Source organism: Emydura macquarii, unplaced genomic scaffold, assembly GCF_026122565.2.
Source record: "Emydura macquarii macquarii isolate MOO-44397 ecotype Brisbane River unplaced genomic scaffold, CSIRO-AGI_Emac_v2 contig_3328, whole genome shotgun sequence".
Taxonomy (NCBI): Eukaryota; Metazoa; Chordata; order Testudines; family Chelidae; genus Emydura; species Emydura macquarii.
In genome coordinates, this window is record NW_027133465.1 from 3,794,976 (window position 1) to 3,939,154 (window position 144,179).

A 144,179-nucleotide genomic window follows, 5' to 3' on the forward strand; every position below is an offset into this window, starting at 1 on the left:
TATCTGCAGCGACTCCCTGCAGCCCTTACAGACCAGACAGAGCAGGGTTTATTAGTCAGCTTGAACCCAGCAGCAGGGAGCTGGGACTCCTTTGGTTTGCCCAGAGAAGGTTAGGGCCGTTCAGACTGGCCAATGCCATGGTGCTGTAGGAACCTTTTGCTTTCTTTCTCTGTCTCTGTTCCTTCTTTCTTCTCTCGGGTAAGAGACCAGAGTCCGAGACCAGTTTTTATCTATGCCTCCTCTCACCTCCACTCATTGTCCTCCTGCTGCTGCATGCTGAGTTCACAGCTCCTGCCTGCTGGGAGCTCCCCTGCCCCCGTTTATAGCATCAATTGTTCAATGGTTGGGATTTCCATTGTCTCTATGGGGTCTTCCACTGAGACGGGCTGGTTCCAGCCAGTCCTTAACGGCCCCTTCACATCACCCCAGACAGCTATGTGACAAAACACCACCTGTCTCCTGCTTTGCCCGCAGGAGCTGCATTTTAACCCTTCTGCACCCACAGGGTAGCAATACCAAAGCGATTAGGTAGAGTCATACAGATAGTTCATAAATATAGTATAGCCATTTCCCACTAACCAAATGTGTGACCCTCTAGTTACCCCCTCTGTGAATTGTTGGAGGGAACCAGCTTCTGAATCCCAAGGGTAGCGTCTGGCCAAAAGGCCCGCCTGACTCTCATGTGTGCTTGGAGAAGGCCTATATCGTTATGCAGAAATCAACGATTCTTCTCTCCTCAGGTGTCCCATAAGCCAGGTGGGAACAAAGCAACGCTGGCAGCTGCATTAAAAGAAAATCAGCAGCCTCACACATACAAGAGACTCTGCGTTCCTGTTATATCCAGCAGCTCCCAGCTAGAAACCTGCCTGTTAATCTACAATCTTACCTTCCTGCCACGCTGTATGCAAATCTCATGGTGAATGGAAGGCTCCAGGAAGGTTTTGGATTCACAGCCCTGTGCACGAACTCTTGGTTTAATCTGCAGCACAGACACAGCCTGGCTATCAGATGCGTCAGTGTCCCTGATCTGTTGTACCTCATCTCCGACCTGGAAGGAGCATGTGAAGAGAGACAGCATGATCCAGTTGTTGGGTTCCCAGCGGTCTGTGTTCTACGCCCGCCTCTGTCTTTGAATCACAGACGCTATGGGCAAGACACGTCACCTCTCCGTGACTCAGTTTCCCTTTCTGTAAAATAGGAGTAACGAGGCTCACCCATCTTTGGGAAATGCAGATAAAACCACCAGCCTTCATTCAGAGGGAGCGTATTTCAGGTCTTGAGGCCCAACCCAGCCATGGCCTCCTGCCGAGCACTGACAACAAAGCCCTCACCCAGGGCAGCGATGGCTCTTGTGATGTAGACATTTGTCCATCAGGAACTAGCTCTCCAAAGTAACAGCTCCCTGTTTCCACCCTCTCTGAGCACCTCACAACCTTTAATATCCTCACAACACCCCTGTGAGTAGAGCAGTGCTAGGAGCCCAGCTAATACCCAGAGAGGCCAAGGGTCTTACCCAAGGTCACACAGGAAGTCTGTGGTGGAACAGGGAACTGGACCCATGGGTCTCAAGTTCTAGGCCAGAGCCCCAATCACTGACTTATTTTTGCTCCCTTTGTGGGCCAAGACCACCAACTCCTATCTCCCAGGGCAATGTACAGCCAGCAGCTGGTAAATACCACCCGGCACGGCCACAGCCAAACCAGTGACCTCCGCCTGATGTCGTGGGCCATTGCCAATTCCCTGAGCCCAGCTGGGCCACTCCTTTATTTATGGTCTTGTCCAAAGCTGATTGAAATCAATACGAGCCTTTCCATTGATTTCAGTGGCCGTTGGAGCAGACCCTTGGCATGAAATGCTTCTTCACAAGCCGGGTAGCAAGAAGAGGGCACCATTCACTAAGCAGGCAGCATTTCCGGGTAATCTCTGTTGCCGCGCACAGAGCCATAATCATAAAGGGCTGTGGGAGGAAAACGCAGCCACTTTGAATGTTTACTTTCACCTCCAGTAAAGTGACAGCTCAAAGCCAGGTGGAAAATGAGGTTAATGATCTCTTAGAAATGTAGGTTAGAATTCGCAGCACAGCCTGACACATCTACTGCTAACAATGGCGCCCCGGGGGCCCAGAGGCTGTGCTTTAGCAGGCCGAGGTAGGGGTCTGGGATGTTTAAGATCACTGCGTCAAGCTGGTTTCTATAAGGAAATTCATAACTCGATCCCTTTCTTTGCTAAAGGTCAAATTAGGGCTCCTGGCGGAAGCTCTAAAGCAGGGAACGTTCGTGGGGAGTCCCTAGTGCGCAAGTGCATGGGGCAGACGTTGTATGAACAGAGTACAAGGGATAGGCGGAGGCTGGCCAGTACCATTGACAGCACTCCAGGTCCTAGGGGAGGCCTGTTGGAGTAAAGCATCATCATGATCTAGTAGATTATTATTCCAGGGCACTGGACTGGGATTCAGGGGATCTGGGTCCTGTTCACTCTGCCACTGATCTAGTGCATGACCTTGGGCAAATCAGTTTGCCTCAGCTTCCCTTTCCACCTTTTGTAATTAAGATGGAAAGGCAGGGACTATATGTACGTACAGCACCTAGCACAGCAGGTTCCTGACTGCAGTGGAGACCTCTATAACGCAAAGAAGTAATAATCTTGCGTGGAGTAGCTGAGATCTCAGCCTATGGGAGGCTACTAAGTCTTCTGATTAGTGCAAGACGTGTGTGCAAGATGTACTGGTGCTTGAGAGGCAGAAGCTGTGCTTAGGGGACGACTTCCATACATTCTGTGGTCAGAAGGGACCATTGTGATCATCTGGTATAGCACAGGCCATCGGACTTCCCCAACATAATTCCTAGAGAGATCTTTAAGGGAAAAAAAAATCCAATCTTGATTTAAACATTGCCAGAGTTTAGAATGTACCATGACCCTTGATACATTTTTCCATGAGTTAATCACTCTCACCATTAAAAATGTGAATTTGTCTAGCTTCAATTTCCAGCCATATATAATATACCCTTTATCTGCTAGATTGAAGAGCCCATTACTAAATATTTGTAGACTGTAATCAAGTCACGCCTTAATCTTCTCTTTGTTAAGCTAAATGGATAGACCCAAGGAGCTCAACTGCGATAAGGCATGTTTTCTAATCCTTTAATCATTCTCCTGGCTCTTTTCTGAACCTTCTCCAATTCATCAATGTCTTTCCTGAACCGTGGAGACCAGAACTGGACATGGTATTCCAGCAACAGTCGCACAGTGCCAGATACAGAGGTAAAACAATCTCTCTGCTCCTACTCAAGAGTCCCTTGTTTATGCATCCCAGCTCTTCTGGCCACAGCATCACAGTGGAAGCTCATGTTCAACTGATTGTCCACCATGTTCCACCCCAACTTTTTAGAGTCACTGCTTTCAAACAGAGGCCCCCAGGCCCACAGGCCTGTGTGCTGCAGTTTATAATGTATATGATGGTCCAGCATTTAATACCTTGCCTGCATTTAATGGCATTCCTAATTATTTATCCACTTTCTAACTGTACAGTACAGTCTGGGATGATTTCTCCTGCTAAAGGATGGTAGATGATTGGTTCATAAGCAGATAATATAATATTAAGAAAGCTGCTTTTCTGAATAGACAAAATTAAAGAGATGGGTATTTTGAGAAATCCAGGAACTTCAGCATTATCTTTCTGCCATATCCCACGGCCACTTGCACCTAGCAATACAACTCTGATCTTTCTGCTCCCAAAAGCACAGACCCCCGATTGAGAATGTGTGAACTGTTTCTTTAAATCTGTGGAAGAAAGAGGTCTGGGGAAGGTTTGAGGAAGAAGCTGTACTGTGAAGCAATAGGGTTCCTTGTTCAGTGGCAGAAGAAAGCATCTCTCTCCACCTTTTTTCCACCATTGGCACAGGCCTCCTAGCTACTTGAATTGTTACAACAGAGCAGAGGCTGCTACAAACTTGAACTGTTCTGATTCAATCCTGTAGAGGGCAGTGGTACACACGCCCTCTGCCCAATTCATTACACACTTCGTTCAACACACAGGGAAGGGGAATGCCACTTCTTCATTGAAGTTCCACTATATAGAGAATCCCATTCACAAAACGTGGCTTCAAGAAAGTTGCTCCTTCTCCCACAGTCAGCACAGGTGCTAAGGCGGAAAAGGCTTGAAAAAGAACCTTTAAATAAAGCCCCCAGGGAGTGCGGGAAGGGACAGATTTGCCTTTTCATTTGCAAAGTCAGGACGAATGGCCCGTTCCAAGGGGTTGCAATGCTCCCTCAACTCCCACTGGTTTCAAGGAGATTCAGTCCTTGGGTCCAACGCACGTCAGTGATTAACAATTCAGCACAATTTTCTGCCCTGGACAGAGTGCATCAGAGCTTTCCACTGTGACCAAACGAGTGACTGCGAACAGCGAAGCTGGAAAGAAAACGTACAACGGAGTGGAAATGCCAGAGCCAGGCTTGTTTTTAAAAAGTTCGAGTCAGAATCTGATTTTTGCAGCAGAGCATTAGTGCCTGTGCATGCTTAGAGACAAATGGTGAAAACGGCCTCTGTTAATTAGGTATGAGATGTAGGACTTTGGGTACCAAAAGGACATCCCTTAGAATAAGAGAGGAGTGGTTATGCTGGCAAGGAAGGTGGCTGGGCCTCTTCTCATGGAGAATGTAATGACTAGCCGAGCCCTGGGACACAAAATTGACACACTCAGTGCATGTAGAGGGACAGGATGGTATGATGAGATTGCCTATAATGACACGTGGCCCATCTGCAACTATTAGAAGCAAATATCTCCAACTGCCAGAGAAAGGAGGTCTCTGAATTACTGCAGTGATGTCTTTCCCAGGGGTTTGCCTGGTGGGTCTTGTCCACATGCTCAGGGTCCAACTGATCACCATATTTGGGGCCAGGAAGAAAAGTTTCCCCCCAGGTCAGATTGGCAGAGACCCTGGTTTGTTTGGTTTTTTGTCTTCCTCTGCAGCATGGGACCTGGGTCACTTCCTGGTATGAGCTAATAACTTGCTGGTGAATGGGGGATTTTCTGTAAATGGAAGTCTTTAAAATAAATCATGCCAAAGGTCAGGGATCTATTACAGGAGTGGGTGGGTGAGATTCTGGGGCCTGCAATGTTCAGGAGGTCAAAGGTGATCACGATGGTCCTTTCTGGCCTTAAAGTCTATGAGGATCCTACAAGCTAGAAAAATGGCACCAAACTGAAAGCAGAGATTCCAAATGCAGCACTGCCACGTCTGCTAATCCTCCGCTAAACGACATAGCCTTGTGTTGGAGTCGAGTTCGAGGTGTTTCTGTTTCTAAAAATGTTCCTGTTCTCTACTTAAAGCAGCCATTGTATCGCCGCATGCAAGTCTAATAGTGAAGACATCGTTCAAATAGCAGGGCTCCCAATGCACAGGGTTTATTGGCATCCTCTCCTATAGTTTGTATCTCGTGTCAATGAGCTCTTCATGGCAGGATCTTTTCTCACTACCTGCCTGTAAAACACAATATTAAAGTCCCAGCAGTTTCATGCACTGAATGTTACTGCCTCTTTTAAAAGATATTAAGGCTGGTTCCTTAAGCATTGATAGCACGTTGCAGGTGTCAGGTTACATTAGTGACAGTCTATGTGATGTTCTCCAGGACAGAGCACCCACCACTTAGCCAGTCTCAGCTGTGTGGGACACAGATATTTAAACTTGACACAGTGGCTCTCATTCAAATTGCCAGGGCCATACTGTTTAAATAAAACAGATCCACTGGCCAAATTCACAGGTGAAACTAAATTGGGTGCCGCTGCAAACACCTGAGAGGGCAGAAAAATGCAAAGGGACATAGTCCAATCTTAAGGGTAGGAAATAAAAGCAATTTCAATATGAAAAAAGTGCAAGCTAATGCATCTAGGGAGGAAGTGGGGCGGGGGGAGGCCAAACTCACCCCAACCACAGATAGGCAGCAAGAAAGAGAAACCTATAACAATGAGAAAAGCACTAGGGGGCAATACTGCATTGCGAGCAGGACTGAGTTTGCACTGTGATGTGGCCATTAAAAATATAAAACCAGAGTACTTTTGGGCTGCAGAGACGGCCCGTCCCAGACAGGGGCATAACAGTTCCTCTCGAAGTCTGCCGCATGACTGCCTTTGGAATACTGGATTCTTTTTCATGCAACTCATTAGCTGCCGACAAAGGTGGAGGTTTTTCGGAGAAGACCTGCAAAAGTGATTAAGTGGGGGGAAAGGGCAAAAGAAACATCCAACAATATTCGGAGGGTGCAAACACTGCACGTGGCGATAGGGCGATACCTGTCAATATAATGGGACAAGCAGGGCCCGCACATGGGGGGGAAGGGTACACTTTATCGAGGCCCTGGGGGGCCCGGCCCGGGCTGCAACCCCCATTACCATGATGGAAACTTTTTTCATGGCTCCCGAGATTGTATGTATGGGCTGAGGGCTTGTGGTATGTGTTAAGGAGTGGGCCCGTGTTACGAGTTTGTACTGGGCCTAAAAAAACTATGCTTGGGAGCTGGGGACAAGGTTAAGAAAAGGAAACTTTAGGATCAATGTTAGGAAAGATTTCTCAGCTTGCAGGTCTATTAAACGCTGAAGTAATTTTCCCAAGAAACATGGTAGAACCCCTGGCACGTGACCATTATAAAAAAAAAAAACTGGACAGGACAATGTGCACTTCACTGTTGGAATTTCAGTTGTTTCTTTGGGATTAGCATGAAAGGGATCTTTGTAGATTCTGAGACGCCCATGTGCTCATTGCTGAGTTGTCTGCACTGCTTTAGACAGAATCTTTGTTTTAGCCCCGTATCATTGCATAGGGCTCGAAGTAAAAAACTGGAGGCTTCCTTCCTTTGCAGGACTCAGCAAAGCATTGCGGGGGGGAACAACCCAGTGATGTTCCTCTGTTTTACCCTAGTGCAGAAAAGCCTGTAAGGATCAGAGGAGCACACATTAGTTGAATTTACTTCCTGGTGATGGTGCTGATAAGGTAACGATCACCTGCATTTTACAGCTGGGGAAGTGGGGCGCAGAGAATAAGACCTTGCTTCTGCTAGAACCCACTTGATCCCCACTCTTGTGAAGCGACTCACGCGCACACACAACTCTGCTCCGTGTGGTTTGCACGCATGCCAGATAGCGTTTGGATTTGCAGGTCCAATCCAAAGTCAAGTTTAGTCTCTACCATTTTAGTGCTACAGTGGACTGAGGTCTTTGGCACAATAATACTAACAGAACGGTTCAGGGATTGGGCCGGTCATTTCCTTCTTACTCCCTTTCACCCTTCCAATTTGTTCATCGTCCTAGAGTCCTGATGCAAAGCCCATGGAAGTCAATGAGAGTCTCTCCCATGAGTTTTTTTTTGGGGGGGTCTGGCCCCGGAGCAGGAAATTCACTCTGCAAGAATCCTCTGGATCCCGCATTGCTGCGTGTCCAAAGCCTCTTTCCATTTCAATTTAAGCTTTATTCCTTATAGGGAGTTGCTCTGCTCCAGCCCTGCCATACCAGAGGGAAGCTGTTTTCCAGCAACAGGGCCAAGTCAAATGCAATGGGCTGAGTTCTGCGCCTACAAGCCACTACACAATACCACTGACTTGGGCATGGTTAAATGGAGCATGAGAAAAATGCAGCATCTGAACTACAGCTGGGGTGGAGGTACTTGAAAGCTTGTGTTTTGTAACCAGAGACCAGGTTTCCCTCTCCAAGCAGTTTGCCGCATTTGAGGAACAAACCCAGGAACTGTTTTTGTCTCCCTCAAATTACTTTATTATATTGTGAATAATCACAAAAGCATTACAATGCTGCAGAGTCTCAAAAAAAAAAAAATTATACAGAGAAGGTATTTGCCAGCCTTTCATAAGACTCGTTTAGCTAGCGGCTACCATGAGATTACAAGAGTAAATCTTGCAGTCTTCAATTCGATTGTCACATTGGGTATTGAATTTACCACAGTGGTGCAAAGGCAGTAACGTCTACAGTCTATATATTATCCCCCTAACATTTCATCTAAGTACAGAATTATAAAATTAAACAAATATATAATTTTAAAAATTGTTTTCTGCCAGCAGAAAAATTCTCTTAAAAAGGCAGGCTCCATTAGGAAAGAAAAAAAAAAAAAACCCACCCCAAACAAACCGAAGACCATGTTGTATTCCTATTTGTTCAGCATTTCCCCCGATTTTATAGAATCGCATCCCGTCTAAGACAATATTGCTGCCTTTTGAGAAAAATCTACAAGTTTCTCATGAAACAGACGGTGAGCAGAACATTTAAAAGGCTCAGTGAAAGGAAAAAAAACCCCACATTTTAAAAAGGGTTAAATTTCAATTATAAGATACAGGACCAAGACACTGGAGAAGCTATTTGGAAATTCAAGACCATATCCTCGCTGGTGTAGATCACTATATTGCACCAGCTGTTAATCTGGCCCTTCCAAGACAGTGACAGGCTCTGATTGGCTCAAATGTTTTCTATCATTCCCACAAATAACTGGTTTGGGGCAGTGTAATTTCAACTAGTAAAATACTCTCGAGGATGTAGCTGGGAAGATATAGCTCTTTTCTGGATTCCATGGATACTGCAGTGTCTTTGATTCATAATGCAAGCTGTTTCACCATGAAACATACTAGATTTTTCACCCCTCTTCCTCGAACATAGAGTGGAATCTACACAACAGTTACGTATGTGAGCAGATGCATCTTCTTATAGCCTTCTCCCCACCCCACACTTCTTGTTTATCTCAGATCCCCTGCAGAGTCTGCCAGTGCCCGCCCTTCACATTTTCCTTCTGGTCTATAGCCATCCTCAGTGCCTGACTACAGAATAGGCCAGATTCTAATCTCCGTTACACCGATTCAAGTCAGACTCCAATGAACTCATGGGTCAGCTGCACTGGTTTAGGGAATCTGGTGCAAACTCCCATGTGGACACACTGATTCTGGTTTAAGAGTAGCTTATTGCTGTTTAGTTTAAACCTGTTCCCGATAGACTTTAACTAAACTGAAAAAAAAAAAGCCTGGTTTAAACCAAAGTAAGAGCATCCATGCAGCCTTTTGCTGGGCTTAACTGAATTGGTTTAAAAAATAAAATCCTTTAGTGAACCTGGTGCAACTCTGTGTGTAGACAAGCTCTTTGACTAGTGCGGCTGAGAGCAGATGGTGCCAGTATGTCTCCCTCTGCCCCCCCTCCGCGAGGAAGAGAGACAGATTCAGGCCTAGGCTAAGCAGAAGTTACACCTAGGCTGAGTCTCTCTGGGGACCTGGGTTAAAATTCTCCTTCACGGAACGGGAGCTTGGTTCTCGTGTAGCATCTTCCCCTCCCTTCCCCCCCATTGGTTCGAGCTGGGCTTACCGCTGAGTTCTTGTGCGTCTGCCTCTCCCATTCCCTTTGCTCCTGCTTTGTTCTCCCTTGGCCAAATTCGGCATGCAGGCAATTGGGCAAAGCCGACTCATACTCCGTGCTCCAGAGCACGTGATTTTAGCAGACTTTGGTTTAGCTGCCAAGAAGCCAAGCCCGGGAGAGAGAAGAGAACTACATAGAGCAAGCAGGCCCCCAAAAGGATTCTCTCCCAGACAGGCAAGCAAGCTACTACCTTGTTCTATTAAACAGTGGGTGTCAGCAGCCTCAGGCTTTTGGGCTGGAGCTTCTCCTCCCTCCCCCACACGTTCTGAACACATTTTCTGGCATGAAATTGCATTAACAGCCCAGCTGCGTCACACATGTTCTTATTAGGCCAGGGAAGTCAAGAGTGGAAACAGCTTATTCTCAGTCCCCTGGGCTTACGCCTTGGTTTGATAAGGTTATCAAGATAAGGAGCCTCATCAAGCATTCTTTAAATGCCCAAGAAAGGGAGGGAGTCTTTTATTTAGTTTACACGCGCTCTCCCTTTCAGAGCTCAATCTAATTTACCCTACTGGAGTCTGACACCCAGACACCCTGCCGGTAACACAAGCTGCTCTGTTCAGCCTCACACACAGCAAGCAGGGAGGGAGGGAGGCTGGATCCATGGAAACCGCATTCGATCCTTAAAATGGTACAGTGCTGAGTTTCGAAATTCTGTCTTTGATGGACAACTAAGGTTCAACACCCTCTGCATCAAGACGCCCCGGAATTTCCAGTGGAGAATCTAATGCAATCCTGTGCGGACAGAATTGGGGTGAGGTGGGGGAAAATGGTTCTCAGGTACCAAGTGTTCACTTTTATGCAAACAGCATCCAAGCATTAGAAGCACCCCACACTCAGATTTGCTTCGTACTGTTTTTTTCAGACTGAAAGTGCATGATAATGAGCAGGGCACTGCTAATGAAGGCAACATCTGGAAGGCACTTCTTGGGAAAGAAAAGAATAGATAAAGCATGGATTTGTAAGCAAATGACTGCAGCGTTAACACATTTGGGTGCACGCCGTAGACAGATCTAGTTTTCCTCCTGCAAATAAGACTGGGCCGAATGCATTTTCTCCCCAGACATTCTGTCCTTCATCAGAAATTCAAAACAGTGACACCACTTGGTCCCCATTCACAGTAAACACTGTCGGGAGCTCCCATGCTGCATGTATCACTTGCAAATGCTTGTAGGAGCCAAGAGGCTGCAGCCAACACGTGGCAGAAAATGGCCAGCAATACAGAATTTAAAGACACACACCATCAAGTATTGGCATATACAAACATATAAATTAACAGAATTATTTACGAAAGGCACACAGCAGTCATTTCAGTCCAGATAGCCGTACAATCTACCTCTGTTCCCCTCGCCCTTTCCCATCAACTTTTATCACGAGACATAGGGTGCTGCTGCTACAGACCCGTGGCTGTCATGACAACTGAGGACTTCTTTTTTGGTCAACCCGATTTGTCGGTGATACTGTCCCTCCTTGATCACCTTCAGACACTGTACGTTCTTCCCCAAGGTAATGCTTTTGATGGAAGATAAGTATTTCAGCACAGTCTTTGGCAAGGAGGACACACCTGTATTGGACAGATTGAGCTCTTGCAAGGAGCTTAGACCAAAAACTACTTCAGCACTCAACGACTTAAGATTGGGGTTGCTGGATAAATCGAGTACCTGGAGGTTGGGAAGTTCTTTGAAGCTGTAAAGAGATATCTCTTTAAAGTCACATAGGCTGCTGAGAGACAAGTGAATTAAATCCTTCAGTCCCACGAAGGCTCCTTTCTCAATCTTGGACAGAGGGTTCCCATCGAGATTTAAGTATCGGAGAGGAATCGCTCGGAGATTTGGCACAGTCTTTAGTCGGTTTCCAGAGAGATTTAAACTCTGGATGTTGGGAATGTTTTTGTCATAATGTCTTGTGACTGTGCTTATCATGTTGTTGGACAAATCCACATTAATGGGTTTCCCTTGACCTCTGGAGGCAAAGACATCTATCGTTATATCCAGGAGGTTGTTGTTGCTCAAATCTACATCCCCCAGCGGTGAACTGGAGAAGCATTCATCTGGAAGGACTGCCAAAGAGTTATGACTCAGATCCAAGGATTCCAGATACCTGAGTCTGGAGAAGGTCGTGGAAGAGAACTTAGCAATTTTATTATAGCTAAGGTCAAGGCTCACCAAGGTGGTGTAACCAGGCCCGGTCAGCACTGACTCGTTGATGGTTTCCAGTTTGTTGGAGGACAGGTCCAAGTAGGAGGTATCCAGTGGGATAGGGACTGGGACGATGTGTGAGCCGATTCCACTGCAATCCACTTTGGTCAGGCTAAAGCTGTCAAAGAGCCCAAAACTCTCCACTTCACAGTGACATCCTGGGGAGCAGGTCTTGGTAGCACCAATACAAGGAAAGAGAAGCAGCAGGTTGAACCAGGCTGAGAGAAGCATTGCTGAACCTGAAAGCCAAGATGAGGAGAGAATTAAAGAGCGTCTGAAGCACTGCAGACAAACTCAAAACCTTGCGGTAGTCGGATCAATCACATGAACTGTATCCTTCCAAAGACTGGGACAGATGTGCTTTTCAATGCATGGAACAATCCCATGGTATCTGACACTACTCAACAGTGGAAATATCTGACTGCATTAGTGATTGGATATTTGCCATTGCAGGTGTCTGGACTGAAGCAGTGATGGGAAATATGTGCTCCTAAGGTACTGGACTATCAGACATTTGAATAAATGTAGGCAGGTAGCCATAGGTATTTCCTACACTAGACTCTTCCCTGTAAAGTTTCCCACTGTAACAACTCTAGTGCATAGACAGTGACTGCTGGTGTTTGGACCACTAGGCCGGCTCTGAACCAAGTTAGACCACCTGGCATATAAGATGCCACCAATACCTTGTCTACTGTATTCCGACCACTGCTACCACCAGTGGGAAATTAAGGGGGAAAAAAATCTCACTTAGACACGGCCCATGAAAATACAACCAAGTCAGCACCCAACTTGGTAACTTGGGATTGCCTGTGAAGAGCGATCACTGCTCTGAAGCAAGATCCGGCCGTGCTGCATCTCCACCAGTTTAAGCTGAACCACGCATGAGGCTCCCACCGTATTATGGTTCAAACACTGGGGGGGAGGTGAAGGGAGAGAGCTGGTCTGCACTGAACATGTGCATCAGCACAGCTGTCTCTCAGAGGTGTGAAAAATCCATCCCCGACAGACACTGCTATATCAACCTATGTCCCAATGTAGACAGCCCTAGGATGGTGGAAGAATTCTTCCATCAACCTAGCTCCTGCCTCTCGGAGAGGTGGATTAACTACAGTGACAGCAGAACCCCTCCCGTCACTGTAACGGGCATCTGCACGCTGTGCCGCCGTAGCAGATGAAGCGTAGCCATGGCCTGGTTATTTAGGGTGGTTTAATAAGCTGTAGCTCAGATGCAAACATCAGTGTGTGGTCGGGAACTTGACAGACGGGGATTGAATTCCCTGCTCTGCCACAGACTTCCTATGTGACATTGATAAGTCACAATTTCTCCATGCCTTAGTTCCCCATCTGTAACATGGGGATACTAGCGCTTCCCTGCTTCACAGGGGTATTGAGGGGATAAACGCATGAACGACTAGGAGGTGCTCAGACACTACAGTGACAGGGGCCAACAGTAGTACCTCAGCTAGACAACTGCTTTCTTCGAGGCTACGGTAAACATGCATAGCGAAAACTGGATCTTCATTGGCATCAGACACAATGGGTCCAACCCGCTACCTTACACCTCCCAGAACCAGCAAGGCGTCACGCATCCAAGGGGCTCAGGGAAGGAATTCAGCCAGAGGGAGCGCGTGCCATGTTTCTGCGGCCAGCCTTCCTTTGGGCATTCTGACGGGTGGGAGAGAAGCGTTAACTCCCGACAGGACTTCTGTGGGGAGGGGCCTTTGAGAGGAAGTGCTGAATCCTTACTCTTTTCCGGCCAACACTATGCCCCATGGCCCTCTGCATGAGAGGTGGTGGTCACTGCACGGCCTGGTTTCCTGGTCAGCTGTCGACCACTCAGACCCTCGGCCTGGGTTCATGCTGGGGTAGAGCTCAGGTGAATCCGGACCCTGAGAGGACTTGACCATTCAAAAAGCTACTCATGCAGATGCCCATGAATGCGTTCTCCTAGCTACGTGGAGCCCTCAGTTGCCTAAGCACAGAGAGATGCATCTGCCAGCTTCTCCACCAACCACTGAATTTTCCAGCTTAGGAAATAAAGCGGTATCAATCCAACAGCCTGGGAAAACCAAAGTCCTCTTGGCAAAACACTCCTCAGACAGGCACACGTCTGAGTTCTCCCCATCGGTCCCCCCCCCAAACAGACTTGACACTGGGCCTCAAATCTGGCTTGGAAGGACCCCTCCTAGGAACCAGAGGATGGGTCCATCTTCTTGACCTGACTGCCAACAAGGACACGCAGTGTGATGGGTAGCTACCCACTTCCAAATCTCCACAGGGACTGAGCGGAGACAACTCACTTATTTCACGCCAGCCACTGGCCAGCCATCAGATAACTACCTGCAATAGCTAGCAGTCTGGATGAGGATTCTCACCCGGGACCCAGCAGTGAAGCCCTTCTCCTTCACACGCCCTATAACATTGCCATCTTCACAGGTGAAGGGCGAATGGATCGAGGATGCTCATCCTTGTTTCACAGGACTTGCCAGACCTTTTCACTATTGTAGCTGTTAATGGCTCCTTCACAGAAATGTAGGTAACTACAGACACATGGTTTCCAGAACGAGTTGATAAAAAGCTTTTGTGACAAAGCCTCTGGGGATTGTAACACTGAGCAAGCTGGCATCCCACAGGTCTGCGGCAGTCACGTTCCAGCCGTTAGAAGGCTGATTATTCCTATTGTTTCCCCACTTCATTGCCTGGAATCACAAGTTCCCTGTCCGCTCTCTTTATGCCCTTCAAAGAAGGATTTGAGGAGATAGGGTGATCAAAAAGCAAGTGTGGAAAATCAGGACTGGGGGGGGGGGGGGCAGTAACAGGCACCTATATAAGACAAAGCACCAAATATCAGGACTGTCTCTATCCAATCGGGACATCTGGTCACCCTATCAGAGATCTGCAACAGAAAAGTGTCCCCAGAACAATGATCTATTCTGCTTCTCACTTTCCCCATCCCCCAAATTTAAATGTCAGATACTATTTTTCAAGGCTATTTATCTCATCTACCCAGGGTTTCAGCCTTTACTGTGTCAAGTGCATGCTATTATCACCTCTTCCTCCGCTCTCTAATAAAAAGCAACACCCTTGTGGTGTCATCTTTGCTACTTATCCTTTGATCCTTCCTCTGTGCCTCCCCTGCAGCCTAGGAACCGCTTGCCAGCCATTTCCTAGAATTCACAGCGACTTTTGTCTTCTCCCAGGTCAGTTCCTCTTCCTTGTCAATGGCTCCTTGCTAATTCACATCAGTGACTGGGAGACCCATTGCAAATTTGCAAAATGCATTAGGAGAAGAAAGGAAGAGGCATCACAAAATATGATCTGGCCATGCATTTATTGTTACCTGTAGGGAAGTAGCACATAGGAACCCCCAACCTTGGCTGTGACCCCACTGGGCTGTTCAGACAGGACAAGAAGATAGTCCCTGCCCCATAGAGCTTGCAATCTAAGCAATTAAGCATCTCTGAAGGAGGATATTTTATTGCATGCTAGAGAAAGAGGGTGATTTCTGTAGAAATCATAGTAAAGATGAGCCCTCGTTCCAGCGTTGTGCTATTTAACGTTTGCGGGGAGGTGAGAGGAGACCACCATTTCGGGATGAACTGCAAGTTCTACCTTCCCCAAGATCTCCGGCAGAATCGGAGCTGTTTTCCAGCCAGTTTTACGCAGCTCCTGCCAAGCAAGTTCCACGTGCAGCCACCTGTACGGTGGCATTTTGCCTTCCATGCAAATGGGTGTGAGAGGGCAGCGCTGACATCCTGTGCTACGGAAGGGAATCTACTGCACTAAGGCAGCTCTTTAGAAACGTGAAACCTCTTAGGTCAACAGAGGCACACCCACAAGTTATACCCAGGAGCTACCTTGAGACCTCTCTGCCAAACCCCAACCCATCAGCTATTCCTGCTTGATTCCTGGGAAACAGCCTACCAAGCCCAACCCAACTCCTGTGGGGGATAGAGGGGGAGAGTCTCATTAGCTTCAGTGGGAGCTGAATCACCTCCCAGCAGCATGCCCAATACTGGTTTTAAGACACATGATGAAATCCTAGCCCCGTTGAAGGCAGTGACAAAACTTCCACTGACTTCGGTGGGGCCAGGATTTCACCCGGCGAATCCAAGTCTCCTCTCACACCAGCAAGAATCAGGAGCAGCCCTTCTGAAGCCGCTGGATTTACAGTGCGTTGGATGGAGAACCAGACCCTGTGCCAGACTTCAGTAACCAGGAAATCAGCGTCTTCTAGAGTTTGTGTCTGGGAATTCCCTTCCAGCCCAACTTCAGGACCAACCGACAGAAGGGACAAACAAGACGACCTCATAGGTGTTTCAGCACCAATATCCACGGCTCATGATTCTTCCCATCCCTCAGCAGGGAGCTGGCGCTAGCGTGGTCCTGATGCATCAGTGTGCAAGGTGCAGCTGAGAGTAGCTATTTACATTGCAGTTACAGTTTCTTACTAGCCAAGGGAGCCATAACCTATATCAGTGCTGCTCTGGATCGTCTCTCTCTCTCACTGGGTCTGTTAATTGCCTTGCAAACAGGGATGTACTTTACGCCCTCTCTAACTAGACTGTTACAACAAGGCAAGGAATCCATTACCGAACAGCATGAAAGAATTAGAGTGGTAACAAGTTGGGTGGCTGAAGTCTTATTTGTTCTGTCTCCTATTGAAGCTAACAGGTTGTCATCCAACCCGGAAAAAAAGCCTCTTCATTGTTAGGCAGTGACCAATTAAAATATCCAGGTATCTTTGGTTTTTGTCCTAGGCTGGAGCAGTCCATAGTGCAGGGGTATCAAACTAACTTGCAATGGTGGGCCATGATGCAATAAGATTAACTTAAAGGGGGCCAGACCCAGGTGGCGTCTTACCGTTGGCAGAAAAATCTCACTGCGTCCTCCCTTTTGGCGGCAGCTTGCGGCCTCCCCCACTGCCGAAAAACCTTTCGGTGGCGGCCCCCCGGTATTCCGGGCAGCAGCCGCTAGGGGCCGAAACTAAGAGGTTGTCGGGCCCTATCTGGGCGACAAGGGCCGGAACAAAAAGCTTTGCGGGCCAGATCTGGCCCACAGGCCGCATGTTTGACACCCCTGCCATAGTGCATCTCTAAGAGGGGAGAGGGGAAAGTGAATAGCATTTATTAAACCCTCATCAAAATGCCTTTGGCCTCCTGCCTACAAGCTGTTCTGTTAAATTATGGATGTATTCGCACAGGGCCAAATCCTGCTTGCCCTTATGCCTGCAGTAGTTTTCTAATGCAGCGGGAAAGTCACTGGGCAAAGCTCTGCAGCCTTCGGTTTGCCTCAGGAATATTGCCCTGATTGCTCTACTCTTGCCCTGGGCATGGAACTTCCCTCAATGTAAATAGACCCCCTGGGGCAAATCCTGGCCCCCTCGACATCTGCATAATCTGGAGTGTATCCAGTTACTTCAGTGGGAGCTGCTGGTTGCTCAGAAATCAGAGCTTGGGGTGCCTAGAGCTGAACTCCAGTTTTCTTAAAGTCTTGGCCTCTGTTCCTAGAAAGAAAAATAATGAAATACGGAAGAGAAGGCACCGGTGATTTTCCATGTTAGTCATGCAACTCTTGTTGAACCTCTTCGAAAGGCAGCGTGGCCTACTATTTAGGGCACTGGGCTAACCTCAGGAGATCTGGCTTCTGTTTCTGACTCTGCCATTGACCTGCTGGATGACCTTGGGCAAGTCACTTCCCCCTCCGTGCTTCAGTTTCCCCACCCACCCTTTGTCTCTCTCATCTATTTATACTGCACGCTCTTTGGGGCAGGGATTCTCCCTTGGTATATAGCTACACGGTGCAGAACACAACTGGACTCTGATCTACTGAAATACAAACTGGACTCTGGCCTACTGTAATACAAACAACAGTTGTCTGGAAGGCGTCTGGAGGCGCTTTATTTAAAAAAAACCCGATAAGGCAGAGCAACAGACATAGGTGTGAATGGGCCAGCCCAGACAGACCACAGGCTCTGTTCCTACTCGGTCAGTCTCCTCTGGCCCATTGACTTCAATAGGATCCTATATGAACACTCCTGGATCACATGGCAGGATTTGGGCCTGTGCTGGGGTTTCCTGTGAAAAATGTAAAAACCAATCAGCCAACTCACTGTGTGATAGATAAAGTGAGCTGAAGGCAGAAAGGGGTGGGGGAGGAAACGCTGAATGGAGCGTTGTTGCAAACCCACACTTTGGGGGAGGAAAAAGGCAAACAAAATGACTATTTTCTACTAACGCACAGTCTTAGTCTGTCATCAAGGCTTCTCTCATTCCCTTCCAAGCTGGCAGGCAGACACGTTGGCACCGCTATCCACTGAATTCAGGGCTGGTCCTTCTGGGACAGCACTCCCACTTGGCATCCCTCGAGCACAGCCACATGAGAAACCCGGATCTCTCAGACCTGTGTGGTCCCTGCTGTGTGAAGGCAGACTGGCCGGCCACATCTAGACTACCTCTCGTAGCCGTGACTACCACCGTTTCATCGGGGTGGATTTTTCAGCTCTCTCCATGAGGGCAGTGTTAAAGGACACTGACGACCAGAAAAAAATATATACACAGATAGCTATAGGGTGGGACTTATGAAAGCTCTACCCACAGTGCTCTGCCGTAAGGAAGGCTCAGTCCATTCTGCAGATTGGAAAACTGAGGCACAGAGCGTCTCAAATCCCCATTAGCAAAGCATGTGTTTAAACACTTTGCTGAATCGGGGCCTTAAGTGACTGGCGGATTTAGGATTTCCCAATTTTCTGGTTAAACCGCAGGATTATGGACTTTTTAAGACACAGAAAAAAGGGCTTACTCAGGATGTCTGCCCCTGTAATTCAGACATAGCCACTTACTTTCCTGGCAGGAACACGGGTTTGGGAGGAGGGTTTTTTTTTAGCATGATACTTCCATAAAAAGAGGGCTCAGGATTTTATTCTGCCCTATGCATCACCCAAAAATCAACTAACTGCAAAACCTTTCTAAACAGCAGGATGATTGTTCTGCCGGGCACCGACACCAGGATGGATTTGCAGAGGTGACAAGTTGAAAAAAATAAAAGCTGTATTTGATAACTAAGCAAGGAGCACACAGAGATCAGTGGCAATAAATCCCACAAGCTGGGAAGAAAAGAGATTGCTAGTTCCTTCTCAGGCACTGAGTTAAAGCAGTGACGGGAGGGAGCCCCATCAGATAAATCAAGAACCCCATGAGGTAGCTTTAACTGAGTCACTTTTCTGGCAATAACAGCTTTTTAAAGCTTTTTATTTTCTAAAACTGCTCCCGTTGCTTGTCAAGTTTGAATGGGCTTCCCATCCTGATGAATACGTCTCCCTGCATTTAGTCAGAGCATACAGCTCCTGTTAACGTGCAATATCACCATGGCTATTGATTTCCAATAGCGGCCATTAGGAGACACTTTCTCCTGAAGTATCATTTGGGCTCAAAGAGATTGCCAAAGCCAGCTCTCCACACAGGTGTGAACAGATAGCAAAAAAACTGGTTTAAACGAGCTTAAAAGCAGAAACTGTTACGCCCTTAAACAAAAAAAAAAACAAAAAAACCCCCACCAAAAACAAACGAATCTTTGAAGATTAAAAAAAAAAAAAGCTGCACCTGTCTCCTGAAAAGGGCTCCCGCTCCAGAAATGTGAGACGACATCTCAGGAGAGGTGGGGTTTTTATTCTCAGATCAGTCCAAATTAAAGGTCAGTCAAGCTTTTTCCTTACTATTTCCAGGCAACTGCGCCAGGTGGCCACATATAGAATTGTCAGAGGAGGCACAGTTACCTTGGGGAGATGGTTAAAAGGCTACCGATGTTTTCAAGTCACAGATACTTAGAGGTAAGAAGCAGGAAGAGGATACGATGATTTAAAATGTGATCCCTCCCGACCCTCCATGCAGGCAAACCCCTGGGCCCACGTCCAGTCTTGCTGAAGTCAGTGGACTAATCCTCATTTACACTAAGGCCCCTTTCCAGCATCCTGGCATTGCACAGGAGTCTGAAAGCATGGGCCATTTATCCCCACTGTAAGGCCCTTTTACACCCCGCCAATGTGCTGTAGAGAGGCCTTCGCAGATATGAGAACCAGGCTCATGGGGTTTGCCCGAATAGTTCAGAATAGACAATCTATTCGTAAACGTCTCTCTATTACGCAGCTCCGGGTATGGAGGAAGCTACAGATAGTTCAAAACATAAAATAAGTGCTACACCCTTTATGCCTGATTCTCCATTTGCCCAGCATGATTGGAAAAAACAATATATCTAGTGAACTCAATGGAGTGACTCCAGATTTACACAGCTGACAGTAAGAGGAGAATCAGTCCCTTACCTCTAGCTATCTGTGCTGGTTTTCTTAGACCCGTCTATCAGGATTTTTTGCATCAGTCACCTCATCTGCGATAAGCTATCAGGGATGGGTTTATCTGCCTAACGTGCCAGGCAGCTTAGATAGCGGATACATCCCAAATTACCCGTCAGGAAACAAAGTAGGGGGATGTGCGAAATTCTCTTCTGTCTAGCACTGCGTCGCTTCCTCTCTCCCCGTCTCGAAGCAACAGGCTGGGAGAGAGGAATAGCGCTTGCAACCCATGTGGTACACGTCTACTGCTAAAGAGTTGTAGTGGACATGAATAGGAACTGAAATCGTTTCTAAAGCCCTCTTTGCTTAGTCTCCCGGCTTACGCAGTGAACTCAGCATCGAATGCGGAGGCTGAAACACTCTTCTATGAATTATGTTCCGCTTTAATGAGATCTAATAATGGATGTAAAAAAAAACACCCACCCACTGTTGCTTTCAGCCAGGAACATCACCACCATAGAAGGAGTCGTTAACACGTAATTAACCCAACCACGTGGAAACCACACTGCCGGGGCATCCAAGGATAATCAACCTAAAACAGGAACCCCTTCCTCCCCCCCACATCACTTCCTTATCCTCTTTACATGCAGTTATTTTGTTATCCTAGAGGGAGAAGGGAGTATTTAAGAAAATGTTGTCACAGACCCACTCTTCAGCTGGTATAAATTGGCAAAGCCCTACTGAAGTCAATGAGAAAGGATGCATGGCCTAATGCAGAGGTGAACAGCTGCAGCCCATGTGACAGTCTCAGGGCCATACGGATAGTATCGGATGCGGCCCACAGAACACAGTGAGGACTGCCATGGTAAATAGGTGGAGAACCACTGGTCCAGTGGTAGCTCAGGACTTGGCAAATTCTGCTTGGCTTGTGTTATTTAGTCCGGCTAGTTACTTAGTTGTTCTGGGCCTCAGTTCCCCATCTGTATAATGGGGAGAGTAGCCCTTCCACTGTTGAGAAGATAAGTACATTAGAGATTGGGAGGTGCTCAGATACTATGGTAGTGAAGGCCACTGAAAAGTAGTATCTACAATGGACAGATGCTGAATTACACCAGCTGAGAATCTATGCATAATGCAACCACTTGGCCAATTACCGGCCTCCTTGCAGGACCCGGGTAAATCATTGGCACTGGCTGCTACGCTTGAAGTTCTAACAAACACGAGCTTCAAAAGGAGGCTGCCAGGGGGATTATATTACTCAAAGAAGATGGAGCCTCCGGGGTTGTCAGGCGGAATTTAGCCCCAATTTAGTCTTACGTAGCCACAACCAGCATCGCTGCAACAGTGCAACCCACGTGCATAGACAAGGAGGGCCACCGTACGTGCTGGTCAAGTTTACTGTTGTTTGAAACTGGTGCAAATCCCAGCTTGTCTTGTCTACGCACGAGGTCTGTACAGACGCACTGACTCGGGCTGCAGGCTGCCAATGGCCAAGGCCCAAGTATGTTTGACACCCAACAGAAGAGGAGTTTGGTGGTCTCCATCCAATCCCCACTGGCCATCCCTTAGCAGTCTCAGCAAAGGTGCCAACGACTGAATGGGCCATGCCCACGAGGCAATTCCTCCAAACAGGCACTCCAGCAGGGCAGTGGTGGAGGGGAGCTTTTTATTGCCACTGCACCTATTTCAAGACTTCCGGGTCCACAGCTGTCCCCACCACAAGCACCCCACCACTTCCCTACTAGAAATACCTACACTCCAGACATACTTAATCCTGCCTCAGTGCAGGGGGCAGATCAGATGGCCTCTTGAGGCCCCTTTCTGTTCTACATCTCTGGGATTCCATGCACGCAGACAGACGTGTATACTGGACAATAACGCTGTTTATCTAGAGTTAAAACAAAGCGTGATCTAAGGATGCAGGGTGTTTAAACTGGTAGGGAAAGGCAAGGCTGAGACACTCGGTCCTGGCTTTTCTGAGAGATCAGAGTTAGTCCCTTTTGTCAGTTGCGGATGCAGGATTATTTCTGTGCCAAAACAAGTAACTATTAATCAACACACTGTAAACATTATCCTTGCTCCAAGGATAGTCTAATAGATCTATTATAAGTGGAGGGACAGATGACAACTGCAAGAGCAAAGCCAGGCAAGGAGGACTGGGATGGGGGTAAAATATCACCATTTCAAGCTAAGAAGCCTGAATGCAGAGTAGACACCTGGGGTTAATTAAGTCAGAGGCCCAGCGCCTCCATCCCATTCACTGCAGCATCCTGACGGGTATTTGCTTTTGCAAGGTATTTGGCTTCCTGTGCTCTGAAGAAACACCCTCCTTTTAAAAAAGAGGAAATTCAAACCACCCTCTCCAGCCCCACAAAAAGTTTCTTTTAACAGGGATCTTATTTTGATTGTTAACGTCTCAACCCTTGTCCACCTTGAGACGCCTTTCGTAATTTACAAGGCAAACATTTAAACAAGTAGTAGTTTATTCAAGTTATGTAATTTTCCTCCCCTCGGCCCTGTTATAAAGAAGTCAAGGTGCCGTTCAGTGTAGTTTGGATTTAACGAGAAGGGAAACCTGTGTGGACACGAACTGGCACATAAGCAGGTTCCAACCAGTTCATACTTGGAACTAAAACAGCCTGGATTTGGTGTCTACTACACGGAATTTTACATTTCTCACAGGGCCAAATCCTGCACCCAGACCATAGTCAGTGGCCAGAAGTCCACGGACAACAATGCCTGCAAGATTTGACCACACAGGCAGCAGATGACAAGTTCCTGGAAGAACTCAGTACTAACTTCAAGGCAGAGACATTAGGAATGAAATCATGACCTCAGTCTGGCTTGCCACAAAGTCAGCCCCCTGCCCAGCCTGTAAAGCCGCCCATGTTATTATAGTTTTACTGAGGACCAAAGTCATCTGCAGCCACTCAAAAAGCTTTTAAAAGTATAATCTTGGTCCCTGGCCTTTCGTGGAGTGCTTGGAACAGGCATTTACCAACAGGAAAAGAGGCTTTCGAAGTCATTCCCCCAGAGCTGTTACAGGGAGGGAAAGCCAAGTGGCCCCGGAGGTCTCTGGGAGCTCTGGGAAGCCCTGCAGTTTGCACAGCTCTATTAAGGTGTATCACAGGGCTTGCCAAGAACAGGTAGGTGCAATTATAGTTCAAGCAGGACAGGTTAGAATTTGGCTGCTGTTCTCAATGGATTTAGAGTTCATGAAAGCCCTGGAGACAGACCGTCATCTTCACCCACTGATCTGGATCAGCAAGGACAGCAGTCATTTCCCTCCACACCTCAAGGGAGCGGAGGAGATGGAGAAGCCATCCTTGTAGAGTTCACTCGAGTTAGTCCTCTCAGGGGAGAGCGGCCCCGCTGGGAAGCAAGGCTCGAGATGCTGTGTTCACGCTGGCACGGCACTCGCTCCTGTGTGGCGCTAAGACTTCTGGGGCTACGTCCCACCGCAGTTCTTTGTGCTGCCGTTATCCGAGCCGCTCTCTGTGAATTCTTTCCCGGCGGACCTGCGGGCGAACTCGTCTGTTCTTTCGTGACTCATGGCAGTGGGGTGGGAATTGTGGGAAAGCACTGGAGGACTAGTGGCCCTTGACTGGAACTAGCCTGTGTCTCACCCCTATTAGCAGCTGGCAAAGATGTGATAATTCAGGCTGTAGCCTATACTCTCCACCCCGCTGGGCCTGCCAACTGGAATTTAAAGCACCATCACACTCGAGTTAAGGCTTTGTGCATGGACAGGCCTGGAGTTATGGGCAATGCTAGAGTGATACCATGAGTTAATTCAGCCATGAAGACAAGTCCTAAGGCAGCATGGTTGAGTGGACAAGGCACTGGACTAGGACTCAGAAGACCTGGGTTCTGTTCTATTCTATTCTTAGCTCTGCCACTGGCCTCCTGGGTGACCTTAGGCAATTCACTTTACCTGCTTGTTCCTCTCTTTCCCCTCTCACCTTTTGTCCATCTTGTCTATTTACAGTGTAAGCGCTTCAGGGCAGGTTCTGATTCTTATTATATGTAGGTAATGCTGCTTAGCACAATGCAGACCTGATCTCAGTACAACCAGTAAAAAAAACAACCCCCCCCCAAAACCCCCAGACAGACTAAAAATCAGTATAGGACACTTATTCCGAAGTGAGAGGGCCTGCACACAGGCCTGCCTGAGAACAAAAGAGTGCAGTTATTCAGATGCAAGGTGGTGTGTGTAAAGCAACCTTGCAGGGAACCATAAAATGTCAGCGGATCCAGCTAGGGAGAAGTTGTCCATGCCCCTTTTACCATCATGTCCTCCTTAGGGTGACAAAAGCCATTCAGCTTTATGGCTCCCTCATGGTAAGCAAGCCCGTCAAGGAAACGGCTCTTGATCACAGCTGCATGAGCACTTAAGGCGGGTGATAAACTGCGCTACTGCATTATGTGGTGGGGAGGAGATGGGGGGCCAGTTAAAGGCCAACAGTCTTTCACGGCCACATGGTCTCCCTGAGGTCAAGAGCCAGCAGGATTTCAAAAAGGACTGCCCTCCTAAGAGGGATATCCCCACCACTAAGTATTAAAGTACATAAGAGTTTTAAACCATTCTGCTTCAGGACTTAAGGCAGTCTCTAATTATTCAGGGTTAAGAGGTAACTCTAAGGACAGGTTAGCCAAGAACCTCTGAACCAGCGGTGACTGGCTATGGACAGGACTACATGGCCCGCTGCTCCGATCTAGCCTGGCTGCTCCCGGGTGACAAAACATTCTCAATATAGGAAGCAAACGCAGTGCCAGCAGGCTGCTAGTGCTGTGTTGGGAAGTGATCCCCGGCTCCAGCTATCGAAAGCTAGAATAGTCGGGGCCAGGTAAGTGACTTGCCCCGAGTCAGAAGGCGAGTCTGCAACAGAGGCTAGAATTAAACCCAAGACTCCTGAGTCCCTTAGCTGCAGGGAATGGGAAGGCGAGAGAAGTAGGTCAGTAGGTCTGTACAGTTTTTAAACAGCCTGTTTAACTTTGCTTCTTCTCCCACTGCTTTATATGGCTCTATTTAAACCCTACACGAGGCTTCCTGCACCTGGTTACTCAAGTGCATTCGATCCCATTCCAGTCACTTGTTATAACTGTAGCTCTCTGTAATGCTCCAGTTTCTAGAGACATGATATAATCCGGCTGGAATGCACTTGGTTTTATAATATGCTGTTTGTCTCTGAAAGCAGCACGGCAAGTGCTGAGCATTAAGAGGTGGGGGGGGGGAAAACCCAACAGACGCTGCTATTGCATCATCCAACTTTGCCGAAATCTACTATTCAAGCACATACAGCAATACTGGATCACTCTCTAGGGTGCCTCTACCCCGAGCCGCTCGACCCTGTCGCCTCATGCAATAAAGTAGTAAAAGGAAACCCAAGCATGGGACGTCCACAACATCTGGATTCCACAACCACTTAGGTCACACACCCCACATCGCATGGGGGGGGAGCTCCTGGCAGGGCCCAGGTTCGAAACCTGAAAGCAAAGCTGATGGAGGAATAAATATGACAGAGAGCACCCCAGTATCTAAGAATTCACGGATACTATCCTGGCTTTGGTGATGCCATCCACAAATCCCTTTGAAACCGTCTGCACTGAGGAAAACTCCTGCTGCCTAAGAGACCCAGCAATTAACAGCGCTGACGGCCCTGGATTGCCTAAAAAGGCTTTCGGAGTGACCGCACCGCAATCACAGCCCCGTCAGGTGCACATCTGGATTCTCCCCCTCCCCACCCGAACTTCTGACTACGGAGAGAGGCTTATGCCGTAGCAATGGTTCACATGTTAACGGCCCCTGTGAGCCACCGAGTGGCTCCCTAGCATTTCCCGTGGGGCCCCCCCACAACATGTTTTGCAAGCCAAGCAGCGGGGGTGGGATAGGAGACCCTGTAAATATTCTCTCCCTTAAGAAGTGGCCCACTGGACTATAACACTGAAAGCTGCTGCCTCCTGGTGGTGCAAAGCATAACAACACAACGTGAGTGTAAATGAGATGCAGTCAGTAGCATCCAGCCTGTTGGCTGCTACTCATGAACAATGGCTTATGTCTATATAGGGCCTTTTCCACCAGGGGTGAACTGACTATTGCAGTGCAACGCCAGGAGACCCCTTCTTGCATAACCTCCCCCGCGGCATGCCCTAATGCAGACACATCTAGACTGCAGCATGGCCAGAGTTTTAACAGCGCACAGTAACGCTATGCACTTTTTAGGAGAGGGAGAGAAGAATTTATCCAGCTAAGCTGCATGAAGATTGGGAGGCGGCAGAAAGAAATTAACCCTGGAATCCTGGCCAAAGTGCCATGAGACCGTAGAGGGCCGCAGCATCACGTTGCATTCAAACGTGGCATCCTGCCCTGCCCTCCCCCCCACAGCACCATGCTGGGGTGCTGATCCAAGGAGGACTTGCGGGAGGGAAATAAGCAGGATACAGTGCTGCCTACTGAGTCACCAGCACCTCCTCCTCCAGCACACAGGTGTCAGTTCTCTCTGCCCGGAGTCCCAGTCACTGCTGCAGGTCATCTTGTTGACCTGGCGCCATGGTTCCTCTGCATTCCCTTTTCCCCTCCCAAACCTCACAAACCAGAAGCTGCCTGCTCCTCACATCTTTGGTGCTACACAACAAAGAGATTGCAACCCCACTCTCCTGAGCTGAAGTTCCTGCTGCCCTTCAGTACGACCACAACCAAACTAGGTTTTTGCTATTGGAGAATAATCTCTGGACCTCCCAGCCGCAGGGGGCACTCAAAATGCAGCTGCAGACCCTCCGTGGAGGAGAGCATCAATACAACCCTGGCTATTACTGTTGCTAACAGCACAGCTGTAAACGAAAGGCTCCCGAAAAGTCTCACAACACGAGTCTCCTGAGTAACGCACGCTAGCAAAATGATACATTAACAGCCTGGCTGGTGGCTGGTGGAACACCAAGGATGCCATCCAGCTTGCTTGCTGGCCTGCACTCTGGAGCAAGCTGCATACGCCCCATTAGCTGCACTAGGCAAGTTTTATAAAATGTTTATTCTGGAAAGTTTGGCAGACTTCCCCCGCCAGTGCTGACAAAAGCTTAATCTGCAGGTTCCTAGCTTTTTGCTCACAATGTGTCTTTTGTCTATTCCAGCCTACTTCAAATGGTGGATGGCCCAAGAGTCAGTGCAGTCAGGAGACCTGGGTTCAAGTCCCCATTCCACCACAGCCGTCCTGTGTGACCTTGGGCAAGTCACTTCGTCTCTTTGTGCCTCAGTTCCCCACCTGTGCAACAGGAATAAAAGCATTGCCTCACCTCACAGGAGTGTTGTGAGGAGAAATAAAGTTTAAAAAACAAAAGAATTTGAGATGCTATGGTAATCTGGGCCATGTAAATACCAAAGGTTACGTCTACACGGCCTGGGTCAACGGACTCAGCCCGTGTGGACAACAGCTGCATAGACATTGAAGTGCCAACTCTGAAGCCCCACCCACCCAAGGTTTCAGAGGCGGAGTCGCAACTTCAAAGCGCTGTCTGCACTGCTATTTTTAAAACGCAAAGTCCAAGTCTGACAACCCAGGCTGGGAGGCTTGCTGCCAGGTGCTGTGTAGACATGCCCCAAGATACTCTCAAAGATAAACACCGGGTGTAAGCCATGCAAGAAAATTACTTTAAAGGAAAAATAAATAAGAGAACCATGTCAGTTTTAAGGAGCATTAAAGCTCACACTGTGGTCACTGCAGATGGTAATTTACATAGCCCTTTTCATCCACAGATCTCAAAGCACTTTGCAAAGGAAAGCATTAATCGCATTTTACAAGCGTCACATGGCAAACACAGGGAGCGAACCTCTGTTCTCAAACACCCACGGGAGCAAAGGTAGAGTTCTAATTTTTGGAAGTACAAATACCGTGTACCCCTGCCAGCATGGCCACGCACACACAGTGCCACAACAGTGTTTCCCTGCGTTCTAGCCCTACTCCGCCACTGAGTGCAATAGGGCAGCGTTTGCCCCATTCCTTGTATGGGGGCCTAATTCAACCCAGCACATAAAGCACACGTTATTCAGTGGGATCCAAGCACACTCTTAAGCACCCTTTTTAAGCAGGGACACTTTCCTGAATCGGGGCCCAGGAGCCTGCGTTAAAGGTATGCTTTTGTGACCAACGCAGAGCGGTTTCCTTGTGGCGACACCTACCAGAATCAGGGTCTTCGGAGTCTCTCTCCCCTCCCCACTGCTCCAACACTGGGGCCTGTCGGTGATGGAGGGATAGATTGTGATCCGAGAGGAATTTTCTCCATCTCAACTTCTATGGCTTTGTGCATGCTGGGAAGAGCAAGAGAGCTCCCTTTGTTACCACTGCCCCGTCCTGCCCCCAAACATACAGTATGTCACGCTCACTTGTTGCCTCTTGTCCTGACCGTGAGCTTTTCGGACCAGGCCCTTCAAATGGCCCCATGCAGCGCCTCACCCGCCACGGTCCCAATCAGAGCCTTCAGGCCCGGCTGCAACACAGATGATCAGAAACAGTCTTTAAATGTAAAGTCTGCACGGAGCGAGAGCCAGCAAGATTGGTTTGTGACCCAGCCGGACTCAGCCTACACCGGTGGGCCACGCGGGAGCAGAGCCACACTGAACAAGGCGTGCTGGAACGCCTGTGGGCCAGAGCACGTCGGCAACCATTTTATCTGGAGCCCTGTTTAACAAGGGCCTGAGATAGGGCTCCTCAAACTGAGTGAAGGCCTGTGGAAGGCAAAGGCCTGACCCCAAATCCACTTCAGGTGGTGACCCAACCGTTGAGAAGCACTCACCCAGAGGATCCAGGCCAGCCCAAAGGAGCTAACACTGTAATGAACTCGCCAGCACGACGAATCGCATTCATTCACCTGTGTGTCATAGACCCTATTCCGCTAATGAGATTCTCCTTTAGCTCAAGTGGCAGGTGGCTGTGCGTCTTCCAGCGGGAGTCCTATATTCTCCGTTGCTAAGTCCGGGAGGGCTACGCTGTGCTGAATAATGACAGCCGTGAAGTGCCTAGACGGGCCCCATCTAATAATAACAGCACTGTAACAAACCCATGGCCACTGGCTGTGACTGTAGCATGCTTTAAAGAGCACAGTTTCCCTGTTAGCTGTGCACCTCCCGCCCAGCCTACAAACCACGTACATGGCAGGCCGCTGTGCTCGAAGGCTAGCAACTGAGAGAGAGGTAGGAGAAAGTTCAGTTAGAGAGAGAGCCCCGGGGCAGAAAGAAGGGGAAGGAACAAGAACCCGCAAGTACCACCACCAAGTATTACACACAGCCACAGTCCCGGCCCGTTGGGCGGCTATGTTTCATCAGTTAACCACTGCACCAACAGTCCGATTTCAGCCGGGTTTGAGTGGCACTGAGCACAAGCTCCAGAATAACAAAGGCCATTCAGTTTCTACTTCCCAAAGGGTTCCTGGTTTTAGTTTTCCCTGCCTCTTTCGCTGTCGCACGGCACACCGAAAAACCCCTTCGCGCACAAGGAGTAGCAGCTCCCATTCAAGAAGGAGAATCAGCACCATGCTAACGCCCGCGTGGCTTTGTCTTTTACTCTGGTTTATATGTTAATCTTGACAGGACTTGACGCCAAGGCTGAAAATAAAAATTGTTGGTTTGGCCAACGTTCATCTTCTCCCTCCCCCACAATCTCGATGTTTGGAAGTTTCTTTTGATTGCCTGCCAAAATGCTAGCTCTGGGAAGTGCCACACAGCACCCCTGTTCCTCTCTGATCTCGGACTCTGCCCCCAGCCTTCAGAAACTCAGGCAGGCAGTAGGGCTGGTGTAAAAGGAATGATTGTCTTATAAAGCCAGAGACCCATCCCCACCCTAATGCTCCTTCCCCCCACCCCCAACCAGCTGACTAGCAAGGAGGAGGGAGAAGAGCCTGAAAGAGGAAAAGGAACAGTTAGGGACAGAGTGAAAACTCTAAACCTCCAGAAGGTAGTTATTCCGATTTCACTCCTAGCTTTTCACACTGCCTGGCGATGCACTTCACGGTCACACTGCAGGCACTGGTTCAAAATTACTTTTCTCATTTTAAAGCTTCTTCCTGGACTGCCTACTTTATGGGCCTCATTTCTCTCACCTCTCTTCCCACTTATTCAGCACTGGCCTTTTCTCTGCTTCCCTTCCTACAGGGTTGGGGCAAGATCTTTCTCCTCTGCAGCTCCCGCAGTCTGGAGCACCCTTCCTGTATTTCCCCATCACACCAATGCCCGACCGGGATTTCTACAGTGACCACCACCACAGGATCTAGACACACTCCATATCATCTTCTCCTCCGTCACCAGCGTCTATTCATTTCTCTCCAGTTTCGTCTAATTCATTCACTGTCCAAGGCATAAATTCAGAAATCCATTGCTTGAATTCATTCACAGTCCAAGACGCTCGCACCAGTTTTGCATAGGTGACACCATTACTGCTGCTGCTTTGTAATTCTGCAAGGCGTTTGAAGATACAGTTTATGTGAAGGATGCCAGGCATACAGAGTTCTATTGTACAGTCTTGACAACATAATTGGTATTTAATATATTTAATATAACCACTGATGCCTCTCTCTCTCTCTCTCTCTCTCTCACACACACACACACACACACACACACACACACACACACACACACACACACACACACACACACACACACACACACACACACACACACACACACACTCTCTCTCTCTCTCTAGTCCCCCTCCTCACCACTTATCAACCCACTCTTCCCTGCCCCCTCCCTCCCAGCTACACACACGTGCGTGCACACACACAAGAAAATGATCGTGCTACCCTCCTCCAAGACAACATAAAACAAAATTCAGGAATTCGTTGATGTTAAGGCTGGGACTCAATTCCTGGTTCCGCCACCGACTCCCTGTACAATGCTTAACATGTACCTTGGTCCCACCACCCCAATATCTGTAAAAATGGGGATAATAAAGCTTCCTTTGTCTGCTGTGTCTGTTAAGACTGTGAACTCTTCAAGGCAGGGACTGTTTCTCCCTGTGTAGCTATAGAGTACTTAGTATCACAGAATCCTCAGCACAGATCAGGCTCAGGTGCTCAGTGTAATACAAATAAATGATAATGATTATAGAGATTAAGGCTAAAGCCATCCTTACAGAGCACAGGTCCTCTCCACACCCTCTGGTGGTGGGGTGCAGGAAGACAGGGTTACATTGCAAACTCTTGGAAAGATGCTTTAACTGCCAGGCCCCCTCCAATCATGTTAGCATCTAGTAGGACAAGGAGGGTCAGAGTGACGTCTTTAGAAGCTTGCACGGCTCTGGTGCAGTGTTTGTTTATATCTTCTACCCAGCGATTTTCAATGCTCACCATCACTGTGAGAGCTGAAGGGACCTGAAATACTAGCTCCGGTTCTATGGCAATAACTCCGATACTGGGATTTGAATGCAGTCACAGTGCTCAGCACCGACTGCTTTGTCCAGTGCAGAGAGCCGCAGCCAGGAATACAAGCATCCTAACATAACTAGAGCGAATGCTGGGGTAGCAGCAACACACCTGATTTATTATTACAGCTGATGTCTGGGCAAATCTTTCGTCTCCAGAGATGAAGCTGTTTTTGCCCTCCCCAACCCATGCTGACAATCCAGAAGTTGTCTTGACTGTACTTGTCTTAACCACTAGAGAAAAGTTACCTGGCTCATTTCTTCTCTGCAACAGTGGTTCTCAGCTCCATTTCCTGCCACTCCATTACATTAGGATTTTGCCCCACCAGCAAACAGCAACATGAATCATCAGTTATTGGGGATGGGGGGGCAAAACCCTGAACGCCTCCCATAAGAGGAACAATCTTATTCTTCCCCTACAGAGGCCATCAGGTTTAGTTTTACACAGCGAGCGCAATCCAGTTTTCAGTTCATAATTTCCAATCCAAGTCAGTAGGAGAGAGTCCATAGGCATTTTGTTCCCAGTCAACTGCCACATGCTGTGGTCTAACACATGAATACATTTACCACGAGCTACCTCTTCTACTGACTAAGGCATTACCAATAAAAGCGGCCTGATTCTTATGACTGGTTATAAGTTTGCAGGCCGTGTGCATTATCTAGCCCCTCTCCTTCTCGGATGGCCTATTCTTTTTTGGAGAAGACAAAAATCCTCTACTACTTTCCCCACCTTCCCCTCTCCAGTTAGAGAGGCTGGAAATGCCAGGTCCAGGGAGGCTGTTCTACCCTTATCTCTGCATGCACCAGATTCGAGATTAGACCAACTTTACCTTTCGCTGTGGCTTCAATCCTTCCAGCAGCGGTGCATGTCTGGGCTGATCCAGCCAGATGTGAACGAGCCAGTAACCTCTTAACCTACTGCGAGCACTGCCTGCGGAGTGGCTTTCCCCTCCTCCCTCTCTGCTAGCCACCTTGATCAGATCCTTGCTCTGCAAAAGTTCCTTTCAGCCCGTGTCTTTTGAGCGCCGCTGAGTGCAGCCCGCCTGGCTTCTTCCTCCCCGCACACCCTTCCCCCTGAATGAATCTGTGCCTGGCTGTGAGAGGAGGGAGCTGGAAGACGAGCAGGGGGAGGGGATGGAAGGGGGAAACCAGGGAGCGAAGTCAAAGCCCTGAATCCGGAGGGGGGCACGGACTGACTCCAGCTGCCGATCAGATTACTTGCAACCGTGGCAATTTCAACCGACTCCAGCCACCGACCCCTTGCAAGAGGGGAGAGCCAGGGAAGGCTGGAGAGGGCGAATAATAATAAAAAGAAGCGAGAGGAAGGCAGGGAAATCTTTGCAAGAGGCTGGACGCGCAGTGCCCCCCGCAATCTGCTAGGGGAAACGAGCCAGGCGTCAGGCTTTGCAAATCCCGTCCACGAGCCAGGCGCGTGAAATCGCCTCCCGTCCTCTGCGGGGCCGGTTTGAGTCTTTGGAAACCGAACCCCAAATCCCCCCCAGCCCCCAGCTGCTTGTGGATGATTTGCCATGGGATTGAGCCATCTCTCCCCGTGCCCAGCCCAGGTGAACCCGGGCGGGCGGGCGATCTGTGAGTTCAAACCCAGCCGCTTCCATTTCTGCCAGGGACTTCGCCAATGGGCCGAGAAATGTCCGCACCCCCCAGCCCCTGGATGAAAAGCAGAGGTGGGCGCACGGGGAAAGCAAACTCCGCCTCGGCCCCGAGTTGAAGGAAGGCGATCGCTCGCTGCACGGCCGAGGGGGGGGATCCCGCTTTCCTCCCGCTCCGGGGACTGGGGGGGAACGGAGCCGGGGGGAGCCGGGCAAAGCCAGCCGGGGCCATCCAGCCTGCACGGGCAGCTCACCTTTGTTGTGCAAGCTCCGGAGGGAGGCACCCCCCTCCCCCAGCAGCTGCAGCCAGGCGCGCTGCGGCCGGTCGGAGCTGGGAAGTTGGGGAGCCGGGCGATGGCCCCGGGGAACCACTCACCTTTGGCGGAGGACGCGCCCCCCGAGAACGCCACCTGGGGCGGGCGAGGAGGAGGAGGCGGCAGGCTGCTGAGCGAGCCCGGCTTGCATTGAGTCCCCGGCTGCCTCCCCTGCACAGCGCACGCACCCCTGCCTGCTTTTCAGCCCCCAGCCAATCTGGCGGCACCCCCGCTCGCTGCACCGCCTTCCCCCCGCCCCCCGCGAATTGCACCCCTCCGGCCGCCCTCTCCCCGGCATTGCTGGAGCGGGCGCGAACCGCTGCCTCCCTCCGGCAGCGCTGCGAGCCGCGCACAACTGCAGCTCCCCCCCCCAACCAGTCCCGGCTCCGGGGACCGTCTCAAAAGCGCCCAGCTCCGCTGGCCGCGTCCAGCAGCTGCGCCGAAGCCGGGCTGTGGACGCTAAGGGAGCGTCTGCAGCGTGCGGCTTTTCGCTGCATCCAGGCCGGAGGCGCTGCCCTGTCTCCTCCAGGCGGTTTATTACTGGGGGGGACTTGGGGAAGGGGGTGGGGATCTCAACAGATGGCGGCACAGAAGAGAACATCTGGGAGGGAAGGAGACGGAGACAGCAGCGGCAGCTTGGCCTGAGTTGTGCAACTTTAGCTCTTGCAGTAACAAAGGGGAGGTGCAGAACAATCCCTTTGGCCCTGTGGCAGTTTCTCCCCGTCCTGTTAGAAGAGCTGAAGGGGTTAGCTAGGCCAGGCCTGGGTTATCTCTGCCTCCTGGCCTAGCTAACAGCGGTCTCAAGTTGCAGGGGGGGAGGTCTAGGTTGGACATTAGGAAAAAGGTTTTTCCCTAGGAGGGTGGTGAAGCACTGGAATGGGTTACCTAGGGAGGCGGCGGAATCTCCACCCTTAGAGGTTTTTAAGGTGCAGCTGGATAAAGCCCTGGCTGGGATGATTTAGCTGAGGTTAGTCCTGCTTTGGCCAGGGGGTTAGACTAGATACCTCCTGAGGTCCCTTCCAACCCTAATCTTCTGTGATTCTATCTTCTTTCCCATCACACTCATTCCCACGTTCTGACCTGACCCCCATGGGACACTCCACTGATTTTCAGTCACCTCGCTCCCCGTTTACCGGGAGAGCGGAATCGGATCCTACACCAGTCAGTGTCCAGTCTTGCACAGTGCGGTGGTTGTAGGGTGACCAGATAGCAAGTGTGGAAAATCAGAACGGGTGGAGGGTAATAGGCAGCTACATAAGACAAAGCACCAAATATTGGGACTGTCCCTCTCCACTCTGGACATCTGGTCACCCTCAGTGTTTGCTAACATTGACTTCAATATAGGCTTGCTCAGAGCAGTAAGCGCTACGCTTGCTTCCATCACATTTGCAGGCGTGCTCCCTAAAGTCTGTACACAGTTCTAGTCCCTGGAGTGACTAGGGATCTGATCCTGCTCAGGCACTGGGGCAGGCCCAGACTGAGTTCATTGCAAGGCAGGGGCAGCATGTAGCTAGCCATTCCTATCCCCCACTGATGTACCATAACATGTAGGGTTTGATCGGGCCTGCCTGGGGCATGCGGTGCTGTCGGTGAGTGCAGTGGGAGTTTTGGGTGTCCAAAAGAAGTTGAAGTTGACCCCTTAGAATATTATAAACCAGCATAAAATAGGAAATGACAAATAAAATACTAAGAAACAAACATAGGGCCTCATTCTGTACAGCCTAAGGTTTGCAGGATCAGACCTGCCCCTGTTCATTTTCTCATGGCCAGGAGAGTGAAGGCTGTACTAGATATTATAAGCAGCAACCAAAGATCCCCACCGAGATCAAGGCCCTCATGTGCAAGACTAGGGGCCTGCTCCGAAATTGAACTTTGACCCCCTTTGGAGGTGCATATTCTGTGCCTCCCCCTCCCGCTTCCCCTGCCAGCCAGCAGAAGCTTGCACTCTCCCACCCTAGCCCTGCCCTGGGGCAGGACTCACTCTTCCTACCCCAGCTTCCTGCTCCCAGCAGCAGCTCATCCCCACCCTCCCCTGGAAAAGTTCTGTGCCCCTGATGATTACTGGGGAGCCCTTACCCCCGCCAGATACACCCCTGTGCAAGGCGGAGAGATGAAGTGATCTACCTACTTTAACACAGCAAGGTAAGCAGCAGAGCTGGGGCTAGAACCCAACGCTCTTGGGTCCCAGTCTAGGGCATAGTTCTCTAGGTCACAGTGCCAGGTAGCATGTGGGGATTTCCAGGTGGCAATGGCAACCTGCTTCTCCACTGGTCTGAGGCACCACATGTTGGCATGCTGACGCTGCAGCTCTGGGGTTAGTTCAGCGGCTATCTCAAAAAAAGGTTTTGAAATTCTCTTGTCACTGCTGGTCATCCCAGGTCCTGTTCTGCTCATTCCCTCTGAAGAACCTGGGATTAGCCACTGTCGGAAGACAGGATCGTGGGTTAGATGGACCATTGGTCTGACAGCGTATGGCCGTTCTTATGTCCACAGGACAATTCTATCCACCTAGCCATGCTAGTTTTCCTGAGCCCTGAAATGGTGCATCAGGCTGCGAAGCGGCTCCAGGAACTGCTCCTTTACTGTCAGGCGCTAGGTGTCTTCCTCTTCCTCAACCTCGTCCACCTCTGACGCTCCTCCAGTGGCTGGAAAAGCCGCTGGGCGGTGCAGCAGGAGAAGTCCCAAGCCTGATTCATCCAGCTTTAAATGCAGCCTCAGCAGGTTCGAGGTTGCCTGCCTAGTGGCATGGAGCACTCGCTGTTGGGTCCATGCTGGCTGACAGCAATTCAAAAATGGCGCTAGCCCGCCCAGAAAGGAAGTGAGGGGTGGAGACAGAGGAATGATGGGATTTTTAAAAAAAATCTGAACCCGCCTCGCTTCCACTATGCATCTCACAACGCACAGCGCAAGAAAAATCCCAGGATGCACACTGCTCAGCAGCACAGCCAAGGATCACGAATGCCACGTGGCATGTAGGCAGCAAGCCCCTGGCAAACTGAAAGGCGGCACAGATGTCCTGTGTGCCGGCTATCAGTACGGCTCTACAGTGCGTGTAACCTGAGTCACATCAGAAAGCTGATGATTAAGCCCCTCATGTAGACAAACCCTTGGATACTGTATCCCGGAGTGGGAAAAGGCCTGGTTTTGCATTTCTTGCACACCCGACACTCCTGCTGCTTTTTTGTAGGAGTGTTTGTGCACAAAGAATAAGAATCAGGCGCCCCTGCAACAGGGAAACCAACAGCAGTAACCATTGCTATTCTGTTATCTCAAGTCATTTAAAAAAACCCAAAAAAACAATCAGCCTCGTGAATATTTTATTCCTTTTGATTAATTCCCTGATAGGGCCCCACTCCCACAGGCCTTACTCCAGAGAATAGTCCCCACTCACCTAAGTAGTCACGCTGATTTTAATGTTAGTGAATGAAGGTGGCAGATTGGGCCCAGAATGGGAACTTGTCCCCATATGGGGCCATATTCTTCTCATCCTTTTGTGTTTGAGGAATGGGGCATGACAGAGCTGAGGCGTTAGGAATAGCTGGGATGAAAATGTACGTGCTTAGGGTTTATTTTTAATGTATGAAGAGAAGCAGATGGGGGGAGGGGTGGCAAACTGTGTTATAATGGTTTAATTAGCACGTCTGGGACGGCTGCATCACTCACAGGTAGAGGGAGTCCTGAGATCGTTAGGCAGCGTGCCACGCAGAACGGGGGCCATCAGGATGCCAGTTACGGCTCCTTGATTCTCTAGGCCAATCTTCACCACCCCGCCGGGCCTAAGGATGGTGCTAACCTACGCCAGCGGGGTGCATGCCCCCAGGGACTAGACAGCAGCCAAGGACTGGTGGAACACATTGCCACTTCTCACCCCCTGTGCTAGAAGTGGATGGTTGAGGGTGGTACGACGAGCGCTGGTTTTGTATCAACTGAGATGTCTCCCCCCCAGGAGGGATTATCAACGGACCAGATCCAGCTCTTTTCTGGTTCTGTTGTGCCAGAGAGCAGCACATATGGCCAGCCACCTTTATATCACCCCATCATGCATTCTATGTATAGTGCAGAAAAACAAATTGAAAAGGTATCAGGACAGTTTTTTGTCTCCCATCTGTTAAACCAGGTGCCTCACTTACCACCTATTTATAACCAATACATTATAAATGACCTTGAAATGTCCTATAATAAAAATGCCATGGACCAGGTTTTCTGTTGCATGACTCCTTTTTGTGCTGCAGTGACTCTACTGATTTCAAAGGAGTCACACCAGGGTGAAACGGGAATAACCGTGAAGCCTCTGACCTCATTCTATATCTTGGGACCTTCAGGACTAGAGCCAATAGTGTGGTCCCCCACTGGAGATCAACCATTGAGATTTAGGAGCAGATTTGTGAGACAGCAAATTATAATCTGTAGTTGGTCGAAGCACAGGATATTGTCTGTCCAGGGCCTTGTGTAGGTTGAGGGGGAATTCCACATTTTGTAGAAAGGAAACATTTGTCTAGCAGGTTAATTAAAAATAAACCAGTGGCTCTCTAAGCTAAGCCCATATTTGCAATGTTAGAAGTACTGGCAGGGGAAAGTGCAGATGGGGTCATCAAAGGTGGAATTGATTCCAAGGGCTTTGCAATTTATCACACGCATACCCCCACAGGAGTGAACTATGTTAGTGTTGTGTCAAGGTTACCAATTTAAACATTCCAGAGTCTGGAAGTACAAGAGTTAAAGTTCTCAAAAGCAACCTTAACTTTCTCACACTTGGAATAGGACAATTTTATCCACAGACACACATATATACAACTCCAGTTGTGCATGCAGATTTGAGGATATAATTAGGCCTGTCGTGTATTAAGACGGGAGGGTGGCAGGGGACGCAGGAGGCGCTGAGGGGTGCCCTTTAGTGCCTCCCTCTCCGAGCATCATGAAGGGCCAGCCCAGCCCCCTTCCCCAGGTGGTTGGGGGGGGTGGAAGGCTGCCCCATGGCACCCTGCAGGGCTGGAGCGGCAGGTAAATGCAAGGGAGAGCACTGCCCAGCCCGGCCCAGCCCTTCTCGGTGAGGGAGCGGGGGGGTTCAAGAGGCACTGAGGGGCGCCCCCCAGCACCCACCCCAGCGCATCGTGAAAGGCCGCCTTCTCCCCCAGACTGGGAGGAGAGGCTGCCCGGTCCGAGCCAGTGCCGGGCTGCAGCAAGAGGGTCGGGCACCACATACCCGGTAAGTGCGGGAGGCAGGAAGGGAAGGCAGCAGAACCAAGCCTGCATTTGTGCCCCCAAGCTTCTGCCTCCCCCACGCCCTTCCCTGGCTCCCTGCAGGTACGGACCCACCTCCCCGGGGCTGCTGGGGGGCAGCGCCAGGACCACTCCTACCCTGTGCAGGGGGCGTGAGGCCTGTGGGGTGGGGCACAAATGTAGGCTTGGCCCCCCGGCCACCGGAGACTCTCGGCATGCCCACTGGTAGCACTAGTCATTCGAAATACTCCACATATGCAGAGTTAATGAGTGAAGTTTAATCTGAGACCAGTGGTTAATTTGTGCCAGGGCTGAGCCCCATACCTCTAGGCGTGGCAGTTCATAGCCCTGGCACCTCTGGGTCTGCCAGATCAGTTATGAAAGTAAATCATTGCTTGAGCCCCGGCACCTCTTCTGTTCTGAATTAAGCAGTGTCTGAGACAGCTTTTTAATTTCTTGACTTACAATATCCATGTCGTTAAAGCAGATTAGTGTTTAACGTCCCTTTTTATGAAAAAAGAATAAAAAGGGCAATTTAAATTCTCCTCTCTCTATTGATTTCTACACTTCTGCAGTCAGAGAGCCAAAAACCTATGCCACAACGGAATTCCCCAGTGAAACTGCAGCACAATCCACATCTACATAACTGTAACCACAAGTTACTGGGCTTGATGAGGGTGAAATTCTCTGGCTTGATTTCTGCAGCTGGTCAGAATAGGTCATAATGGTCCATTCTAGCCTTAATGTGTTTGACTATGGACTAACATCAGTGTTATGTGTTTATGCCATAGTCCTGCAAACGGTATCTCGTGCTAGATTTTGATCCCCTTGAACCCACTGTAAAACTAGAGTAACTCCACTGAGGTCACAGAGGAAGGATGGTGGTGTGATTAAGACAGTAAAATGGGACTGAAGAAGTCTGTCCCAGATGTTCAGTGGTATTTAGATGCCTAAGTCCCATTCATTTCAATGGAGTCAGGCCCCTAAATACGTCTGAGGATCTGAGCCTCCGTGCTCAATCCTGTGCTGTGTCACAGGCTTCCTGTGCAGCCATGGGCAAGTCCCTTAATCTGGCTGAGCGTCAATTGTCCATTTAAAGTGGGTGAGGATAACATTTCCTTACCTTGGAAGGGTGTCGCACACGTACATTGACCAAGATCCTTGCACCTCTAGTTGCTGGGATTCTGTGTGAGAAGGTTGCTGAGTTAGGAGCACTTCTTGTGTCCTCCCATTTGGCCATTTTCCCCCCCCCACACACACATTTGACCTTAGGGCTAGCCCAAAAAAGCAGAGGCACGACCTCCTAGTTAGGAGCTGGTGTGATGATGAATGTCTGCGTGATGTCAACCATCGTGGTCAGGGCCTGACATGGAAAGGAAGAGATCACTAATGTTACAGCTAACCTCAGCTAGTCTAGGGGGGAGGTTTCAGCAAAAGCCTCTGATCCAGTGGCAAGAGCAGTGTTGCAACAGCCGTAGATGGGTGTTGTACTGTCTATGGAAATATTGTCAACCCCAAGCACTCAGAAAATCATGAGTTGCTTAAAAACCGGCAACAGAATCAGCCACCGTCTTTTCCCCTTCTTTCTCATCAGCTTTCTTAACGCACGGAGAGAGCTTTCCACGGCTTACTGCCCCTGCTGCGTCAGTGATCAAAGCATGCGTCATGGCTTGTCTGTCTTTGTCACAGATCGCCCTCCCGGCTGCCTGCACAGAGTATGCATTCAGTGCAAAGAGAGGTGTGTTCTCAACTCAGGTTAGCTAACTGGGGTTACGGTAACAGTGAAGACGCAGCAACTCAGGTCAGGAGCTTGAGTTAAGCTCTGCAGGGGAGCCGAGGATTGAACTCACGCTGCTAAACTTAGCAGTGGCATACCGAGGGGCGAGGTGGAGGGGGTGCAGGCTCCTGGGTGCCAGCCTGCGGGGGGGTGCCGGGCCGGCCCTTCACCATGTGTAGGAGGCGAGGGACGCAGGAGGCTCTGAGGGGTGCCCCTCAGCGTCTCCCCCCGTGTGTCGTGAAGAGCCTGCCCAGCACCCCCCCCAGGGGTTGGGGCCACCCCGTCCAAGCCAGCGCTGGGCTGCGGGGCTGGAGCGGCGGGTAAGTGTAGTGGAGCATGCCGGTCCGGCCCTTCACGATGGGCAGGAGGCTCTGAGGTGTGCCCCTTAGCGCCTCCCCCACCCCATACATCATGAAGGGATGGCCCAGCCTCCAGCCCCAGTCCTGCGGGTGAGGCTGCCCTGGGTGCTGTGCAGTGGGTAAGTGCGGGGAGGAGGGTTGGCGGAGCCAAGCCTGTATTTGCGCCTGCCCAAAGCCTCATGCTTTCCCTCTCTCCCCCCGCAGGTACAGACCTCCCCTCCCTGGGGCAGATGGGGGACAGTGCCGGGACCTCTTCTTTCCTGCGTGGCGGGGTGGCACATGAGGCCAGGGGGGGACACAAATGTAGGCTTGGTCCCAGAGCACTGAAGATCCTCAGTACGCCACTGAAACCTAGTTAAAAAGTCAAGTTGCCATGTCTTCATTCCTATTTTAAACTGAGTTAAGACCACATTTTTTTTTTCCAGCAAAGACATACCCAATCTAATCTAATCTAAGAGCCCACCTACATATTATCTTGTCACTTGCATAATTCATCTTGAAGCCTTACAGGATGTCTAAATGTTACACCATATTTATATTTTTTGCCCTGGCAGTTCAAATGTACGCTTGTCTGCCCAGTTAATGAGGTCAGAGCCCATTCTTGTCAACTCTGACCTATTTGCCTCACTCATTATTATTTGCATTACCGTATCAGTGTGGCCAATCCCAAACATTCAAAAAATCAGGAGCCAGGCCTCAAAAATAAATAGATAAATAAAGGAGACTGGCTTAAAAATCATGGTATTTTTAAAAAATAATTTTTTAGTTCCATTTTTATATCCCTGCAGGTTTTTGAATCTTCAGGGTGAATCTGGGTCAGACTTTCAAGCTTTTCTTTGAAACTCTGAGAGCTAGAAGTGTACTTTTTGTTTAATGAAAGCTGGGAGTCTCATGTAAGGAAGTACATGATTCTCAGAGCAGGACCTTCAAGAAAAACACCAAAAGTCACGAGAGTTTGGCAATGCTGCATTAGCCCCTGGAAGCCCTAAAAAGGATCAGAGCCCTGTTATACATGCACATCGTATGAGACAATCCCTGCCCCAAAGAGTGACAGTCTAAATAGACAAGGCACACAAAGTGGGTGGGGAAACAGAGGTACAGAGCGATGACATGACTTGACCAAGGTCACACAGCAAAGTCAGTGGCAGAGCAAGGAGTTGCACCCAGGTCTCTAGCTGAATGCCTTGCTCATTGGCCCCCCCTGCCTCTAACTTTGCTGTTTTGGGAAAAGCTGATTGAGAAAGTGAGAGTAAGGCAATCCTGCTATCAACTGGCGGCTTATGATTTTCCTGTGAAAATCAGGCCTGGGTATGCTATGGTGCTGCCAGACCATGTTGGGTGTCGCTAAGATCCAGGCTTCCAGCCCCCATCCCCTCATTTCTACTTTTGCTATCTACAGATCATGAGCTTCTTTGGGTTTGCCAACCCTCCAGGATTATCCAGAAAATCTTCAGGAATCGAAGATTAATCTTGAATTAAAGATTATGTCATGTGATGAAACCTCCAGGCATACGTCCAACCAAAACTGGCAACCCTAGGCACATCTGCCCAGATCCATGCAGAAGGAGCAAAGATTTTCAAGGGACAATCGGGCTACATTGGCACCCCGTTCTGTTGCTATCACTAATGGAGCTGCTGCAACACCGGGAGAGTTAAGAACAAGCTCAGGGCAGACCAGGCCTACGCGTGAAGCTTGATCACTGGATCCGCAGACCCCCAAATAGCCCCACCCCAGCGATCCCTCCATGGGCCAGCTATGGAAACCTGCAGAACTGTACATCACAGGGGCAGCGCAGTCCCCCAGTGCAACCCCTCCCCCCGTGCTGCATTTAAGACCTCACTATGACCTTCCCCTCCCCCTCAGGGGGAGCTGGCTCCATGTGTACAAAGAACGCAGGTAGAAACCTGTATTTAGGAGCGTGGTTTGATCTGATAAAGTCAAGGCAATTCAAAAGCCAACAGCAAATGGGAAAGAAATCTGGTGTGAAATTCCCAGCATGAGTCATTTTGATTTTTCTCTCACCTAATTCGCACTAGACACATTCTGGCAAAAGGAGTCAGGGAGAGAGCTAAGATGACATAAGCACTGCCAGTAAGAGGAACCTGGTTAGCCAGGATTACAAGTCTATTTATTACACCCTTTCGTTGTCAAGCACAGTCCAACTGACTGAGTGTGGATAAAATCAGGGCTGTGCAGAGGTGGGAAAATTTAGTGTGAATTTTTTCACTTACGGATTTCATGCAGTTCAGCAGCCTCAGAAATATTGATTTTCCTCCTCTCGTGAAATTTCAGGAACAGAACTTTCCCATGCAGCAAACAACCTGAAAACTTGCCAAGTCCCTGCAAGGTTAATAGACTACAAAGCCTCAAGGGACAATTGTGATCATTCAGTCTGATCACCTCTGTAACACAGGCCACAGAATTCCTGCAGCGGAAGGAATTATCTTTTCCTGTTGTGTAAGTGAACTCTATCAAGCCCATTAACTTCTCAAGTAGAATGTTTTAGGAAAATGTCCAACTCGATGAAAGATGAAAGGTCTTTTCCTGGAGGATTCATGTTTATAACAAGAAATCCAAACAAGTTCCCATCAGTAGAAAAGGAAACAGAAATCTGGTGGAGCCCAGTCTCACAACTCTGGAAATTCAGAAAGTTATTCTTCCCCCACCCCCAATCTTCTTCCCTTTGCATCTGTGGACAGGCTGGAAGAAACCCAGCTGATTTAACCTCTTAGTTCCCTAGGGACCAGGTAGTGCCCTTGCCCATGTCACAGCTGCTTGTACATGAAAATAAACCCTCGCGAATCCTATAAGTTCAAAATTCACAAGGGGCCATTTAGCTAAAGTGGCTTTTTGTGCAAAATTTCATTGGGCGGTTTCAAATTTTCCACAGATGCTCCAGTGGCATCGGAAATGTTTTGCAAACTCACACACAGGCGAGTCTCAATGAAACCCCCCCCCCACACACACACACACTTGAGGAGAATCCTTCACCCCACTCTCTTGCCTCAGCAGCCAGTCCAATGTTTATTGAACTCTGCACCAATTAGTGATAGCTTGAACCCGGGTCACTTAACCCAGACTTGACCAATGATGGGCTTTTATACAGTCCTTTTCCACCTCCCAGTCTCCTCCCCACCTGTTTTCTCCTCTGGCTGCTAGCGTAGTTGAGTAGTCTGAGCATAGGACTCGGAGCCAAAAGCTCTCCACTTCAGACACTGACTTCCCCTCTGGGGCCTTGGGCAAATTACTTAAGGCCCGAACTTGCACCATGGAAACCAGTGGGAATTTTGCTATTTACTTCAATGAGCACAGGAGGAAGCCCTTGCTGCCAGCTCTTCAAAGGCGCTGAGTACCCGTAGCTCCCACTGACTTCGGCTGGAGCTGTGAACGCCCAGCCCTTCTGCAGATCACGCTGTTAATCTCTGTACCTCGGTTTCTCCTGATACAAGATGGGGGAGAATAATACTTTTAGGCCCTGCTTCAACAGAGCACGCTTACCAGGAAGTGTTTCGGTGCTTCATTGAATCCCAGCCCAAGTACCATTATTTTGCATTCACCCAGTTTCCTACCTGACTCAACTTGTTAGCTCTTTCTGGGAAGCAGATTAGGTGTTTCCTAGCCAGCCTCACGCAGCCTCTCTGCCCCCTGAGCGCAGATATGCTCTGGGTATCTCTCCCAGCTGCCGCATTGCTTTGTTGTCCCTCCTGGCAAATATTGACCTTCCTTTCACCTCAGTCAATATTTACCTCTCGGGTTAATAAAAACGGAGATTTACTTCAGTAGAAGTCAATGTGTTCTAAGCTCTTGCTGAACTCTGCAATTGTTCATTACTTAACCCTGGGGACTGACGTGCAGGAAAGCCGCAGCACAACATATGGGCCCAGTCCTGCAAACCCTGGCGCATTGGAGTGCATTTACTCCCGCGAGTGGTCTCATTGGACTCAAGAGCACAGCTCAGGAGAGTAATTACTCAGGTTGTAGTGTTTGCAGGATCAAGGCCTAAAGTTGCATTGCGCCTCATCCGGGGTTATCATGGCGCATAAAAATACACTTGTGCAATTGTAAAAACATGTTATTTGCTTGCCAGGTCACATTCCTGTCTCTTGTACCACCACACACAACCCACAGCTTTATAATGGGCCCGGATGAGATCGATGTGGGGACTTATTTTGCCACATTGCCCCACTGTGGGGTTTTTATGCCAGCCTCTGAAGCGTCTGATTCAAGCCACTGTGTGAGACAGGCAACTGGACTACATGGACCATGGTCTGAACTTGTGTGGCAGTGGCTGTGTTCCTTTGTTCAGCTCTGATCCAAAGTCCACTACAGTCAATGGAAAAACTCTTATTGATTTCAAAGGGCGCTGGACCAGATCATGGTTAAAGCAGATCCTATTAACTTCACTTGTGCATGTGCTTAAGTGCTTTGCTGAATAGATATAGACTGGCTCACATGCACATGTGCTTACTGAATCATGGCTCATAAATAACATCACAACAGTGGCCTCAGAAAAAAAAGTCCGGAAAAATAAAGGGAACAGCTATTTTCTGAGCTGCAGGAGTGCAACAATAAAAAACCCAGACCACATCCAAACCCAAGTAAAGCTAGGTCTATAGATATATATTTTTTACTCTTTTTGCTGTCCTAACTCTCAGCCAAAATGGCCTAAAGACATTTTTCCCCCTTTTAATTTGGAAAAATAAAATGCACTCATGGGCTGAGACCTGGGAAGCAAGTTCCCTGCCTGCAGCATCATCATTTTTGTTGAGTAAGATATTAATCCCGGCAAGACTGGACTTCTAAGAAAAAAAGCTGTCAAAGGTACCATGCTAGTGGCACTTATGCATGTCACATATGAAGATTTAACACCAAATAATGGGAAAAAAACACAAGTGGATCTAGATATCAGGGAAAATTTTCTACAGGTAAACTCGGTTAGATGATGGATTAGCCTCCTAGGGAAGTACTGAATGCTTCATTCCTCACACATTTAAAGTTAGAATAGACAAAGAACTGGAAATCTATACTATCTATTTCCTTCATCCTGCTCCTTTTGACAAAAATATTAATTGACTTCTCTGAGTGTGAGAATGGGCCTTTTCCTTCTCTAAATCTATCTATCCATCTAATCATCGGTGTATCTAGAGTGTCCATCACGGTGAAATCCAAACACTACTGGCACCATGGACAAGATGCCATATAAGTCTTTTTCATCTCACTCTTTGATAGACTGATTCTGATTAGATAATGTTATTATTCGTTCATTTTTGAACCCCCTAAAGTATGCTATGTGCATTGACTTCAATGGATTTGTTTGTGGAGGGCGGGGATGAGTCTATTGCTCAGTGTATAACCAAATCCCCTGGCCTGTCATCAGAACAACATATGGGCCATCAATTTTGCTGTGTTCCTCTGAGGTTTAAACAAATAGATTTTTCACCCAGAGAAACAATTTTTTTGAAAGTAAACTGGAAGCCTAATTACCCAATAAATGAAAGTGCCAAGGGGAATAGGGTGACTGAATTCTTGGCTTTGTTTGGCAAGCTAGTTATTAAAGTTTAACAAATGATACCAATATTCTATTTCAGCATGTTTGCATCTGCTGTCCTGGTTCCATAGCTGTCCATTCCCGCAGCTCTTCCAGAGTGTGCATCCCACTGAGAACAATGGGTTTAATGAGGTGGTGGTGGACTGCTCAGATCGTGAGGAAGCAATGCATGCGGGGAGCCCTAAAGCCTTTACTGGCCAGACCCCCATGTTAAAAGTGAGGGTGGCAGCAATGTGATCATTCCATACCAATTACAGCTAGGTCTTTGGTTGCTACTGCGAGTCCTGGTTGGGCAAAGTGTGAGCATTTGGGTATTATAGTCAATAATATGGATGAAGTATGGACTAGAGTCACCCTAGGTTACTCCGACATCACCTGGGAACAGGGCCTTGATTTAGACTCTCTTCTGCATTACAGTGGCACCTGTTTGTGTTACAGCAGCCTCCAGAAGCTGCAACTGAGATCTTGGCCTCACTGTGCTAGGTGCTGTACAAACATGCAGGAACAGACAGTCACTGTCCCATAGAGCTAAATAGACCTAGACAGAGGGCAAGAGAAGCCTTGGAGGCACAGAGGTGTGAGGTGACTTGCCCAAGGTCACCCAACAGGTCAGTGGCAGAGCCAGGAATTGAACTCAGGTCTGCTGACTCCTTGTCATGGTGTGTTTATACAGTACTTAATAGGACGGGCCCCCCCCCAATCTTGGTTAGGGCCCTAAAGGCGCTACAAACAACAACAACAACGACAATCCTGAACAGATGAGTCACACAAAGCCAGTGCATAACTTACATCCAATTTAAACCCTATCTGGGTTGACCAAATCCCTGTTGCCCCAACTCCCACTGACTTCAGTCTCACCTGATCAGCCCTGTAAGGCTTTGCAGTTGCCGAAGGGTTTCCCCACTTTTAGCCCCCTGACCTCTTTGTCTGGGTGTTACCTCACTTTGTCATCCTTTTGCCTGCCCTCTGTCTCCACATGTTTGCAAGACAAATCTTGACCTTTCGACAGGTTTCCATGCCTGGACACATCCTCTGACTCATTCACTCCTTCTCTTCAGCCTGCAGCAATAGCCAGCAAGAACACTCTTCCCGCTATACCGCTCAAACCCCATTGTTCCCTCTGAAAGCATTAAAAGTCACAGCACACTGGAAAGCGCAATTTAGTTAGAGTGTGGTATTATCCCTTTGTCAAAATGAAGGCAAAAACATCCCCTGACAGTTCTTGATTTGTTTGTTCTGTTCTTTGAGCAAGGGGATAAGAAAAAAAGCCTTTGGATGGATTGCAGTTTTTGGGGGGGGGGGAAAGGGCTCTTTTGTGATCACTCACTGATTGTAAATACAGATTATCTGGGCTATCATTGGGATTGTTGTCTGAGCCTGGAGGAGAAAGAGATTTATCCCACTTTTTATTCTTTTTTGTGGCTACGCTACTGTTCGAAATTTTTGTTACACTTTTAAGGGTTTTTTTTGCAATATCGGTATTGAGAAAAAGGTGTTGCCAACTCTCTACAATTTTCTCTCAAACCTCATCATCATTGGTGGGTTTCTTAACTCCCCCGCCCCAACTTCTGTTGTCATGTTATTATGTAGTCTTCAAAGGCTCAAAAACACCAGAAGGGAAATAAAAAGCACCCCAACATTATTATTTTTAAGCCAATCTCATCATTTCTTTGGGGACTTGTTTTCTGAACACTTAGGGTGGGCAACACGTCAAGAACCAAGTCGGAGGTGTAATACGGTGGCTGCCCCCTTGTGGCCAAAAGTCACTCTCCAGCACCCTGCCTCTATTTCCCCCCCTCTTGGGGCACTGCTTCACTCTACCCTCATGTCAGGGACCAATTGAAGTGTCTGCGTTCTCCCCCATATATGACACAGGAGGGCTTCTCCCCAGCTTAACAAGCACTCACTGCTATGCCTAGTTTCCTTTAAGTAGGTTTATCTGTCCAAACGTTAGTACATAACAGATAAAAAACACTCCTTAGCTGACACTTCGTCCTAGGGTTTCATGACCAGCCCTCCCAGAGGTCTCTGGTAATCCTGTTTTTTGCAGCTTTTCTCTCCCAGCCAGCTCCCTTCTCCCAGCCAGCTCTCATCCCCTTCTGGAAAATCAGCCCTAGGATTCCCGCCCTGAGCACCTGGCCCCTTGTTCCGGGGACCTACCACCAGACATAGCTCCACTCCTTTGTGGTTCGCTCTCTCCCCAGGCACAGCCTGCCCCAATCACATCTCTTCTTCCTGCTCTCTGACAGGCCTTCATAGCCCATGGGTAGCCAGGCCCTCTGTGATGGGGCATTGGCCCCACACTGGCAGAGAAGGGGTTAATAGAACCCTAGGGAGGCGGTGCAGAAAGCAGCCAATAGGAAACAAGCTGTGAGGAGTGGCCAGTCAGGGTCCAGCAGGCCCATATAAGAACTGCAGGATAGAGCAGGGGCAGTAGCTGCCTGGAGCTTGAGGAGGGAGGCCTGTGTCTGGAGTAGGCTACAACCCTGTAGCATCTTGGACAGAGCAGAGCAGGCAGGAAGGAGCCCAGGGAGAAGCGAAGGTGCTCTGGAAGGGCACTGGGGAAGTGGCTGCACTAGGAGTTAAACTCCCCCAGCAGGGGGGAACACCGACAGTGACATGGTTGGAGGGCTGAGCCACGAAGAGGATGCTGTGGTTTCTGAGTCTGTGACAGGGGCTGCAGGAGGGCTGCAGAGAGGCAGGGACATGGTGCAAGCTGTGGACAGGGGTGCTGGCTACAAGCTGATCTCTAAGATGGCCAGCAGGAGGTGCCAGCCCAGTGGTGAATGATGTGCACTGGGACACGCCCTTTAGTTGGCTCAGGTGGGCCCACCTATTCTGACAGAGGAGTGCTGGGCCTGGTCTACTCACAGGGACCAGCTACCCTTTGAGAGGGGGCAGGCCTCCTTCATTGGGCTCTAATTTGTTTTATATACGTATATTACGATAGCTATCTAAACATATTGAAAAGCTGAAAGCACCAAGGATGGAGGGGAATTGCGCAGGGTGGCACTAAAGGAGTCAGATGCCCTGAAGATGAATATATTAGGATTAGACTAGATTAATAGATTCCCAGGCCAGGAGGATTCTCTGTGATCATCTAGTCTGACCTCCTGTATAACACACATAATGGTGTGCTCAGCCCTCCTCCATCACTGCGATAAAAACACTGATGCTTTGGAAGGATAATGGCACCAGCCATCATAAGACTTTCCCAATAATTCATCTTGGACTGTGGCCTGAAAGCCATGGCCGTGATTCACCATTCACTGTAACCTTGTGTTCTCATACGGGCAGGTATTCCAAGCAGGCATACTCTGTGGATGAAATCCTAGATGAGATTGGCAGGCCATGTCACCAGAAAGTCAAATGAGCAACTGCCAAATAAAATCTTTTATGGTGAGCTAAAAGAAGGACAGCGCTCTCTGGGAGGCCGGAAGAAACATTTCAAAGACTCCCTCGAGTTCTCCTTGAGGTGTTTCCACATTGACCCAGAGTTTTGGGAAGATCTCTCTCAGGATCATTCTACCTGGCAACATCCCATCCATACTGGAGCCACAGTCTATAAGCAGAGAACTACTGACACAGAGCAGAAACACCAGCAGTGTAAATCTCAAAACAGCAGCATGTCTGCTGTTAATCAAGTAACTCCTTTCTTGTTTAGTGTGCCATGGACAGTTCAAAGCCCAAATTGGTCTGATCAGCTGCTCACGTGTTCACAGACACCAGACCAATCAGTGATGTCATGGGCAACGTCAAACTCGAAGGATGAACAACATAACCTCGTGCAATCATTTATATCAGTGCAACGCAGTGTAAAATGGTACCAAGTCAGAATGGAAGCATTTTAACTGCACTTTGAACTGATGTAAATGACAGCACAAAGTCCAAGGCAAGAGTGAAGGAGGTTGCCACAGCTGGTAGTCCTCATATGCCATGTGATCCTGGTCAGTAACAATAACACCATGCAGTAAACTATTAAAATCCATGATCTCTCTAATAACGGTATTTCTTAATTGCCTGAAACATAGCTGGAAATGGGCTCAGAGACAAACAGCTGAATCATAGAAGATGAGGATTGGAAGGGACCTCAGGAGGTCATGTAGTCCAACTCCCTGCTCAAAGCAGGACTAACTTCACCTAAATCATCCCAGCCAGGGCTTTATCAAGCTTCTAAGGACGGATATTCCACCACCTCCCTAGGTAACCCATTCCAGTGCTCCACCACCCTCCTAGTGAAGAACTTTTTCCTAATATCCTACCTAGACCTCTCCCCTGCAATTTAAGACCATTGCTTCTTGTTCTTTCATCTGCCACCACTGAGAACAGCCCAGCTCCATCCTCCCTGGGAGTCCCTTCAGACAATTGAAAGCTGCTATCCAAATCCCCCCTCACTCTTCTCTTCTGCAGACTAAATAAGGCCTGTTCCCTCAGCCTCTCCTCATAAGTCATGTGCTCCAGCCCCCTCATCATTTTTGTTGCCCTCCTATGGACTCTCTCCAATTTGTCCACATCCTTCCTGTAGTGGAGGGCCCAAAACTGGACACAATACTCCAAATGAGGTCTCACCAGTGCCAAATAGAGGGGAAAAAATCACTTCCCTCAATCAGCTGGCAATGCTCCTACTAATGCAGCCCAATATGCCATTAGCCTTCTTGGCAACCAGGGCACACTGCTGACTCATCTCCAGCTTCTTGTCCACTGTAACCCCCAGGTCCTTTTCTGCAGAACTGCTGTCTAGCTCAGTTGGTCCCGTCTATAGCAGTGCATGGGATTCTTCCGTCCTAAGTGCAGGACTCTGCACTTGTCCTTGTTCGACCTCATCAGATTTCTTTTGGCCCAATCCTCCAATTTGTCTAGGTCAATCTGAAATCTCACTCTAACACATTGCTTCACATGTAAAGAAACCAGCAAGTAACCAACGTTCCCTCTAGAAAGTGCATCCTAACTTGATGCCATAGAACACAGATGGGAGCCAATCCTGTTTCCTTTGAAGTTCATGGCTACACTCTCACTGGCTTCAAACAGGAGCAGGACTGGGCCAATGGAATGCATCCCTCAGGGATTAGGTTGATACACAATGAAGGCCGGGCCCAAGCTGCAATATCTGTAGCCAGACCTGGAAGAGCTCAAAGGTTAGGTGTGCGTAGGTGTAGGGGTTTATCAGGCCTATTTGAGATATGTCTGCCATCTGGTAATGAGATCATGGAATTTGCTCTTTCATAAATACATACAAAAAATTTGCATGCCAATTTGCATACACACTCCCTTTGCAAAATCTTAGCTCTGCTGTTGAAGTTGTCCTAGCTGATGAAATAATTTGCACAGCTGGGCCTGACCAGGAGTTGGCTAAATCACTCCACAGAGACTCCAGGAAGTGCATCTGGTGAGTCCTCTTCCTTGTGAATCAGCCTGGAACCAATACTCCAACACCGACTCAGATTTCATGGCCAGAAGAGACCATGATGATCATCTAATCTGACAATCTGTGTAACACAGGCCACAGAATTTCACCTAGTAATTCCTGCTTGAAGTGCAATTACTTGTTGCTTACACTAGAGCACATCTTCTAGAAAGACATCTAATCTTGGTTTATAGACTGTCCCAGGAGATTTTATCACCGTTATTGTGTTTTGATGGAAGTGGAAGCTGGAAGTTTGGCCTAGCTCATTTCTACTGGGAGTCAAGTCTCCCCTGCTTCATGATCACTCTTGGATCTCTGCATGCTATCGAGCAGCTGGGCGTGATGTCTTGTTTTCAAACAACACGCCCTATGATGTCGTTCAACATTCCCCGGTGCAGAGCTGCTCGCTGTCTAGAGGTCTGAGTGCATGGAGCCAGCTGTGTAGGAGTTATTGCTTTGTTTGAGTGCTCTCCTGTAACTTCCAGTACCGCTTAGTGCCAGGGCCACTACACTGCCATTTAAAAAGAAAAGTCACGGTGGTGAATGAGTTGTGCCGCAACGTGAATCTGCCTGGTTTCAAAGCTTAAATTCACTGGAAAAGAGTCAGCCTGGAAAATATTGAGTCTGAATGAAAGAGCAGCTGGGTTGTATCCTCCTTTCTCCCTAGGCGAGCGTGTTTATACATTGGGTATATGCAGCACATTAGCATGCACGTGTACTCAGAAGGTTAGGGCATCGCTGACAGTGGGAGTGAAACAGAAATGCCTGAGAGGATTGCAGCAGCTCTAGGGAGAGGGAGTCTGGTTCTCAACAGCTGCTCCCCAGGGCAGAATTTGGTTTGACTGATCACGACTTGCAGCAGAGTGGCTTTTAGCCATTTTTTAACATTGCATGTTGTTAGTCATTGGAACAGCTTAGCAAGGGATGTGGGGGATCCTCCCTGGCTCATCATCTTGGTTAAGAGTTGATGTAAGCAGCGGCCAGAGGAAGTCAGTTACAGTGCACGACATTCTGTATTGGTCCTGCAAAACCCAGGACCTGCACTACATATTTCTGAGAGCCATCCACTGGCACCTTGTCTTTTAACATACATTGGAGCATCAGTGCAGCTGCGCTGCTGTACGCTCTGTAGTGTAGCCAGAGTCTAAGTGACTTGCCCAAGGTCATGCGGGAAGTCTGTGTCAGAGCAGAGTCTCCTAAATCCCAGGCGGGCATCCTAACCACTGGAGCAGCCTTTCTGTCTACTGAGGAGGCTTTGTCTCCATTTCAGGATGGAACTAAGTCTCCTGGGTTTGTTTTGCTTTTGTCTTCTGGTTTTTGAACTCTTGGATGTCTCAATCTTGCAAGTTGTCAGCCAGGGAATCAGTGCCGTGTCACATGGAGCCATGCCTCTCTAAAGATTAAACAAGTTAATCAGCCCCCATCCCATATTCAACCATTTCACCACAGTATTCACTTGGCACCTGCTGTCCACATTTCCCATCTCTACCTCATACGAAACAGTCACATCACTGAGCTGGGCGACTTGCTGGGAGCACCTAACACTTGTGATCTGTCCCAACGACTCTAGTCCCTCCTGGCTTCCAGGGGGAGTCAATCTCCAGCCTTGCCTCCCTATTACAACGCCTCTCCCCCATGTAGTACTGCTGCACGTGTGTTCAGAGGAGACTCTGAAGCTGGAACATCTTTGGTGTCAATGGGGAAATGGCTGGGAAAGGTCCTTGACTTTGGAGCTTGCTTCTCCGCTCAGTCCATCGGAGCCAGATTTGTTAACCTGCTGGAAAACCCTTCTCTACCCCTCCGGTGTTGGAATGGAGGTGGGATGAAGAAGATGGATGATAGCACGTAGGAGGGCTGTTAAAATCTAGGAATCCATGAAAGCTATGGCCAGTAGGGACCATCACGTTCATCTAGCCTGATGTATTGTGTAACTCAAGCAATAGGCTTTCACCAGCAATTCTTCCGAGTGCAGGGAATCACCAGATCATATTTCCTTATAAAAATTAATTACAAACATATTTCAGAATTAAAAAAAAAAAAAAAAAGCCTTCTCCCACCCCAGTAATGTTTTTAGAAATTAATACAATTCCGTCTGTGAGCAGAGACTAATCCAGCACTCCTTGGAGGCCACTTTCAATCTTCTTTCCCAGGAGTGGACTTGTAAGAATTGTGTTTGCCAAATGAGTTGAAAACGAAAGTGCCGTGGCTGGCTATTTGCACAGATGTGTCCATAGGAAACGGAGTCCACATGGATCTACGGAGAAGTTCAGCTCCCTAATGGAGAGCTGTCGAGTGTTACAAGCGTGAGGTAAAAAGGAGCTGGGCTACAGGAGGAGGGGTCAGGGAGTTGTTTACTGTACACGGGCATCAATCAGACATAGCCGTCAATAGGAAGAGGATATATTTCAAAGCCAGCAGATTCACTTCTAGGGCACATACAGGCTGGATCCCTTTGACACGGAGATGTACAGCAGGCTACTTTTTATGTAGCTTTGTCTTACCGAGTGACAACAGAGAAGGCTTTAGGCCCAGGTTCTGATCTCATTTATATTGGTGTAAATCCAGACAAGCACTGTGGAGTAAATCAATATGGTTATTCTGGATTTACACAGGTGTAATTCAGATCAGGTCCTGGCTCCTTATTGGTAGATGGCTGGGACTGGTTTTAAGTGAAACTGAAAAGCAACCAGCTGGTTCTAGGGTTACCAGTTTTGGTTAGTTGTATTCCTGGAGGTTTCATCACATGACCATCTTTAATTTAAAGATTAATCTTCAATTCCTGAAGACTCCAGGACAATCCTGGAGGGCTGGCAACCCTAGCTGGCTTCTGTAGGTCCAGAAGTGGACTGGCAACAAAAAGATTTTGCACCTGTCATCAGAGCTCTCAATATTATTTCACTTCCTGATATTGCTGTCATCTCACAACAGCCTTGTGAAACAGGGCAGTGCTAGTATCCCCGTTTTGCAGATGCTGAGCTAAGACACAGAGGGATTAAGCAACATGCCAAAGTTACACAGGAGGGGTGGGGCAGAGCGGGAATAGAATCTGGATCGCCAGAGTCCTATTCCACGGGTTATCTTTCCTTCCTTCTACCATGTTTCCTCGGGGTGTGTGTGTGTGTGTGTGTGTGTGTATGTGTGTGTGTGTGTGGGGGGGGGGGGGAGGGTGTGTGTTGCTCCAAATTCCACAGCAGTTAATGGAAAAATCCATCACAACCCCCCTGGATGTTGAATCAGTCTCCCTGTGGGTGCTGAAAATCCACCAGTGATCGATGTCTTGTTAATTATTTCCTCTCAGCTACATGCCCTACTGTAGGGATAGAATTAAAGGCCTAAGGAAAAATGTGAAGGCTTTTTAAAAAGCCTGGTTTCTCTATTTCATTCTGGTGCTATTACATGAGCCACACTAAACCCCATCTGCAATTCCAGTTTGGGTGGTTTTCTTTCCCATCGTCCGCAGGGAGAGGTCTCTGTTAGCCAAGAAATTATTCTTGTAATAATAACTTGCAGCTGGAAAGCTGAGCCTTATGGACCCACACAATAAATTTTACAGGAAGATGTATGAAAAGAAGAAATTGCCTCAACATGCAGGGCTCGGAAATCTCTCTCTCCTGGCTAGCTTTCCCCCATGCAAACCTAATTTCCAAAACAAACACAACTGCTTCCACGCTGGACAAGAGTGTAGAAGCAAAACTGTACCTGAAAGAGAAGTCTGTGCAGGAGCCTTCAGAACGATGAGACGATATGGAGCACTGCACAATGTACACCCCACGTGAAAATGTCTGTATGGGAGGAGAGGGAAAAAAAACCTCCCAGAAACAAACACACAAGAAAACGCAACGCCTGTTAGACACCAAACTTAGGGGTTTAAAAAAAACTTGTTTAGGTTTGTGTATGAATGTTGATGCCTATAAAATAGAGTCCTAATAGCATTAAAGCTGCAAACTGAATCCCTCCAATAGTTTATTTAGGTCCAAACTCACTTACATCCATCCCTGTTCAGCAAATCTTGTCAGCATGTGCTGAAGTCAAAGGGTCTTAACTATATGTATAAGTGTTTTGCTGAATTGGTGCTTCCGTGCTTTTCATCACAAAGGAGTCCAGAGTGCTTGGCAGACAGTAACATGACAGATCAAAATATTAAAACATAATCACTATGTAATATACATTGCCTATAGTACTAGAGTCTGAGCCTGTGAAAGGCTCCACCTCAGCTACCAATGACATCCAACGGGACATTGGGGCTGGGTTTTCAAAAGAACCTAAGGGAGTTAGGCACTCAACTTTTAGTGTGACTTGAGCATCTAACTCCTTTTAGGCTTCTTTGAAAATCCCAGTCTACATACACACATATAGTGAATAGTGCAGGAGAAATATAAATATAAACCCAGTGCTAACTAATAATCTGGTAACAAGCCAGGCAAAGAAACCGACAAGTGTCTTATCATCCCCACCGACGGAGATAACAACCACTGTACCGTAATAAATATAGTGTGATTAAACCAGAAGAGGCAGACTGGGAAGGTTCAGTAAATGTAACAAAGTGAAAACAAGACTCAAAATAAGGAGTCAAAATGCCCCCAATAAACAAGATCTTCAGCGTATTGGAGATAAGAATCTGTCTCTACGTCTCAGGCATATTTCAGAATCCTTAGTTTTACAAAGCAATTCCATTGCACAGCTCCCGCTGACTTCAGTTGCAGTTGTGAGTGCTCAGGACTTCTGCAAATCACAGACCTCAGGGTCTTTCAAATTGGGCACTGGGAAAATGACGCGCACACAATTAGTGGCCAGGTGTGGAAAGCTTGTTTTAAGTGACTTAGCACATAGGACCTCTGTGGCATTGGCAAGGCTAGAATCTAATTTTCCATGGCAGCATTCAGATACCTAAACCACAAAACCATCCTTTCACTTTCTTCAATCTCCCCTCCATCCCCCCACTGCACGACTTCCAGCTTCCGCAACAAATCAGGCAGGGCTCCTATAGACAACAGCCTCCTTTGTTAAACAAGGCCGATTCCTCCCCAGAGCACTGTCCATCCTGTGCACAGAATGAGGCAGGAGTCCTCTGGAAAAACTGGTCTGGGATCCTTTAATTAAAGACGGTATCATAATGCGCACACACAAGGTATCTCGCTTCAAGCGCTCAACTTTGCAACTCCGCCATTCTTTCAACATCGCTTTTTGTGTATAGTTTTGCTACCCGGATGTAACTAAAATGTTAATTCAACTTCAGGGTTGAGATATTAAAATGAAAGATCCGGGAGATGGCCAGGTTAAGGTCCTTCGGTCGATCGTGGCTGTAGATTTAGAATAGGTGTTTTCCGTACACAAACAGCCACATAGCACTGAGCAATGGAAGGCCCTCTAGAGAGGCAGTGTAGTTTGTTAGATCGAGTCTTGGACTGGAACTCAAGACACCCGGGTGTTAGTCTCAGCTCCCCCCCTAATTTTTGGTGTGGCTCTGGCCTCCTTGTCTATTTAGATTGTAAGCTCTCCAGGTCAGGGACTGTATCATCTTGTACATGTGGCTAGCACTTAGCACAATGAGGCCCTGCGCTTGGTGGGGGCTTCTAGATGCTACTGTACAACAAATCATTAATAACACCACTAGCGTCGGGCAAGTACATCCTTTACAGCTGACGGGGCAGCTGCTGCATGTGGAGGTAAAGAAATGGGCCTACGTGGGCTAACTTTCAGCAGTGAAAAGGTTATTTTTGCTACAGTTATTCATGGTTGGAGAGGAAACGGGTTTATAGGAGAACTTTTATCTTAGCTTAAAGACTTGCCCTAATTCTAGGAACCTATATAACCCCCCTCTCCCAAGGACTTATGGATTGATGTGCGTAGGAGCCCAGTGAGGTAGGAAAGTAGTGTCCATTTCACTGATGAGGCACCAATGAACAGAGAGATGACGTGACTTGCCAAGGTCACATGGGGCCAGGAATGGAGACTGCTGAGGGAACTGGGCTTGTTTAGTCTGCAAAAGAGAAGAGTGAGGGGGATTTGATAGGCCTTTAACTACCTGGGGTTCCAGGGAGGATGGGGCTAGGCTGTTCTCGGTGGTGGCAGATGACAGAACAAGGAGCAACGGTTCAGTGCCTGAACTGACATTAGGAAAAAGTTTTTTTACTAGGAGGGTGGTGAAGCCCTGGAATGGGTTACCTAGGGAGGTGGTGGAATCTCCATCCTTAGAGGTTTTTAAGCTGAGGCTTGACAAAGCCCTGGCTGGGATGATAAAGCTGAGGTTAGTCCTGCTTTGAGCAGGGGGTTGGACTAGATGACCTCCTGAGGTCCCTTCCAACTCTAATATTCTATGATTCTAACTGCAGGACCGGCCTTAATGAAGAAACAAGAGCCTCCTGGTTTGTTCAGAGGCCAACTCCATGCTCCACTGGCTATTGCAATGTTGCCATCATAGCGTGTGCTGGGGGGCCATGCCAGAAGAAGCACTGGCGATCCAACCAGGGCTGGGCTTTGAGAGACCCAAGATGAAGAAATAGGAGGATTTAGAAAATAATCAAATGAACGTGCCACTTACAGCCAAAGCTGAAGACGTTCTGGCTGTGTCTCACCTCCTTTAAGGGGAACGCTTCCCACTGGCGTGGTGCTGTGTAATGAACAGATGTGCCAAGGCACACATGTTGAGAGGGGGGGGGGAGATCTATATGAGGGGGTTAGACAAAGTGGAGATATATGTATTAGGTGTAGATTGGGCTTGGGTTCAAAGCCAAATCAGGGCCAGGGGCAGGTTTGCATTTGATGGTGTCCAAATCTCCTGAAGTGTTTTGGCAAGATTTTGGCTTTGGGTGGGGTCAAGATCACTCTGCCCACTGGGACCAAAAAATAAGCTCCACTTGGAAACAAAACCAGAGGGAGGGATTTGGGGCAAAGGATTCATATCCAAAGCCAGCTGCGACCCCTCTTCCATAATAAACCAGTGTCAGAAGATCATTGTAAAGACGGACTTTTCTGCTAGTCCGAAACTCAAGAACTAGCCACCTTATAAAGAAATAAGAGATGAGAGCCTGGTACACGGAATCAGTTCTGTTTTCACCAGTCTTGACTTGAAGGTTGAAAAAGTGATAGAAAATAAAGTTAGGAGGAGAGACGGGTAATAGGGAAGAATACCAGGGGAAAGGAAGAGAGAATGCAGAGAAAATGTAAAACTGGAGTGAGACTGAAATCAACAGCTGCATCAGATTCTACTTTTTAAAATGCTGAGCTGGTTTTCAGCAATCCTCTCTGGCTATTTGCAGAGGGCACAGTTATAAAGGTTTGGTTAATGTGCTTACTGATAGGTAAGGTGTTACCAGTTCTAGACTCACAGAGCTTGATTCTACTACTCCTTAAACCCCTGTTTTACTGGTGTAGCCCCATTGACCTCGGTGAAGTTATGCCTGTTTTACATTGGTGTATATCAGCTCAGGATTTATACAGCAGCCTCTCTCTATCGCATCTGACTGCCTTCCATGTAAAATCGGTAACAATAGCAGAGTCTCTAGTGGATTTCATGGAGTCTGACACTTCTCCCTTTACGGGGTCAAAACTCTGTTTGCTGAAAGGTTTTTGTTTTTTAGATTTTGTTAATTTTTGTTTTGTTGGCAGGGATTTACTGGGTAGAAGAGGTTGTCAGGGTTGAGAGTGTGAATCTTATGGTGGAAAGGTCTTTTCAAGGAGGCCTAATGTGACCTCCTGCATAAGAGAGGCCATAAAATTTCATCTAGTGAGTCCTAAACCAAGCTCAGTAACTAGTGGTTGAACTAGAGCGTGTCCTGTAGAAAGACAGCCAACCTTGACTTAAAGACTCCAAGCGATGGTGAATATACCACATCCCTGTTGTTATCTGTCCTGTACTTAATCACCCTCACTGTTAAAACTTGTCATCTTATTCCCAGTTTGAATTTCTCCAACTTCAACTTCCAGCCATTAGAACTTAGTTCTTTGTCTGCTTGATTAAAGACCCTTTCTAAGTATAAAATATACCTCCTTGAACTCTCCTGTCTTAACACATGTTAGATAGGTAAAAGAACAGCGCTCACTGTATGCTTCATTAAAACACTGGAGCTGTGTGACATGATTTGGGGCAGTACGTGGTTCCTGGTGGAAAAAAGGTTAACCTTCGCTCAGCTTCCCGATCCAATTGTCCAAGTTCTTAGAGCAAGGTTGTAGAAAAGGGGAAAATCAATTTGGGATGGAGGGGCAGTATTGAACACGGGAAGTCAAGCTGAGAAGCCCGCAGGTGGATTTCAATTACATCCAAGTTTTTGAGGGATTGGATCCAGGGTTTAGGTTATGTGCATAATAAAGACAGATTCATAGAATTTAGGGCCAGAAAGGACTATTGTGATCACCTAGTCTGACTTCCTGCACATTGCAGGCCACAGAACCTCACCCACCCACTCCTGTAATAGACCCAGAACCTCTGGCTGAGTTACTGAAGTCCTCATATAATGACTTAAAGACTTCAAGTTATAGGGAATTCATCATTTACACTAGTTTAAACCAGCAAGTGACCTATGCCCCATGCTTCAGAGGAAGGCAAAAAAACCCCGAGGTCTCTGCCAATCTGACCTGGGGGAAAATTCCTGCCTGTCCCCCATATATAGTGATCAGCTGGACCCTGAGCATTTGGGCAAGACCCACCACCCAGACACCTGGGAAAGAATTCTCTGTAGAAATCCAGAGCCCTCCCCATCTGGTGCCCCATCTCCAGCCATTGGGGATATTTGCTACTAGCAGTCGCAGATGAGCCATGTGCCATTGTTGGCAATCTCATCATACCAGCCTTTACCTAAACAGGCAAAGTCTGGATCCAGATCCAGGTTTCCATTTTGAATCCAGTCCCTCTCCCCAAAGGTTGGAGGTTCTCAGACCCGGGCTTTCAGTCTCTCCTGTGTTAATAATCGACGCTACTGGCAAAACTCAGACCCCAACTGAGGTTCAGAGTTCGAATATCCTCAAAACCTGGCATCCGATTCTGGTTGGGCCCATCTCTGATGACAATGGGCCATGAGATCCTAGCATCACCAAACACCAGGGGACACTTCTTTGTGTGGTTCTTAAATTTCTGAAGTGGGGAGGGGGAAGCAGTGGATTAATTCTGATCTAAGACCGGCTCTCCTTGCATTCGATGGATCCTCTGTCTCACAGCTACCACAATTCCCCCACAGATTTGGCTGATGGTACCATGTGAGTCCCTCCAGTCTGATCGCTTGATCCTGAGAGGTACTGATCGTTCTCAGCCCCCAGGTGCCAGAACTTGTAGAAGTGGAGGGGGCCACCGGTGCTGGAGCTGGGAGGGCCAGGGGGCCATGCCCCCCACCTTTTAACATGGGAGTAGTTTGGAGGGGCAGGGGGGCTGCACTTTGCAGCGGGAGATCAGTACCCTTGCCACAGAGCACAGCCCCTGCTGGTGCTGCTCCATGCCTGCCGGAGGCTTGCAGTTTGGGGAGAAGTGGGGGGCAATGCTGCCCCTTGTCCAGGCAGGTTCCAAGGAAAGCCCACCTAGTTTCCTGCCCCGCCTTGCAGACTGTCACAGAGCCAGGATCCTAGAAGTCCCAGCTTGGGCTCTCAGGGCTACAAGGTGCCTTTAGGGCAGTCATTAAAACATGCCTTTTTCCTTATTAGCCAGGGAGTGAGGGCGCTCTGTCAAACAAGGGGAGCATTCTGATCGGTGGACCACAAAACCAGGCAAACATTCCAATGTAGAGGTTCCTATGGAACTGGATGGCACAACTGAGATGGTGTCAATTGCTTTGTTATTTTCAAAGCTCAGTTTAATAAACACCCACATTCAGTGGCTCTCATACATCTCTGCAGAGATTACAGGTCCATGCAGAACTGCAGAGTAGAGCAGCATAGAAATCCTCGGTGGGATTTGCATTTAGCGTCCAACACTTTGCGTGCCCAGCTGTATTTTTGAAAGCCCTACCCCAAATGTCTTGCCCTAGACAATAGCCCTAGTGGGCTGCAGAATACACAGTGCAAACATGCACAGCAAACGTGCAGCTCTCCACCTGCCATCACGCATTTTCTTACTCTTTGCAGGATCAGTTTTGGGTCTGAGCAGACAAACTGCACAGTCAGAGTTCTGACTTCGTGGAAAGGTCAGAACAACAATCCTTTTTATTGGCCTGGTTTGTTCTCTCCCTCTCCTGCCCCCCACATCTGACAGTTCAACATCACATGGCTTGTTAATTATTCATTACAGGCTGCATTGACTTGGGTGATAGTTCACAATGTGAACTCGTCTTACCTCACCAGGCTGCCTTCCTGAGTTGAAAATTAGCTAATGGCAAGAGAGATCATCCATGCTACACGGGTGAATGGTGAGCCCGGCAGGGATCAGCTGTGTTGAGGATCCAGAATTTTCTGCTGTTCCTGCCAAAGCCTTTATGATGACTTTACAGCACTTTTGCTACTGAGCTGGGCAGGGGTCCCCCATGAAAGTCTTGTGGTTAAGGTGCTGGTCTCTGTAGCACAGTCAGGCCTTGAACCCTGGTTTCTTGTATCAAATTCCCCATGTGACACAGTGCGTGTCATTTACTGCAGGTGAGTCAGGCATCTTAAAGGAGCTATGCTAATTCACATCAGCTGAAGATCTGGCCTGCCCTCTTTAGGATAACACACAAGCCAGGTCCTAACAGCTTCTGTTGTTAAATATCCCATTACCCAAAAGAGAGGGTTTTAATAACTCTGTCCTCCACCCAAATTCCACCTTGGATGATTATATCTTGCCTACTTAGTGTAACTTTTCCCTGAAGTTTCAATGAGCTGTGTATGCTTCACTTCCCATCCTACACGGTTATGTAGCACTGCCTGTGCTGTTAAACAGCTGTTTCGTTTCACCCCAGAGGTGGCTGCATTTCAGTGGTGGGTTAAATGAAGCAACATCAATGTATGTGTGGTCTGTGACTCTCTAGAGAAACATGCTGTAACCAGTTACTAATGCTTAGATGTATTAACAGATTGAAAACAAAATGTGGTTTGAAACAACTGACAAGACAGGGCTCCAGTCTCCTCTCACTTATGGAGGGGCGAAATCAGAAGTGAGTCCATTTAAATCAGTTCAGTTACCCTGAGGTGTAAACTCAATGCGGCAGGTGAATCAAACCCATAATGCTGGGCTGGGACACAAGAATCTAGGAAGGTAGAGTCTGTTCTACATGAAGGAGCTTCGCAGCAGCCTGCTAGCTAGGGAAGGAATTTGGGATCCTGGTACAAATATCGCTGAAATGTTTGAGCAGCCCAGAGCTTGGACAAAAGAGGCAGCAAACATGACGCTGGCCTGTGTTCTTAGAGCAGCCCAGTATCGATGGACCATGTGGGCTAGTTGTTCTCCTCCTGCACTCCGGGGATTTTCTGGCGTTCATGGCGGTGGCTCCCCCAGCTCTGCCCAGGCTCTGCCACCATCTCCCCCCACACACTTACCTGCCGCACGGCACCCACTCCAACCCCGCAGCCCAATCGGATCCAGCGCCGGCTCCCCCTACCGGTTGGGTGGCCTCAGTCCCTGGCCAGGGGGTAGCAAGGGCGGGTGGGGGGCAGTTATTCCTTGTGGTCACTCATAGCTCCTTGCCCCCCCGCCTGCCCCTGGGCTCCATCCAGCCACTCCTCAGAGTCTCCTGTGCCCCCCCACCCCTACGCGTTGTGAAGGGCCTGGCCGGCGCTCCCCCTCACAGGCTGGCACCCGGGGCCTGTCGGTCTGCCACTGGGTTAGAGCGCACTTGGCCAGTCATAATAAATTGTGGGGTTGGTTTTCATAGCACCTTCCGTCTGTATGGCGGGGACGTCAGCACAGCCACAAACCTGGCTTTCGGAGGGGGGCAGCCGGGGGGGTCGAATGGACTTTTGAGAGAGCCCCCCCTGATTTGCAGCAGATCAGCGTCAGGCCCGGTGAGAGGAGCATGGCGCCAGGGCTGGGGGAGTGGGGGTTCAGTGAGATGCAATCCCCGTTCCATACGTTAGGGCTAGATCCTCTCTGTAGGGCTGGAAGCCATGCAGGGAGTCGAGAGGCAGAATCAGAGCTTTTGCTGCGTCCTCCGCCCTAGCCGGCAGAGCAGGGCCAGTGAACTGGGGAGAGCAACTTGTGGCATCCAAACAAGGGTGCAGACCGGCACCCCCATGCACAAGGAGCAGCGCTGGCGGGGACTGAATTGACCGGAGGCACAGTCTCTTCCGCGCTGCTCCTGAGGTGTCGCGGACCCGCACAGCCCTCTGGCCTAAAAACCTCAATCCAACCCCCCAATGTTTTGGTCCCTCACTGAAGACAGACGGCTCCCTCGGTGAGTGCTGCTCAGACAATGCCGACTCCAAACACTCCACCGCACACCCAATTCTCCGGAGAGAGCCACATGTGACAGGTGTCAGTCCTGGCTGGAAGGCGCTCAGAGCCCATGGTGGCGAGGAAAGAAGAAGAACCTGCACAGAACAGAACAGCCCGAGAAACCACATGCAGGCTGTTTCCTGCAGGCTGCCGTTTCATTGCCTCGCACTGGACTGTTATCATTCCAGCCACAGAGTACGGGCTTGAACTCTGTGCTTCCTACACTTCCTGACTTCCATGTCAAACACGGCTGGATAAAGGGATGATTGTGCTAGGCAGCCCAATGCTCCCGCCCGCTGAATTCTGCACCACTGAGTATCAGCCGTTGTGTTTTCTCAGCTGCGACCTTTTCCATGTCTGGTGGTGTTCCCCGAGCAAACAGGATCCTGGGATGGTTTCCCCTGCAAGGCACTGCAGCTATTTAAAGACATGGGTAAATCAATAAAGGTGTTTTCCCAGTGTAAGAGCTGGGTGGGTAAATCAAGCGTTAGAATGAGCTGTGATCAGGAAACGCAGCAGTTTGTTTCAGAGGCCAGTTTGGTGGCATAATTTTAGATGTAAATAAGGCTTACGCTGTGCTAGGATCAATCACAGGCGAGGCAGCGTGTTCCAGCGGATAAAGCACTGACTCGGACTCAGGAAATCTAGCTTCCGCTCCCACCCACGCTGCTAGATGGCAAGTCACTTTTCTGTGCCTCAGTTTCCCCTCTCCGTCTCGTCTGTTTAAAGTGTAAGATCTTTAGGGCAGGGACTCTCAATCTCTCTCTCACCATGGGTACGGCTATCCTGCAGTCACAGGGTGTGACTGCCGCTCCTGTAGACATACCTGAGCTAAGTGTAATCTAGCTAGCTCGGCTCCCAGAGCGGTGAAGCTGCTGCGTCCTGGGTCGGCTTGCCAAGTCCACGCTGAAGCCCTCTCTGCGCTAAGGCCCTGAGCTAGCTAGATTAAATGAGCTCAGGTATGTCTACACGAGCTGCAGTCACTCCCTGTGAGGGCAGGACAGCAGGACCTTACGCGTATGTGCAACGCAGCTATCGTAGCTCTGCTGGCTGGCACTGGCCGTCCACGCTAGCCATCTCTCTCAGAGGGCACTACCCGCCTTTGGGTACCTGCTGCCAAGCAAGGGGCAGGAGGGGAGTGGTCCTGGCAGACTTTCCACACCCACAGACCTCTGCCAGGGTCTATGCCAGCAGTAGCCAGCTCTTGAACTTTCATTAAAAACAACGGGCACAGGGGTACACGTCCCTGGGAACCAGCCTCTCCCCTTACGCAGCTGTTCAGAGGAAGAGTAATTTAGAGCTGGCCAGAAAATGAGATGGGGTTGGGGTGTTTCTCTGGAAAATTTTCAACTCTGGAAAATTTTCAATCCAAAACTGACTCATTTTGGCCCCGAACTTCTGACAGGATATTGGGCCAGTTGGACGCTGCGTCTGATCCAGGCTAGCGACTCCCCTGAGACTGTCTGTTCCTCTGAACATTTTCAGTTTGTCGAAAAACCGTTTTCCCCAAAAAACCCACAAAAGCTCAGCTGGGACATTTTCGACCAGCCCTCGTACGAATGGGGGCTTGGAAGGTCAGATCTGAGGTTGTGCAATGCCGGGTGATTTCCAGCTCTCTGAGGTGTGCTTCAGGGGTGCCAGCATCATCGGAGTGTAAGGGAGAATACTCGTGAGCAGGGGTGGGGTCTTGGAGACTGGCAGCTTGGTGGATGTGAGCGTCATTGGAACGTCTCCTTCCCTTGCTTTTTATCACGTGCGTCGTTGTGAAGAAAACACGTGAGCCACATTAATGCCAAGTTACGGAGTCAGACGTCTAAGACGGCTCAGCTGCTCTTTAGACACGCAGCTAAGGGTTCGATTTGCGAAAGGAACCAACATTCACCATCCTGAGCTCTTCTGAAAAGCTGGCCGCGTCTTTTGGTGCCCAAACAGGAACGCTGCTCTTTTGACAGTCTGCCCCCTTCGAGCCTGTAGACCTTCCAGATCCTTTACAGAACATAGAAAAGACCAGGCATAACATTTTCAAAAGCACCTAGACACTCCCAAGACACTCAGATGCTTTTGAAAATGTTGCCCATGTCCTCTTCCCAAAAGAGCTTTAGCCACACCTTGGAGTTCTCAGAACATACTCTGGAGATTCCTAAGGCGTCTAATCCTGCAATCATTACCCAGGTAAAGCTCCCATTGTCTTCAAGAACGTCTGATGTTTTCAATAAGCTGTTCACCTAATTATGGACTCAAGTTTGGGGCCGTTGCCATCAAAACCAGCCCTCTGGGCTCCTGAGGACGGACTTCACACTACATTTCCCACCATATTTATTTGGCTTGACACCATCTACTGTTTATGCAGTAATTACGTCATGAGGCAGAACAGCTTCAATACCTGACAGGCCTCGCTCTCAGGAAATTGTTCCTAATAGCCAAGCTAAATTTAATCCTCCTTCTTTGTTTTAGCAGCAGACACCAATATAAACAGCCCTTTCCAGTCGTTTATGGTTCTACATACAAGGAAACAAAACAGCATTAGTTGCCATTAGGTGTTGTTTCTGCAGGTCAAACATATTTAATAACGTTACCATTTTTTTGTAAGTCAGTCTCAAGTCCTTGCAGCCTTTGGGTTAGGCTTGTTTGAACCCCTTCCGCTGACCCAGTGTGGGAGACAGAACTGCAGTATCTCCCACCCCAAATGTTCAAAAATCAGGACTCAGCCTCTCCCCCATCCTCCCAAAAAAATCAAAGCTTAAAAAGTCATAAAAAATACATTCTGAGTTCTTTCTGTTTGCCTTGTTGTTTCTGAGCCTTTTGGATGCACTTGGTCATATATTCAAGCTTTTCTCTGCAACTATGAAGGCTAGAAACTTTATTGTGTAAATGACAGCTAAGGGCCTCATGTAATCACATGACTCCAGGAGCCAGGGCTTTGTGTAAAACATCAAATAGTGAGGGACTTGCACTAAAGTCACGAGTGGGCAGCACTGGAACAGAGTGCAGCCTTTAGTGCATGTTCTTAATGAAGCAGTGTGGTCCTAGATTCCAGGGCCTGATCCTGCAAGCACTTTTTACCAAGAATACTACTTTAAAGACTGAGTGGCCTACAGAAATATTTCCCAGGTAGCCCTAGAACTGGGAGACCCTCCAAGAGTCCTCCAAGCAGTGGCCGATTAAGCCCAGATTCAAGTACTGAAGGTAAATAAATCCACTCCCATTGTCAGGTGGGCAGCTCATGTGGTAACGGAGTCTCTTTCTGCTGGCAGCTATCACACAACTGGCAGGTGTCACTCCGTCTCTCAAGGAGCAGAGTTGTGGATTCATTCCCAGCCAGTAAACAAACTGTCGAGCCCATCTAAGAAAACTGTCAATGCCCAGGCGTGATGCATGTATTTTTTTGCATGACATCCTTACATAATGGGTCAGGGACAACCGCTCTCTGTCCTCGAAATCTCAGCTCATCGTTAATTTGCAAATATGGTTCTACTCTTGCTGCCACGTGGCTTCTGGCCATCCTGCCAGGATCTCTCTCTCGACCGCTTGTAGCGGGATGGCCTTTTGCGAAGCCTCTTTGATTTCGATCCGTTTTGCTGTTGAAACTGGGAGATAGTGCAGCTCCTTAATGGATTCAAAGCCCTGATCCACTTCCCCCGTCTTCGCTGAGGCTGGATATATTGGCCCAGCTCAGGGTGTCAACTAACCAGTCGTCATCCTGGACAATACCTGTTCCTACCTGATAGCACTGGAGTTGAATCAACATGCGCTGCCATCTCTTTGGAGCACTAAGAAGGGACATTGCCATGATTGTCTTTGGCGGGGGTTGTGGTCTGATTGCACTGGGTGACCACAAATGTACTGCTGGAATCACTCCACTCCAAAAAACAGGCAGAAGGTCTTTTTCTATTTGGGCTTACCCCTCTTCAGCCTCTGACAGGGCTCTGCTGTAGCCGGCTGCTCCTGCAAAAGAACTACCCCCAATCTTTCTTTGATGCGTCACACCTGAGCGTCAGTGGCTCTCCTGGCTGGTAGTACTTCCGGACAGGGGCATCGGTTATCATTTCTTTCAGTGTATCACATGCTTGCTGTTGGGAATGTGCCCAGTTCCATTCAAAATCCTGCCTTCTGAGCTGACATGTGGGCTCCGCTCCTGCAGCCAGGTGTGGGCAGAAAACGTATCGTTCCTGTGAAGCACTGTAGCCGTTTCACATTCTTTGGAGCCGGCGTGTCGCTCACTGCGTTGATCTTGCTGGGATTTGCTTTCACTCCCTCTGCTATGAGCAGACGCCCAATGTATATCACTCATGCTGTCTGAGCCACATGTTTCTGGGTTGAATGTTATGTTCTTGTCCCTGCACCACTGGACAAAAGCTTGTTGTTTTCTGCCACGGTCTCGCTCAGCTCCTGTATCAGTGCCCTTTCCCCTACAACGGGGATATCCTCTGCAGTTATGTTCACCCCAGCAAGTCCTTCCCTGGGCCCTCTGACGTCAATTCTACTGATCATGGTCCAGGTCCCACCATCGTGGTGGCTACCTAGAATGTGGAAACTGCTCTCAAACGTCTGCCTCCCTCCTCGCTTTGGAAACAAAAGTGAAAGGTCTTTCTTTTTTTTTTTTTGAAAGAGGAGCTTTTAATTGTAATTACTGTTGGCCCCCCTGGGTAGGGTTCCCACTGTCATACACAAACAAACAGTTACACACACACACACGCTAACACTACACTGCACAGGGGACTCCCCTCTCTGCTAGGTTGATCTGAACATCCCTTTGGGGAGGCAGGGATTCACCCATGAATTGCTCCAATACACAGACTTATCTCAGCACCTTGATCAGCATGGACTGAACCCCAGTGCCACGGCAAAGACTAGTCAATGGCCGTGTTGTGTAGTAAATCCTCTCTCTGCCTCCATTGGTCATAAACAGTCTCAATGGCCCCCCCTGTAGCCCTGACTCCTTAGACCTGGATTAAGGCATCTCCTTTCCTTCGGGCTGTGGCTGATTCTTGTATGTGGTGCGCTCGGCCAGGAAGCGCACATTCAGTCTGCTCCCTGGGTCTGTCCCCCAATTCTGAGCTCAGACTTTCAGCCGCCTGTGTCCCTGCACCACCACATGTCCTCTCCTGCAGACGGTGCTGTCATTTTTCAAGTGGTGTCCTCATCCTCCAGTCAAGGCAGTGGGGTGGGAATTCCTGCCATCTCTCTAGTCAGACAGGGCTCTTTGGGAGATGTCGAGGCAGAGGCCTGCCTAGACCCAGCCAAGCCGGGCCCCCTGGATCTCCTCCTACACACATGCTAACAAACAATTACCCTGTTCTAACAATGCCACTCTGGCGGTCTTCTCAGTATTTGCTTTTCCAGTTGCACATATTATGAGGCTTTAATTATTGTTGTTTAGTATCATCTCTCTGCATTAGCCTGAGCACCCTGGCAGGCTGGGAGTGAGTGGGAGAAGAAAGCGTGACAATCACAAATGCCATTGTATAATCCTGGGTGGACCAGTTTCCCTTTGGATTTTTCAACAAGCCCTCTTCTGCAGACTCATGGGATTCCCAGATTTGTATCATCGGCAAGCTGAATCATCGTGGCCTTTTAGTTACTGTCTCCTAACTACGAACTGCTATTGGAAATATTGAATAACACTGCCTTCACCAGACAACCCCGCCTCAACTCTATTGAGAATAACTCTGTGTTTCCAATATGTAAGCGGATAACTTACGTTCCTGGTTTATTAAATTGATTCAGATGTGGACATGGGAGGGGATTGATTGCGGGGGTTGGGACATTAGTGCGTATGAGTTCTGAGGAAGCTCGCTATATCTCTTTATTGACAGGCCTATACGTCTTTAATATTCTAAGGGAAACTGGTATAAATGAAAGGAGACTCAGGCTTGCATAACAGGCTGAGACAGTTGTTGGATAGGCCCTGTTTTCATAAACTCCATACCTGCTATTGTGGATCAATAACCCTCTTCTCCAGCAGATGACAAAGAGATCCTTATTACAACAATACTTGGTGTAAGGATTAATTACCTATGTTGGTAAAGTTCTTTGAACTTTAAACACACTGAGTGGGATTCCCCTCTTGCCTACACACGTTTCACGTTGGTGGAACTCCATTGACAACAGTGGCGTTACTCCTGATTTACCCCGGTATAACTCAGAGGAGAATCAGGACCGACATTTTATTGAAATAATTCAAAAGCTGCCTGTTTACAAGGTGACATCCTGGACTAATTAAAGGGTGAAGCTGAACGCTTGGATTATGGTTATTACCATGTTAAAAAGGAAATCCCCAAACCCTAGTGGAAAAATCCAGTTGAAAATAATAATTTAGTTCCAGCTAGCAGCTAGATCATGGAACAGAACAATGGGTTTACGGGCTGACCAGGTTCCTGGGCCGTAAGCCCTACAGTAGAAATCAACACAGGCCTGTGGAAATGAGCATAGATGACTGGACCTTGTGGTCGAAAACTGGACACCGGGCACCCTTAGCCACAACTTCAGAGCTCTGTCTACACACCTCTTTTTAGAGCGCTCAAACAAGCTTTGCTTGCTTCAGTCTATCAACCCGGGCCAGGAAGCTCATTGCCGTGGGCTGTGCAGATGTACCCTAAGAGCCTGACCCATAGCTCACTGATGCACCCCACTCCCTGCCTGCTTCCCCATGAACAGCCTAACATGGCCATTGAGAGGATGCAGCGGCTTCACCGCTCCTCAGCCACTTGAAGGTGAGGAACAACCTAGCCTAGGTTAGCCTCCTAGCTACCATTTTATAAAGGTGCTGTGTATACTCATAGACAAGGGCAGCTCTTTGGATCAAACTCGTGAAACGCTCAGTCTAGACTGTAGTCCTGTAGGCTAGCCAATTGCATCTGGGGAGCCTAAGCCTCTGGCAGCTGAAGAGGAGCTGTTGCCAGGAGCCCCAGGAAGTCCCACATGGGGTACCCAACAGCCCAGTGATTCAAGAGGAACCTACCTGCCCCCTTTCTGTATATAGGGCCAAAGTATTTGTGGAGCTAGTGTAGTGTACAGGTGGAGGGGCAGCCTTCTCCTTCCATTGTACACCCCATGCAAGGGCAGCGAGAGCTGCAATCCTTTTACTCGGGGACTGTCACCATTGGAGGTGGGGAAGGAGGTGAGTTACCTAATCCCAAACGAAAGGGGAGGAAGCGGGACCATTGCGGAGTCTCAGTTTAGGCTGTAAGCTCTTTTGGGGGCAGGGACCCTCTTTTTGTTCTGTGTTCGTACAGCGCCTAGTGCATTGGGGTCCATGACTGAGGCCCCTAGGCTCTATGCAAACCATAAAGGCACCAGGATGGTGCAGGCTTCGAAGGAATGGTGTAGCATGTGGGAGGGATTGTAGCTAACTTGGCCAGCAGAACCCTTCTTACTGGTGGTGATGCACACGAAGGAGAAGCATCCCTGTTGATTCCTGGGGCTCAGGCTGAGTTTGCAGCATTGGCAGATAAAGGAAGAGCCATTTGCCCCGTGAACCGAGCACAGGAATGTAACACAGAAACCCCTTGTGTGAAAGGAAATAAAGTGCCCCAAGGTGCCATTTTCAAAGGCAGAGCCGCACTCTAAAACAGAGAGATTATTTTCTGAAAATAAGGACTTGGCTGCATGAGAGTGTGTGGGGTGCGTCTCTGTTGCAGAGTTGCTAGCCTGTCTGAGAATCAGCTGGATTCCCAGGGAAAAGCACATGTGGAGAGGCCTTTTTGTAAAGCTGAGCTCTCAGACTATTCTTCACCGCTAAAACTACAAATAAGAGAGAGTTAAAAACCTCCATTTCCCTACCGCACAGCAATTTTGAGATAAAATTGGGTCCTTTTCAATCCCTTCTGAAGTCTGAATGCCTGGGGTTTTTTTAAAAAGTGCTCTGTAACTGATGACACATGCTGCACATATGGTTTCAATGTGATTAGACTTCCAATAGTTTTTTTGCTTGATGTAGAATCTGCCCACCAGTCGCAGTTCCTTGAAGATAGGACGTTTAATAAGATTCCCAGAAAGAAATGGACGCCGGATTCACTAAATAAATGCATCTTTTTTTTTTTTTTTTAAATGTGTGCACTTTTGTTTGTACAACTGAGGCAAGATTGTTAGGGGACATTGCGTACTTCCGTGGATGCCCTCATGAAAAATTACTCAAGAGGGAATTATGAGGTGGATTAGGAATGTACAAATCCCTATTGAGTTACTTGGTCTAGGTTATACAACGTTAGTCTTGCAAAGATGAAGTATTGTTTTTATTTGTATTATGGCAAATGTCTAGAGGCCCCAGACAAGATCAGGGCTGCATTATACTAGGTGCTATACAGACAGAGTAAAAAGCACCCCTTATCCCCCTCTTCTTCCCCCCCAAAGCTCACGGTCTAAATAGACGATACAAAGGGTGGCGAAAGAGCATTTTTAATACCAACTGTGCAGAGGGGAAACTGAGGCCCAAAGAGATGATGTGTTATGGTCAAGATCACATGGGAAGTCCACGGCAGAACTAGGACTTCACTCCAGCTCTCCTGAGGGGAGTGGGTTGTTCCCTGCTGTGGTAAAACACACAGCAGGCTCCTCAGTTCCTCTCATGGAAGTCCCTCCAAATTCTTCCGGGGGTGGAGGTGAGACTTTAACTTCTCCATGGAAGCAGCAGTGGATCTAGCTCCCAGAACCTGGGAGATTCCCTTAGATCTGTGCAGATCACTGATGGTCTACCAGAGGTCAGGACTATCCCCTCACTGGCTCTAGGGCTTTCCCATACCTCCTAGGGAATATGGTGGGATTGCACTACAGTAACGGAGTAGAATTTGACACCATATGTTTAATAGGAACATAGAATTGTCATACCAGAGCAAACTAATGGTCCATATAATCCAGTATCTTTGATGATATCCCACTGGCTCTGGCGTGGCCAGAATTAGATGCTTCAGAGGAAGATGCAAGAACCCCCATTATATATAGGGTATAAGTATAGGCAACCCATAGGCTAGTTACTTCTCAATCTGAGGCAGTCAGTGATTGGATATTTATAGAAATACCATAACAACATCCACTGACATAAAATAAGATTAATATTTACAAGGGAGATAAGATCTCACGGTACTAAGCCAATCTGTTTTCATTTCTATTAAGTTCTTGTAACTCGGTCTGTTCTTATTGCCCATTTAAATGACTGATCCAATTTTGAATCCTGCTAAACTCTTGTCTTAAAAAAGGTACTCTGGTAGCAGTGAGTTCCATAGGTTGATCATATGTGGTGTACAACAGAATAATCCGGTTTAAAGGTGTTGCCTTCCATTTTCATTCAATGTCCCCTGGTTCTTACATTCTGAAAGAGAGTCAACATTCCAGAATGAACTTCTAGCGAAACATCGTTTTATTGTGACTATTTTCCTGTTAGGTATATCCCGCACAGAGTTGGCAAAAACACACATATTGCAGCCATCCTTTTGAATCAGAACTCACCTGACCCTGCTTTCTGAATGTCATGAACTTCATGAGATGCAGGAGGACATCGGAGGAAGAGAGATCAGTAGGTTGACGGTAACTGATAAAAGCAGAATGTAAAGTCATTGTTTTGCTCCAGGTTGCCAAGGTAAAAGATTATGGCCAATAAATTCATTAACGTTTGGAAGATGCTCAGGTACTACAGTGATTGGGGCCATATAAATATCTAGATAACAGAATTAGTTTTATATGAATGGAGAGACAGAAATAAACAGATGTACAGAACCATCCTCCTCAGACTATCAATCTAATCTATTTGCCTACAGTACACAATAATATAGTGTTGGAGGGCCATTACCCCAAGCCCTTGGATAAACAAAAGCAGATGATTGAAAGAAGGCAGTCAGTAGGATTTACCTATCAGATGTCCAGCCATGAAGTACCGCAAACAGGTGCCTTTTCAAAGCACACGAGTCACCTTTGTACAAGATATGCTCTGGGTACCCAGGCTGCTGTGAAGATAACACAGTACAGCACCAACTGATCTGCAAAACTAGACAGCATTTTCAGCCTATGCAATCCTGGGCCACACAAATGAACTCAATTAGCTTGGCATTGCAGTTAACCAGAGCTCGATTAACCAAGCCTGTACTGTGTTCAAATTAGCCTAGGCCAACATTTTCAAACCTGCAACTTTCACTCTTGCAGTGCCTTGAATTCAATGGTGTTGAGCAGGAACTTAGTGAAAAATGATCAGAACTTAGAAGCTTCTATTACCGTGTCCCATAGTCAAGATCAAAGGAACACTGCGTTTAAAAGGACAGAAATGTATGGCTGAAATAAATTTCTCTCTTAAACAGCTTTTATTGCCTGTGATAACAGGGGACTGATTTGATGATCCAGGATGTCCCTTTCATTCTTCTTAATTTCATTGTGAAATTAATTGCCACGAACCCAACTCCAATTTTTAAAAAAAAGGTATTGTTGAGTTAATGTTATTAGTTGAGACATCACCGCTAATCCAACGGCCAATGATGGGACACTAGGTTGGGGGTTACCACAGCAAATTCTTTCCCAGGTGTTTGACTGGCATGTCTTGTCCACATGCTGAGGGTCTAACTGATTGCCATATTTGAGGTCCGGAAGGAATTTCCTCCAGGTCAGATTGGCTGAGACCCTGGGTTTTTTTTGCCTTCCTAGCAGCATGGTGCACAGGTCACTGGCAGGTTTAAATTAATGTAAATGGTGGATCTCTGTAACTTGAAGTCTTTAAATCGTGATTTGAGGACTTCAGTAACTCAGCTAGAGGTTAGGGGTCTATTACAGGAGTGTGTGAGTGAGGTTCTCTGGCTTGCAATGTGCAGGAGGTCAGACTAGGTGATCATGATGGTCCTTTCTGGCCTTAAAGTCTATGTGTCTATAATCCAGCAAGGTCAAAATGGTACAACTAATGTAATCTCCTCCTACTTCCAGGCTTTCCTACTGCCCCAGGCATGGTTGTATCTGAGTATTATGGACCAGAAGGGGATATGCTTACTTATGTTGACTAACACTTTACTCCCAAAGTACATCCATTGACTTCAAGGTATGAGAATCAGAATGTGGGGATAGATTATCTGAATGGTGCTCACAGAAATCTGATTTCTTTTGCTTATGTCTTCTGTCCAAAGGCTGGTAGACAGGGTCAGAACTTCATTTCATTCTTCTTGTCCTTTTGTTCTTGCACTCCCTCACTCTGAGAAGAGACAAAGTTTGGCAAGGGAAGCCACTTTCTTCTCCTAACCTTCATGACAGCTGTATGCACAAGTATCTGTGGGTACATCTGCACAGGGGTAAGGGACCCGTGGCATGGCCACAGCTGGCCTGGGTCAGCTGACTCGGGGTCACGGGGCTTGCTCTGTAGGGCTAAAAAAAATCACTGTGTAGATGTTCAGGCTTGCAGAGTCAAACATCTACACAGCGATTTTTCAGCTCCAGAACCCAAGCCCAGAACCCCGAGACAGTTGACCCAGGCCAGCTATTGGTTTTTAATCCCTGTGTAGACATACTCTGCATATGTGTTTCACTTACCTAGGAAGCACCCAATGCATGACACAGACTGAGGTAGGATAAAGATCTAGATGGACCAATGGTTTGCACTGAAGTGTTATCACCACTGCTCCTGCAGATATCAAAACAACAGATTACAAAGGCCAAGGTGACTGATAAAGACTGCAAACTCAAAGCTTGGCTCACGGCTGCAAAGCTGAAAGGTGACCACATTTGCTTTGTATACTTTTGTCTAGTCATCTTTGTGTATTTAATGAGACGGCAGGGTTTTTGCTTTGCAGAGTTCGTATTGGAAAGAACTGTTTGTTTAACGTTACGGTACAATTCAGGGCTTCATGTCACCAGTGTTCCAACTACATTTCAATGTTTGGAACACATTAGGCAAATCCATAAAAGAAATCCAGATTAAGGAAGCAATGCGGAACGGTGCTCATAAATAAGAGCTTTTTGTGGTATAGACGTTCAGGCTTAGGCTGTATCCTGGGCTCAGGGACTCTCCTCCCTTGTGGGGACAAATCTCAGGATTGGTCTACACTGCAATGTAAAGCCCTGTTGTTCATGGTGCAGGGTGCGAAAACTTGACTATCCAGAGGAAAAAAGTTGGCCCCTGGGATACTTTTGGTGGACCCCCAAAACATGAGTCCATTGAGCTCCGTTTACACTGAAAAGCAATAGGGCTTGAACCCTGGGTCCTGGCTTGACTCAGGCTCGGACCCTCCATTCCCATAGGGTCCTGGGACCAAGCCCTGGCTTAGCACAATTTGTGTGTAGGCAGGAGAGGGGTTTTGAAAGAGGAGTAGATCAAAACACACTAAGGAACTTTTAGAGCAGGGCAGCAGGGTTCACATGGACTGCTAGTACATGGCAGGTTAGTGCGAGGTAGATTTACACCCCAGCTTGCCGTGCACAAACTGTTTGTATAGACAAGCCTTTAAGAACATCCATATCTGTGTCTCAGACCAACCCCATGGTCCAACCGGTCCAGTATGCCGCCTTCCAACAGTGGCCAGCGCCAGACGTATCTGAAGATGTTGAAAAAACCTCCATAATGTGCTAGACTGTTGCTGATTATGCTAACTAGGAGAATTTCTCTGTTTCCTTATCCTCACCCAGTTCTCCCCATTGTTTGCTGTATCCACCTGTTGGTTCTCATCATAGGTTAGGACTGGGAGCTCTTTGGGGTAGGGACTCTTCTTTTTTATTACATATGTATGTACAGGGCTTAGCCCAATGGCACCCCGCTCTCTGAGTGAGGTGCCTAAGTGCTATCACAGTACAAGTCAATAGTAGTAATAATAGCTATGTGACTAACCTGCTCAAAGGGGTATGAAGATGCTAGGAAACCAAAGCGGAGTCTCTTTAGCGTTCAGTCCAGGCAAGGAACCCAATTGGGCTCCAGCACGGTCAATGGAAGTTTTTCTATCACCACGCTTGGACTGTTGGTTTGTGTGTGTCTAAATCTTAAATTCTGTCAGATGACAGGAGGCCTTCCTAAAGTGCTTCCAAAACGAGCAGGTCCCAGACCGATTGATTATTTTGGCCTCGTTCATTAAAGGACTATAATCTCCAGTGCTCCCCACGCAGATGATGATCAGCAGCTTAAACCTCTCAAAGTCAAATCATTATTAAAAAAACCCCATGTGGTATCTCCATAAAAATTCACTTACGTCTCCTCTCAGATGGTCAGCCAACATTACAGCTGATATTTATTTCAGCCCTGACAGCTAATTATATGCTGCAAATGCAGTGAAGGCACATAGTCCAACGTTGCCTTAATGAGATCTCCACAGCAGGGATTCCCAGGGAAAAATACATAAATAAAAGGTGCAGAAAGACAATTGTCTTTCTTAGAAAGCTGTGAATTTTACAGCGAGGCCAGCGTCAGAGTGCTCCAACCTGAACACCAAGAGAGGCATTACAATACAACACAATACATACAATTGCAGTGTTCTTGTGTCATTCACCATTCACTGGGCCTCCTGGGTGTAATACGCCTACGGGTAAATGCCATCAACTCCACAACATTCCTGGCAGGTTGACAGCCCAGGCCTACTCAAGGGAGTTGCCGTTATGCACGTGATCAGCCCCATTTGAGTTAATGGGCCTAATCATGAGGAACCACTAGTTAGTTACATAGGGATTTGCAGAATCAAGTCCTAAATGACTTTATACTATATTGTCATGCCACCTTTCTTGGATACTAGAGTATCATACAATGCAGCTTTAATGATGCAACAAGAGGCTTTACCTGATTTTCACCCCTGATCTCCACTGGGCATAGTGGAGATGACCTACAGAGCTGCAAGTCCATGGCCCAGCTACTCCACCTGACCAGTCCCATCACACCAGAGATGATAACCTGGGATTCTATTCAGTCTCATCCCCCAAAACTGTGGAAGAACCTTGTGATTCTCCAGGTCCATCCTTGTTCTGTTGAAGGACCATGTCCCTTTTAATGTGTTAGTGGGACATTCCAGTCAACCGACTGACAGATTGTTGGGTCATTCATGTTCTGAATGATGCACAATATTGAAAAGAGTCATATCATAGATTTCTAGAGTTGAAGGCCAGAAGGGACTCCTGCAATACCGTGCACTAGATGAACATGTGCTAGTTCATCTAGTCTGACCGCCTGTATATCACAACCCATTACGTTTCACCCAGACCAATAACTTGTGTCTGACTGAAGCATCTCTTCCAGAAAGGCAGCCAGTCTTGATCTGAAGACATCAAGAGATGGACAATCCCCCACTTTCCTTAGTAGTTTGTTCCAATGATTAATCAATCTTACTGTGAATTTTTTTGACCCTATTTCTACTTTGAAATTCTGAGCCTTTTAGTGAGTGACAGAACAACGCTGTACCTCAGTTTACTCAACTGTAAAAAGCTGGGGAATAATTCCTGCTTCACGAGGGTGTTATGGGACCTGAGGTTTGTAAAGCAATTTTGTCTCCGATCCGAGTCTCATGCTGAGCACACTCTTATGAGCAGAAGAAAATGGGACTACTCACATGAAAGTGCTGTTCTGTACCAGGTTTGCAGAACTGGGTCCACAGAGATGGGGAAAATCCTTTGTTTTAAGCTCTGACACATTCCACAAAACCTTAATGCTCTCAAAAGATTCTAACACGTTTGAGGAGTGCAAATCCTCTCCTGTCTCTAATTGAAATGAAGTGTTTTCATTAATTGCAGTCATCTGATGCATTTTAACACAAAGCCGTTTTGACATGTGCCTCCTGACAGCAAGTGCATTCCATGAATTTGAATGGATGTTATTTTCCTTCTATTTCCTTAGACATCCTTAGGCTGCCTTTTCACCACTGTATTTAACCCAGCTGACATGCTTTTGATAAGTCTATTTCTCATATTTAGATAACATTTTCTTTTTGCTCTGGCAGAGTATAAATCCTTTGATTTAGCCTTTATGCCTATGCCATGCTCCTTCAGCCAGGGGAATTCCACTGTGGTTTGATCATCAGCATTGGCACTACCATACAAGCACGACATGCAGCAGAAATGTTAGGATTGGATAAATGTTGGACTGATTGTGTCTGAATGGCTGGGAAAGGGGAAAATCCTGCACCCACAAATTGCTTGGCTCAGCACAATCCCTTTAGCCAGTGCCCTTGATGATGATTATTGCAATATCCTTCTGAATCAAGGACTAATATTGACATTAGCTTTTCTTCCTGTTTATCATGCTGTTACACAAGTTTGGAGAACAACTGCAAACTTTAGAGCATTGCATGATTGCTGACTGTTCTCAGGAAGACATTTCCTCCCATAAGACACTGCACAATTATTCAAGTGGACTGTTTGAGGGTGTGGGGGCAGGGAGAAGGTTACATGCCCCTGAAATATGTAGCATCAGCCAGGGGATTCCTAGGATCTCTTGCTCTGTTACCAACTCATTGTGAGATCTGGAACAAGTGATTTAGCATCTCTGCTGCAGTTCCCCATCTGTAAAATGAGGATAATATATATGCCATAGGGGTGGTGCAAGAATGAATAGATTACAATACAGATGGGCTCAAGTGAGAAAATTCAAATTCCAAACACCACAAAATTCAAGGTTTCTCAATCCAGGATTTAGGTTTGTTCTATTAAGAGGACAGGTCTCCTTTGCAAACTTTGGATCTGATTTCAACCCCACCACTCACCCCGAAATGTTATCTTGTTTTAGGATTTTAGTCGGCAATCATCTCTCATTTGTAGATTATTGGAGGAAAGGCACTGTGTCAGGACAAAGAATTATTCAGACAATGGATTTTATTTAAAATCACCTAAGTTTAACACCCTTTCCTAATTGAAGGGTAATTTGAGATCTTCCTGGAGCGCTCAGCAATGCTAAGGAAGATACGCTCTTTAGAAAATTGCAATTTGCTGTTAATGGGACAAAACCACTCAGGTTTGACAATAGCTACTTAGAAGGCGGAAAGTAATCTGATTTGCAAGAAGCGGTATTTGTATCTATGCTATGCAGCTGTACACATATAATTAGGTTCATTTGGAAATGCTTTTAAAGTATTAGGGCCAAACAGTGAGTCAGTTATTTTGGTGCAAATCTGGAGCAGTTGCACGAAAGCCAATAGAATTATTCCAGCTTTACACTGGTGTCTGAGTGGAGTTTTGCTCTTAATCTATTAATTAGCTCTCTTTCCCACAATAAATGTTTTCAAGGCCCATTATTATGGATTGCACAGATGGATGTGAGGTTGCCCACAATTGTTTCTGCTGTAGAAGCCCTCTTCTCAGACTGCATGTTAATGGACAGCAAGCTGGGCAAATTAATTTTTCCCAAGAAAGCCCCTTACCACTGGAAACCGTGGTTTCTGCCCTGTCTAATTTACCCATCGACAAAGTCAGTTCTACTCACACTGAGTAGTACTTTACTTCATCAGTAGCCCCATTGAAATCAATACCATCAACCACCCCAGAGAAATCAGCAGGACTAACTGCAGAATAAAGGTAGAAATCAACATTAGGAGCAGAATCAGATCCTTCTGTTCTATTTGGGCTTGTGAAGTGTCTCCTGTTGTGGGCGGCGCCGGTGGCTCTCCTTCGCTGTCAATCTCTGAGGGAGGCCACGCCTCCCGGCGCCTCCACCCCGCGGGGAGTCCAAAATAAAGGGGCCGCCTCCTGCCCTTTGCAGGGCGAGCCCCAGTTTCAGGCCCAGCTCTTGCGGAGTGGGGGCGATGGCAAGTCAAACAAATGGGGAAGAGTCTTTGGCCCTTTAGTAGGGCGAGCAGGCAGGTCAAGGCCCCGACCCTGAGGCAGGGCAGGCCAGTAAAGGGGAACAGCCCTTCGTAGGGCGAGTAGGCAGTTCTGAAGTCCTTAGGTAAGGCAGGTGTAACCACAGGAACAGTCTCCAGCCCCTCACAGGGCAAGAAAATAGTCTATGGCCCGGCTCTCAGCAGGGCGGGCAGGCAGCGGGAAAACAGTCTTTAGCCCTCGGCAGGGCGAGGAATAGTCCAAGGTCCGGCCCCCCGGCAGGGCAGGCAGCCAATGGGGAAAATAGTCTCTAGCCCCCCAGGGGGCGAGCAAGCAGTCCCAAAGTCCTGGCCCTGGGGCAGGCCGGGGCAGACAGCGGGAAACAGGCTCTGGCCCTCAGTGGGCGATCACCCCTAGGTCGGGGTAGGAAGGGGGGAGGGGACGCAGGCCCACCCGTCTCCACTGCGTCCCAGCCCAGGGCCCTGGCAGTGACGGGGTGTCCCGTCCGCGGGGCTCCAGACGAAACACGCTGCCTTAGTGCGAGCGCAGGCTTGGCCGGACTGTAGTCAGCTGCCCCTGGGCTACTTCCTCCCACCCTCTCCCTAGAGTGCCTGGTCTTCTGGGCCGTGCCCCGGCTCCTCGGGCCATTCTGCTTGAGGGAAACTCCAGAAGCCCTCGGCCTCGTCGCTCGACGGCAGGTCTGGGAACTCTTCAGAGTCGTCGGTGGAGGGCAGCTCCTCTGGGTCGCAGGGTCCGTGTGACCCTTCTGGCTCACTGGGGGCTGGCAGCTCAGGTAGCTCCTCCAGCTACTCAGGGACCCGGGCAGTGGGCAGCTCCGGCAGCCTCTCCTTCGGGTTGTAAGATCCGGGGATCTCCTCCGGCTCGCCTGGTTCAGGTAGCTCCTTCAGGTCCTCCAGACCCCATACCATGGGTAGCTCCAGCAGCCTCTCCTCCATGGAGTGGTCTGGTGCAGCCCTAGGCGTCCTTCTCCCTCGGCTGCCTTCCCCTGACTGAGCAAGCAGGCCTGGATTTTATACTTCTAGTCCTTCTGGCCAGGGGGTGTACTCCTGCTCTCCCTCGCCGTCCATCTCCGAGGGAGGCCACACCTCCCAGCTACAGGGTTCTTATACCACCTTCATCAACTTGGTATCTGAACACATTGCAAGAGTGCAATGAACCCTTTCTGATTTTAATATCCTGCCTGCCACAGGTTCCTTTCCAACTCACTTTAACTCCCTGGCCCTTCTGGGTTCATCCTTAGCATGCAGCCTGAAACTTTCCATGGACAAGTGGGTTTACACCACAACAGTGTTGGCTCTTTGGTTTCTCTTAGGCTCATGCTGAGGCTGTGATTGAAACACTCTACTGTAGGTCTTGGCTGAGGGCTGGCCATCCTTCCAAAACGGAGACATCCAGAGTGTTCCCTTAAACAGCACAGTTAGGGTAAGCTACATTCTCATAGTGTCTGTCATGCCCAAGGATTAGCACTTGGCTCCCCACTGCCTCTTATACAATACAAGAGCATCCATTGGTTTCCTCAATCATTCCTTCATTTGCCCATTCTCTCCTACCCCTCCTGCCTCTTTCCTGGCCCATCCACCTGTCTACCCGTCCAACACCTTCTCTTCAACAGCCATTCCTCCTCCCGCCATGCCTCTCCCTACTTTGCCATTACAGCTTCCCCGTGCTCTCACTATATTCTTTGCCCCGACAAGCCCCACTGCTCCCCTTCTCCCAGGTGAGACCTGTTTCTCACTTGCTCCAGGTTCCAGTCTTGATTTTTTTTAAAGCGTTCGGGAAGGAGGGGTTAATTTCCCCTTCTGTTTGAATCTGTCCTCTATGCAGCTTGTTATTTCCAGAAATTATTCAATCAATAAGGCATAATAGGCTTTGTAGTTATCTTGGCTCTGATCTGTATGTCTGTAACCATTCCACTGGGGTAATTCCACAGCTGTAATTTACGAAAATGTTCTCCCATACGGAAAACCTGTCAAATGGGCTGTGGTTCATAGATACTGATCATTTGCAAGTTTGTCAGCTAATCAGAACGTGTCCTGGATTGCAAATCATTTTCCCGTCACATGTGCTATGCAGCTGCACCTGGACTGGGCTTGCAGAAGGTACTGCTGTATGCTAAAGTCACACATTATGAAGCTGTGACAGATATGGCAATTTCCTGCAATAACCTTGAAAGATCGTAGGGTATTAAGGTTATGAATGCGTGTGGATCAGCACTGTGAGTAACCTCTCTAGGGGAGAGATGTGGCAAATACTGAAACCCCATGCAGTATCTTTGGGACCCTTTGTTTTAACTGCATGGCCTATATGTGATGGCATGGGGGAGGGCTACCGCAGCTCCTCCAGGAACTAAAAACAGTGGGTGACAATGAAGGCAAATCAGCCTAGTTGTACGCTCCCCGCAGAGCGGTACCGCCTCTTGGGGATGCCCACAACTACTAGTTCAAACTGAGTTCTCCAGAGGCCAACAGAGGAAGCAAGGACTTTTGGATAAATCGCCTCAGTTTAAATTGACTTGGGGCCTTCTTCTTGACCGAGCAAATGGACAAGCCCTTCTGTCCAAGGGGGGGCTGGGGCTCCCACCCTTGTAGAAGGGTTGGGAGGATATGGCCTACTAGGCCCCATAAGAATGATGGGTGATCTCTGATAAGCTGTCAGCACATGGATAGGAACTGTTATTGTTTTTAATATGTTTTCTCTGCAATGCTTTGACCTAAAGAGTAAATGTGCTTGCTTATAAAGAGCTGTGGTAACTTATGACTGAGGGCCATGCCGCCGTTCATCGCCTCTGCAAAGAAAGCAAAGCTCAGACACTGTCCTGGGTAGGCAGCTTGGCTCACTGGGAATATCACAGCATAAGCAGGGAACTGTGCAGCCTGGAAAACCAACCCCGCCAGGAGGTAGAGAGATGTGGATCTCTACCAAGAGAGGTGACAGCTGAGGAGCTGGTGCTGGAGTGGATGTCCTTGGTGGAACACGAGGAGGGGGAATACAGGTGTAGTTGCCCCAGCACTGTGACAGAAGATGTATTTTATTTAGAAATACGTGTGAACCAAAACGCAGCAAGCAGTGGTGCTGTATTTGGCACAAATGGGCAATTCCTCCATTTCCCATAAGGAAATCTTTTTTCAGTCAATTGCAGCCATAAGTTACCGTAATAGAATGGAGATCACTTTAACTTAATGGGCGGTACTTTAATTTACTTCTTCCTGCTCCTTGGAATGAGAACTACACCCACTTACTACTGTCCCCAATCCACAAACGATAGCGATCTGTGCAGGTGCCACTTAGGAAATTTGGCCTATTAACTCAAGCTGTACCGGGCTCATGATCTGAGCTCTGCTAGGGGTCCCAGGTTCAATCCCGGCTAACATGCTTTGGGGTGGCCATTATAAAATTGGCGGCTTGTCTACAATTTGGATTGCTGCAGGCCTCAGACAATTGGGAAGAGTTTCTTCTGTGCAGGGGAGTCTGTAACTCACTCAGCAGCATGTGTTATGGTCGGTGGAAGAGTCTTAAAAGAAGAAATGCTGGAATGTACTTCTGGAACCAGAAACGACTGTGCCGGCTGATAGTGTGTGTGGGGGGGGGGAAGGGGCAGAGTGAGGGCAGCCAGCTTCAGCAGTGTTACTGAGCATGCTTAGTCCATGTGAGCATGCTCAGTACACGCTAAGAAGCAAATCTGCAGGGCACATGAACTTGCATGCCCCCACCTCCCCTTGCATCGCCTCTGTCTGGCAGTACCACTCATAAACGATAGTACTGGAACAAACTTCTGGCTGCTCTGACTGGCACTCCGGAGTATCCTGACAGGGCGTGAGCCCTGGTTATTGTCCCCCCCTGTGCCAGATCCACAGGGAACATGAATCTGTTGGAGCACTTAGTCCTTTAGCTCAGGCTGCACAGTTCTTGGGTGCAAGTGGTCTGGGACAGGGACTGTCTTTTGGGTTTGTACAGCACCTAGCACGCTTGCGGCTTCTAGGCCCTATGCTAATATAAATAAAGATAATTGTGGTGTTCACTCTGGGGTACCTAGGTCAAGCCTTGGTGATGAACAAAGCATTATATAAGCAGTTCTACATCAGTCTATGGGAGGGGAACTTACTGGCAGGGAGTTTGCGACACCATTTTTGAGTTTGATCCTGTATGTTTAACAGACACATTAATGCTCATTTATACAACTAGTGACATCCCCTCCCTTGAAATTTCAGAATGCTTCTTAGGACAATTCGCAAACATGCAGGCAAAAAATGATCAATAAGCAGCATTGGCACTTGGACCTAATCAAAGTTACCCAAGCTGAGGCAGAGGGAGCTCCAAAGGGAGATAGGAGGCTCCCAAGGAGAGGAACTCCCAAGGCAAGCCTGAGGGCTGAACAGGAAGCCTTAGAAGATGAGCAGTCTGGGAACCTACCCGCATAGGGAGCAAGAGGAGCTCATGGAGAGAGGAACCTCCTTACCACTCATCCCCCAAACACTGGCCAGAAGCCCGGTCTGACAAGAATCATGTGCTGTTCCTAGAGAAGAGTTGCAGTGGACAGACAGGCCTCCCTGCACCCCAGACTTTAGAGAAGGATGTTACTCTGGTAGGGGCAGGAGGCCTGACACCAGGAGCAGAGACTGGAACCAAGAGAACCCGGGAGAAAGAGCTTGGATAGGGGTGAGCACTGGACTCAGGTAGGGGACAGGGACTAAGAACGATCTAGTCACTGTGCTGGGATGTTGGGGTGAAAGTTTTGTTTATGTTCTGTGTTGGCTTTTCTGTTAATAAATGAGACCCGCCACAAGGAGGTGCTCTTCAGCACTTAGCTGGCTGTCTGGACTTGTTGATACCCTGGACGAAAGGAAAATTAAGTATGGGCTCATCTGCAACACTATGCCCACCCACAAGGGGGCGTGCTGAGTCAGACTGGAATGGTGACAGAGCCTCTTCATAAGAAGGCTGTATATATATTTTTAAAGACTTGGCTTTGAAGGGAACTGAAGACATCTATAAAAAAGCTATGTGTTACAAATTGAAGAGAGGGGAAATTGATAATAATGAATATAAATTAGAAGTTAGGAATTGTAGAAAATTGATAAGGGAAGCCAAGGGACACAAGGTGAAATCTGTGGCCAGCAGATTTAAGGACAAGAAGAATTTTTAAAATATTAGTGAACAAATATTTGATAATGGGCTCTTCAATCCAGCAAAGAAAGATATAGCATGATTCAATGGCTGGAAGCTGAAGCTAGACAAATTCAGACTGGAAACGAGGCATACATTTTTAACAGTGACAGAAACGAACAATTTACCAAGAGTTATGGTGGATTCTCCATCACTGATCATTTTTAAATCAAGACTGGATAAAAGATCTGCTCTAGGAATTATGCTGGGGAAGTTCCATGGCTTGTGTTATACCAGAGGTTAGACTAGATGATCACAATTGTCCTTTCAGACCTTGGAATCTATGAAGGTATTGGCTGCATATATTTGTATCGAGCTGCTCCTTTAAGCATCCATCTATTTCTAGAGTGTCCATTGCCAGGGCCTCTAGGCTGTGTGTTGTGCAGGTGTCCCGCTGTAGAATGAAAATGTGCATGTTAGCACAGGTCTCAATAAACAGCCCACTGTCTATAATCTGTGCAGGCTGTGATGATGATTTAAATATCCCCTTGGAAGTGGGTTTTCAGGAAAAGTGGAACATGAAGGAACTTTTTTTTGGTTTAATTCTGGAAGTGAGCTGGCACTCGGCCCCTGCTGTGCCAAAACCAATGAAGTGCCAGAACTCAACTGCTGGGAGCAGCTGCCGCCGCCTTCGCATGCCGGGGGAAATGTCTGAGCAGGCGCATCAAATCAACATCAGAAAATAACTCTCCTCGTCTTCTACAAAGGGACCCTATTCATGGGACCTCGCAAAATCTTTATCTTATTGAAAAAGACACACCTCAAGTAAATACATGTAGTCCAGAGGAAGGCTGGGCAACAGTGACTAAATGGACAGAGTGTGTTAACTTACGCAGTATGACCAGGGCTAGGTACATTTGGAAGGATGGTTTAGTGGTTAGGGCTTTAGTCTGGGACTGGGGTTCAATTTCTTGCTCTGTCAGACTGCCTGTGTGCTGTTGGGTAAGACATTTAGGCCCAAATCCTCAAAAGAGACTCTGGTGTCTGAGTCACAGAACCACAGAAGATGAGGGTTGGAAGGGACCTCAGGAGGGCATCTAATCCAACCCCCTACTCAAAGCAGGACCAACCCCAACTAAATCATCCCCAGCCAGGGCTTGTCAAACCAGGCCTTAAAGCTCTAAGGATGGAGAGTCCACCACCTCCCTAGGTAACCCATTCCAGTGCTTCACCACCCTCCTAGTGAAAAACTTTTTCCTAATATCCAACCTAGACCTCCCCCACTGCATCTTGAGACCGTTGCTCCTTGTTCTGTCATCTGCCACCACTGAGAACAGCCTAGCACCATCCTCCCTGGAACACCCCTTCAGGTAGTTGAGAGCTGCTATCAAATCCCCCCCCCTCCCACTCTTCTCTTCTGCAGACTAAACAAGCCTAGTTCCCTCATCCTCGCCCAGTGGCGGATTTACCATGAAACAGACCATGTGGTGGCACGGGGCCCCCAACGACAGAGGGTCCCAAAATGCAGGACAAGTCTGACAAACGACTGAACTTAATAAGCATTGCAAGTCGCGAAGCAGTCCAGACTTTCTGCATTCTGCGAACTTATTCTGCGAACTGTGCTCTAAACGTGGTTTTTTGAAGTAGTCTAGCAAAGAATTTGCATCACCATTTTTCTGCTGTCTCGGCAATAGCATAAGAGCAACTAAGCGTAAGCAGGGGAATGGGCCCACTATTGTGGGGAATTATCCTGGCTCACACACTACCCCGGTGGAATTGGTTAGCAAAAGGATCTGAGTCCCTGCTCCCACTCTCTTTACCCAGAGGGCTGCCTGACCTCGAGGGCTCCCCTCCCACTCTCCTGTGTGGCGGGGTCCCCGTAACCTCGACAAGGCTGGGGGTACTAACTCTGCACTGGGCACTTCCCTGCCCTACTAATCGCTGCACACAGTTCAAAGCAATACAACCTATTAAACAAACAGCAATCAAAAATCAAATACAAAAATCAGAAAAGAGGAGAAAGGTTAAAGGACAACACCCAGCACTGCCCCCTGGCCTGGGGGCACCACACACAGCGTCTCTGGGGTGTAAGGGAGGTTCACAGTCTGTTTCTCACACAGCCCAGGCTGTGCTGCAGGAACGCAGAGTCGGACACGTGCTCTGGCAGTGAGCACCTGCCCCCTTTCCCGCCCAGGCGCTAGGGGACAGGGCCCTTCTCCCAGTGTCAGCCCTCCATCGGGGTCTCCATCCCCCTCCCAGTCTGGCCTGAGAGACCTCTGGGCTGGTGATGTCTCCCTGCTCTGGGCCCTGCCTAGGTCCCCCTCCCGCCCCCAGCTGCTCACCGCACCCGGCTCCAGCCGCAGCCCCACCCTGCTTCAGTGTGGCTCTGCTCTGCTCTCTAGGATGCTCCTCGGGCCCTTCTGGTTCTGCTGCTGTGGGTCAGCTCAGCTCAGCTCAGTTCCCTGGGCTTCTTCTCTGGCCTCCTGCACCCAGCTCCAGACAGCTCCAGCCCCAGCCCCATCCTGCTCAGCTCAGCTCCCTGGCCTGGCTTCTCTGGTTCTGCTGCTGTCGGGTCTGCTCAGCTCAGCTCAGCTCAGCTCCCTGGCCTGGCTTCTCTGGCCTCCCAGCCACTGGCTGCATTCTCCTTAGCTCAGCCCAGCTCTCTGCCCAGGCACAGGCAGGCAGCTGCAGCTCACACGGGGGTCCCACCCTCCTGGCTCCCTCATTGGCCTATCCGTCCTGGAAATCAGGCTGACCTGACATATTGGCCTCTCCCCACTGGCCCTGGGGGCTGTCCGTTCCAGGGTCCTGCTTCCTCAAGAGATGGCCAACCAAAAAGACCCACTAAATTCCAGTAAGGGGCTAATAGTCCTCTTACATAAAGGAAATCCTCATTTGCCAATCAGTCTGTCTGCTTGACCAATTATCCAATTGAACAAAAGCACCCTCCCCCACACTTTGCAACAATGCCCGTGATTTGTCACTAGTATGTAATGGTTCAAAATACCGTTTTTACAGAGCCTGATTAAAAATGCGGGATTAATTGAGTTAAACCTAATTGAGTGGTCCATGGCCCACCCAGGCCCACCTGTGGCTACGCCCCTGCTCTTTCAGACATTTTTAATCTGCCTAAAATCAAGGTCAGTTTTTTAGCAATAACGAAGTGACACTATGAGTCTGGCAGTCAAAAATGCAAAAAAATGAAGGCAAGGTGAGAAGCAGAAGCTAAGCAAAAAGGCAGTTCGTCATCTTATTTTAAAAAGCTTGAAATGTTGAATAGTGGACATTCATCAGAAAGTATGGGCAAGGAAATATGTGAATTATCTGATAACTTGCCAAGTTGTGGGGATATTACAACTGCAAAAGTTGAACAGTGGACTCTGAAGTGACAATGGAACTACAAAATATTGGTAATTTTGTCGAGGTGAGGGAAGAAACCTACCCTGAAGACATTGCATTATGGCCAAAACCTGTTTCATTGGATATGATAGAATATTTCTTAGTAAATAAACTAAAAAACGTAGGTAATATAGAAAATTTGAGAGAAGAGTATGAGGTTGGAGAACGAAAACAATTTCGAGGTCTTCATAAGTCTCATTTTCTGAGGATGAAGAAAAATGGGATGACAGAAATGAGAATTTAGTTGATTTTTTTGAAAACCACTAAGGCAGTCTATTGTTATGTTTGCAAATTATTACCTGAGCATAGTAAAGGAAAACAAACATTCGTTGATGAGCACTCTAATTGGAAAAACGTTGCAAGAGATACTACTGATCATGAAACTTCCAAAGCTCATATTAATGCTATGTGTAAGTGCGTTCAAAGGTGTAAATTATCTGGAGGAATTGATTCTGTGTTATTGGCTCAGTTCGAAATGGAATGTTCTTATTGGAGGAAAGGGCTGAGACGTGTTGTTGCCATGGTCAAACTGCTGTCTTCTCTGGGATTACCTCTAAGAGGACATGATGAGTCATCATTGTCAAATCAAAAAGGCAATTTTTCAACATCTTAGTGAATTTGACAATTTTCTCAAAGGACGTTTGAAAAATTATCAGTATTGTGGTTCAGAGAAGACCAAACCTACGATGAATTCATCACTATAATGGCAGAGTGGCTGAGAAACCAATTCACTAATGAAATAAAGGATGCCAAGTACTATTCCATAATAGTCAATTCAACACCTGTTGTGAGTCATGTAGCCCAATTAACATTAATTTTAAGATATGTGACCAGCAATGGTGAAGTTGTAGAGCAATTTCTTAGTTTTGTCCTGCTAAAATCCTGCACTTTTGAATGTCTAGAGACAACCATTTTGGAAATCATTGCAAATTTAGGTTTGGACATCAAAAATTGTCGTGGGCAGAGCTTTGATAACACTACAAATATGGCAGGAAAATATTCAAGTCTACAGGCAAAACTGAACAATGCAAGCCCCTCTGCTTTATTCATACCATGTTCCAGCCATTCCTTAAATTTAATCTGCAACACTGCAGCCGAATCTTGTGAGGGAGCTACACATTTTTTTCACTTCATTCAAAATGTATATGCCTTTTTTTCGATTTCCACACATCAGTGGAATATTCTACAATCACACTTGAAACAGGCAAATGAAAAGCATTTGAGAGTCAAAAGAATTTGTGACACCAGGTGGTCTGCTCGTGAAGATGCTGTTTTGGCTTTGAAAATGAGCTATGATTATATAAAGAAAACCTTATTAGACATAGCCACATCAAATTCCGAAAAGCCATGTGTGAAAACTGAAAGCAAAATCCTTAGCAGAAAAGTTTGAGAAGTATGATGTTGCTGTTTTTACTCTTTTGTGGATCCGTTTTCTTCAAAGAATTAATGCCATCAACAAATTGCTGCAAAAGGTTGATACAAATTTATTTAATGCTGCACAATTGTTAGCCTCAGTTAAAAGTTTTGTCATGGAAGTTCAAAATGACTATAGTTTGTTGGAAGCAGAGGCACTAACATTAACAGAAAATATAGGTTCCTCTGATATTCTAATCAGAAGTATAAAAAAGCAGGAAGTTATTTTTCAATGACACTAGAGACAATGAAATCAATTTAAAAGAGAAAGAGAAGATTATCATTGAGACTGTCAACATTATTTGTGACACAATAATAGTGCAATTGCAGAGGTGAGGTGAATCTCTAAAGAAAACTGTTGATTTATTTTGCATGTTTTTTGACAGAAGTATGGACGGAAATGCTAAAAGCCACTACAGTAAGAAATTAAGTGAATTCTACCAAGAGGACATAGACACAAATCTATTTGAAGATGAAGTGAAACATTTAATTCATTTTATCAAAAATGATGAGATCTGTGCTTCGAGATCACCAGTTGATTTGTATAGACTTGTACACAACAGTTCGCAGACAACCTTTCGAAATGTAGAAACCATTCTGAAAATATTTTAAACAATACCTGTTACAAATGCTTCTGGTGAACATTTTTTTTTTTGGTATAGAAATGACTTAATAATTATTTGCAAAATAAGATGTCAGGAACATTTGACAAGTTCAGCGATACTGACAATTGGAAGTGCCTCCTTACAAAATATTACTTACGATGATGTAATTGACGATTTTGTAAAGAAAAAAAGTGTAGAAAAAAAGCTATCTGAATAAATTTTCTTTTTTTTTTCAAATCGAATAAGTTTCTTCAGAGAAAATTAACTTTTTATTTTTACACATTTTTGATGTTAGCGTAATGCAAATACAAGCTTTCATCCTGACCAGAAGTTCTCAAACTGTGGTCCGAGAACTCCATTCAGGTGGACTGAGGAAAGGTTGTTAAGTTTTTTTTTTATAAAGCGCTCTTATCCAAAGCACTTTACAATAGTTTGCTAATGGTACAAACAACATTTGGAAAGATCATTAAGTGGTCCACCGAGACGCTCAGAAATTTTCAAGTGGTCTGTGAAAAAAAAGTTAGACTACAAAAACAATCAAGGTACCTCACTTTATTTTTGTTTACTTCCTATTACTTACAATAGATGAGGAGGATGAAGAAAAAAAGAATGAAAAACAGGGGGGGGAGGGAGAGAGATAAGAGAGAATGTTCTTTTTTTGGCTGGGTCCCCGGGGGGGAGGGGGCCTGAAAATGAAGCTGGCACAGGGCCCCATTAACTCTAAATTGGCCACTGGCCTTCCTTATAAGTCATGTGCTCCAGCCCCCTAATCATTTTCATTGCCCTCTGCTCTCCAATTTGTCCACATCTTTTTTGTAGTGGGGGGCCCAAAACTGGACACAATATTCCAAATGTGGCCTCACCAATGCTGAATAGAGGGGAATAATCACTTCCCTCAATATGCTGGCAATGCTCCTACTAATGTCACCCAATATGCCGTTAGCCTTCTTGGCAACCAGGGCACACTGGTGACTCATCTCCAGCTTCTTGTCCAATGTAACCCCCAGGTCCTTTCCTGCAGAACTGCTGCCTAGCCAGTTGGTCCCCTGTCTATGGCAGTGCATGGGATTCTTTCGTCCTAAGTGCAGGACTCTGCACTTGTCCTTCTTGAGCCTCATTAGATTTCTTTTGGTCCAATCCTCCAATTTGTCTAGGTCACTCTGTATCCTATCCCTATCCCCCAGAGCATCTACCACTCCCCCAAGCTTTGTGTCAACTGCAAACTTGTTGAGGGTGCAATCCACTCTATCCTCCAGATCATTAATGAAGATGTTGAACAAAACCAGCCCCAACACCAACCCCTGGGGCACTCTCACTTGTTACCGGCTGCCAACTAGACATCAAGCTGTTGATCACTACCTGTTGAGCCTGATGATCTACCCAGCTTTCTATCCACCTTATAGTCCATTCGTCCAACCCATACTTCTTTAACTTGCTGGCAAGAATACCGTGGGATACCATATCCAAAGTTTAGCTAATGTCAAGATATATCACATACACACTTTTCCCCACATCCATAGAACCAGTCATCTCATCATAGAAGACAATCAGGTTGGTCAGGCATGACTTGCCCTTGGTGAATCCAGGCTGAGTGTTCCTGATCACCTTCCTCTCTTCCAAGTGCCTCAGAATGGATTCCTTGAGGACCTGCTCCATGATTTTTCCGGTTACTGAGGTGAGGCTGACCAGTCTGTAGTTCCCGGGATCCTCTTTCTTCCTTTTTTTGAAGATGGGCACCGTATTTTTCTTTTTCCAATCATCCGGGACCTCCCTCAGTTGCCATGAGTTTCAAAGATAATGGCCAATGGGCTCTGTGATCACATCAGCCAATTCCCTCAGCACCCTCGGATGCATTGCATTCAGCCCCATGGACTTGTGTGTGTCCAGCTTTTCTAAATAATCCTAAACCTGCTTTTTCAGCACTGAGGGCTGCTCACCGCCTCCCCATTCTGTGCTGCCCAGTGCAGTAGTCTGGGAGCTGACCTTGTCTGTGAAGACAGAGGCAAAAAAAGCATTCAGTTCTTCAACTTTTTCCACATCATCTATCACTAGGTTGCCTCCCCCATTCAGTAAGGGGCCCACACTTTCCCTTACCTTCTTCTTGTTGCTAACACACCTGTAGAAACCCTTCTTGTTCCCCTTCATATCTCTTGCTACCTCACCTCCAATTGTGCTTTGACATTCCTGATTTCACTCCTGCATGCTCGAGCAGTATTTTTGTACCCTTCCCTAGTCATCTGACCAAGCTGCCACTTCTTGTAAGTGTCTTTTTTGTGCTGAAGCTCACCAAAGATTTCTTTGTTAAGCCTGGCTGGTCACCTGCCATATTTGCTATTCTTTCTGCACATTGGGATGGTTTGTTCTTGCGCCCTCAATAAGGTTTCTTTAACCTACAGCCAGCTCTCTTGGACTCCTTTCCCCCTCATATTAGCCTCCCAGGGGATCCTGCCAATCAACTCCCTGAGGGAGTCAAAATCTGCTTTTCTGAAGTCCAGGGTCCGTATCCTGCTGTTCTCCTTCTTCCTTTTGTCAGGATCCTGAACTCTACCATCTCATGGTCTCTGCAGCCTAGGTTGCCACCCACTTCTACTTCCCCTACCAATTCTTCCCTCTTTGTGAGCATCAGGTTAAGAGAATCACGGCCCCTATTTGGTTCCTCCAGAAGTTGCACCAGGAATTTGTCGTCAACACTGTCCAAAAGCTTCCTGCATTGTCTGTGTACTGCTGTATTGCTCTCCCAGCAGATGTCAGAGTGATTGAAGTCCCCCATGAGAACTAGGTCCTGTGATCTGGAAACTTTCATTAGTTGTCTGAAGAAAGCCTCGTCTATCTCATCTCCAGCTGGGGAATTACCTTTCCTGATGGGTTATTTGAACTACCCGGCCTTCATTTGAGAAGCTCAATCAGTTCCTGGTTTAAATTCCTTAGCCTTTAAGTCTTATACTTGATTTATCACTTGAGAACAACCACCTTTTTATAGACAGCTTGGATGGACTGCACTGAGTAATCCTGCTGCTGTTGCTTGCCTTCCTGACAGTTTACAAAAGACTGCTAAAAGGTGTTTAAGTTCCTTATTAATAGCAGGCTCCAGTAATCTAGGTGATACATGGATGATAATGCACAAGGGAATTATAAAACTGTCAAAGGGCACTTTGGCTTTTCCTTGTTATGTGTTTTAGAGGCAAATAAACATATTTCATCTACCAGATCTATTATCTTAAGCACACCCATGCCTCATCTGAAATAGATCAGAGAGATTTACTGCCCAGTGTTTGGCTATTGTGATACTCAGGGAGCCTTTTGGTGTTGATGATGAATTAAGTAGCTGATGGGGTTTTTGAGAACAGCAATGTTTATATAACCTGTAATTTTTGGTTTTTGGATGCTGACATCTTCCCAAGAATCGTTTAGTGAGAGACACCTTGGGCTCCACAGCACATAGATGTCCTTGTTAAAAATATCTGAGGTGATAGATCCCAAAGCACTACAGGTCACACGAGAGCTGCGATAGAACGAGCCCTTGATTGCCATTATCATAAATATTTTAAATTTCTGAATGTGTCCCCCTAATGTCTGGCCAACTAGATTATACTTCCTGCTCCTTGGCCATAAAAGCTGTAGCTCATATGCTAGAGGTCTCTGCTTTTGGGCCCAGACTTCACTGGACACCAGATCAAGCCCACGCTGATGAAGACTCTTGGTGTGTATCTGTAGGGAGGTAGCCATGTCTGGGAACAAGAGCACTTTTCAACCCAGATGGCCTCCAGAGAGCTTGACAAACGTGTCAGGTAATCGATGCAACTAGAAAGGATTTTAAATACCATACTGCAAAACTGAGCACAAGGTAGAGGATGTGGTCATTTACGCTGGTGTAAATGTGGGGGAACGTCCCTGAACTCAGAGTTAGTCTAGATTCACAAAGATGTGATTTAGAGCAGAATCTGGCCCATATTTTGTGTTCATCCCCTTTTCTAGTTCGAGGTGTTCAGAGCCAGAAGTACTGGCTGGTCTCAGATCTGTGCAAGTAAGAGCCTCAACACATTTTGCAAACTCAATTCAGAACTCTCCTGGCAGTTCAGGACAGGGGCTAGCTGTTGCTGTATTTCAGCCCCCATTAGGGCATATAAACTTGCTTCTCCATTTCTATCCATTTTATTACCAAACGGTTCTTCTTTCCCTCATTTAATTAGGAAACAAAACACCATTTACATGCAATAAATAAATCAGCATTCTGGTTCACTGTGAAGTTAATGATCCAACTGCTAATTCGCATGGTTACCAGAGATTCGATAAACAAAAGTATCTGAAGGCAGCAGGATCCTGGTCTGGCAAACCCGAGCCTTCTTAGTACAGCACAAACAAAGCAGGCCACATGGATAGTCACAGAACAGACCCCCACGCGCACAGAACTGGTCTTAGAGTCAGCGAGGAGCTATGCAAAGTAAGAGGTGTGTGGTCTTGTCCATCTCCCACCTCCATGGGCGTATGGTCTGGTGCTATTGTACCTCATTGGTTAGTCTTTCACACAGAATCATAGGCATGTAAGGCTGGAAGGACTTGGAGCGGTCATGTAGTCCGGCTCCCTATGCCTATTCTGTGCCTGACTTGCCAAGGAGGTGAGGCTCTCACAGCTCCACCCACAGAGACTGGCTTTTCATCTCAAGATGTAATTAACGCTTCCTTTCAGCACTGGCGGGGCCCAGGTCCATCCTTGGCATCGGCCCTCGTAGTAGTGGTGGCACTCTAGCTGGCAGAGCAGATATAGGCAGCTGGGGACCCCAGATATCCCAGATCCTAAGGGAGCACACAAGTGGGAGAGAACTGAGGTCACCCTTGGACAGGCCCAGTTACCACATTAGATAATCGTGGTTCTCTGTAAAAAAAGAAGGGAGGGGAAGAGCGGCCTCCGGAGCGCAGAAGGTGTTCAAAAGAGTGAGGGTCCAGCTGCAAGGGTCAGAGCTGGATTTGGACACCCCCCCCCAGAGTTCGGAGTGGCTGGAGGCTGGCTTTCACCTGCACTTCCCCTTTTAGGACCTGATGCTGCAAGCGCTTCTGCCCAGGAAACCAATGGAGATCTACAGCACTAACCTGGTCTGCCTGTGGAACAGCTCACAGGACCAGCGCACTTGATTGTAAGCTCTGCATAGCAGGGATCTTAAGCCAAAGCCTGACCGCATTTACACTGCTAATATTGGCTTCATGGGACTCATTCCAGATTTACACCAGTGTAACCCATGCTAACAGGGTGTCTTTGTCCCCCTTTAATGGCTATACGACATATAGAGGCTAATGAGTCTGCTACCCTTCCTGATGGTGCTGGTCCTTTACTTCAAGCAGTAGAAACACATGCTGTTAGGTACAAAGATCCTGGCTTCAGCTCCTGCAGATGGCCCCTTGTGGGCCATCATTACATCAGTGCAAATGAAATCAGGCTCCAACCCGCTTGTATGTGTCCGGGAAGTGCCATGCACACCTTTAGTCCTGTGGAATCAGCTATTAATAAAAGCCACATTGGATACTGACCCCAGAGCCACCCCATTCTGAGGAACCACAATATCACTTCTTGTGCCCTGTCCTTCACCATTCTAATCCACAAGACTTCAGCACTTGTCCGATGGTTATTTATTTTCCTTAGCAGCTTCTTCTGAAGGACTGGTATCCCAAGCTTTTTGCATATCCTAGCCTATTAATGCTCACCAGATCTCTCTCAGCTGCTGCTTCATCAACTTTCCCAGAGCACCGAAGAAGGATCTTGAACACAGCACATAAGCAATAGCTACAGTGCAGTGTACTGCATCGTCTCAGAAGTGCCCTTCTTATGTATTGTGTTTAATTATGGTCCATTAGTGATGATCGATATGAAACAGACTAGCTGGTCGCTACCCTGAACTTAAATAAGTGTTTAATTTCAAATAATGAACCACATAATTAATAGATATGATGAAAACATAAAATTTACTGTCCTTACTGCACCATACCATAAAAATTTATCATCTGTTTTATATTCCTAAAACAATGTCCTCTATATTTCCTGATTGTCCTCCCCCCCACCCTCCATCGTTAAAAGACAAAGCCATCTGAATTTGTGTGGCATAATTGGAAATGATAATTAGGCTGACATGTAAGATGATATCTTGTTAAGCAATTATAAGAAGCCTAGATCTGTGAAAATATAAGAGGCAGAAAAGTTCTTTGTTTTTGGAAGATAAAATATATTGAGTATTTTTATGGCACAAATGAAAAGTAGAATCATAGAATATTAGGGTTAGAAGGGACCTCAGAAGGTCATCTAGTCCAACCCCCTGCTCAAAGCTGGGCCAACCCCAACTAAATCATCCCAGCCAGGGCTTTGTCAAGCCTCAGCTTAAAAACCTCTAAGAATGGAGATTCCACCACCTCCCTAGGTAACCCATTCCAGTGCTTCACCACCCTCCTAGGGAAAAAGCTTTTCCTAATATCCAACCTAGACCTCCCCCACTGCAACTTCAGACCATTACTCCTTGCCACCACTGAGAACAGCCTAGCTTCATCCTCCCTGGAACCCAGCTTCAGGTAATTGAAGGCTGCTATCAAATCCCCCCTCACTCTTCTATTCTGCAGACTAAATAAGCCCAGTTCCCTCAGCCTTTCATCAGAAGTCAAGTACCCCTGCCCCCTAATCATTTGCATTGCCCTCCACTTGACTCTCTCCAATTTGTCCACATCCTTAATGTAGTGGAGGTCCCAAAACTGGACACAATACTCCAAAGATGGACTCACCAGTGCTGAATAGAGAGGAATAATCACTTCCCTCGATCTGCTGGCAATGCTCCTACTAATGCAACCCGATATGCAATTAGCCTTCTTGGCAACAAGGGCACACTGTTGACTCATCTCCAGCTTCTTGTCCACTCTAACCCTTAGGTCTTTTTCTGCAGATCTGCTGCCTATTCATTCAGTCCCCAGTCTGTTGCAGTGCATGGGATTCTTCCATCCTAAGTGCAGGACTCTGCACCTGTCCTTGTTGAAGCTCAGTTTTCTTTTGGCCCAATCCTCCAATTTGTTTAGGTCACTCTGTATCCTATCCCTACCCTCCAGCTTATCTACCACTCAGTAATGTGTAATGTGACAGTAATGTGTCTCTCATAAGGACAAACTTCCAATCATTACTTATGTGACTAGCTGTCACTTATGGAATTATTACTGTCAGGGGCTAAGCTCCCTCAAAATGTGCTGATCACCCTCAAATCTCCAGTGACTTTGGTAAAGGACACTCATTCCTTTCCAAAGGGGCTTAGCACCTTCCAGTCTCAAGCCCTATATGGATTGGTTCATTTACTGTAATGTAAAATCAGGGACTTATGGACAGCAAACACTCCATATACAAATAATTATGATGATGATGGCGATCACTCGTGAATGGGTAAGATTGTCTTCCAGGGATCTCAATAGTGAGTCCATAGATGGTTCCATACCCCAATCCTAGACCCACATGTCTTGTCACAATAAGGTGTTTCCAGGAGGGAAAGGCACAGTGTTGCTGTGTTGAATGTTCTATGTTCTTTCCGCCTGTTCCTCTTTTCCTCTTCTACCTGACAACGAGCTGTTTCAAAGTGTTGAGATCCCTCTGACAACAGAGCCTTCCTCCATTTTGGATGGTCCTGAGCGAGGGTCTCCCAAGTATTGATGTCAATGTTGTATCTCTTCACGTTTGCCTTCAAGGTGTCTTTGAAGTGCTTTCTTTGCCCTCCACGACTTTGCTGACCTTCTTTCAGCTGTGAGAAAAGAATTCTCTTAGGGAGGCGGGAGTCAGGCATGCAAACAACATGACCTATCCAGCGAAGTTGGCTTTGGATAATCATGGCCTCAATGCTGGTAGAATTTGTTTCAGCCAAGACGCTGATGTTTGTAAGTCTTCCAGCTAATCCGAAGGATCTTGTGACGGCACTCAACTGGTGGTACTTTTCCAAGCTCTTGAGATGTCTTCTGTATGTGGTCCAGGTTTCTGAGCCATACAGCAGAGTCAGGATAACAGTGACACGGTAGACCAGGAGCTTCTTTTCAGCAAGGATGGCATGATTTAAGACTACCACCTTACTCAGACGTCCAAATAATAATACAAATAATAACCCCAGGAAGATTGTTTGTAAAGTGCCAACAATTATTGATCATCAAGGGACAGAAGAACACTCCTGATTAGCACATTTATCAAAGATTAGAGAAGAAAGATTCTTACATTGCAAAAATCAGATTGAACTCTGCCCACCAAAGCTTTTAATGTTAGGAAACAATACATGGTCATCCCTTTAACTAATTAATAGGCATAGAAAGACAATAAATTGAGTCTCTAAGGAAGGGGTCACTTGACTGATCATTATGGAGATTAATCTTCTGTACTGTCAGCTCTTTGGTGCAAGAACTGACTTATTATACAGATTCAAGTACCTAATTACTGGATGAAAATGTAATGGCCTGCAATATACAGGAGGTCAGACTAGCTTGAGATTAAGGGTCAAATTTTTAAAAGTACGTAGGTGCCTAACTCCCATGGAAGTCAATGGAAGCTAGATGCCTACATAGCTTTTAAAACCTAGCTTTAAGCTCTTTGGGACAGTGATATTTTCTCCTTTTGCCAAAGGCTGGGAATGACCGATGGGATGGATCACTTGATGGTTGCCTGTTCTGTTCATTCTGCCTGAAGCACCTGGCATTGGCCAATATTGGAAGACAGGATACTGGGCTAGATGGACCACTGGTCTGACCCGGTATGACCGTTCTTACGTTTTTATATTTGCCCAGTCAAGCAGCAAGCACACAACAAAAACAAACTGACAGACAACAAACTCACCCCCAGGATCACGTAGTTGCTTCTCCTTCCCTGATTAGCCACTCCTGTTCACCTCAGAACATTTTCATCCGTCCTATTTCTGCACAGGGACATCTGAGTTCTAATAAGGTTCTAATTCTAAGTTCTAATAATAATAATAATAATAATAATGTAGATGGGACAACCATGGTTTGATAACTATGTCAGGGGACAGAGAACCCATGATTTACCATAGCAGTGTAACTCAATCATGTTCTAGAACGCTTTTGGAAAGTTTTGGTGGAAAGCAGCTGCGTGGGTGCAAAGAAGTTTGTTTTGACATGAAGTAGCCGGGGACTGGTTTCATGTTCCTTTAAATCCCTCAGAGGACATGACCCGTTGCATAGATTTCTTTTCTACAGAAGAAAAAAACAAAGCACTCCTCTCTAAATCAAAAAATACTTGTCTTCTTATTCACCTTCCTTCCCTCTGTCCTTCAAAAACAAGTGGTTTGAATATATCTATGAATGCAATACTGCCCTACAGCTGAATTTTGATTGCCAAATTTTAGGCCAGTGTGAATTTTCCAGATGCACAGAAGAACTGACAATGAGAATACTGCTGGATTCTTAGCTCTTAGGTCCTGCTCAAATATACCTTAAAAAATCCACACTGTAGCTTGTTCCTTTTCTCTTTTCATTTTGCAAAAGAGATCTCATTTCAAAAACACATTCTAATAACATTTTGTTGGGGAGTTAGAATGGAGGCTTTGAGAAACAGCAAGACCAATATTGCTTCTTCAAGGACTTTTAATCTTGTCAGAGTCCCACTAGAGAGAGATATGCATTAAGGAGGCTAACAGGATTTATACTACTTTAAGCAGTGTGGAACAGGGAAAAGCTTTGCAGCAGGAGTCTGTAGCTTAAATTTGTTGGCTTGAGGGCTGAAATTGAGTTTTGCAACTTTATGGAAAAACATCTTCACCATAAGCACAGGCCTCTCTGTTCAACTTCAGTCCTGAATCTTGCTACATTCAAATCAACAGCCAAACTCCCATTAACTTCAGTGGCAATGTTGCTGTTATTGTTTTCCTTTCCCTCTGCCAGGACGGTCTATTGGGTGATATAAACTCCCCGCAGCATGCCTCCTGTTTTATAATGGTAGCTGATTTATGCGTCATTAATCTTGGAGAAGCTAATTAGAAAAAGAGAAGTGAAACTACTACCATTTATTTTCTAACTGGGCTGGATGAAGGAAGCAGCATCTGCGTTAGCAAGTGCTTTCAAAGCGGTTTCAAGAACAGTGTCATAAGTCTCGGCTTACAACAACAACCCATCTGACTGGAATCATTAACTTTTTGATGGCTGGGATACTGAAGTATTGTGATCATTTCAGGTGAATCAAATCCATTTGCAGAGGTAGAGTATTCAGGATACTGTCTGAGCCAATTTTCTTCCATCTGCTTTAAGCCTATAAATCTCATCTCACTTTTGTCCCTTTTACTCATTGTCACCTTGTGTTCTACCCACATGTTGACTCTTGCCATATGCTAGATTGGAAGCTTCCTAGAGTCTGCACCATATTTTTTGTTGTTGTGCCTAGCACAATGGGGCAATGTCTGCTATTTGGAGCCTCTAAGTACTACTGCAATATGAATTTATGTGCCTAAATATCGATCTAGGAGCCTAACTTCAGGCATTCAGGTTTGAACAGTCCGGCCATTGTGTTTTAGAGATCATGTTGGGACCCTGAGGACTAAAAAGGACTGTGAAAACAATCCCTCCCCCCACCCAAAGAAGCTTTGCACCAGTTTAACTATACCACCCTAATGTGGACATGCTATACTGGGGCTCACCCCAGCATAGTTTATATACCAAACTAAGATACATGTAGGAATAAACGGCACTTGGTGCCAATGCAGGGCATCTACAATAACTGCAGTCATGTAGATACACTGGTGTGGGTGTTCTTAATGTAGATAGTCCATTGAACTTCTCAGAGGACCTCACTGAACGCTCCCACAAAGAATAAAACCCTCCTCAGCCATTTTCAATCCATCCCCAATTTAAATGGGGAGCACTGACAACCTCCTGGGCTGCTGAGTGCTGAAAATACCCTGCTTTCTTATCAGCCTGGGCTGGCCAAGGGCTGTTCCTTGATGTCTTAGACAAACAGGACTGTTGACTTCCATGGGAACACTTGCATCCATAAGGAGATCAGGACCGAGCCTTGAATGGTGGATGTAGGAATTTAATACTTTAGGCGCTACAAGCTTTATCTCAGGGCTCCCCCCAACCCCGCTTTTAAACCCTTCCACTATGTAAAATGCCTCCAGACGTCCAGCCTATTAAACCTAGGTTAGGAGGCAACTTCCGCAACATCTCAGCTCTTAGTTTAACTGCAAGGCAGGAAATAGTTGGTTCCTCTCTTATTACCGGTCAACTGTGTAACTCTGTAAATATCAGAGATATAGAGGGCTAAATGCAGGCTCCTGGCTGTACCTGAGAGCTTGGGGACAGGAGGGAAACCTTGGGATGCTGCTTTCACCCCCCTGAAACCCTTGACATCTGCAGATCCTCTGTGGCCAATGCCACAGAAAGAGGTCTTTGTGGCAGACACGGATTCCACTTCACAAAAGCCATGCCCAGCTACCCACAGCTGCTTTGCATTCATGAGCAGCAGGGTAAGAAACTGGCCCCATAAATCTGATTAAAACAATTATTATTTGTATTACAGTACCAGCTACAAGTCTGAATCCAGATCAGGGCCCCATTATGCTAACTCCACACACACACACACACAGTACCTGCCATGAATGATTTACAATCTAGTTAGACAAGACGCACCAAGGAAGGACTATTCCCCCTATTTTACAGGCTGGGCACTGAGGAACAGAGATGAAGCAACTTGCCCAAGGTCACACAGGGAGTCTGTAGCAGAATCAAGAATTGAACCTCACCTCCTAATTCCCTATCCAGGGCCTTAAGACCACCCTTCCTCTCTGTAAATAATTAAAGGACAGTGTATATGGGTAGAGAAGAAGTAGCCATCATCAACCATCGTTAAATGGATCTGGCATGAAAGTTATTCCATGGTAAAGTACCCTGGCTTTACTCAGACATCAGACGGCCTCTATTTATTTCAGTGCAGATTCAAATCTATCTTCATCTGTCTTTGCCTCCCCTCCCAGCGTCCAGCAACAGCAGACTGCTGCTCACAAAAACCTCCCTGGGGGGCGGAGAGAGTATTGGCTGAACAAAGCTTCCTCCAGCCAACCCCTTCCACTTAATTGGTGTCATTTTGTTTGGCTGCAGCTGGAAAGAATTAAAACGTCAGCCAGGGACAATTGCCTCCATTGAGATGAAAAGCTGCTGTAAGAAACAATGCTAACAGGCATGGAAAAAGCCTGGTGCTGTTTACTTGGCAATAATTAGCCACAGCTTTGGGGGAATGACAGAGCTAGATATGGAGGGGCCATCCTTGACTTGGGGGTGTGGGTAGAGTGGACAGATTACCACTGCTAATCCCTCATTTACAGAGGGATCTTTATAGGGATTTTAGCCTCCCCAATTCAATTGGCATGATACCTTACATGCTATAAATACTGAAATGCGGGATCCACACGAGGCCCTTTTCAGTGTGGCTGTAGGGCGAGCAGTGGAGGTTGCTGGCTGGCTGCTTTGTGAAGGTGGCCCCCAGGAATGTTCTCATAACAGGGACAATGGTGGGGCTAGGTGTGGCATCCCCTTAGAACAGGCTTATTCACACTGGCCTGTTCTTAAGCTTTTTAAAAACAAATTCGGATCCCTTTTTGAGACATGTCATCGTGGACCTTCACCCAACTTCCCAGAATGCATCTGGGACATCCCAGCTACCATACCACTCAGCACCTCTGGAATAGGGAGCCCGAGAGACCCGTGCTCAAACTGCAAGGTGAACCTCTGCCTCCCTCAGGCTGACATCTTGTGTGAAAATTAAGCCTCTAACTCTATAGGTGCAAAGAAAACCTTCAAACCTGTGAACTGATGGATGCAATGACATCGGCCCGGCTCTGCAGAAACAATCGCTGGGAGAAGGGAGCCATTCGCTCCATTTCAATGAAGGAACATTGTTGACATTTGTTGCCCTCATCAGGCATTTGAGTTAACCCCGTTGTAGCTGATGACAGTGTCTAAGATGAGATGGAGGATCAGAGTGGGTTGCCAGTGATAGGTGGGGACTGGATCCAATGACCCAGGCGGGCCCTGTTCCTACTGGAACAATCCACTGCTGTACGTGATCTCATTTCAGTCTCAACTGGGTAGAGGCTAGAAGAGCATTATTATTTGTGTTGTGGTAGTCTAGGTTTCCCACCCAGTCCTGGACTGGACCCAACTGTGCTAGGTGCTGTACAAATACAGCCCAACGACCCCTTTGCAAAAATACACCTGGATGTAACTGAAGTAGCGTCTGGAAGCTTTAAAATGCCACTTTAGTCTTCAGGAATAGAGTGTCCTTTTCATGACAACTTGTGATGCAGAGGGTTGCACTCTGAGGTTCAGGGACCTCTCTTCCCACCCCCATCCTCACACCGGGCAAAATATGTGCAATTTTAAAACAGCTCTGCAAAGGGCTCTACTCTTTGGAGAGTGTAACAGAGTTTCCAAGAAACCAAGGGTGTCTGCAGTGTGGCCAGAGCTGTTGCGGTGGCTTTCTGCCAGGACTACCTACTGTGTGATATACATTTCCTGATGGGCCCCCACATTATAGCTGCAGCTGATTAATAGGTAAGTTTTGGTTTTGACAACACTTTATTTATTGAGTTCGTGGGCAGAAACCCGCTTCGACAGATGCATGTCCTTTATCTATTGGTAAGAAAGGTCTCTGAAAAATGTCACCCAGCTTTGCTTAGCAAGTGTAACACCGCTCCTCTGCTGGGCAGCAAATCTGGGCCCTCGGCATCTCACAGCACAGACCTCGACTGCCCGGACTAGAAGCCCCAGCTATGTAGGCCAATACTGTAGAAGGCTCAAGTCCTGTGTCCTACAGCCACTAGCGTGGAACAGAGCCCCACACTGGGGGCACCTCAGCAGACCAGGGGGACAGCTCCCGCAGCAGATGACAAAGGAGAAGTTCTAAGAGCCCTCTGTAAATCCAACACAAAAAGCCAGATCCAGAGATCCTTGAAGCCAATAGGAGCTTTTCCACTCACAGCAGTCTGCTTTGGAGAAAGCCCAAAGTCATTCTATATCGGGACTACTTCTGTAATGAGGAGGCAGTGGGAAATCCAGCATTCAGCTTGCACACCACTCACCTTCCCCCATTGTCAGGTAGATGATGTCATGATAATAGCCTGGAATATAATAGCGAACAAACAGGATTACTGCTACCTTTAAGACCTTCTGAAAGGATTTTTTTTTTAAATTCTCTGTTTCTTTATCTTTACGCTGCAGACATTTTTAGCAGTGTATGTATGATTTTGAAGAGAATAGGTTGGAATCATAGGGCTCCTTGGGGCATTGACCTCCCATCCCCCACAGGGCTATACAAAGATTAATTTATTAAATCAACCAAGCATTATTATAGACATTCAGCTGAAGAAAATGAGGCATGGGGAGGTTAAGTTACCGACAGTGGCAAAACTGGAAACAGAAGCCAGGAATCCTAGCTTTCTCTTTGCCCTGCTCTGCACAACTGTGCTCTGTCCCAATAATGACACCTCTCTGTTATCTTGCACTTAGAGCATTTCACAAAGGAAGGTCAGTATCATTCTCCCCATTTTACAGATGGGGAAACGGAGGCAGAGAGATGGCAAGAGATCTGCCCCAAGTCACTCTGCTTGGTCGTTGTCAGTGCCCTGCCAGCTGGACTGCCGCCCAGTGGTTTAGTAAATGGGGACAGCCAACTCACAGGAGCCAGAGCAGAGCCAAGGAAGGTTTTAACAGACTGAGCTGGTGAGACACCCCCTCCAGTTCCTAATGGGTGAAGAATTCTCGAGCACCCGTAAAACATTCTGGGGCATGCGCTGCAGTGTCCACAGCCTGCTCTGCATTGCGGAGTCTTACAGGAACTAGCCAAAGAGCTCACTGCACAAGGGCTGCTTCCTGCACTCAGGCTCACATTCTCAAAAGGTATTTAGGTCAGTGGGAGCTGGGTGCCTAAATATTTTTGCGGCTCTGGGCAGAGCGCCTCCTGGGTGGTTCTGGGCACCTCTTTGACTGACAGAGTCAGGCCCTCTATCAAACGGCAGTACAGACCCCTTAGGAGACGCCAGGTGAAGATTTGCTCTTTAACTCAGTGGTGATTTCGGTTATTGTTACTCTTACTTGTCTTTGGCCCTAGACCATGGCGCCCCTGTGCATGGTTGGGCCACAATTCAGCAAAGCACATCAACAGGTACTTCATTTTAAGCATGTGTTTAAGTGCCATTGACAAAGTGTAAGTGCTTAAATCACGGCCTGAAGCAGCTGCCACATTTCACTCCAGAGGTGGCGGCATCGGGGCGGGAGGTGGAAGTGACTTCTGTTTGTGACGTGTTTGGGGATGAAAGGTGCTAGATCCATGCAACACACGTGAAACATATTTGGATTTAGTTTATATTAACCTGTGCTGCGCTCTTGTGACATTTTACGAAATAAAGCCAATGCTCATTGCGGCTGGCCAGTACGGGCAGCACTCAGGTACCGTGCTAGGCAAGAGATCCTCTACACCTACCTAGGGGCTCATCCGGAGACCGCCCCAACACATCTGATGCATGCATCCAGATTCCAGCTCTCCAAATGCAAATGGTGGCATATTTCTTCTTGACTTGGTGTGAAGGGGGAGGGGTGACTTTTCTAGAAAAAAGGCTTATTGGGATATCTGATAATGAAATTTAATCAGTACTTAGGAACCTTAAACACCCAGACAAAGCCATCTCTTATTTAAGAATTGCCCTAGCCAAACAAAGTATTGTTCCATCTAATCCTGTCTCCTCAAATAACTAATTCTTTCTGAGGCAGAATTCGAACCTTCCCATGGAGCACCTGGCCAGCAATAAGACCAAGGGAAGAATGACTTTCTAACCCGTGCATATAATCTTCTTTAGTGCTCTGAAGCATGAGATTTAATTACCTGTACACTATTGTCTTCACGCTTAAACAAAAACAAACACCTTTCCTGCCTGCTGGGATTTTTCTTAACAAAGCACTGAAATGAAATACACTCCTCAGGTCCCCTCTTTCGTAACTTTCTCATCCACCTACTCCATTAACCTTCCTTTCTTCCCCCCCACCCTCCAAGCATATGGGTCAAATTGATTGTAGGATCAGATCACAGTGGTTGTAGTTCGAGAATGGTGGGTGAAAAGAACATTCCTGGGGAGTGTAGTGGGGTGTTGTGTAGCATCGAAACAGAAAATATCCACAGAGAGGAAGCTTCATAAATTCCAAGGCCAGAAGGGATCCATTGATCATCTAGTTTGACCTTCTGTGTAAGAGGCCATGTTGCTTCCCCCCAAATCATTTCTGTTTGAACTAGAGCCTCTTTTTTAGGAGAGCATCCAGTCTTGTATCCAACATGTGATATTCTGTAAGAGTTCATGGAGATATGCAGGACGCCATGTTGTTTCTTTCATAAGAACACAGAATTGTTCCTGTGTTTGCTACTCTAGTCTGCATGCACTTGTGATATTCAACTCAGATGCTCTTGGCAAATACCACCAAGTTTGCAGATGTCACCAAACCAGCTCGGACACCCCTGTGATGGAAGTTGGGATTGCTCATAGTCAGAGTGACTGTGTGGGTTGGAAAGCTGAATACTAGGTTTGGAGGCCTGTGCTGATGTCCCTGTTGGCTTTATAAAAATAGGTGTTTTATTCTGGCTTTTGTAAAGCCTGCAGATGGGTTTCCTGCAGCTACTGGCTGGCTTAACTGGTAAAACTGACAGCAAGCTAGCCAGGTGCGTATGTAAACAACCCCACTGGGGCCAAGAGGGGCATATGCACCAAAGATCTTCAATGGAAGTTGGGCACTTAGCTCCCATCTGTATCTTTGAAAAATCTCTCATTCAATCCATTATCTGAACACCGCATGAAACTCATCACCAACTCTTACGTTGCCAGCCATCAGAGGGGAACGAAGACCCCACACTCTTAGCGTGGATTATACATCAACACCGCAGGAGCCACCTGCGCCGAGCTTGTTACATGCTGCATCCCTGTGAGTACACCCCTTCCCCCTCCTCACATGTGTTCTTCAGCCAGAAGTCCCCTACACATCTGCCTGGTTCATTCTGGGGACTCGCCCCAAGGATAGTCTTCATTGGAGCGGCACTAGTGCAAACTAATTACATAGAGAGTGATTTCATCAAATTGTAGGACTGGCAGGGATCTCGCAAGGTCATCTTATGGCAGGACCAAGACCGTCCCTGACAGGTGTTTGTCTAACTTGCTCTTAAAAATCTCCAATGCTGGAGATTCCACTACCTCCCAAGGCAATTTATCATTATCTAAATCATTGATGAGGATATTGAACAGAACCAGACCCAGAATTGATCCCTGCGGGACGCCACTTGATATGCCCTTCCAACTTGACTGTGAACTCTCTGGGAACAGTTTTCCAACCAGTTATGCACCCACGTTATAGTAGCTCCATCTAGGTTGTATTTCCCTAGTTTGTTTATTAGAAGGTCATGCGAGACAGTATCAAAAGCCTTACTAAAGTCAAGATATACCACATCAACTGCTTCCCTCTTCCCCCATCCACAAAGTCTCTAGCTAGTTTAATCTCATTTTGTGCCTTTACCTTTCTAATTTTGTCCCTGCATACTTGTGTTATTTGTTTATATTCATCCTTTGTAATTTGACCTAGTTTTACTTTTTGTAGGACTCTTTTTTGAGTTTTAGATCATTGAGCATCTCCTGGTTAAGCCAGGGTGGTCTCTGGCCATACTTCCTGTCTTTCCTATGCAGTGGGATAGTTTGCTCTTGTGCCTTTAATGTCTCTTCGAAAAAACTGTCAACTCTCTTGAACAATTTTTCCCCTTAGACTGGCTTCCAATGGGATCTTACCAACCAAATCCCTGAGTTTTCTAAAGTCTGCTTTCCTGAAATCCATGGTCTTTATTGTGCTGTTTTCCCTCTACCATTCCTTAGCATCATGAACTCTACCATTTCATGATCACTTTCTCCCAAGCTGCCATCCACTTCCAAATTCTCAACCAATTCCTCCCTATTTGTCAAAATCGAATCTAGATCAGCCTCGCCCCTAGTAGCTTTCTTCACCTTCTGAAATAAAAATGGTCTCCAACACATTCCAAGAACTTATTGGATAATCTGTGCCCTGCCGTGTTATTTTCCCAACAGATGTTGGGGTAGTTCTGGATTCTGAGTTATTACAGAGATTTCTTTCATGGGTGTCTGGCTGGTGAGTCTTGCCCACATGCTGATCACCATATTTGGGGTCAGGAAGGAATTTTCCTCCAGATTGGCAAAGGCTCTGGGGGTTTTTCACCTTCCTCTGTAGCATGGGGCACGGCTCACTTGCTGGTGGATTCTTTGTACCTGAAAGTCTTTAAACTGTGATTTGAGGACTTTAATAACTCAGTCATTGGTCAGGGATCTATTACAGGAGTGGGTGGGTGGGTGAGGTTCTGTGGCCTGCGTTGTGCAGGAGGTCAGACTAGATGATCATATTGGTCCCTTCTGACCTTAAAGTCTAGTTGAAGTCCCCCATCAACAGCAAGTCCTGTGCTTTGGATGATTTTGTTAGTTGTTTTAAAAAAAGCTTCATCCACCTTTTCTTCCCAGATAGGTGGTCTGTAGTAGAACCCTACCATGACATCACCCTTCTTTTTTACACCTTTTATCCTTGCCCAGAGACTTTCATCAACTGTCTCCTATTTCCTTCTCAGCATCAGTCCAAGTGTATACATCTTTCATATACAAGGCAACACCTCCTCCATTTTTCCCCCCTGCCTGTCCTTCCAGAGCAAGCTGTATCCTTCTATACCAATATTCCACTCGTGTATTATCCCACCAAGTCTCTGTGACGCCAACTGTGTCGTAGTGGTGTTTATTAAACAACATTTCAAGTTCTTTCAGTTTATTCCCCATGCTTCTCACATTAGTATACAGCCATCCAGGATACCGATTTGATTTCCTCTTATCTCTCCTTTATCCCTGCTGTAACAGCCCATGTTCCCCCAGGTTCCAACCTTTCTCCCAGGTCTCCATGTTTTTGGCTTACTGGTGGGCTTTTGTCTCCTGGCCCCTTCGAACCTAGTTTAAAGCACTCCTCACTAGGCTAGCCAGTCTGCATCCAGATATGCTCTTCCTCGATAGGTGGACCCCATCTCCGCTCAGCTGTCCTTCTTCCCAGAACAGCATCCCGTGATCAAGGAAGCCCAAACTCCACTAGAACAGCTTGCTCTGGTTTCATGCAGAGATTAAGCACTTCGGTGCCAACTGTGTTTTAGTTGGTCCACATTAGGGGTTTGCACCAGTACAGTTCACACAGGTGGCTGGCCAGCACTGGTTGAAATTCTGAAGGTAGGGAATGGACTCACACCATGCGCAGACACTGCTGGAGGTGGCAGGACCAGACAGGCAGCTCAGCGGCACCATTAGCCCAGACTAGGTGAGTGTCTGTTTTGCCGCACAGCCCTGCATCATCCTCATCATTAGTGATTTGCATTGTCATAGCCTTCAGGCACCCTCGTCCTGGATCAGAGCCCCATTGTGCAAGGTGCTGTACAAAGACAGAGTCCATTCCTGCCCCAAGGACCTCACAGTCTGAGTTTTACAGTCTAAGCACTGCCACAGAGGTGAGCATTGATTATTGCAGAATGTGTGGGGGAACAAAGAACCTGGCTTGGATTTTAAAAGCTGATTCCTCCCCCCCCCCCTTCCGATTTGTCTCCTTTTCAGTTTCAGTCCTCTGCAGAGATGGGGTGTGGGTGAGGAAACTGCAGAGCAATCTCACAGCAGGCAGCGGGCGTAGGGAGCGTTCAGCCATCAAGGCAGTCCATATTCCCAGCCTGCCTAATTGCTACACAGTGCCTCATTACACCAGCTGCGTTCTCACTCCTTACGAGCCGGCTTATTTTTAATATACAGCCTGACAAGTCTGGAAATATCAGCTTCATGCCCCACACTGATCTGAATCTCTGCGAGTCTGATCTCATTAGCGAGGGCTCAGATCAGAACAGACGGCCCGTGGTCCTTCCCACCCCGAACGGCCTCGTTTCATCTGGACCTCCAAGGAAGCCTGTTCAAAGCCTTCCCCTCCCAAACTAGACACAAAAGTCAAAGGGAGTTTTTCCGCTTGGATAAGGACTAAAAGATCCATCTAGTTACATATGTGGTTTTCACACAATGGGGGAGATTCCATGTGAGTTTCCTGCCCCTTCCATTGCTCACACCCCACCCCTGGGCACACACATTTTTAGGAAGGTAAAAAGAAAAGTTGTGTTGTAGCCATCAGTCATTTCTTCCTCATGTCCGACAGAGTCTTCCTCAAAATCTGCATAACACAACCCCTCCTGGGTGATACCAGTGTGTGCAGTTGGCTACCTGCGGAAACTGCATTCTTTTACTCGTTACTCTCGTCTTTAGACCTTCAGCCAGAGCAGGTGAATTTTCAGAAGGTTCAGAACTGGACTTCAGGAAATTCACCGCAAAGGTCAACCGTCATCATTAGGTTTGTGGATTTTAAGGCTAAAGGGGACCATTAGGATCATCTAGGTTGACCTCCCGTCAAGCACTGACCAGAGAATTCACCCAAGGATTCCTGCATTGAGCCCATAATTTCTGGCAAAACTAGAGCAGGTCTTAAAGTCTTCAAGGGATGGAGAATCTACTACATTCCTAGGTAAATTGTCCCAATGGTTAATTCCATTGGTGTGTGCTTTAATAGATGGGTAAGGCCAAGAATTTCCAAAGTGGCTAGTGATTTTGGGTGCCCAACGTGACACACCAAGGGACCTGAATTTTAGAGGCAGGTTCTTGGCATTTTCTGCAAAGCAGACCCTTTAAGGTGCCTCAAACTGGGCACGCAAAATCACGAAGCTTTCGAAAGTGTCACCTGCTGTGCCCACTGCTTCCTGTTCTGACTCAATGCTGAATCCAGGATTCTTCCAACTGCTGGGCTGGAATCCCAAAGAGGGAAAGTTGCTGTTGTAATCCATCCCTGCCAGGCATTCAGCTGTGGAAGGGAGGTTATTAGGTCCATCATGTAAAGTGCCTTCCAGGGAGAGGGGTGCTTTAACACCCACCCGCCCTCCTCCCCCACCTTCTTCTGCCTTCATCCAAAGACGGTGAATTGCCTCTAATGCTGAATTCCCACACAGTACGTTGCCGTAGGTAACTGGAAACCTTGTGACCCAGGACAATGAGTTCTAACCAACCCCACCTGTGCTCCCTCGGCACTGATTAAGCCAGGCTTTTTTCATTGTGCAGCCAATTAAAAAAAAATAGTATGTAATTAAATAACTATTATATTTGTGTCGGCGGGCATGCCAAATGCCTTCACAATACCAGCCCTGACACAGCTTAGGGAGCCTAATTCAAAGAGCCCCATGCAAACTCCCTACCCTCAGTCACTTCCCTACAATAACTCCCATTGTACACCAAGACCTAATGCAATAGGACATAGGAGCCGCAGAACAGGGCAGGTGGTGGTGGTGGAATACAACCCTCAGCTCCGCTAGGTAACAGGAGTTGTTGAAATGAGAAGAGGTGTGGATTTGTTAAAGCAGCAGCTGTCTCGGAAGGTGGAGTGTAAAACAGAATGTCAAATCTCCAGGATCAGGTTTCTCAATAACGCTTCACACTTAGGGCTAGATTCTAATCCAAGGGTTCTCAAACTTTTTTTTGCTGGGGCCCCCTTTGAAAATATTTCAGGCTGTGATGACCCACCGCAAAAAGTGACGACCTCCCCCCCCCCATCCCAGACTGTCCACCCCCCATGCCATGCCACCATTACTTCTGCGCTGCTGCTGGGAGCGGCGCTGCTTTCCGAACTGGGCACTCAGCCAGTAGCCGCTGCTCTCTGACTATCCAGCTCTGAAGGGCTCTGACAGCTCGCGACCCCCCCTCCCCATAATAACCTCGTGACCCCTTGAGGGTCCAGACTCCCAGTTTGAGAACCCCATCTCTTCACTCACTGAATAGCACCTTATTTTACTTCACGAGGGGTATGACTGACTCCAGTGGGACTAGCTGGGAAGCAAGGTTGTCAGAATTTGCCCTGTTAATAGCGTTTTTCATCAGATAACACGGGGGTGCTTTACACACACTGTTGAATTCATCCCTTGCAATGCACCAGTGAAAGAGCAGTAGATAATCTGCCCCCTCAGAGATGGGGGAACCAAGGTGCAGAGAGACTGACTTACCCAACACCACAGTGGAAGACCGTGGCAGAACCTGGAATTGAACTCTGAGTCCCAGAGACCATCCTTCCTCTCGAAAAAATACTAATGGGCAATGCATGGGGATAAAGAAAACAAAGTAGCCATCACCACCCTCTTTAAAATGAGACAAAATCAATTCCTATGGTAAAGTATCCTGGCTTTATTAGGGTTGCCACATGTCCAGGTTTTCCCAGGATTGTCCCTTTGTTCAGGTGGATTCCCAGAGACGGCTGAAAGGGTGCTCCGTACACACTACTAGCTGTCCACTTTTAGGGGCTCAGGATCAGCCTGGATATCCTGGGGTTTTTTCGTATTTCAGAGGTGCCAACCCTAAGATTTATTCACTCTTGGGACTTACTGCATATAGGCACCCACCCACTCCTGTGATAGACCCCTAACCTCTAGCTGAGTTACTGAAGTCCTCAAATCAGGATTTTAAGACTTCAAGTTAGAGAGAATCCACCATTTACACTAATTTAAACCTGCCAGTGACCCGTGTCCCATACTGTAGAGGAAGGAGAAAAACCCCAGGGTCTCTGCCAATCTGACCCAGGGGAAAATTCCTTCCCGACCCCACATATGGCCCACATGCTCAGGGTCTAACTGATTGCAAGACCTACCAGGCAGATCCATGGTCACACAGTGAGTCTGTGGCAGAACCAGACACACTGGGGAATCAAATCTTTGTGCACATTTGATGGATCAGCTAAATTAACCATTCCTCACTTTGTGCTGCTGCAACAGCAAAAATGAGACGTTTAACACCTTCAAGCTCAGGCACACAGATGTGCGCTATGGAACACTGTATTACCTGCCAAGTGAAAGGAAATGATTTTCTAGCCAGACACACATGCACCTATTTGAACATCCCTTCCAAAGAAGGGAGAGTCCTGGGACACCTTAAAGATTAACAAATTTATTTCGGCATAAGCTTTCATGGGCAGAAACCCACTTCGTCGGATGCATGAAGTGGAAACTTCAATTTGGTAGGTATATATACACATGCAAGGATGGGTGAGTTACATCACAGTGAAGAGGGTGAGTGTTAACGAGGTAAATTCAATCAGGGTGGATGAGGCCATTCACAACAGTAGATGAGAAGGTGCGAATGTTAAAAAAGGGAACATTATTTTTTGTAACGGGCTAGCCACTCCCAGTCTGATAGTCTCAAGTTTGCATATGAGTTGCAGCTCTGCAGTTTCACGCTGGAGTTTGTTTTTGAAGTTTTTTTTGTTGAACTAGGGCAACTTTCAAGTCTGTTACTGAGTGTCCAGGGAGATTGAAGTGCTCTCCCACTGGTTTTTGAATGTTACCATTCCTGATGTCTGATTTGTCTCCATTTATAAGAATAAATAAATGAATTAAATAGCTCTTTTGCTAAACACAGACTAACACAGCTACCCCTCTGGAACCTTCCAAAGAAGAGTAGGGTAGCAAAACATTTGTACCTACTCTCGCTTCTAGAAGTCAGGAACTTTGCATAACGTCCTTAAATAGCTTCCTTTCAAGCAAGTTGACTCAAGGGAGGGTTTGCCATATGAAGTTAGTAACTGCCAGAGGAACAGAATTTCGGAGCTGCTTGCACCATCCCTGCTTTATGAATTACCAGAGGACAGTTTTTTCTGCACCATCATGTCAAAAGTACGTGCCTGCTCCCCCTGACACCAAACACTTATCGTTACTTCACTGCCAAATAAGCAAAGGTAAGTATATCTTCAAGTTCCACATGAACATAAGAGGAACCAGAGTCAGCTGTATACTGAGTCAGCTGCATGGATGTCTTGAGAGAGAATTCCATCAAGTCAGGGCCAAATGGTCAATACTAATCCGCTACAGATGATATTATTATGACCTGGGTGAATCCTTCTTACGCAGCGAGTTAAAACCCCACGGAGATTGGTAGGTGTGAACTCTTCCTTCAAATCACTTCAAACATAAGCCCTCAGCTAAGATGTGAGGAATGTGTGAATCCGCTCAGGAGCTTTTGCTGAGTATTGTTTTGGGTAGGTTTGCGTGCACGCACATATGGGAAGGGAGAACAGACAAGAACAGACAGAGGAAGGCAGCCTGATGGAGCAGCTGAAAGCCATGTGTCTGACCCTGGAGGAAACCTGGGAAGAGGTTTTTGGGTCGGCAGTGCAGGCGAAAAGAGTGTTCTGGGTGTTGTGAGCAAACAAAGCAGTGTCCTTCTGCATTCAGAGAGACAGATTTTCTACACTCTTTGAACATAAACAGAACTGCACTAGCTGTGGTATTAATAGGTAGAAATAGCTAACTACCACTGATTTCTACTGCCAACTGGAACACCCACAGGGCCCCAAACTTTGCCACTTGGGTCAAAAAGGGCAACATTGGACCAGGCTGGATTCCAAATCCTGCCTCCAGCAGCTGTCAAGACCTAACACTTCAAAGGGGAACCAATCCTCTCCCCACAATATCTAAGCGAACCTAGGCCATTCTGCAGCACTGTCTTTGGGAGGAGATTTGCTTCTTGATTCAATCTCTGAAACTTCAGATTTGATCACGCTGGTTTCAGCATGCATAACAAAAATATGTTATTAACGGGCATAACATTATCCAACCCTTTTTCCAAATCCAGCTTCGGTATTTGACTCAGATTTCCTGTATTTTGAATGACACAGGCTGCCTTCTTGCAGTGTGAAGTAGTTCTGTTTGTTTTACGTGTAGCCCAGTGAACTAACAGAAATGTCACAAAGCTAACTGAGAAGATGGAAAATGTTCTAAGAGGGGGAACCAGAATGACTGTAGGACTTGGGAACATGGCCTGGGAGAAAAGGGTAATTTAAGGCTTGTCTCCCCTGGCTTTGAATCCCAGCTGAGATATAAATTCTAGCTTGCACCAGCAGCCTGTGTGGAACCGTGCAGGCATGCACTAGAAGTAGTGCGTGTTGACATAGTCCTGTCTCAAACGGTACTACTTCAGTGCACACTAAGGAACTTTTACTGTGCATCATCAGGCTCCACGCAGATGGTTGTGTGTAACACTCTGTATGCACTAGAATTTACACCCCATCTTGTGAGCACTAATGTACTGTATAGACAAGCCCCGAATTCACTTAATATAAAGGAACTGGGCTGAGTCTCTCTTCCCTTTGTTCCTCAGCTACACTTGTGTAACTCCAGCCACACCAAGGAAATTACTCTTGATTTAAAACCAGTGTAATGGAGAGGAGAATCTCGCTCAATATGTTTAACTGGAGTCGGCCTTATTAAAACTATAGAAATTCTTAAGAGGGAATAAAGTAAAGACATTACAAGGTCTCTAGTGTTGAACTCCAGTCACACACCAAGGAGCAATAGGTCCACTGGAAATTAAGTAAACAATTTAAGCATTTAAAAAAAAAATCAGGTCACAGAGCAGTGTTCTTGAGGAGACAGCGATGAGGAACTGAAAGGCACTAGCACTGAAATTATCTGTGTGATTGGAGCTTGGAAACATACTGTGATCTGTCCTGTTTGAAGGAGAGGATTTGATTAAGTGATCCTTATGTTCCCCTTCCGTCCCCAACAATTCTGCAATCTGTTTTGTGCCTGGAAAGCACAGTGATGGGCACAGCCAAAGTGAGATAGACAGATATATTTCAGATAGTCTTCACAGTCTTCCAAGCTGTGCAGGCTCCTGGCAGTTTTAATGCTGGTTTCTCAGGAGGCCGACCTAGTCATAAAAATAGGTCAATGTGCTCAGGGCACTTTACCACACAAGGAGTAACCAATCCACTTCTCTTTATTTGGGATTCTGAGAACAAAACGTGACAGACAGCATAGAGTGCACTTCTCTTCTGTAACAGTCTGCTTCACTTCTTCACCGAATGCTATCTGCCCTCTGTAGACAGTAGACCTGATATACATAAGAAAACACATCACTGTTATATAGCTATGTAGGCCATGAACTCCTGTTGAAATCAAGGGAAATTTTGCCACAAGTTTCAGTGGGAGCATCATGGGCCCCTTGTTTTGGGTCATTAGTGCAGTCCCATTCCCCCATCTCTCTCTCTCTCTCTCACACACACACACACACTTGCCCTGTGCCCAATAGTCAGGGCCAGTTGAGGGTGCACAGTACTCCAAAAAGGTTTTCAATATCTTGGTAGGTAGAGCCAAAATTTTCCTGGTGTAAATGAGACTAAGTTTTGGGATTGTAAATTCCTGGTCTTAACTGTAAAGCATCATGTGTACCTCTGTTGCCAGATCAATAGTGAGACTGACACAAGGGGCCAAGTTCTGCCCACATTTCTGCCCTGCATGATGCCATTGACTTCCATGTGATTGCACTGGGGGTGAGCCAGGTCGGAATTTTGCCCAGTGAATTCACGCCAAATGACCTAAGCAAATAAAGATCTGAATGGGATCACCATATATGTAGCTGAAAATGTAAACAGCGGGTAACCGGGCCAACCAAAAAAACCACATAAGAATTAATCTAAATAACTTAGTGACCGTAGGATGGGCTTGGTCTCGATCCAGCTCGATGAGGGCAAAAGAAGCCTAAATAAATCAACTCCAGCCAAAGGCTGAGATCATGGCTCCATCATTAGTGCAGAACCAAAGCTGTGCTGGGATGCTTGACCCCTGACCGGTGCAATCAGCTGCTCAGTGGAATGCAGGCTTCAGGTTCTAAAGGTCAGAGGCCAACATCAATCAGTAGGTATCTAAAGGCTTTTTCACTGGAACCGAACATTTGAAGTAAGGACTATTTAAAGCTCTTATCTATTTAAAACCACAGAGAGAGAAATACAGAGGCTTTGACTGAGCTCAAAGGCTTACTTTTCTGAACACATGGTAACTTGGATCCTTTCCACTTACCACACACGCTACCCATTCCCAGGATGCCTGGCTGGCAATTAAAGTAACATTTTACAAGCAAAATGACAACACCCCTGCCATTACAATAGCGGCTCGGTTTATGTACAGGTTGTCACACTATTTCCAACATCTATTTCTAACCCTGCACACTCACACACTCACACACACACACACACACACACACACACACACACACACACACACACACACACACTCGGTGCCTGGCCCCGCCACAGAGAGGAATTCTGAAACGTTCTTCTGCAGACACATGTAAAGCAGCATTAGGGAAACTCTTGTACCAAGAAACGGGGTGGGGTAGGGTTTGGCCTGGGACACAAGCGCTCCCCGTGACAGAAGCCAGCACATGAGAAATAACCACCGCCCACCAAAGAAAGGTCGCAAACAATCAGTAGTATTTATTTATCTCACAGCAGCACCGAGAGACCACGGCGGAGATCAGGGACCCACTGTGCCAGGCAGTGTGCAAACACATATGGAGCGACAGCGCTGCCCCAGACAGCTTACAATCTGAGCAGAGGAGACAGAGAGTGGGAAGGGAAACGAGCACAGATGAGGTGACCTGCCCGTGGTTACACAGCAAGGCAGCGGCAGATCAGGGGATGGTACCCCGCTCTCCTGGTTCTAGTGGCCCACTCCTGGACCACGCAGACTCTTTCATCACCTGCCTCCTGCCTCTTCTCTGCCCTTCTGGGCCAGCATTTCCTAGCCGTTCCCCTCCTTTTATCCCTTTCAAAATCAGGTCTCCTTCCTAATCCCTTAGCCCAGTTCTGGCTCCTCGCCTCTCCCCTTCCCTTCCTCTCAGTGTCAGTCAGCCATATCCACGGGCCTTCCTCTCTCTGCAGACCTGTGCCTCTTTCATAGGCTGCCAAGTCCCCTCAGCTCCCATTAAACTCAGTGCGGACAGAGGTGGCTGAAGACTCTCAGAGGATCAGGCCTTTAATCTTCAGGGATCTGCATTTCCTTCCTTTGCTTGGCCTCATGCTCCTGGCTTCTTAGCCCTTCCTATTCCCGTATCATTCCCCCTCCTCCTGGGCCCCAAAGGCCTCTCTCTCTTAGCCCCACACCTCTTTTGCTTTCTCCCCTCTCCCTGTACCTCTGCCTTCTTTGCTCACCCAGCACCATTAGAATAATAGAATCATAGAATATTAGAGTTGGAAGGGACCTCAGGAGGTCATCTAGTCCAACCCCCTGCTCAAAGCAGGACTAACCTCAGCTATATCATCCCAACCAGGGCTTTGTCAAGCCTCACCTTAAAAACCTCTAAGGATGGAGATTCCACCACCTCCCTAGGTAACCCATTCCAATGCTTCACCACCCTCCTAGTAAAAAACTTTTTCCTAATGTCCAACCTAGACCTCCCGCCCTGCAACTTGAGACCATTGCTCCTTGTTCTGTCAATTCTTCTCTCACACTCTTTCCTGGCCTGTCCTAGAGCCAGATGCATCAGCTGGGATGGGGGGAACCATGCTGTGGCATGACCATCTCATGCACATGCAGCAGGAATCATTCCCTTACCTTCTCATTACATGGATGGCAGGTGGGACTCACGGGATTGGTCCTCCCCGAAGGGTTTTCTGCCTGCCTGCCTAGCTATATTCACACTGACTGTACATATGAAACCAAGATCTGAGGATTGGAGTTCAGCGCTTATCAAGACACACCCCGGACGTAGTGCAGTCTGAGCTGTCTCCCCTCCTGGTTAGAACACAACAGCTGCAAAACACAGATGTTTGTAATTAAGAGCCGATTTTTGTCCCCAAGGAATTTGAACCAAAAAGGTCAATGAATATCAAACCCTTTTGATTGAAATAGGAAATCAAAGATACAAGTTCCAAAAACCTGCAACATTTGATTTTACTTATTTGGCCAAATCCTGATCTCACAGAAGATGGTGGCCCATTAAACCCCATTAAATTCAGTGGGAACAGGATCTGGTTCATTGTTGCCAGCTGTCCTTTCCCACATGACCAGGAAGCTAAGCTTAGTTGTTTCATGTTCCAAAGTTTTACCAAATCATAAATAAATCCTTGCTGCTACACACGTGTTTATTACTTGTGCCTTCCTGCCCGCCATGAAAAATCTATTTGCACCTAGACAAACACCAGCTGTTTGCTACTGTTTATGAGCTTTGCTCATCTGCAAATTCTGTCAACGGCATCACATTTTCTATATGGCACATTCTCTAAAGCAAATCTACTCCAGGAACTTTTCCAATAACCACAATATAACAAAACATCCTATAGAAAAAACAGAGTTCATGCAAATAAAACTTTGTCTGAGTCACTGTCAGAAACCGGGGCCTGGGCAGTGAGTTAGAGCAGACGTCAAGCCTAGTGGTCATGGCTGGAGTCAGGAACTGCGAAACAGAACTGAGGGTCAGAAGCCAGATGCCAGGAATTGGAGCAGAGAATCAGAACTGGGTACCTGGAGTCAGGGAAGAGAGGATCCAAGTTGGGTCCAAGGCAGGAGTAAGGCTGGTACAGAGTTGGAACAAGACAGGACCTGTCTCAGCAGCAGATCAAGGATCTGCCTAATTGCACAAAACAACTTCCAGGTACTCCCTCCAGGCCTAAATAGCGGGTCTGGGCCAATCAGAGATCACGGGAGGAGCTGCCAGTCATCTCTACCATGGGCACCATGTCCTGCAGTGACTGGTCTGCCAAGATGTATAATGTGTTAACAGTGGTACCGCTGAGGGGGTTGTGTGGCCACACTGTCTCCCTAGAGACTCACAAACCCAAGTTCAAATCCCCCAATTCCTTTTCATCCCATGATTTCTTCTAATGTCCCTTCCTGCAGGGGCATTACAGAGCCAGTCTTGTCCGGATGACATTCATGAAAGCCGTTTACAAATTCAAAGGCATGAATCTTACTGGCAGGCTTCCAAGACCATTCTTTGGGGCCATAGCCTTCTCAGTTTATGAGGTACTATAATTCACCCTGCTTTAATCTGGAGTCCAATAGGGCACAGGCCTCATACCCTTCCTGGCCCTGAACTAAAACCGGCAGTGGTGGTGGTTGTGCGGTCAGGGAATAGTTTTCAGCATATGGTCAAGAAAGAAACATGGAAGACCAGGTGCAATTTGAGTGACATGAGTCAGTGGGGTTTGAAAGTGAAACATTGATTTTCTGGTGGTCTAACTTGCAAGACGGCCTGCCTGTTCTGAGATTCTTAGCAGATAAGCAGACCTTCCGACCTACCAAGAAGACCAGCCCCTCCTGTCTGCAACAAAGAGCATACCATTTGTAGTCCTTCTTAGCATCCTTAAGGTGACCTCTTAATCTATCTCCAAATGTGGTTGATTTGTTGAACCATGTTGGTAGCTGCCGGGTTCGGGAAGGCTATAGGGAGTGTGAGGTGGAACTGAGGGTGAAAACCATAGTTCACAAAAAAGGGCCTTGTCCTGTGGAGGCTTGGTTGTATGCATAGTTGTATGCAAATTTGGCCTAGCGTAGGCAGGTGGACCAGTTGTCTTGGCGGTAACTAAGAAACCACTGTAAATATTGCTCCAGCACTTGATTCATCCTTTCTGTGTGACCATCGGTCTGTGGATGGTGTGCTGAGGACGCATAAGCGTGGATGTTTAGTAACCAGATGGTTTCATGCCAGAAACGCAATATAGGGCCCTTGATCCGAGGGGATGTGGTTGGGAGCCCGTGGAGGTGGACGACATTTGTTACTAGGAGCCGATCTGTTGTCTCAACCAGAGGTATATAGACACAGTGGATGAAGTTCGCCATTTTGGCCAGTTGATCTATGACAGTGCTACTGGGTGGCCATTTGATTTGGGGAGTTCTACAATAAAATCCATGGCAATGGCTGCCCATGGTTGAGACAGGGTGTTCAGAGGCATGAGGATGCTGAGAGGTTTGGTGCGTGAGTAAATTGCATGAGTCAACATAAGCTTGAATTGCAGCCCACATCTGGGGCCAGCAAAAGAAGTGGGAGGTTAGGCAGTAGATTTTGAGGTGTGCAAAGTGTCCTGCTAGGAGGTTGTCATGGCTAAGCCATGGTACCTTCAACCAGTGGAACATATAAGCGGCCATTAACATATGTTATTCCATCCTGCATGGAAGATTGTTTTTCATTCTCTGCTCCCAACTGCTTTGGGGGCATCCTCCATTCCTTGGGCCATCCCAGGAGGCTGATCAGATCTTGCGGTACGGGGCGACATTGGAGGTAGGGTTGTTCCTGGCTCGTTTCTTTCCCTCCCTTGTAATTTCCTTCCTTACGGGATAGGACATGGGCCTTGCTATTCTTTGTTCCTGGTTGGGTAAGTAATCTTGAAACTGAAGCAGGAGAAGAATAAAACTCACCTAAATTGTCTCTGATGCAGTGCCTTGGCCTTGCACAGATACCAAAAGTTTCTGTGATTACACTTGTGCTGGGTTTTGAGCCCCTCCAGGTAGTGATGCCACTCTTCAAATACGGAGTTAAGGACAAGCAATTCTATACCAAGGAACTTGAAGTTTTGTTCTGTGTGGGTGAGCGTTCACGAGTAGTATGCGGTGGGGTTCAGCAGAGCACAGCTCTAATGGCTACATTAGATGCGTCAGGTTCTATAATGAATGCTCAAGTTGGATCGGGATGCTTCAGAATAGGAGCAGTAGTGAAGGTGATTTGGTGATGTTTGAAGGCTTGTTGAGCCTCAGGTGACCAAACAAATTTGGAGGTCTTGCGTAGGACGGCTGTAATGGGATCTCCAGATGAAGCGGTGGTAGAAATTGTCAAACCTTTGGAAGCACTACACTCTCCCCAAGTACTCCAAGGTGCCTCACAATTGCAAATGGCTTCCACTTTATTTGGATCCATTGTAATGCCTTCTGGGGAGAGGATGTACTCCAGAAACTCCATGGAGGTTTGGTTGAAAGCAATCTTTTCCTATTTTGCATATAGTCCATGCTGCTGCAACGTCTCCAGGAAGGTCCTGACCAGGTGTTTGTGCTGCTCCGTATTCTCCAAAAAGACAAGTACATCATCTAAATAGGCAACGATGTACTGAGCCAGGATGTCCCTAATACATCATTGCTGGAGTGTTGGAAGGTCACGGGGTGTTAGTCAGTCCAAATGGCACTACCAGATGCACTCATACATGTTAGACTGTAAATCCCCCAGAGATCTAGTTTCGAGACTATCCATGTGGATATCACTCTATCCAACCATTCTGAGACTAAGGGCAGAGGGTATCAGTTCTGAATTGTCACTTGGTTCAACACCTGCTGTTCTACGGAGGCACAGAATCCCATCTTTTTTCTTTACAAAGAGGGCTGTGGCCCCTGGGAGACATTGAGCAGTGGACAAGCCCTTTGGCCAGGCCTTCTTGAATGTATGTGCAGAGAGCTGCCAGTTCTGGTTCAGACATCATGTAAATATGGACATAAGGAACTTTTGCCCCAGGTTATAGATCAATAGGGCAGTCAGCCTCAGTGTGGTGGCAATGTGTCTGCATTTATTTTTTTGAAGACATCCACATAATCTTGGTATTTATCAGGAATCTGGTGGTTGGAACTTAAAGTGGCTCACTCTGGCCAGTCACCACGAGACCTGGCACATGTAGGGGTGTACTAGACACTGCCTAGGAATAAGCTGTTGGGCTCAGAGACTTGCTGCTTTACTGTGGAGGCAGGCCTGTTCGATGCTCAGAGAAGCTGAGCTGTGCTTGCCGGAGAATGTGGGGGTCATGCTGCACCACTTGGGTGACCCCGAGGATCTGTGGGAAAATTGGGACACAGATCACACTGAACTGCAGCACTTCTTGGCGGTCCTGGATTGCCACTTCCAGGGGCGCTGCCTCCTGTGTTACCAGTCCTGAGGACACGAGGGACCAGCCATGGTTTCCACGACATCTGGTGTGGACAGCTGCTGGATGGGAATCTGCAGATCTTGGGGTGTCTTGGACTGTAATTCAATTGCCAGCGATTGTGGAATCAATGAGCACCGATTGCAATAGCAGCCACTGGGTTTTGCCAGGGATGTGCAACTGAATTGGAACCTGAAGATGAGATGAAGGTCTGGGTGGGCTCGGGTGGGTCCCCACCAGGACTTGGGCATGCTCATTTCCCAATCCTTTCCTGGATGGGCTCTGTGATGGGCATGGAGCAAGTGCGTGCCCTGGCTCGCCACCGTAGAAGCACAGGTTTTTGCGCCCACATTGCTCCTTCTCCTCAGTGGTCAAGCATCAGCAGGACACATTGAGCTGCATGGGTTCGGGGGATAAACTCGAGGGCGTTAGCGCAGGAACGAGGCGAGGGAGCAAGGAGAAGTAACAAGGTGGGGTCTGTCTCAGCAGCAGGTCAGGGATCCGCCTCCTCGCACAGGCAACTTCCTGGTCCTCCCTCCAGGCTTAAATAGCAAGTCAAAGGTCACGGAAGGAGCTGCCAGTCATCTCTCCCGTTAGCAGAACTTCCTGCAGTGACTGGTTTGCCAGGGTGTACAGTGTGTGGACAGGGGCTCTGTAGCAAGGCGACCTTGCGGAAGCACTACCTGCCACAGACCCAGGTTCAAGTCCCCCCAATCTTCATAGTCTTAACTTCAGAGGAAGTTTATGGATGCTCAGACCCTCCTTATTTTGTTCCCTAAATAGGGGCTTGGAAGCCTACATTTACGCATCTGTTTTTTAAGATCTTGGCCACGGCCCCTACCACTTGTGGTCCTTGTAATGGCAGTTTGGACACAGAGGCAGCCAATGCAGAGATCCAACCCAAGAGGTTCCCATGATCAGAACTTTCCCTGTAGCTCGTCCAGTGATCACGCCGCACCCTCCACAACTGGCTCCAGCTGGTTTCACGTCCTGCGTGTGCCACTACCACGTCCCTTAAAGGCACAGTGCACGTCATTCGTTACAGATCCTGTAGCACCTTTTTTGCTAGAAATGGAATGTTAACTACAGGGCCAACTTGCAACAAACAGGTTAATTATGCCGTCACCTTAAATTCTCTGTGTGTATCATCTGGATGTGATACTTCGGACCGAGGGCCTACCAGGGACAAGCACATTCCAAAACATGGGAAGGAGAGTGAGTCTCACTGATTTGATCATTTCACCAATAGTCATTGGTGTGGAGCCCACTGTGATGGTATGCAGAACCCCTGGAGTACCATCTGGTAGCTGGGGTACCACCGAGCCCTCTGTCTGACCCTCGGTCTGACCAACTTGGGCTCCCTCTCACACTGGGATGCTGTGACAGGCCACTGACTACGTTGGAGTTCTCCCTCACGTGGGCAGAATCCCTGGCTGGCATAGAGCTGGCAAAGGGAGTGTCGCCAAGGAAATGGGTGCGTGGCCAGCATGCGGCTGTGCATTAACAGTCCCCAGTTGTTTGAATGCCCCCTTGGAGGCAGAGGTCCCGGATTGCTCTGGAGGCTGGATCAGCCCTGGGATCAATGAAGCACAAAGGCGGTGTAGTGTCACTCCTGCCATCCCTTGGGTCCTGCGGTGGGCCCCAAACTGAGTTTTGAATAGAAAATGAAGGCAAATAATTCAGGTCAGTACAGAATTCCTTGGGTTAGTTATTTTGATATTTCATCCAATTTTTTTTTTATGCTGCCCCCTATGTCTGCAATTTGCCGCAGATTTTCCTGTTGACAACCGTAATGAGACAGAGCGGCCTTGTTCTGCCACAGAGGGGGTTATCTCCCTTTGTTGGGCTCAGCAACCCGCCCCTTCCGCCTCACTGGAAATGTGGGGTTGGGGCAGGAAGTATAAAAGCAGAGCCCTGCAGCTGAGTTGGAGCTAGACCAGGGGAGAAGCCAGATGTCCGTCCCAGAGAGCTGAACTGCCAGTGGAGCCCATGACTGACCGTGGTGGGTGACGTCTTCCTTGAGCCAGCCTGGGAAGAAGGCCAGCTGCTGCCCGGGGAGACAGAGAGACCCAGAGGGGAAGTGGAGAGTGAGCTGCTCGGCGCAGAGATGAGGAACCAGGCCCCAGCTGCCATGGAGCAGCCCCGCCAGACGACAGTAGGAAATAGCCCCGGGAAACGAGGCATTGACTCAGCTATGTTGATGGGAGGCAAGGCAAGGACCCCATGCTTCCCTGTCAACCCTGTGATGGAATCACCTGTTGCTTCCAGGGCCCTGGGATGGGACTTGGTGGAGCGGGATGGGCCTGGGTCCCTCTACCCCCGGCCCCACACTCAGGACTGGATGAGCCATGGACCGTTTCTGTGCCCAGCTCCTACCCAGAAGGCCTGAGCTATTGATTGCTTATTTGCTTAGCCCTCAGACAGGAGGCTTGAGCCACAGACAGCTTGAGTACTCAACCCTTAATCCAGAAAGCCTTATCCACTGACTGTTTGTCTGTTCTGCCCCCTGACTAGGAGGCCTGAGCTACCATTTGCTCAGTGGCTCGGCTGAGAGCCGGGATGCCTGATAGACCAAACCAGCGTGAGCACCAATTCACCGCCACCAAAAGGAGCACCCCTGGCCCTGAGATGCAGGAAACTTACAACACCACATAACTGTGCTTGAGTAATTTTCACGGGGGCAGCTGGCTAGGCACAGGAGGCAGATTGAGGTCTAGAGAAGGCATGCATCTCTTCTTTCCCTTCCCCTTCCCCTTTCAAGAAGGGAGGTGGCTTAACACGTCTAGCTGGGCTTGGACTACTACCAGCTATAACAAGCTCATCTCGTTCCTCCCACCCCCTGTATCCAGCCATGATAAGTGAGCAGATGTGTTTGAAATCATTGTTGACATTTAAATTGTCAGCATTAGTTTTCAGAGATCCTCGGGTGGATGGTGCCTGTGGAAGGTCAAAGCATTATTTATACCTATAGTGTCCATTCAAAGCACAGAAGACAGGTCCAGCTAGTCCACATAATAAAGAGAAAGCTGCACCCTGTTATAAACCCAACAGCACTTGAATAGGGACTTTCTCAGTGTATTATATCTCACTTAGGAATCCAAAAGAGAGGATACATTCTCTGCCTATTACTCCTTGAATGACAGAAACCACTTCTGTGTTTGGCACCTCTTAGACAAGACAAAGGACTGGGTAAATTGGAAGTCTCAGGTGAGACAATTATTCCATTTTTCTTATGGGTGCAGCAATTGGCTTTTATTTGGGAGGTTCTTGGAAGATCATTACTCACCAGTAAATTGCCACAGGTAGACACATACAGGAGGAGAACCAGTTTTCTTAAAGCATTCCACTGCGATCGCTTGCAGGAGACACACGATCGAATCCTGCTCTGTGAAGCATCATTGCTGTGACACCATATGCTGGCACGTCTTATTTTTCAGACATAAAGGTCAAAGAGCTCAGGCTCAGAACGCAGGCTTTGGCTCAGTTGATCCCAGGATATACAGTAGTTTGTATGTCAGCCTGTTCCATTTGAGATGCCCTAGGGGACCCTTTGGGATGAATGATGCTATATAAATGTAAGCCGGCATGCATAAGAGCACAGTGTCTTTTCATTGTGAAGTGTCTTATGACAGAGCAATTCTACTCTGAAAAAGTGAGCCTGTAAAAGCAGCAGCATCTCAGACCTGGCCATAAGTGCTGGAACTAGGGAGCTGGGGGAAGGGGAAGGGGAAGGGGAAGGGCTGCTGCACCCTCTGGCTTGAAGTGGTTTCCATCATACACAGGGTTTACAGTTCGGTTCAGTGGCTCTCAGCACCCCCACGATACAAATTGTTCCAGCTCCCCTGGCCTGGTCTACACTACAAATTTAGGTCAACATAATCTGCCTTGTGTCGACCTAGTTGTGCATGTGTCTACACTTAAACTTGTCTCCCACCGACGTAAGCCCCTCGTTACAGCAACGCAGTAATGCTGCCTCCCGGAGCAGTGTCGAGCCATGGTTGATATACCCTGGCTGACGCGGGGTGAGTGAAGACACTGCATTACCTCGGTCGACCCTAGCAGTCCTTCGGCTGCCGTCTCACAATGCCTGACACTGACCGCTCTGGTCACAACTGGGAACTCCACTGCCCAGGGATCACAGAGGCTGGAGGGCCGCCTCCCCTAGTAAAGCCTGGTGGATTTTTGAAATGCCTTTTCCGGATTGCCCGGCTTGGCGAGGACACCTAGCAGCTCTGTTGTTGAGTGCAACTGCTCAGCTGACCATGTCATCTACATGCTCCAGATTCACTCTGGTTTGGAGTAGACATGAGACACTGGATTTCCTGGGTTTGGGGGGAGAAGAGGCTGTGGAAGCACAGCTACAGACTAGCCACAGAAATGCAGACATCTACGAGCAGATTGCACAAGGGATGCAGGTGAAGGGGTACAACAGGGACCAGCAGCATTACTGCGTGAAAGCAGAGAAGCAGCGGCAGGCATATCAGAAGGCCAGGGAGGCCAACAGTTGATCTGATGCCGAGCTGCAGAGCTGCCACTTTTACAAAGAGCCAGCGGAGACCCTACCACTACCCCACAGACCACCGTAGATACCTCCAAGGAGCCCAAGTCACAAGCCCCTGGCATGTCAAGCAGGAGAAGGAGGGTCACGCAACCAGGGGGTCCAGCTATGTCATGAGCCAGGACCTGTTTGAGACACCACCACAGTGCAGCCAGTCCCAGCAGCTGGGCATGGGTGAGCCCGATGCTGGGGAAGGAACCTCGGGTCAATGTGTCAATGTACTTCCCGTTACAGGGAGGCACTGATGCACCTCGAGCACCACAGGACCCCAGTATCAGCTTTTCATTAATTGACTCGTACTAGCAGAGGCAGCAGAACAACAAAGAGAGGCAGAGTTACCTACTTTTCACCGCCCTGGAGAGTTAGGCGAGGAGGGCGATACAGAGCAGTTTGTTTAGATACACGGTGATGTCCCTTGACTCCTCCCAAGAGAGCTTGATGAAACTTTCATTGAGATCCTCCGCAATCCTCTCCTGAAGGGTTCTGGGGATGGCAGCCTTATTTCTTCTTCTGCGGTAGGTGCTAACTTTGGCAGGCACCGTTGCAATACACAGGCTAGCAGCGTATGGGCCCAAGGAAGCGTCAGGACACCAACCGCAGCTGTGATCTCTGTGCCTTTGTTACCCTCCGAAGTGAGATACCAGCTACAATCACCATCACCTGTGGGAAAATGGTGCCAGTACTCAGTGCTGTTGCCCTATGCTCCTCGTTTCATGCAACTTAGCAATTCCCTCCTCGTTTCCCTAGTCCCTGGCAGGCCATATGCACCGTGGCAGGTGCTGGGAGTGGCGCCGGGCACAAGCTTTTTGAAGCAGAGATGTCAATAAGCATGTCTGGTGCCAAACTTGTGGGAAGCAAGAGAAGGGAGTTCTGAATCTGAACTTTCACTTTCTGGTGTGACTATACTGACCACGGCACTTCTGTGTGTTTCATCTGTAGCTGCTGCTGTTCCCCCTCCACACCCTCAGAGCGCCTCAGCCAGGTAAGGAGGAGGAAGAGGAGCACTTGAGAGACATGTTCAGCGAGATTCTGCAAGCCAGAGCTGCATCAGACAGGGAGCAGGGAGCCTGGAGGGTGAGTATTGCAGACTCTATGGAGAAGGACCGAGCAGACAGAAGAAAGGCGCAGGAAAAGGAGAGGGAGATGCACCAGGACATAATGGAGCTTCTCTGGCAGCAAACACAGATGCTGAAGCCTGTTGTGGACCTACAGATTCATCACAGGCTCGCCTCCCTCTGCAGTCCATGGAAAACGCCACTACAACACCTTCCTATACCCCTCATCCCACACATCACACAAGGCGTCAGAGGCCACATCTCTATCCCTACCCCTCCACCATTAAGGACAACCACAGCTTCACATTCCCTGACCCCTGAAAGCCACGGTTGCTGCAGGTGTAGCTAAAATGGGCACGGATATTCTTTTCCCTTGTTAAGTTCTGTTCTGTTAATTTATTACGTTTTTCACGTGTTTGCTTTTAAATGGCACCGTTTTCTTTGCACTGGTTTTGTTACTGAATAACATTTGATGATTGGAAAATAAATCATCTTTCTTAGTTCACAACATACACTGTGTAATTGGTAGAAAGGTACAGCAGGCACCACAAAATTAGTAGGTGCATTGGCGGTGGTATATTCGTAGAGGTACACTAAGCCACTGTGAGCTGTATAGCCCTGCATTGAGCTTCTCTAATAGCCCTTGTGTCTGGCTCAGCAGACACCTGTTCCACCTCCATCCTGGTGGAAATCTTACCCCCTTTGCCTCAGAGGTATGCAGGACACATTTAGGTAGCTATAATCATTGGGATATTTTTCTCCCTGAATCCAAGCTTGCGAGTGATCAACAGCAATGTTCCTTCAGTCTACCAGACGTGCATTCAGCTGTCATTCTGCACCCACTGGGCCGGTCGTTGGAGCTTTCCTTGGTGCTGTTGAGGTGGCTGGTGTACGATTTCATAAGCCAGGGAAGCAGGGTGTAAGCTGGGTCAGGATCACACTTGGTATTGCAACATGACCAATGGTAATCTGCCGGTCAGGAAAGAAAGTCCTTGCTTGTAGATTTCTGAACGGTCCTGTGGTCTTAAAGATATGAGCATCATGCACCTTCCCTGACCAGCCAACATTGATGTTGATGAATCATCACTGGAGACGATCCACCACTTGCATAACCATAGAAAAGTAACCTTTTCTATTGATGTATTGCAGGGCAAGATAGGGATATGCATTCCATCTATTGCTCCACCACAGTTCAGAAACCCCATTGGTACAGATCCATCCACCACGTCCTGCATGTTGCTGAGAGTCACAGTCCTGAGTAGCAGGAGACATTAATGGTGCTGCACACTTCCAGGACAATGGCCCTGGTGCACATAAACCGGCATTACACATGTGACACTGGTAAACCAGGTGCCAGCTCTTGCCAAGTTGGTTGGCGTCAGTTGAGCACGGACAGATTCATGGCTGGAAACAAGACCCATGGGTTAATATTGTTCAGGATAGGGGCTGAACTTGTAAGAATGTGCGTAGACTCTGTGAAATGCTTGTAAGTCACTGTATGCAGTAATCTTGCTTGTAATGTCTGCATCCCGCACTATAAGGTAATAGGTAAGTTTTGCTTTATAACAGTAAAAATGCCTCCTCTGAACTTAGGCAGGAAAAGTGGCTGCCCCCCGGCCCATCCAGAAGAACTCCCTGTGCCTGATCAGTCCCTTTACAGGCACTGTCTCTGCTGCCCATCTAGCTCAGGTATATGGCTCCCAGTAGCATCGTATTTGAGTGCTCACAGCTTTAGATATATTGCCACACCCTATTTTAAGTAGCTGGAGAACTGAGGCACAAGGCAACTAAGTGACTGGCCCAAAGTCACATGGGAAGTCTGTGGCAGAGCAGGGAATTGGAGCTGGGTCTCCCATGTGATAGACTAGTAGCCCTAACCTCTGGACAATCTCCTTTCTCCTGTTCTGGGACCTTTACTATTTTTTTATTTTGTTTTGCATCTGTTGTGACCTGTAGCTTCTTGCACTTTTGACTATGAGAAAGCCATGATGTCCCCCTTTTTTAGCTATGTCAGGAAGCCAGCCTCAACAACAATGCTTAGTGTGGGTTATTATTATTGGAACATGCCAATGAAATATATGATACCAATATTTGACATTCTTGAATGCGCAGCCATTAGGCCTCAGTAATGGATATGCATTTGGAAAAGGGTGTAGTTTATCATTGCTCTTCACTTGTATTGCAGTAGTAACAATCGGTCAGGACCCCAGTGTGCTGGATGCTCCACGAGCACATAGTAAGAAAGTCCCTGCTCAGAGAAACTTACAAGCTAAAAGTTGTTGGTTGGTCGTCCTTCGAGTTCGAAGATGACTATGACAGCACTGATTGGTTTGGTTTCTGTAAATATATGAGTGGCTGATTAGGCCAATGTGAGCTTTGAACTGTCAATGGCACACTGAACAAGAGATGCCGCTATGGGTTACTTGATTAACAGCGGACATGCTGCTGTTATGAGATTTACCCTGCTGGCACTTCTGCTCTGCATCAGTAGTTCTCCTCTGCTCATAGACCGTGGCTCCAGTATGGATGAGACTTCACAAGGTAGAATGATCCTGAGCGAGATCTTCCCCTAAACTCTGGGTCGATGTTGAAATTCCTCAAGGAAAACTCAAGGGAGTCTTTGAAATGTTTTTTCTGGCCTGCCTGAGAGCGCTGCCCCTCCTTTAGCTCACCATAAAAGATCTTCTTTGGCAGTCGCTCATTTGACATTCTGGTGACGTGGCCTGCCAATCTCATCTGTGATTTCATTAACAGAGTATGGATGCTTGGAATATCTGCCCGTATGAGAACCTCAGTATCTGGAACCTTGTCTCATCATCTGATCCTCATCAGTTTCCTCAGACAGTGCATGTGGAAGTGACTCAGCTTCATAACACGGCGTCTGAAAACCATCCAGGTTTCACGTGCATATATCAAAGTTGGCAACACAATTGCTTTGTTGACCTTCAGTTTTGTTTGTTGACTAATGCCTCCGGGCCCCCCCCACATTTGCACGTTGTCTGCCAAAGGCCATGCTTGCTTTGGCAATTCTGGCGTTGGTTTCATCATTGATGTGAACTGCAAATGGCAGTGTACTGCCAAGGTAGGTCAACTTGTCCACTGCCTGGAGGGTTTGGCCATTCACTGTGATAGTAGACTCTACATAAGGCTTCCGTGGTGCAGGCTGGTGCATCACTTCTGTCTTCTTGATGTTGATTGTGAGACCAAAATTGTCAGAAGCTGAAGAGAAATAGTCCATGCTCCGCTGCATGTCAAATTTAGATTTGGCATTCAGGGAACAGTCAACCACAAACATAAGATCATGAACAGTCACTTCCTGTACCTTCGTCTTTGCCTGGAGTCTGCTCAGATTGAAAAGCTTGCCATCAGTCTGGTATCTGATGCCAATCCTGGTGTCACAATCAGGAAAGGCATCTGTAAGCATGGCAGAAAACATCATACTGAAGAGAGTTGGGGTCAAAACACAGCCTTGCTTGACTCCATTGGTGACTGGGAATGGTTCAGATGACTCCCTGTCATCCAGAATGCAAGCGAGCATGCCATCATGGAATTGCTGAACCACTGAGATGAATTTCTCCAGGCAACCGAGGCCCTCTCGACTGACTGTATCAAATGTTTTTGTCAGGTCAATGCAAGTCATCTACAGGTTGGAGTTCTGTTCCAGGCATTTCTCCTGAAGTTGACGAGCTGCAAACGCCATGGCTATGGTCCTGCTACCTTTCCTGTAGCCACACTGACTGTCAGGCAAGAGCCCTCATGTTTTAGTAGAGAATTTTGCAGGCTATTGACAACAAAGGACATACCTCAATCAGAGCTGGTGCAGGAGTATTAGGCACCCTCGGTGAACCTTCAGCCTTGCACACCTCACCCCCCACAATTAACTTTCAAAAATGAATATTGTACATTAGTATTCTGAAGTCTGTTTGTTTGCTTATGTAGTTTCTGCTGAGTAAAACAGGCTAACTAAATGGAAAAAACCGAGTGAACAGAAGTATAAGGGGTCACTCAAGTTAACTGAGACTGGTATGATTCTGCTGATTCTGCAAGGTTGTAAGACTGCCAAAATATTACTAAAATATGTAGTAGGTATAAGAGGTACCAAGATACTAACTCTCTGAAATGACACTTTTATGGGTAGAAATGATACATGGCGTGGCGGTGCCCAAATCAGCCAATCAACGGAAAAAGGTGGTATTAGACTACGTCAGGAGGGTGGCAACTACCTACGTGAAAGGGGGCAGACCGAAAGTGTATGTAACAGTGTATAAAAGAGGGTGTCAGAGGGAATACCGGTGTCCGGTCTAGGGGATAACGGAAAGTCCCGCCGTTGGGCCGAGACCATTGTAACGCCGCCAATATGAAACTGACCCAGAGATACTCTGTAAGTCATTTCTCATTGTGCCGCACGCAATAAACCTGGCCTGGGCGCCTTCGTTGCTCAGCTAATCTGTGGTCGTGTCGACTCATTCGATCGTGAGAGCCGTCTCAGTTTCCTGGCCAGAGCTGGGACAGCATCTACACAGGGACACACGCACGCAGCCTACACTGATAAACATTGGTGACCAACACACCGATTACCACACTGGTGACCCCGACCACTGATCTGGTAAGTAAACGAGCTGTCCTCTGGAAGGAATCGCGATCTAACATGACAGAAAACTGCGAGCTAGGTAATCCCCTTATTCCCTCCCTTCACATACCCACAGAGTTTGATGAATATTGGACGCATTGGATAGCAAATAAAGGTGGTCCATATGAGTTTAAGAAACAGAATGGGGAAACATGGACAGGAATATGTAGGTCAATGGCTGAAAGCGTTGCCCTAAAAGAGAATAATAAGAGTAAAAAGTGTAGAGTACTCCAAATAATGGCCATGGCGCTGAGATGGTTAAGGCAGCATGCTATTAAAGTATCAGAGCTAGCAACAAATACACATAGTATGCTCGAGCAATTAAAACAGGAAAATCAACATCTACAAACAGCTGTAAAAAATTTACAAAAAAGAGAAGTGCCGTCCCCCATAATAAATTTTGGAGGACAACAGCAGAGTATGAGGGGACAGAAATGGAAAAAGGTGACCCTAGCAAAATTAAAAAATGAACTAGGGGCCACCACATTGCAACCATCACCATACGATAAAAGCCAGGTTCCGGTAAAACTTAAATCGGGACCTAGACTGGTGCCTGTCAGAATGGGAAAAGTAAGTGCACAGGAGGGGGAAGTAGCAAACAATACTTTCACTGGATTGGTAAATCAGATAAAGGAAAAAATGGAACGCTTCACAGAGCACATTAGAGGACAGAAGCTGCGACTTGATCGCAGGGGAATAGATAGAAAAGAATTTCAAAGTGAAAAACTAAGAGTAGGGAATTTAACATCTAAAATTAATGCATTAACACATGGAGTTGCCCAGAAACAGTTAACTACTGCAGGCAAGGGCACTTCTGCAATCCATTTGGCATGCACAGAAAAGCAACAGACGCTGGGGGAACAAATTCAAGTTTTACAAAAGCAGGTAACAACCCCCACTCTCCTCTCAAAGCCAGGATAAAAACCAGGGGTGCGGGTTCTCGACTGCTTTAACCCACCCCCACTCCTCGTTCAAAGCGAAAACCTTCTTTCTTAAATATTTTTACATACCAGTTACGTTTTCCTTTATATCATCTCTGTTTGCTAAAATCTCTGTTGCTGCCTGTACTTTTAGATACCTTGATAGAGTTAATCTCTCTCTTGGCTCAAGTCTTCCTCCCATCAGAGATTGCTCTTCTCCTACTCTCCCACCTTTGCTCACTTATGGCTTGCTCTTTGTTTTGTAAAAAAAAAAATAAGTTAAAAAATATAGTTGTTACAGAAACCACCACTCCTAAAAAGACGAAGCAACTGAAAACTGAACAGAACAAAAACCAAAACAGGTAAAAAAACTTTGCTTCGAGAGAGTTAGGAATGTTTCCAAGGGATGCCAGGGAACTCGCCTGAAGATATGGTTGCTAAGCGGCAGAGGTTCGCACCACTGGGTTCCGAGGTGCGGTGTGAATTTCTGTTGCAAAAAATGTTGAAGCAGCAGAGATTCATACTGCCCTTCTAATCCTAGTCACTTACTAATATTTAAAACATGGGCATTCCTTGGTCCATATAATACAGTTTTGAAGTAAAGTGAATGGTGGAGAGGAAGTTCATATCATGTTATTTGTCAATTAATACAACAAATTTGATGGGTGGCTTGATGTGAATTTTTTTTTTAATCAATTCTTATAAAAAACATTTAGATGGAAAGTAATAACTTATTTATTTAAATGTTTAATTCTTTGGTTTATCTGTCTATTTTCTAATATGTATTGCTTTAATAATTTAGCTCTTAATATCTTGTAAATTAACTGGCGCCATTTGTTTTTAATTGTAAATTTGTCCTGTATGTCATGTATGTTGTCCTGTGTTCTATGTTGTGTGTCACGTAATTTTTCTTTTTTTTTTTTGTTGCAACAAAAGTCAATTTTATACTTTTTTTCATATAAGTGGTACCACATTATTTTAATGTTAGGATCGGGGTATAACCATCATAATATCAATTTTTCTGCAAACGTCAAAAAGGCCTTATTTATCAATATATGTACATATATATTTTTGTCTCAACAAATAATGCAATTGCAAACAAACCTTTTTTTAAAAAAAAAAAAAAATTATTAGTCATAATTTTTTATTCAAAGGAAAAAATGTAAGGGAAAAATCTCAACAGTAATGTACAGGTAATACTGGCAAATATCGGTTTTTTGTTTGGGTGTTTATAAACTTGTTTTCACCTTTATTAAATATTGAAATATAGTTATAAGAATGTTATAGTAAAAATGATAAAATGTATAACAATATATATTATGTCTGGTTCTGTTATGGGGATATTGGAGCTAACCACAAATTCAACAGGTTTCCACTTTTGCTTTCCCAAATACAACTAAACATTATAAAAGTTTAATACCCTCAAAGTATTTGCATAGACCTGACTTAACATTAATTTTGATTTAATTTATCTAATTTTAACTTAAATTTGATTTAATTTCAATTTAACTTTTCTTTTATGCTATGTTGAAGGGAAGTAATGGTTATTAAAATCGGTGCCTCTAAACAGTTAACAAAAGTGGAATTGGTATTACAAGCACAGTAACTCTAAAAACCTTGGGTAAATATTCTGTTACCAACTTTTTTGCTCAAACAGAGAGTATAAGCAGGAAGGGGCAAGTAAGGTGATTGTTAAAAGCCACCATGCCCTAGGAAAACTATTGAGTCAGGAAAATTTGTTTAAAGGCACTGTAAGGGTGGACAAAGCTATTCAATAGATTTTTGCTCTCATGACAGAGAATGTTCAATTAATTGTCCTGAAAGAGCCTGAAATATCTGTTTGGGGTCTAACTATAACAGGTCAGGAACGTATCTGTGAACCCCAAACAAAGTCTAAAGCTCACCCCATTTTTAAAGCAACCCCGATAGACCAAGTGCTGGGAGAAACAATTTGGTTTGTAGATGGAAGCTCATATTATGAAGAAGGTACAGGGGTCACAGGCTTTGCCGAAGTTTGTTTGACAGGGAGCATGCAAGCTGTGTATTCCTTCCAATTTAAATTGACAAAGGGAGGAACTCAAGCAGCAGAAGTATCAGCAGTTGTTGAGGTATTAAAAAGAATGGAAAACAAACAATCTGAAATAGTGATTGGTACTGATTCGGATTATGTGTATAAAGGCACCACCGTTTATTTGCCATGGTGGGCTACCATGCATTTTGTGGGCACAGATGGATCTAAAATCAAACACAAAGTCCTCTGGCAACAAATGGAGGAGTTGTCAACAAAATTTGAAAAAATCAGAATGGTTAAAATAAAATCACATAAGGGAAAAGGACCATTGCAGCGGGGAAATGAACAAGCCGATAAATTGGCTAAAGAGGCAGCAATAACTGGCACCCTTTGGGAAATTCTGCCCGTGGCAATAACTACCCGGGCACAGATGAAACAAGAACAAGTTAAAACTGAAAAATTACAAATGTTACAAGAAATACAGGGAAAGGATGAGTTAATCCAGCAGTGGATTGTGGAATGTCCTTCCTCTTGGCAAGGAGTTTCTCTCTCAAAAAAACAGAAAAGGGCTTGATCGTAGCCAAATCTGATAGTGAATGGGTGTTAGTAATACCTCAGCAGTTTACAAATTTTCTGTTAAGGTGGATTCATGGCTCTGCTGTGTGGGGGCACCCAAAACTGGAAGAAGCACTGGAAAGTCTTAAAAAGACCCAGACAGGAGTGAAAGGGTGAATTGCTGGAAGCACTGCCCTTAGGAATCATGTTTTTTTTTAAAAAAAAAAAAAAAAAAAAAAAAAAGAGAGAGAAGCGATTGTTTGTGTTTTGTTTTTATAGATTATGAACCCACACCTGATCTGGACATGGAGATTGCTGCTTGTGGCGGTTCTAACCCAAAAAGTAATCGGGTTGTTGGACACCAAGAATTTGAACCAGACACACCTTGTGGTAAGGAATCTCTGACCAGAGATTTCCAACAACCCCTCTGATACACTGACTGCAAGAAGACAAAGTCATCCATATAAAACTGTTGTAAAACTGGTATGCCAATCAGAAGGAAGGCAACACACCATCAAAGTTTCACCATTTCTTATAAAGATGGCATGGGGATGGACTGTTGCAGGAATAAGCCAGACTAAACACGTCCGTGTGGAGAAGATGGGGACAAATCAACAAAAAATTGAAAAGACATTAACATTAACCAAAGACACAGAGGGGGAGTATGCTTGTTGTTGGAAAGTGGATGAGGTTATTAATTGTGACCAAGTTATTGTTTTTATTGTTCCTTCTAGCATCAGTTCCAGTAGCAAAAATGTAATATCAGTGGAGAATAAGACCAGGATAATCAGGGACCAAGAACAGGTACTGGACTGACCACAAGTTCTGTCCAATACCCAACAAGTAATGGAACACCATATAACAGCATTAGAAGGAGAAAATTTGGCCTTGCAATGTAACATTCACCCATACCCTAAAGAAAAAAATAGAAGTTTGGATTAATTGGTTTAAAGGAGGGGAAACAGTAATTAGTTACGTACCCCTGAAGTTAAATGTTTCTGGTATGACCATGCCAAAACAATGCCCTCCAGAGTATAAAATTTGGTTTAATTTAGAATTGGAAATGCAAATACAATTGTGGAAAGGGTCACAAAATCCCTTATGGAAACAGCAAAGGAAAAAAAAGAGAAATTGCAAAAACTATACTGGGAGGCTCAGGTCTTGGCATGTCCATATGGAATTCAGCAGATATTGAAAATCTTAATTTAAAAATAAATAGTATTGTGAGTGGAATAGGAAAGGCAGTGAAAACAGGAGGAGGTATCAGTAGCCTACTGTTGGACCAACATGCAATCACTATTGATAATATGCATCTCATAGCCCAAGGGTTTGAACATCTTAATGCAACAATACTTACAATAATTAATAGCATAGAACAAAATGATGCATCCTTGGCCATGGCTTGTGTGGCTTATGGAAATCGTGTGCTAGAAATAATTCAGCAAAGTCTATTACAACTAAAACTGCAGGAATGGCCGCGATTATTAAGTCACACAACCATTCTAAAACAAATACAGAAGCAAGGAGTGGACCACATCAATCCAGTATTTTTACAGTTTGCTAAATTTGATAGAGTACCAACTCCGGAGCATGAGGATAGGAAAACCCTAAGCATCATGATGGCCATCCCAAGATGGATACAGGCTCCAGTCAAGGTATATTACGCCAACAGTGTGGGAACATTGATAAACAATACATATATACAATACTACCCTACTGTAAGATTGGTAACTGACACAGGTCTAGAAATTAACCAGGCCTGTTGTACCAAACATAATGGCTGGTGGCTCTGTGAATGTTATGCCACAGTTGACACCAATAACACCAAAAAAGGCTGGGCCCGATTGGTACAAAAGGAATTGGTTAATGAAGTAGTGCGAATAAATGATGTGGTATGTGCTTTGGGGTATTCCAATTTCACTATACATGGGTACTCATGCCCTGGAAGGGAGACAGGATTCTGTGTACCAATAACCAGCACTATCCAAATTGGAACTCATGCTTTTTGGTCCACCAGCAGTGTGAACACTCTTACTGAAATTGTTCCTCCCCCTGGACATATCCAAAGCTTATTAATTGAAATGTTCCCTCCAATAGAACATTTGAAATTAGATATACATGATTTAGTGGCAAGAAGTAAGGAATCTCTAATACCAATAGCCAATCTCATTCAACAACAGATGGATGAGATAGATAGTGTACAAGTGCATTACAGACACCTTGGTGGGCAATCCCAGAAGACATTACCCTACACCCAATAGTCCGAACACTCAGTGTATTATTGATGGTAATACAGGGATTAACAGTCATTGCTTTGGTGGGCATGTGCTGCTATATGCGACACCAAACAAGAAGAGCCATCCTCCAAAATCATGTGGAAAGAGGTATGGAACTCGCTATCAATACTGCCATAACAACATTGCCATATCAAATGCAATAAGGTTCATAATCATATATTATCACATATATCATATAGTTCATATATTCATTGTCATAGCAATATTATCATATCAAATGCCATAAGGTTCATAATCATTATCATATATATCATATTTCATATATTCATGGTTATAGTAATTAATATATCTATTAGAGGTATATTTTAACACAAAGTATCAGCACTATAACAACAGCATGAACTACTGAACCCCACTAAATAAAAATGGTCTCGGACCTAACATTCCCAGGCCCACCATAAGGGACCAAAAACAATTGGGAATAAAATCTGTCCATCAGTCGTACGAGGGAATGTGCAGACTAAGGGACAGATGGGGCATGAATGTATGGATAGCAACAAAGGAGGTGACCACATAACAGTGTTTAGCCCACTGGGTTACCTTTAAGTCCATGCATTATGCTTTTCCGGGACGATGGGTAAACATCCTCCCCATAAAAAGACAAAAAGCGGGGGAATGTAGTAAGAAGTGAGAGCTTAAGGCCTGTAAAACAGGCTAAGGCCTAAATGGAAAAAGCCGAGTGAACAGAAGTATAAGGGGTCACTCAAGTTAACTGAGACTGGTATAGGAAAGTGCTGATTCTGCAAGGTTGTAAGACTGCCAAAATATTACTAAAATATGTAGTAGGTATAAGAGGTACCAAGATACTAACTCTCTGAAATGACACTTTGATGGGTAGAAATGATACATGGAGTGGCGGTGCCCAAATCAGCCAATCAACGGAAAAAGGTGGTATTAGACTACGTCAGGAGGGTGGCAACTACCTACGTGAAAGGGGGCAGACTGAAAGTGTATGTAACAGTGTATAAAAGAGGGTGTCAGAGGGAATACCGGTGTCCGGTCTAGGGGATAACGGAAAGTCCCGCCGTTGGGCCGAGACCATTGTAACGCCGCCAATATGAAACTGACCCAGAGATACTCTGTAAGTCATTTCTCATTGTGCCGCACGCAATAAACCTGGCCTGGGCGCCTTCGTTGCTCAGCTAATCTGTGGTCGTGTCGACTCATTCGATCGTGAGAGCCGTCTCAGTTTCCTGGCCAGAGCTGGGATGCTCCAGGTGCTTCACCATTTGGCAGCAGGTCAATTGCTCTCACAGTTTCAGTCAGCGTTGGGGCATCATCAAGACATATGTTCATGTCATTCTGGGGCTGTCGATCAGTTGCCTGCTCACTAATAGATGATTGTTGATGGAGGAAGTTGCTGAAGTATTTGTATTGCAGTAGTAACAAGCGACAAACACATGTTAGAAACACATAGTAAGAAAGCCCCTGCCTAGAGAAGTTTACTAGCTAAATATATAAGACAGACAGAGGATGTGGGAAAGGAAGCATTATTAGCCTCATTTTACAGATGGCCACTGAGCATAGAGCGATTAACTGATTTGCCCAAGGACACATAAGATGAATGGGGTAGAACCAGGAATTGAACTCAGAGTGCCAGCCAACTGCCTGGATCACCAGTGCACCAACATCCTGAAGGCTGAGCTAAGGCCTTGTTAGATTGCCTCAGACTCTTGAGTCTGGCATTCTCTCAAGACAAGGCGTTTGTATAAGGTTTCTGGCACTCTGGGATCCTATTATGGCGGAGAGAGATTGTTGAGTGTCCCAGCCTTCAAACCTCAGAGTAAAGCTCATCTGTGCGGGCGACAGGCCCTTCTCTGGGTGCCAGTCCGAGTCAGTGGAATGAACTCCCCGAGGAACGAAGGATCATCACAACCCTCACCGCTTTCCGGTCTCAGTGCAAGGTACATTTCTGTGACCTCGCCCTCTCTAACATAAACACATAGCAACAGACACGGTTATATTTAACCTGCCCCCAAAACACATGACCAAAACAAGACAACCCACTGCACACACTTTGCCTTCTGGGGAGAGGGTGAGAGAACCAACAGAGGTGTAGTCAGGTTGCGCAGTTGGATGGTGCTCAGCTACTGCAGTGAGACGCTCGGTGTAAAACCCTGTATAGAACAGAGAAGGTGAGAGGATGAGGCACTGGATGGGGCTTGAGAAGACCTGGGTTCACTTCCTAGCTCTGAAGCAGGAATCCTGTACGGCCTCAGGCAAGTCAATTAATTTACCCTGTCCCTCAGTTCCCCATCTGCGAAACAGGAATAACGCAATCCATGGGGTAGGGAAGTGAGGATAAAATCCATTGACATGCCGAAAACATACAGAGCAGGGCTGTATAAATACCTAGCTAGAAAGAATCTCTCTGGTATTCACTTTTAAGAATGAAGAAGATTTAAGGGAACATTTCAGAACCTTTAAAAAAAAGGTTCAGATCAAATCCCAGCTCCTGAAATGGGCGTAAGTTCTTTTTTTAAATTTTCTCCTAACCACTTCGCCCATCCCTAATCAACACAGTCGTTTACATGGTTGCATCACAGTCAAACAAACCCTCCTTCTTTAGCACCCAGGGTCGTGTCTCTCGGGTTTAACTTGCCAATGCCAATTTATCGCTGAGCACAAAACCGTCTTAGCGCTCCGTGAGCTGTGCAAGGAGCATTATCTCAGTGCACCAAATAATGAGAGCATTGTGCGGGCAGGCAAAACCAGGGCAGGGGCGAGCCAAGATTAATAAAGGATGATTCGCTGTGACAGTTGCAGAGAGAAATGTTGAAATGAGCCATTTAAATGGATTGCAGCCATAGTACAATCCTGACCCCTTGCTGCTTTTGGGCTCCACGAAGAAGTTTAATAAATAGTTTATCAGTAATTTCAGCGCTAGTAAGGCATGACGCAAAGAAGAAATTGGAAGAGCCCATCACAGGAGTGAAATTCAGGGGTGATTGTAAAAAAATGCAGTGTAGAGATGGTTGGTCCAGTGCATAAGGGAGTGGCTGGAAATTCAGACCAGCATTCTTTTCCTGGTTCTATCTCCAACCTGTTGTGTGACCTTCGTCAAGTCCTTAATCTCTTGGTGCCTCCCAACATTCGCCTGTCCTCTCTGTTTCTAATCCTAGCACTTCTGGACAGGGGCTATCCCAGCCAGTGTGTCTGTACAGTATCCACCATAATGAGTCTTTGATCTTGGAAGGGACTTAAGCACTAACATAAGCGGTAATGAATAATACTAAATCGTACTCCAGGAATTCACAGATCCACAGCTCATCTACCACCCCAGGCGAACGGCTATCTTAGAGGGAAACTCGCTATGTGCAGAAAGCTCAGGTAGTCGGGCGTTGGCTCATTGCACCGGGGTGAATTCTACTCTTAAACAAAGGCAGAAGTCGTCTCAAGCTGCAAAATTCAGGTCTGCTCTGTGGACTGGCAGGCCAGCTTAAAAAAGGAGGCACTGCCCCCTTACTTATGCAGTGCCGCTGGTGGCGGTGCTGCCTTCAGAGCTGGGCGCTCAGCCAGCAGCTGCCACTCTCTGGCCACCCAGCTCTGAATGTTGACAATATCCAGGGCCAGCCTTAGGGAAAATGTTGCCTTGGAAGAATGGGGGAAGGAAGGGCAGCTCCCCGTACAGTGACCTCCCCCGCTGCAGTTGGGAAGCGATGGAGGCAGGAGGCAGGAGGAAGTGCGGCGCTTATTGCAGCTGTGGGAGGTTCCCGGAAGTGGGTCTGACCTGGCCCCGGGAGCGGCCCATGCAGGGGAAGAGGAAGCCCCTTCCCGTTCCTCCCCAGCCTGGCTGGGACTAGCAGCTTCAGCTTAGCACACGGCCCTGCCCCATCTCAGCTCTGGGCCCAGTACTCAGGGGCTAACGGGGCCTTGGGCTGGCTGTTTGTGTTATATGTATAGGGCAGCCCCCTGCAATACGCTGTCTAGCCCACCTCAGCCCCTCCACCAGGCTCTAAAGATGGAGATTCCATCATCTCCCCAGGTAACCCATTCCAGTGCTTCACCACCCTCCTAGTGAAAAACTTTTTCTAATATCCAACCTAGACCTCCCACACTGCAACTTGAGACCACTGCTCCTTGTTCTGTCATCTACTACCATTGAGAACAGCCTAGCCCCATCCTCCCTGGAACCCCTTTCAGGTACTTAAAGGCTGCTATCAAATCCTCCCTCATTCTTCTCTTCTGCAGACTAAACAAGTCTAGTTCCCTCAGCCTCTCCTCATAGCCCTTGTGCTCCTGCCCCCTAATCATTTTTGTTGCCCTCCGCTG

General features: G+C 47.2%; 1 protein-coding gene and 1 long non-coding RNA gene across 8 annotated transcripts; both read right to left on the reverse strand.

Moving 5' to 3' along the window:
* Window positions 1-7,398: 7,398 nt before the first annotated feature.
* On the reverse strand, window positions 7,399-61,909 carry TSKU (tsukushi, small leucine rich proteoglycan). 7 transcript variants are annotated; one of them, XM_067533207.1, is made up of 3 exons: window positions 44,145-44,214; window positions 39,562-39,622; window positions 7,399-11,838 (listed from the first exon to the last, which is right to left on the reverse strand). In XM_067533207.1, the coding sequence occupies exon 3, from the start codon at window positions 11,828-11,830 to the stop codon at window positions 10,772-10,774; it is 1,059 nt and encodes a 352-aa protein (XP_067389308.1). In that variant the 5' UTR covers window positions 11,831-11,838; window positions 39,562-39,622; window positions 44,145-44,214; the 3' UTR covers window positions 7,399-10,771. The 7 variants fall into 7 exon arrangements, 6 of the variants coding, with proteins under 6 accessions (XP_067389308.1, XP_067389309.1, XP_067389312.1 ...); XM_067533208.1 differs by having other exon boundaries at window positions 44,155-44,171; XM_067533211.1 differs by lacking the exon at window positions 44,145-44,214 and adding an exon at window positions 42,807-43,308.
* A 10,795-nt stretch (window positions 61,910-72,704) lies between these two features.
* On the reverse strand, window positions 72,705-75,445 carry LOC137143454 (uncharacterized). The gene is made up of 3 exons (XR_010917163.1): window positions 75,352-75,445; window positions 73,300-73,381; window positions 72,705-73,162 (listed from the first exon to the last, which is right to left on the reverse strand). It is a non-coding gene; the product is annotated as an uncharacterized lncRNA (long non-coding RNA).
* Window positions 75,446-144,179: the final 68,734 nt, after the last annotated feature.

What these genes read in the sequence shown, in the direction of transcription:
- TSKU (XM_067533210.1), bottom strand. Translation starts at nt 11,830, where the DNA reads ATGCTTCTCTCAGCCTGGTTCAACCTGCTGCTTCTCTTTCCTTGTATT.